General features: G+C 35.1%; 4 protein-coding genes and 1 long non-coding RNA gene across 7 annotated transcripts in view; 2 read left to right on the forward strand and 3 right to left on the reverse strand.

Annotated features, from left to right (window-relative positions):
• The window catches only part of cadm2a (cell adhesion molecule 2a), a 240,924-nt gene extending 212,029 nt beyond the window's left edge, over positions 1 to 28,895 (forward strand). Inside the window, exons 5-10 of one of the 2 annotated variants that reach the window (XM_087808253.1) lie at positions 8,855 to 9,016; positions 10,392 to 10,482; positions 10,555 to 10,733; positions 13,914 to 14,015; positions 24,271 to 24,393; positions 25,686 to 28,895. In XM_087808253.1, coding sequence (XP_087664379.1) covers positions 8,855 to 9,016; positions 10,392 to 10,482; positions 10,555 to 10,733; positions 13,914 to 14,015; positions 24,271 to 24,393; positions 25,686 to 25,804 — 776 coding nt within the window. In that variant the 3' untranslated portion in view covers positions 25,805 to 28,895. The remainder of the gene's footprint in view (positions 1 to 8,854; positions 9,017 to 10,391; positions 10,483 to 10,554; positions 10,734 to 13,913; positions 14,016 to 24,270; positions 24,394 to 25,685) is intronic. The other variant, XM_087808254.1, reaches the window with a different exon arrangement.
• LOC148065914 (uncharacterized) lies at positions 19,469 to 19,868 on the reverse strand. The gene is made up of 2 exons (XR_015713350.1): positions 19,693 to 19,868; positions 19,469 to 19,637 (listed from the first exon to the last, which is right to left on the reverse strand). It is a non-coding gene; the product is annotated as an uncharacterized LOC148065914 (long non-coding RNA).
• Positions 28,896 to 57,328: 28,433 nt separating the features above from the next.
• ltn1 (listerin E3 ubiquitin protein ligase 1) lies at positions 57,329 to 81,714 on the reverse strand. Its single transcript, XM_087806866.1, has 31 exons — positions 81,590 to 81,714; positions 81,187 to 81,393; positions 81,000 to 81,098; positions 79,463 to 79,693; positions 79,335 to 79,387; positions 79,086 to 79,266; positions 77,553 to 77,726; positions 77,299 to 77,489; positions 76,090 to 76,237; positions 75,793 to 76,035; positions 74,427 to 74,729; positions 74,156 to 74,353; positions 74,047 to 74,088; positions 73,106 to 73,289; positions 70,619 to 70,858; positions 70,405 to 70,558; positions 70,188 to 70,338; positions 69,898 to 70,108; positions 68,440 to 68,590; positions 68,046 to 68,290; positions 66,679 to 66,814; positions 65,389 to 65,533; positions 65,100 to 65,316; positions 63,866 to 64,103; positions 62,612 to 62,689; positions 62,362 to 62,548; positions 62,133 to 62,298; positions 60,645 to 60,865; positions 60,368 to 60,562; positions 57,835 to 58,002; positions 57,329 to 57,753 (listed from the first exon to the last, which is right to left on the reverse strand). The coding sequence occupies exons 1-31, from the start codon at positions 81,629 to 81,631 to the stop codon at positions 57,691 to 57,693; spliced, it is 5,262 nt and encodes a 1,753-aa protein (XP_087662992.1). The 5' UTR covers positions 81,632 to 81,714; the 3' UTR covers positions 57,329 to 57,690.
• A 538-nt stretch (positions 81,715 to 82,252) lies between these two features.
• tmem135 (transmembrane protein 135) lies at positions 82,253 to 90,988 on the reverse strand. Of its 2 annotated transcripts, none has more exons than XM_087806867.1 (15): positions 90,815 to 90,988; positions 89,742 to 89,869; positions 89,065 to 89,157; positions 88,441 to 88,474; positions 88,294 to 88,359; positions 87,154 to 87,200; positions 87,046 to 87,087; positions 86,818 to 86,979; positions 85,978 to 86,047; positions 85,722 to 85,889; positions 84,969 to 85,032; positions 84,827 to 84,903; positions 84,660 to 84,758; positions 84,527 to 84,594; positions 82,253 to 83,613 (listed from the first exon to the last, which is right to left on the reverse strand). In XM_087806867.1, the coding sequence occupies exons 1-15, from the start codon at positions 90,950 to 90,952 to the stop codon at positions 83,496 to 83,498; spliced, it is 1,374 nt and encodes a 457-aa protein (XP_087662993.1). In that variant the 5' UTR covers positions 90,953 to 90,988; the 3' UTR covers positions 82,253 to 83,495. The 2 variants fall into 2 exon arrangements, with proteins under 2 accessions (XP_087662993.1, XP_087662994.1); XM_087806868.1 differs by having other exon boundaries at positions 89,742 to 89,865; positions 90,815 to 90,981.
• Positions 90,989 to 93,464: 2,476 nt separating this feature from the next.
• Positions 93,465 to 118,644, forward strand: hephl1b (hephaestin-like 1b). The gene is made up of 20 exons (XM_087806865.1): positions 93,465 to 93,718; positions 95,102 to 95,346; positions 97,387 to 97,599; positions 97,658 to 97,864; positions 97,928 to 98,182; positions 99,530 to 99,698; positions 101,603 to 101,736; positions 101,806 to 101,937; positions 102,040 to 102,245; positions 103,119 to 103,254; positions 105,221 to 105,433; positions 109,209 to 109,419; positions 111,073 to 111,212; positions 111,280 to 111,405; positions 113,931 to 114,037; positions 114,100 to 114,325; positions 115,476 to 115,615; positions 115,677 to 115,830; positions 117,110 to 117,130; positions 118,414 to 118,644. Exons 1-20 carry the CDS (start codon positions 93,555 to 93,557, stop codon positions 118,482 to 118,484), a joined length of 3,270 nt encoding a protein of 1,089 aa, XP_087662991.1. The 5' UTR covers positions 93,465 to 93,554; the 3' UTR covers positions 118,485 to 118,644.
• Positions 118,645 to 121,896: the final 3,252 nt, after the last annotated feature.

The raw sequence follows: 121,896 nt of genomic DNA on the forward strand, positions 1-121,896 counted from the left end.
TAGCGAGCAAAACAAATACCTTAAGTAACTCTTGGATCCAGATGGTGATTCAGAAAAAAATCCAAGTTGAATACATTGACCTATTATTAACTTATTAACACTTTTTTTTAAGTTTCCTTCCTAACAGACACTTAATAAAGTGGCTGTTTCAAGCAAAAATAAAGAATATATATAGTTTAAAAATAAAGCTAAATATTCCAAAATTATTATTTGAATAGTTTATTTTCTTTGAAATTATTATTTTTATTCTTTTAATCTTATATAAAAGCACATTTTACCCCCAAATGTTTTTTTAAACCCTCATAAAAATGTCCTAAAATGAAAACCCTGTCGTCATATTTAGAGACTTTTAATGAATAAGCTTTTAATGTTAACACGGCAATAAGGTTGCTGGTTCGCTTCCAGGCCGAGCTAACTTGTGACCTTTCTGTGTGGAGTTAGTATGTTCTCCTCTGTGTCGCGTGGGTTTACTCCGGGCACTCCGGTTTCCTCCCACAGTCCAAAAACAACAGAGGTTGATCGAGAACTTTGGGAAATTGTCCACAGGTATGAGTGTGTGTGTGAATGGTTGTCTGTCTTTGTGTGCCCAGCGACAGACTGGCGTACTGTCCAGGGTGTCCCCCGCCTCTAGCCCTATGATACTGGGATAGGCTCCAGTCTCCCCGCGACCCCAGGATAAAGCGGTAGAAAATGAATGAATGAATAAACTGTCATTTAAGTCTTGTCAGATACATAATGACTCATCGTTTATTTAATTATTAATTCAGAATTCCATTTTTACTTTTCACCAAATTTTTATTGATTTATACCTTTCTTAGGAATAAAAGGATTGTTTATTTTCATAATAATTTGCAATTTGCACACATCCTGAAGTTTATAAACCTCCCCGTAACGCAGATATAAGATATTATGCTTATTACAAAGAAACTTTTTCTTGACGTAACATCACAGACAACATCACTCAAACCCCTTGCAGGAGCCGAGGTCTCAGACATTTTAAATTATTTTGGGGGAGTCAGCTACAGTTGAGTCTCTTAAATAGATGTTGGTCTCTATTGTATCATCTGTATTTGTCTGTTTGTACAAAACTAAATTTCTCTTAAATATTGACATTAGAAAATGATCTTAAGCCCCGCCCACTGAAAACACTTCCTGGAGATTAATTATTATTTACCATAACCATGCCCACTCTGCTGTGATTGGTCAAACATCAATGTTTGTCCCCACACATCATCAATCCTGGAAGTGTCCACCTACAAAGGACTCGTTGTATAAAAAAAGCAGGGCGTGACTACAGCTGGCTTTAGGAGGAGTGAAGCCATTATTACATCATAACGGGCTCTGCTCTCGTAACCTCTTGTTCGCCAAGATTTCAGACCGGGGTGAACTTTAGAAGCTACAGACTTTCTGCTTGCAGTTCTTATGTTTTCCGGCTTGCTTGGGTGTACTCCAGGTACTCCACCCCCAAAACAAATAGAAGTTGATCAGAAAACTCCCGATAGTCGAGTATTTGTTTAGGGTGTTCTCTGCATGTCGCCCCAGATAGCTAGGATAAGATCCAGAACTTTGCAAACTTTAATTTGGTAGAAAATGAATGAATGTTATGTAAATTTAGTGCAATATAAAACTATCTTAACTCAATGATGAAGCTCTAAACCCCCAATTAAATTATAAATAATAGTTTATAGTAACATTTGTATGACAAGAAAACGCATAATGTTTGGAAATAAATGCACGCGGTGTGTCTTAAATGGGCTCTACCCTGTCCAGGAGGTCGTAAAGATGTCACCTGGGTCACGATAAGATGGTAATATTATACCAGACGTCATTAAATCTAAAAGTTGAACTGGCTGCAGTTTTGTAGAGTGACCCAAGTGACTTTCAAAACCGGGACCAGATTGCTTCCCTTCCTGTCTCCGTCTATTACGATCAACAAACTCGTAGGTGGACAGTCTGTCCGTCACACCGGAGCGCGACCAACGTTACCGGGGAATCTTGCTTGTGTGGGAGGTTCATGAATTCAACATTTCTGCTGCGAGTGCTCGAGGAGTTTTAGTCCGAGGGAACATTCTGCTGCTAGCTTGTACAGCCAGAAACTCAATTAGCACCTCAGAGAGTTCTGGTCGTACTTTGCACAAGTGGAGGAAGAAGTGAGAATAAGGCGACGACTCCTCTATGATTACTTGTCAACGTTAGCTATCAGCTAGTTTTAAGTTGCGGTTACAAAGTGCTACTGAAGTTCTATAACAAAGCTACATCGAATATTTTTAACTAGAATCAGGCAGATACAATATATTGCGATACTGTAAGAACAAGTGTATATTGTCGAGTACTTGACTCTGGTGTTGCAGAATTTACAGACCACATGACTCTTGACGAAGTCGTAACTGCTTTCATTTGTTTTGAAACTTAAATATGTCCAAACATTGGCTTTAAAAGCTTCTGGAGTCACTGTATCCTCTCGTCCTCAGTCATCGCCGGGATTTCATTATTCCTTTACCTGCGCGGGATGTAATGACTGCTGCCATCCAGCGGCTAGAAGTTTAATTGCAACACAAAAATGAACAAATGCCGTGAATATTTGCATGTTAACTGTAAATAAATAAATAACAATTGTTATAAACACTTATATTAACCATAAAATGACTGTAATCTATACATTGCTGTTGAATATCGATATACAATCATGATTTTTCTCCTGATATTAAAATGTATCAACTTTTCATACAACTGGCAAACAAGAGATAACTTGTAAATAAACTGTAAATCTGCTTTTAGGTTTGCTAAGTAGAATCAGCAATTTAAAATATGATAATAATATAATTCAAATATGCAACAACTGTTTGTGGGTTTATTACAAACTTAACGTTGTCACACAATATTGTTGAGTCGATTGTATCCTCTCATTCCCAGTCATCCCACGGATTTCACAAGATTTCATTTTGTCCTTTAGTTGTGGAGGTTTAATTGCAACACAAAAATGAACAAGTGTATATGTGTAGTATTGTCGAGTACTTGACTCTGGTGTTGTAGGATTTACAGACCACATGACTCTTGACGAAGTCGTAACTGATTTCATTTGTTTTCAAACGAAAATATGTCCAAAAATCAGCTTTAAAAGCTGCTGGAGTCCCTGTATCCTCTCGTCCTCAGTCACCGCCGGGATTTTATTGTTACTTTAGCTGTGCAGAATGAAATAACTTCTGCCATCTAGCGGCTAGAAGTTTAATTGCAACACAAAAATGAACAAGTTCCGTGCATATTTGCATGTTAACTGTAAATAAATAAATAACAATTGTTATAAACACTTATATTAACTATAAAATGACTGTAATCTATACATTGCTGTTGAATATCGATATACAATCATGATTTTTCTCCTGATATTAAAATGTATCAACTTTTCATAAAACTGGCAAACAAGAGATAACTTGTAAATAAACTGTAAATCTGCTTTTAGGTTTGCTAACTAGAATCAGTAATTTAAAATATGATAATAATATAATTCAAATATGCAACAACTGTTTGCGGGTTTATTACAAACTTAACGTTGTCACACAATATTGTTGAGTCGATTGTATCCTCTCATTCCCAGTCATCCCACGGATTTCACGAGATTTCATTTTGTCCTTTAGTTGTGGAGGTTTAATTGCAACACAAAAATGAACAAGTGTATATGTGTAGTATTGTCGAGTACTTGACTCTGGTGTTGTAGGATTTACAGACCACATGACTCTTGACAAAGTCGTAACTGATTTCATTTGTTTTCAAACGAAAATATGTCCAAAAATCAGCTTTAAAAGCTGCTGGAGTCCCTGTATCCTCTCATCCTCAGTCACCGCCGGGATTTCATTGTTACTTTAGCTGTGCAGAATGAAATAACTTCTGCCATCTAGCGGCTAGAAGTTTAATTGCAACACAAAAATGAACAAGTTCCGTGCATATTTGCATGTTAACTGTAAATAAATAAATAACAATTGTTATAAACACTTATATTAACTATAAAATGACTGTAATCTATACATTGCTGTTGAATATCGATATACAATCATGATTTTTCTCCTGATATTAAAATGTATCAACTTTTCATACAACTGGCAAACAAGAGATAACTTGTAAATAAACTGTAAATCTGCTTTTAGGTTTGCTAACTAGAATCAGTAATTTAAAATATGATAATAATATAATTCAAATATGCAACAACTGTTTGCGGGTTTATTACAAACTTAACGTTGTCACACAATATTGTTGAGTCGATTGTATCCTCTCATTCCCAGTCATCCCACGGATTTCACGAGATTTCATTTTGTCCTTTAGTTGCGGAGGTTTAATAGCAACACAAAAATGAACAAGTGTATATGTGTAGTATTGTCGAGTACTTGACTCTGGTGTTGCAGGATTTACAGACCACATGACTCTTGATGAAGTCGTAACTGATTTCATTTGTTTTCAAACCCAAATATGTCCAAACATCAGCTTTAAAAGCTGCTGGAGTCCCTGTATCCTCTCATCCTCAGTCACCGCCGGGATTTCATTGTTACTTTAGTTGTGCAGAATGAAATAACTTCTGCCATCTAGTGGCTAGAAGTTTAATTGCAACACAAAAATGAACAAGTTCCATGCATATTTGCATGTTAACTGTAAATAAATAAATAACAATTGTTATAAACACTTATATTAACTATAAAATGACTGTAATCTATACATTGCTGTTGAATATCGATATATAGGTTTGTTAACTAGAATCAATAATTTAAATATAATTAAAATATGCAACAGCTGATGAATCACTTTGCGAGTTTATTACAAACTTAACGTTGTCACACAATATTGTTGAGTCGATTGTATCCTCTCGTTCCCAGTCATCCCCCGGATTTCACGAGATTTCATTTTGTCCTTTAGTCATGGAGGTTTATAGCTATAGGCGTCATAGCTCAGATGGTAGAGTGGTTGCCTGCAGTCCAAAAGGTTGCAGGTTCAATCCCAGCTCCAGACAAGCTTGTGTCGTTGTGTCCCTGAGCAAGACACTTTACCCTGATTGCTCCTGAGGGCAGATTCGGCGCCGTGTGGTGCAGCCTACTCCCATCAGTATGTGTGAATGGCTGTCAAAGCGCTTTGTGACCCTGGTCTAGAAAGGCGCTATATAAATAGAGATTATTATTATTATTATTATTATTAATTGCAACACAAAAATGAACAAAACTGGGTGAATAATGTTATTTATTGTAAATTAAATATTGAAGTATTTAATTTTAAACTTTATTGAACTGTATGAATGGAAAAAAAACGAAGACACTTCAAACCCAACGACCAGACGAAAGACAAGTGCTGTCAATACAGTATCGTTAAAAAATATATTGCGATATGTCACTTTATCGATATTTTCTAAATTGCCTTCAAGCTAGATGGATTTGTCCTCGAACAGGAAGTTACATAACGATTCCCTCGACCCTCGTTAAATTATAAATTCTTTTTTCTTCCCGCAACATTAGGGACTGGTTCACCGGATGTCCCACTTCCTTCAGTAAATACACTTCATGTCTCCTACACTTGGACTGTTGCAAAAACTAACATCCCTCAGTTGTTGCTCACGCTGCAGCCCTGTCAATCATCCGCCTCTGGGGGGTTTCAGGAAGCGTTTGGATGATTTGGGGGAAAGTGACTTAGCAGAATGTTTGACTGGCAGCGAGGCGAGCGAGAGGAGGCAGTGGAGGAGGACGTGCAGTGAGTGGAACCCGTGAACGCGACCGCGGTCAGAGGAGATTTGAGAGCGTAGACACCAGAGGACGTCGCCGGACAAGTCGACACCATAGAGACATTGTTTGTTTGGCTCCTAACATTTTGATAAAGACGCCTTCAAGAAACATCTTACGACATTTTTGTCGTTTTATCTTGACCTTTTAAGTCGCAGTTTTTTTCATAGTTTGTCCGGGGGTGCGACTTATACTCTGGGGCGACTTATGTGTGAAATTATTAACACATTATTACTAGTATATAATTTCACATGTTATTTTCACACTAAACCACAAGAGGGCGCTCTAGGCCTGTGTTGATAATTTCGACGTAGAAGAGGAAGCGCCGCATCTTCTACCTCCAGAGTTAGTTAGTTATTTAAAAGTGACAGTGAGGATGAAGATTTCATTGGATTTTAGTCATTTGGAGTTACACGGATGGTTTGGTAAACTTCTTAGTTATTTATGCTATAGTTCTCTGAATAACTCTTAATATGTTATGTTAACATACCAGGTTCTCAGTTGTGTCATGTAACGTAAGCTTACCGTACAATTATTCAGCCTGTTGTTGCCTCTATTCTATTTTTATTTTAAATTGTCTTTCAAGATGACATGTCTGTTCTTGGTATTGGATTTTATCAAATAAATTTCCCCCAAAAATGCGACTTATACTCCAGTGCGACTTATACATGTTTTTTCCTTCTTTATTATGCATTTTATGGCTGGTGCGACTTGTAGTCCAGAGCGACTTATAGTTCGGAAAATACAATATGTATTTATTGAGTATTGTATTGATTGTTTAATCGCTTTGTGACCCTGGTCTTGAAAAGCGCTCTATGAATATTACTTACTTACTTACACAGGAGTAACACAGGAAAAGATCGTAGAAGGTCAACGATCATTCAAGTATATCGGGTGCTCAAATAAATGACCTACTATAGCTGCTAAAAAATAGTTTCTAAATCAGTGACAGGTAATTCATTTTCCTTAGGGGCCACATTTTAGCCAGTGGATGTTTTGAGGGGTCGTCAAGGCGTGAAATGTATAAAAATCAAGAACTTAAATCAAGCTAAATAAGTTTTAAGGGGCAAGAAAAACTCACAAAAAAGACAAAAGTCACACCACAATAAACGTATTTTGTCATATTAAAAGACAAATAGTAGAGGTAAATACAAAATAAAACAGTTTCTACATGATCTTTGACCTCAAGAGGGCCACATACATACAGTCAAAGGGCCGGCTGTGCCCAGGCCTCGTCTAAATAGTGTTCTAAGGGATGGAACATGTAGTGAAGATCAAACTGAATGTAGACAGTATAGCCACACATACTACTGAGATAGGTACTTTAACCTCCTTATCGTTATTTTTTGCTCAAAGGAGATGTTAATTGTGTGCCCTTGAAAGATAGTTAAGTGTAATAAAATACGGAACAGATATTATTCATGTCCACAATTATTGTTTTTTACGGACTATGAGGCGTTAACACTTGTGTTATCTCAGGGTCAAGGTGAGCGACCTCCCTGGCTTCCAAAAATACATATGCAGTGGTGGAGGTTGTTGACTTTGACCCAGAGACAACACAAGGGACACCACAAACACATTTGTTTCCGGGCCTTTGGGTCACCTTGACCCTGAGGTTAAACTAGGGTTGAGTACGGTGCAGCTTCGAAGCTTACCATAGTTGTACTAAAGCAATATAAGGCGAACTGTCAATTGTTTTCAGAAAAAATGTAGGATTTTAAATGCGTCATAGTCCAAAAAATACGGTAGACAGAGGCAGAATAACAGTAAAACTGATATCGTAGTAGAGACATGTATCGGACAAATTCTGGTGATGCGATACATATCACGATACAGGGGCCACAATATAATATATATTTTGCTATATAATTTGTAGGATTATCGAGTACTTTACTCTGGTGTTGTAGTATTTACAGACCACATGACTCTTGATATCATTTGTCTTGAAACCAAAATATATCCAAACATCGGCTTTAAAACTTGCTTGAGTCCACTGTATCCTCTCGTCCTCAGTCATCGCCAGGATGTCATTGTTGTCGATGTTTAAGTGCAACACAAAAATGTTTTCTCTTTGTGTGATTGTAAGTTTAAAGGCCCCGATTTAACTGGTTCTTCTCCTCTTACCTTGAATTTCCGTTTCTAAAATCTTAAAAACAAACATCACCTCCGTCATCACTCTCTTCTTCGCCTCTGAATGATTATCATCAAAATAAAACTCCAATGGACGTCTTTTGTCTTGCCAAAAGTTTGTTTTACAGGGTTTTTTTGTAATAAATCTGGTGTTTAAATGTTTCAGTGTATTAAATATTGCATGAGTGAATGAATTATGCAACTCCAAATGTAGAAGAACAATCAGCTTGAATTAGTTTTTCTGTGTGAACAGCGACGGGACTCTGAGAGCAAAGTTAACCTCGTTCCTCCGAGGAAGGAAAATTAAACAGAAAAACCGGCGTATCATCGGCATATGAAGCTCCCTCAATAAACGGAATGATTTGTTGACAGTCTACGATTATATACTGACAGAAACGGTGCATTTTTACTGCCGTTTTTGTGAAATATTGTCCAAAAAAAAGTCATTTTTGCAACCACTCTAATCATCCCCGCAGTCGAGTAAACGATCAAAACCGCTGTTCGTGGCTCTCGATGATGATGATAGCGTCGCCGTCGGATCATCCGTCTGCAAGAATTACAATCGAGCAGGAGACTGATCTCTAAACAGATTGTATTGATGGATGGATCGTGTGCAATGATTCCGCTGTAATTGCTCAAAGCCAGATTGAGGCCCCGGTAATGTTCCGATAGTCTTCTGGTTTGGAAAAATAAATCTTCGGGAAGATCGATGTAAGAGCAGGAATGGATTTATTTTGATGGTTCGGATAATGTTTTGTTGACACACTTTTATGCGGAAGCTAAAAGGGACGAAGGAAAATCTTTTTTTTTAGATGGTTATTGATAGAACCATAGACGTTAATCTGCTCTTTACGACCTTTTTTTGTCAAGATACGAGTCTGTTTTCTCCCTTTTCTGAGCTCGATTTTGGTAATAAAAAATAGATAATCAAGGTGAAGTGATTCATGGACGCCGTCCCTTCCTCTCTGCAGGTGCGAAGGAGGTGAACGCGAGCGGGAAGACGTTCACGGTCCGCAGCTCTCTGCAGCTCAACGTGGACCGGAACGACGACGGCGTGGCCTACACCTGCAAAGTGGACCACGTGGCTCTGGCTCAGTCCCCGCAGCAGGCCACCGAAGTCCTGGAGGTCCACTGTAAGATCACACCTAGACCCTGAGATCATCTCAAATGTCTTTTCTTTGTCATAAATCAGAGAAAACACAGGAATAAATTCGCAATATCAATTGATCGGGCGACTTTTAGGGGTGTGTATCGGCAAGATTTTTGCAATACGATACCTAACATGATGCAATATATCGTGATACTGTAGTAGCAAGGATATATATGTAGTATTGTCGAGTACTTGACTCCCGTGTTTCAGAATTTACAGACCACATGACTCTTGATGAAGTCGTAACTATTTTAATTTGTTTTCAAACCAAAATATGTCCAAACATCAGCTTTAAAAGCTGCTGGAGTCACTGTATCCTCTCGTCCTCAGTCATAAAAAAAAAAGGAAAAAATGTCCCTTTATTAACCAAATGAAACACAATTATTGAATTAACTTAAAGTTCAACAGATGTTTTGATTTAAGTGTGTCTTAAATAGATGTTGGACTCTATTGTATTGTACAGTGTGTGTTTGTACAAAACTCTCATTTTATTTAAATATTGATATTAGAAAATGATCTTAAGCTCCGCCCACTGAAAACACTTTTTCTGGAGATAAAATATTATTTATCATAACCACACCCACTCTGCTGTCATTAGTCAAACATGGAGGTTTTTCATCCCGCGTCATCAATCCAGGAAGTCTCCACCTCCAAGGGACTCGTTGTTTAAACAAAGCGGTTGTGATTACAGCTGGCTGGAGGAGGATTGAAGCTGTTATTATGTCATAATAGACTCCGCTCTCGTAACCTCTCATTCACCCATATTTCCAATTGATAAAGTAATAAGTTCAAAAAATGGTCATGATAAAATACTTACTGCATCATGTAGGGGAAGACTTCCAAATAGACTACATGTGAGTCGGGAAAGTTGGGTTTTCACATACGTTTATTCATATACATTTTGAATATTCAACACAATAAGTACTTTTAAATCTAAACTTTAACAATGCGCTCACTTTTCCTACGTTCAACTTTACTTTTAATCTGTAGTGTGTATTGGCAACGACACGTATCCAATACAGGGGCGGCAATACAATATATTGTGATAATGTAGAAACAAGGATACATTTGTAGTACTGTCGAGTACTTGACTCTGGTGTCGCAGAGCTGCTGGAGTCGACTGTATCCTCTCGTCCTCAGCCATTACCAGGATCTGGCAGGATTTTTTGCTTGCTTTAGCTGTGGTGGATGTAATGACTGCTGCCATCTAGTGGTCGGAAGTGTAATTGCAACACAAAAATGAACAAACACATTAAATCTAAATTAGAAATATTGTGATATATCACTGTTTCAATATTTTCCTACACCTCTAGTGACTTCCACTGTTGCAATGCATGATGGTCTTTCCTCCTCCTCAGATGCACCACGTGTGGAGATCCATCACTCGCTCACCGTCCCTCAGGAGGGTCAGTACCTGAAGCTGGAGTGTCTGTCCAAAGGAAACCCATCGTAAGACCTTCCCTCTCACGTCCGGCCGGTGAACTTTTCAAAAGACCTTTTTTTTTCCTGGTGTGCCTTCAGGCCGGACCCCGTGATGTGGACCAAGGACGGCGTGGAGCTCTCCGACCTGAGCCGAGTGATCGTGGAGGGACGAGAGCTGACCTTCACCTCCCTCAACAAGACGGACAACGGCACCTACCGCTGCGAAGCCAGCAACCACCTCGGGACCAGCAGCGCCGAATACGTCCTCTACGTCTACGGTGAGAAACGATCGTCAAGGAAACTTTAATAACCCTCGGAAAAAAAAACAAAAAAAAACAGCGAAACCCCAATTAAAAGGAAAACAGGGTTCCTGAGTGAAAGGAGCCGCCATCTCTCACGAGGAGGCAGACGAGCCTAAGGTGACACAAATGCTACCGACGTCGTGCTTGCTTTAAATAAACGTGTCCTAGATCCTCCAGGAGTGGAGCATGAAGGAGGTGGAATGTAGTGGCGTGTTGTTGGGAAATATCACCAGGATGGATTCATAATAACGGATGAGAAGATACGTTTTTCCGCTGATATTTTTTCCCTGGCATTAAGGAATAAGACGCTAGAGAAGAGACACGTCTATGCGTTTAGGACATTTGTTATGAGAATAAAAGAGAAAAATTGTTTTTTGTAATGTAACTTATGAATTAAATTCTAAAGCTGTGAAAAGTATATATTATTATGATATTTTAATTATCATTTAAATGTTCTAAAATGTCTTTATTAAAATAAAATAACTATGATTACATTTATATTAGTCTTAATATTGTAAATGCAATTAAATAAAAGTTTAATTAGTCTGATTTCTGATTACCTATTAAAATGTTTTTAAGTATTATTAATAATTTAACTTTCCATAAAATATTTCTTGATTTATTTTTCATTTATTTTAGATATTTAAAACATCCAAAAAATCATAATGTTTGTAATATTTAAAACATATTTAATATTATCATATAATATATAATGTCATATTAATATCATTTGATATATAATAATATATATTTTGATATATAGGATTAATAATTTTATAATGTCTTGATTAAATAATGACATTTGAGTTTAATCATATAATTGTTCATTTTTCAATATTCAAAATGGATGATTTGCTGAAACAATCGTAACATATTTAACAATTCTATTTAGTTTACATTTTAAATTTAGATGATTGATTTTAATTTTGTATTTTATCGTCAACACAATTTTACATTAATTTCTACCAAAAGCCTTATTTTTATTCTATAAAATATGAGTATTTTTGTTTTCTTCTTATGTACTTTTGTAGATCTTGTATTCTAAACAAATATTAATGGCACTAGATACAGAGTTTAGTTACAGAAAAGAGGGAAAAATAGATAGAAATAGTAATTTTTATGGACTCAAAACGTTTTTTTTTTAAATATTTCTCACTTGAATGTGTCAAAATTGAATTAAAGTAATAAGAAAAGCAAACAATAATTTCCCCACATACTTCATCAGTAACTTTTTTTTTATTTTTATTTTTAAAAACTGTAGAATGTTCAGCAGATGGTTGACTCAGCGACAGTGACGCTATAAAAACAGACAGATTTAGAGCAAAATAAAGAAAAGACTTAGAAACTTGATCCTCTGACGTTCATCAGCGATCGTCTCACTTTCTCGCCTCAAACAACCTCTGGTGAAAACATCGATTTAATGGCGTCTCTGCTTTCAAGCGACATGTCCTTCTCCTCGAGAACTGCTTCGGTGACTCTTCCCCGAAAAGTCAGCGAGACAGTCGGTCCTGTATCACGTCCAATTAGAAAAGCACGGAGTCGGCGTGAAAATATCACCGTGACACAAACAAGGTGTTGCCTTATTAATTCTCTGGGTACAAGACGTGTTTTTGACAGAAAGAAAAGAAAGAAAAAATTGTTTTTACCAGTCGTGTCTGGAGCAGGAAATGCAGCGAAATGACTGATAGTTCTGTGATGATACTTTTTTTTATCTTATATCTGATATTTAAGTCGATTGACAGGATGTGAGTAAACAAAGTGATTTTTTTTATGTGAATATAATCAGTTTCATGATCAGAAAATGTAAAACAAAACCTTTTTTGTGACGTACAATATTAAATCAAGTGAATATAATAATGTTATATAAATAATATAACATTTAAATCAAAATAATATAAGTGACTTATTAACTTGAGTGAACTACAGTAAAGTTTCTAATCAGACATTATTTTTGCATTGAACATGATATAAATAAACAAAATATTTGTTAGTTTTTGCGATTGTTTTTCATGCAAATATTTTTTTCTGTTTTACTTTAAACAAATTTAATTTCTAATTATTTGTCAGTTTTTTATTGACATTTTTTTTGTAAAATAATACAAAATACAAGACTTATTTACTAAAGTAAGATAAAGAAAAGTTGCTAATTTAACAATATTTTGCATTTAAACGTTACATAAACAAATATGTAAGTTTTTTCGATTTATTGTTTTTCTTGCAAATGTTTTTTCTGTTTTTCGTACTAATTATTTGTCTGTTGTTTTTTTTTTACATTTTTTCCAAATAGTACGAAATAAAATACTTATTTACTGAAGTGGGATAAAGAAAAATAGTTAATTTAACAATATTTTGCATTTGAACATTAAATAATGAAAAAAAAAACAGGAGAAAAACAGCTAAAAATGCTAACAAAATATGAGTCTGCATTAATCCCTGTTTTAAGTTTTTATTGAAACTTTTTTCATTATTTTCCATACTAATTATGTTTCTGTTTTTCTTGCTAATTTTTATTTTCTGTTTATCTTACTATTTTTTCTTAAATTAACAGCTTTTCTTTATCCCACTTTAGAAAATAAGTCTTGTATTTTGTGTTATTTTAGAAAAAAAGTCACAATAAAAAACGAATAAATAATTAGTACGAAAAAAGGGGAAAAAATTGTACGAGAAACAGAAAAAAATTTGCACGAAGAACAATAAATTGAAAAAAGAAAATACAATTAGTTTATTTATTTCATGTTCAATGCAAAATATTGTCATATTTTCAAACAAGTGACTCATCAATTAAAGTGCACTACAGTAAAGGTTCTATTTCGACAATATTTTTGCATTGAACCTGAAATAAATAAACAAAAAAAAGCAGTGAAGAGCAGCGAGTGTTGCTAAACAAACAAGCTTCTGCTGTCGTCCCACTGATCCGACCACCGTCATCAACCATCTTTGCAGCTTGTCTTTGCAGGTTGTTGCCGTAACATCTCAAAGTGATCTTTACTTAACACTCATTTTCATTTGTATGTTTTTATCCTTGTTTCATCTGATGCATATTTTTGTTTAATTCAACCTTTTTTCTTTGTCCTAACTGCCCTGTGTTGTTTAATTTGTGTTGTTGTGTGTATTTTTTTTCCCCTGGTTTATGTGTGTCCTCCGCCCCCCCGCCAGACGCCCCCACAACCCTGCCTCCATCAACCACACACCCCCTCCATCCTTTCCCTCCAGACCCCACCGCTCTCTCCTCAGACTCCTCAGTCACTGGCAACCGAGGTACAGTAACGTCTTTGCGCCTCGAAACTCTCTGCTATTTTAAACCTTCCTTCCTGTCCCGCTGTCGCCTGATCTCACGAGTCTTAACGGAACCTAAACTCGCTTCTTCTTCTTTACCTCTCGTCCGTCTGGATGATCAAAGTTTCTTCCTTTTTCAAAGAGTCAGATGCTTCCTCCTGGCATTTCAAACGCCGAGGAAACATTAAGTTGTCAAAGCTGAAAATGTCAGGTCCAAAAAAATGCCAGAGAACTCGTTGCGTCTTGATTCCCGATGACGTGTCGTTTTTGTGCCGACTTTACAAAGTGTTAAAGATCTCAGTGGAACATTTACTTTAGTACAATTTGTTCTGTCCTTCATTTTGTAGGTTCTAACCTCGCAAGCCTTATGTTTCTGTTCTGTCCTGAAGAGTTTTCATTTGACTTGAAGAAAGAACAATTTGGGGGATAATTCATTGTTGGTTTGCTTTTTGTGGGAATTATTTCTGGGGGGTTTTGGGTAATATTTATATTTATTTGTTTTCTGTTTCCATGATTATTTCAAGTTTTTCATACTACATTAATTTTATTTTTGAGTAGTTATCATTTCTTTTTTTTGTCGTTTTCAATACTAATAATTTAATTTTCATTTTAATAATTTTTCTGTTTGTCGTGGTAATAATTTTTCTTTTATTCATGCAAATTAATTGCATTTTTTCTGCTAATACTTTTTCCTTTTCTTCATATTCAATATGTTTTGGGTTTTTTTTTTACACATTTTCTTTTTCTCTCGTTTTTTAACACTCTATTATTTTGTTGTTTTTTATTCTAGTTATTTTTCTGTTAATTGCAATTTGAATAACTTTTTCTGTGCTAATCATTTTTTTCTAAATATTGTTCTTTTTGTTCTAATAATATTTTTTCCTGTTATTCTAGTTTTTCGATCGTTTATTTTTTGTTTTCATTTTACTTTTTTTAGTATGTATTTTCTTTTTTGTTTTCTTTTTTGTACAAACTATTTTCCTGCTTTCTTAATTATTGTATTTGTTTTTCGTATGTTTATTTTTTGGTTTTCATAATACTTTTTGTTTTTCGTAATTTCTGTTTTCATCTAGTTTTTTTACTATAGTTTTCAGTTTTTCATTAAACCTGTTTCATTTTTTGTACTTTGTTTTTCAGTTTTTCTGTACAATTTCTTTCACATTATCTTTTTTTCTATTTTTCATACGTTTTCATACTAATCATTTAATTTTCATTTTAATAATTTTTCTGTTTGTCGTCGTAATAATTTTTCTTTTATTCATGCAAATTAATTGCATTTTTTCTGCTAATATTTTTTCCTTTTCTTCATACTCAATATGTTTTGGGTTTTTTTTTTACACATTTTCCTTTTCTCTCATTTTTTAACACTAATTATTTTGTTGTTTTTTATTCTAGTTATTTTTCCGTTAATTGCAATTTGAATAACTTTTTCTGTGCTAATCATTTTTTTCTAAATATTATTCGTTTTGTTCTAATAATATTTTTTCTGTTTTTATTCTCCTGTTATTCTAGTTTTTCGATCGTTTATTTTTTGTTTTCATTTTACTTTTTTTAGTATGTATTTTCTTTTTTGTTTTCTTTTTTGTACAAACTATTTTTCTGCTTTCTTAATTATTGTATTTGTTTTTCGTATGTTTATTTTTTGGTTTTCATAATACTTTTTGTTTTTCGTAATTTCTGTTTTCATCTAGTTTTTTTACTATAGTTTTCAGTTTTTCATTAAACCTGTTTCATTTTTTGTACTTTGTTTTTCAGTTTTTCTGTACCATTTCTTTCACATTATCTTTTTTTCTATTTTTCATACGTTTTCATACTAATAATTTAATTTTCATTTTAATATTTTTTCTGTTTGTCGTGGTAATAATTTTTCTTTTATTCATGCAAATTAATTGCATTTTTTCTGCTAATATTTTTTCCTTTTCTTCATACTCAATATGTTTTTCTCTCGTTTTTTAACACTAATTATTTTGTTGTTTTTTATTCTAGTTATTTTTATGTTAATTGAAATTTGAATAACTTTTTCTGTGCTAATCATTTTTTTCTAAATATTATTCTTTTTGTTCTAATAATATTTTTTCTGTTTTTATTCTCCTGTTATTCTAGTTTTTCGATCGTTTATTTTTTGTTTTCATTTTACTTTTTTTAGTATGTATTTTCTTTTTTGTTTTCTTTTTCGTACAAACTATTTTTCTGCTTTCTTAATTATTGTATTTGTTTTTCGTATGTTTATTTTTTGGTTTTCATAATACTTTTTGTTTTTCGTAATTTCTGTTTTCATCTAGTTTTTATACTATAGTTTTCAGTTTTTCATTAAACCTGTTTCATTTTTTGTACTTTGTTTTTCAATTTTTCTGTACAATTTCTTTCACATTATCGTTTTTTCTATTTTTCATACGTTTTCATACTAATAATTTAATTTTCATTTTAATATTTTTTCTGTTTGTCGTGGTAATACATTTTCTTTTATTCATGCAAATTAATTGCATTTTTTCTGCTAATATTTTTTCCTTTTCTTCATACTCAATATGTTTTTCTCTCGTTTTTTAACACTAATTATTTTGTTGTTTTTTATTCTAGTTATTTTTCTGTTAATTGCAATTTGAATAACTTTTTTTGTGCTAATCATTGTTTTCTAAATATTATTCTTGTTGTTCTAATACTATTGTATCTGTTTTTATTCTCGTTATTTCTCTGTTTTTCTTGCATTTAAAAAATATATATATTTCAGTCTTTTTTTTGCATTTTTTTAATTTTTATTTGATCTTTTTGCATGTCCCTGTTATCACTTTTTCACTTATTCTGAAGAATTTTGATGGATGTCGATTTCTTTTGGCCCCTTGTTGTTTTCTTTAATCGGACCCCCTTGTTCTCATGATAGAATCCAAATTTTAAAGGTTTAAAGATTTCAGTTTCTATTCTTCGCTTATTGTTTCTATATGAAGATTTGATTTAATGCTTGTTAATGAGAATATTTAGATGCAAACGTCATCAGTAGAACATAAAATCAATTAACAATACAAACATTAAGACTGGATATATATACTGTATATATATATAATATAACTCAGGATAAAAGTTTCCACCATTGTCTCCATGATGGTTAGAACAGAACACGTGTTAAGAAGAAGTGAATCCCAGCGACAGTTCATTCGTCTTGTGAGGAACAACTGGATGAAGTGAGGTGTGAACACAATCACAGCAGACGCTACATCCGCCATTAAATCAGCCTCTTGTTCCCCTTAAGTGTTTCCCTCGCTGCATGTTTTCTCTGGTTAGATAACAATCTCCTACACGGATCTCCTTCGTCGTGCGATGTGTGTTGTTGAGCGGCTTCTCTGTGTATCATTAGGGAATCTAAATATCAGACTCCGTCGGCTCCGCGTCCCCAAGTCGCACTATCTACTTTCACGTGTCGACTTGATTTATTGCCGCCTCGCCTCGCCGGCCTCAGATGAAGCCAAACAAGCGTGAAGCCCCGTGACGTCGGTGTCTTTTTAATAAAGTCGTCTGCCTGAGAGCAAAACATCCCAGCGACACGCCTGCATCACGGATCTGATAAGATGCTCGTCCTGCACATGTGACGTCGGAACTGTCAGTCACACACAAGTATTTTAGACAGTTGTACCTGCAATTATTTTTCTGTTTTTTTAATGTTGCTTTTTTAAATTGTTTTCGTATTTCTTACGTATTACTTTTGTATTTTTTTGTTTATTTTTTTGATTCATTATACTTTCTTTTGTATTTGTTATATTTATGTTTTCATAATAACTTTTTCAGTTTTTCGTCTTTCTTATGTATTATTTTTTCTGTTTTCAGTTTTTCTATTGTTTATTTTTTTGTTTTCATATTGTTGTTTTATTTTTCATCTTTCTTACGTATTATTTTTCTGTTTTCACGTTTTTTGTTTTGTTTTTCGTACAAATTATTTTTCTGCTTTCATAATTTTTGTTTTTTTTGGTTTTCATAATACTTTTAGTTTTTCGTACTAGTTATATTTCCCTTTTTATCTAGTTTTTATCCTGTAGTTTTTTCATTAAACCCGTATAGTTTTTTATAAACTTGTTGTTTTTCAGTTTTTTTGTTCAATTTCTTTCACATTATCTTTTTTATCAATTATTATATGTTTATCCTTTTTTTTCATACCGTTTATTTATTTTTTATCCTTTTTTTTCTTTTTGTTTAATACTTTTTGTTTCTGTTTTTGATAAAAAACTTGTTTAAGTTTTTCATACATATTATTTTTCTATTTTGTCATTTTTAAAAAATGTTCAAAATTCTTTGCCAAAATATGGGAACTATGATTAAAAAAAATCATTTAATTATTAATATCAAAAATGAAAAAAAAATGACAACTCTGCCCCTAAAAAATAAAATAAACCAAATAAAACCACCCCTTTTTTTCCAATGACCTCTTTCGTGACCCCTCGATGACCCCACAACACTGACTACGAAACAGCCAAAATATTCCCAAAAAGAAAGAGAGTTTCCTTCAACAAAAATGCACCACTTTTTATATTCATTGTTTTGTAAAAAAAAAAATCAAGCTCGACCTTCTGGGGCTGAAGGTCTGACAGAAACAATGGATTCTGGGCCGTTTTAAAATATTTAAACTCCTCGACTTCGCTTAATCAACCTTCACACTGCAGACTCAAGACCCCCATCACCCCCATCACCCCCCTCGCCCCCCTCGTGGACTAATATTGCCGCAGAAAAAAGCACCGAAATTATTCATGTGAGCGCAGCAGTGAAGCAGCCAGACTCGTACTCGCGCATTAAAACTTCCCGACGCTCCATTAGTTTCCCTTCAGAGTTTACGAGGGTAAAGAAAGACCACCTCCGGCGTCCAGAACCGGAACGTGGCCGATATTTGCGAAGCCTTTTTTTTTTATTGTCCAGGACAAAATTGATGGCAGGAAGTCGGATTTAAACTTTTTTAAGCCGAGGAGAGGTTGCCGTGGCGACGCATAAATCAACGGCAGCCGACGCTTTTAACGGCTCGTCCTTTTCAACGGTGGAGATGAAGGAGCTCCGGGGTCTCAAGTTAAATATGCTCTCGAGTGTGTATGTTTTCAAATACTTTCAAATAATTGACGTGTATTTAATTGTGCGTGCATGAGGTAAATTCAAGTGGAAATAAAGGTCATTATAGTAGTAGCTGTAGTAATAAAGTATTGTTTAATTCAATACCTTGTAGGTCCTTTTTCACAAATAGAAATAATTTTACTAGGGCTGTAATCGTACACTAATCTTAAGAATTTTTGTGTTTTCTGTGTCAGGGTGGTGTATTTTTTTTCTGTGTCAAGGTGGTGTATTTTTTTTTCCTGTGTCGGGGTGGTGAGTGTTTATTTTCCGTCTCAGGGTGGTGTATTTTTTTTTCCTGTGTCGGGGTGGTGATTTTTTTTTATTTTCTGTCTCAGGGTGGTGTATTTTCTTTGTCCTGTGTCGGGGTGGTGAGTGTTTATTTTCTGTCTTGGGTGGTGTATTTTCTTTTTCCTGTGTCGGGGTGGTGACTGTTTATTTTCTGTCTCAGGGTGGTGTATTTTTTTTCCTGTGTCGGGGGGGTGAGTGTTATATTTTCTGTCTTGGGGTGTTGTATTCTTTTTCCTGTGTCGGGGGGGTGAGTGTTATATTTTCTGTCTTGAGGTGTTGTATCCTTTACCTGTGTCGGGGTGGTGAGTGTTTATTTTTTGTCTCAAGGTGGTGTTTTTTTGTTTTTTTCCTGTTTCGGGGTGGTGAGAATTTGCAAAAGGCTTTTCTTTAGGTGCCAACCACCAACCAAAAATCTGATTCAGTAGCTGCTGTAGTCGACTGTATCCTCTCGTACTCGGTAATCGCCAGGATAAATATCTGTGTATTTTTTGTTTCTAACATCCCTATATGTTCTAACTCTCTAACACTAAAAAAAATACGTTTTTTTTTGTATTTTTTCTTTACAAAAACGTTCTTCAATAGCTCTTCTTCAGGTGCTTCATGACACTATTTCTTCTACTATAATTTTACTTTAAGGTACATTTAAAAGATTATTTTCGGTGAAAAAATTGGAAGAAAACTATTTTTTTAAAAAGGAAAATGCGAAATATCTAACGCCACTGAACCAAAATATCTGGACATTTATCGACATCATGGAGAAGATTCATTTTAGCATGTATCATGTATGTTGGTTCGGAAACACTGCCATCTAGTGGTGGGAGGCCTTCACGTTTTTAAATGACATGCATTGTTTCTGAAGTTGAAACCCTTTAAACCAATGAATTAAAACCTTACAAATTCCCGGCTCATAAAATGTCTCTCGGCAAACGGGATTTAAACCGAAACCCTTAATCTGGATTTTTTTTTAGTCGTAAATATGGCGTTCGTTTGTCACGACGCCGGTGTTTAACCCCCGTTAAACCGGGCGAAACCTTTTCCGAAAACTCGATAAGCGAAGCCATCATTTTCCTCCTCTTGCGGGATTTGAGTCGACTTTATTGCATTTCTATTGATCTTCGCTCGAGGGCGAGAGTTGATGAGCCGCGAACACATATTTCTCAATCACGTATAAATGAAACGCTTCGTATTGTTTCGCAAAAAACCCCTTCATTTTCGTAAATAACCCGTCGTTCGCTTATTCCGTCGATACGTAAACGCCGGGGTCCGTTCACGACAATCGCCGAGTCAGCGCCTTGACGACCCGTCGCATTAGCGCCACCCGGGGAAGAGTTATGGCGACAATTTGGAATAAAGTGTTGAACAGAAAAGAGAAGAGGAATCATTACGGCCCCGGAGGGGGGGGGGGGGGTGTTATGAATTACACGTAATAGCTTCCATTCATTAAACCTCACACACACACACACACACACACACACACACACACATACACACACACACACACCGAAGTCATTTTCATTTGTGAAGCTTTTATTTTCATCCGTTACTAATCGACTTCCTCTCTGATTGTCAAATGTTGATTTTCCCAATCATTCCCATTTTCGAGACGAGTAAAAACCACCAGAGGGAACTTTGAAGGATAAACTTTTGTTTGCGTCTTTTATTAAAATGTGACTTGAAGGCTTACATTTTCCCCAAAAAACAGAAGAAAAAATATTCCGGCGAGAAATTCATGTGTCGCTTTTGTTCAACCGTAAACACAAAGTTGTTTGTTTTTCCTAGAATCTATTTAATCTTCTCGAAATCAGCCAACAACGCACATCAAGAACACACACGTGAACACACAGACACACACATTAACACACTAACACAAATGCCAAAGTCATTTTTCATTTGTGTAGCTTTTATTTTCATCCGTTACTAATCGACTTCCTTTGTGATTGTCAAATATGTAGAGTTGTGTTGATTTTCCCAAAAATTCCCATTTTCGAGACGAGTAAAAACCACCAGAGGGAACTTTGAAGGATAAACTTTTGTTTGCTTCTTTTATTAAAATGTGACTTAAAGGCTTAAATTTTCCCCAAAAAACAGAAGAAAAAATATTCCGGCGAGATATTCATGTGTCGCTTTTGTTGAACCGTAAACACAAAGTTGTTTGTTTTTCCTAGAATCTATTTAATCTTCTCGGATTCAGCCAACAACACACACCAATAACACACACACACACACACATACACACACACACAAATGCCAAAGTCATTTTCATTTGTGAAGCTTTTATTTTCATCCATTACTAATCGACTTCCTCTCTGATTGTCAAATGTGTAAAGTTGTGTTGATTTTCCCAATCATTCCCATTTTCAAGACGAGTAAAAACCACCAGAGGGAACTTTGAAGGATAAACTTTTGTTTGCTTCTTTTATTAAAATGTGACTTAAAGGCTTAAATTTTCCCCAAAAAAATTTCCGGCGAGATATTCATGTGTCGCTTTTATTGAACCCTAAACACAAAGTTGTTTGTTTTTCCTAGAATCTATTTAATCTTCTCGGATTCTGCCAACAACGCACATCAAGAACACACACACACACACACACACACACACATACACACACACAAATGCCAAAGTCATTTTCATTTGCGAAGCTTTTATTTTCATCCGTTAATAATCGATTTCCTCTCTGATTGTCAAATATGTAAAGTTGTGTTGATTTTCCCAAAAATTCCCGTTTTCGAGACGAGTAAAAACCACCAGAGGGAACTTTGAAGGATAAACTTTTGTTTGCTTCTTTTATTAAAATGTGACTTAAAGGCTTAAATTTTCCCAATATCAGGAAGAAAAAATATTCCGGCGAGAAATTCATGTGTCGCTTTTGTTGAACCGTAAACACAAAGTTGTTTGTTTTTCCTAGAATCTATTTAATCTTCTCGGATTCAGCCAACAACGCACATCAAGAACACACACCACAGACACACACACACACAGACACACAAAGCTTTTGTCCTTCAGCTCCAACTTGGCAACATCAGATACAGATTGGTAGTTTAAAATCTCTCCGCCAAAATAAAAGTTGAGCGTAATTGACTCATCAAATAAGTCCGTCTGCAGGCGGGTTTTTATTTCAGGACTTAGTGTGTGTTTCCTCTAATGTCTCTTCCTTCTATTTCTGAAGAGTTTTTCTCTCTTCGGTAAAAACTCTGTTAAAAGGAAGTTATTGCTCGGTGAGGTCGAGGGTTCAAATCTCACTTGTGTCGTAGCTGTGCGAGCACGTGCGAACTTTCACACGTTGTGCGACTGACGCACAAATATGTGCGATTCATGTGATATCTTCTCCGATAAGTTTGATCCTCGCGGGTGAAGTTTTTTTATTACGTGTCGGGTTTTTATTAAAGATCTCATTACAGTCGAGTTGAGAAAAGTTTCACCTCCAAGTTTTTTCCTACTTTATTCTAATATAAAAATTGTCCTTTTCATATTATTCCATTCAAAATCTTGATTTAAATCAAGATTATTTATGCAAGATAATGATCAAGAAAATTATTTATACTATTATAGTGTAAATATGTTTTACGAGATTTGTATTCAAATTTAGTCTTTTTTACGCTTACAATTGTATCCTTTTGTTTCTATTTAAATTGTTGTTATTAAAGAGTGTTTTTCTATTAAAAAATAGCTTTTTTTTATTCTTAGTAAATACGTTTGGAAATGCAATACTTTATCTAGTTTTTATTGTAATCTTTGCTTTTGTTTTTTAATTAAAGAAATATCTATAAACAGATTTTTTTTCTTTTTTAAATACTAAAGAAATGTATTTTTTGATTAATTTCATCCATCTTGTTCTCTTTAAATTTCAGCCTTGTTTTTTTTTACTTTTTAAATACTAAAGAAATGTACTTTTTGATTAATTTGATCCTATCTTGTTCTCTTTAAATTTCAGCCTTGTTTTTTCCTTGTTAAATACTAAAGAAATGTATTTTTAATTTATTTGATCTATCTTGTTCTTTTTAAATACCCAAGAAATATATTTTTTGATTAATTTGATCTATCTTGTTCTTTTTATATTTCAGCCTTGCTTTTTTTAAATGTTTTTCCATGAAAAAAAAAAGTTATAATATTTACAAATCTATTACTTTTATGCAATTTGTATCCAATTTGTTTTAAATGTTTGTCTTGGTTATTTATGGATGTTTTTCCAATTTAAACTTTTATGTATTTTTTTTTCCATTTGATTTACATTGTTGTTTCAAATGTTATCTTTTGTTATAAAATGTAATAATAATATTGTTTTATTTATATTTAGTTACTTACTTTTTTATCCAATAATGTTATTCCTACATTTGTTTTAAATCAATTCCTATTTTAGCTTTTGAAAAATGGTTGCTTCTTATAATGACCTTAACGTAACAGCAGGTGGCAGCAGCGGCCTCATACTTTCTTGCACAACACACACAAATAGGTCATTTTTCAGCTCCTTCTTGCATAATTCCAAATACTTATAACACATTCATTAGTTTGTTCTTCAGTTGTTGAGCTCACAGGTGACTCGTGACCTCCTTGGCAGAGGTGAAGAGGTCAAGGTTGAGAAAGTGTTCAACATGTTGGGAAGAGTTGTTGTGAATCTTCTTCCTGCCGACAGACACAAAGTCTTCTTGACTGGATGATTTATTTACCGTGAATCAACTTCCTCTTCCTGCTCTGGTTTGCATGTCCTCCTTGAATTATTCACCTCCTTTTTTACATTTTATTCTCCACTCTTTCTCCTCTTCTTTCGCTTCAACATTCCGTCCTCGTGACTGCGACGGAATCGCGACGACGAGCAGGAAAATCTTCTCCTCGGTGAAACTGAATAATGTTCTCCTTCTGCCTCCTCAGATCCGAACGCCATCGGGCAGCACGGCACCGACCACGCTCTGATCGGAGGAGTCGTGGCCGTGGTGGTCTTCGTGACCTTGTGCTTAATCATCGTCCTGGGAAGATACCTGGCCCGACATAAAGGTAGAACCGAGCAGACGCAAGTCATACCATATGGTCCTTAGCATGAGACGCTAATGCGATAGCATTTGATTTTCCTGTTGCGGGGTGGATTGAGTTTGTTCTTTTTCTATGGTCTTTATCTGTGGTGGGGTGTTTTTTTTGTGTGTTTCTTTTTAGTTGTGTGTCTGTATTTCTATATTGTGTCGTATTGTGTGTGTGTGACTTTGGTGTTTGTTTATGTGTTGGGGTGGTCTGTGTGCTCATTGGCGAATTGTATTTTTCCTGTTTGGGGTTGAGTGTGTGTTTGCTTCGGGGTAGTGCGTGTCCAAGTTGTTGGGTGTGTGCCTGTGTGTTGGGGTACTGCTTGTAAGTTGCTGCGTGCATTTATGTCTTGTGGTGTGTTTGTGTGTAGTGTGTGTTTCTGTGTTGCAGTGTGCTTTGTGTGTTTCTGTTTTAGGGTGTGGTTTGTGTGTTGGGCTGGGGTTTGTGTGTTTCTATGTCGGGCTGGTGTGTGTCCAAGTTGTTGGGTGTGTGCCTGCGTGTTGGGGTAGTGTTTGTAAGTTGCTGCATGCATTTATGTCTTGTGGTGTGTGTGTATTTCTTCGTGGGTTATATCTGTGTGTGTTCATTTGTAGGGGTGGTGTGTGCTTTTTTATCAATGTCTGGGTGGTGTTTTATTTCTGTGTCGGGGTGGTGAGTGATTTTTCTTTACGTATCGGTTTAGTGCATGTTTTTTTCTGTGTCGGGGTGCCGAGTGAGGTTTTTTTCAGTGTCGGGGTGATGTGTTTTCTTATTTCTGTGTTGTGGTGGTGTGTGTGTTTGTGTTGTTTGTGTTTCTGTTTTATGGTGTGGTTTGTGTGTTGGGTTGGGGTTTGCGTGTTTCTCTGTTGGGGTGGCATGTGTCCAAGTTCTTGGTTGTGTCGGGGTGGATTTTTTTTCTGTGTCGGGGTGGTGAGTGATTTTTCTTTACGTGTCGGGGTAGTGCGTGTTTTCTTTCTGTGTCGAGGTGTTGAGTGATTCATTTTATGTGTTGGGGTGGTGTGTGTGTGAAGATGTTGATCATGAACTTCCAACGTTCGCGTGCATTGTGGAGGTCATCATGAGGCATTGATCCACCACAATATTCCCAGACGAGCGAGATATTAAACATCAATGAATACTTAAGGTTTTTTTAAAAAAGCGTGGTAATGAATCTCCGCCGGCTCTTCGTACTCTCGCTCTAGATTAGCATAAAGATTCTCCGAATCTTTCATGAATAAAGCAGCATCTTCAGGCGACCAACCCCGTGACGCCGGTTGTTTTTCCCCCCGCAGGCACGTACTTGACTCACGAGGCCAAAGGAGCGGACGACGCGCCCGACGCCGACACCGCCATCATCAACGCCGAGGGCAACCACGCGCACGCAGAGGAGAAGAAGGAGTACTTCATCTAGACTGCAGAGGGCGCCCTCCCCACCCCACCCCGGGACCCTTTTCCCTCCTTCTTTCTACGCCCTCTGTTTTTCTTTTCTACTGCTCCAGACGACGACTCTTTTTATTTTCCTTAAATTATTTTTAGGCCCTTCTTCTTTCCTCCTGACACTGAACACTCTTTTGCTTCACCCCCCCCCCCGCCCGCCCCCCGAAAAACAACAAAAGAAAAAAAAAAATCATATCTCACGTCAACACGGTGCCTAAAAATACAGACGCCATTGAACTTCTGTCAATGCCTTCATATATGGTCTGTCAGTAGCAATGTAAATGCTTTTGTAGATGGTTACTGGACCATCATCCCATGGCTCAGCTCACCGCTACTACATCATCGTCTTTTTTGATTTCGGTACGATTCCGCGCCCTTTTACGCCTTATACATGTCTATCACACTGAATATCGCTACTTCAAGATCACCTACCTTTCCTTTAAATAGACTTGTAATTAACCCCCCCGTGTAAGATAAGAAGAAGGTTTTGTGTCCACCGTAGCAGCAGATAAGTGTATAGTTTGAGCTCTAGATAGAGGGTGAAGGATAAGTGTTGTTTAGATCAGAGAATACACACCAAAAATATTTTACTCGAACCATCCGCTGAATTTGCTTTATTATCTTTTTTTTGTGTGAAAATGGTGCCGTGGCCCCCCAATATGTTTTTTTTTCTGGGTTATGGTCCCAAGAGTTTCTTTAATAGTTGTATAAATTGTATGAAGAAAAGATGTGGAGACGTTGAGTTAAGGCTTTAGGATCCCACGGAAGATACACTTAAGAGTCGTTGTTAGCTTGTAGCGTCGACCGCAGCGATTGTTTTGGTTCACTTAGCGTTGACTTAGGAGTTCATTTTTTTTTTGTTCGGTGTAAGAAACCATTACAGTACGGGGCACTTCCTACTAGATGATGTCACTCAATGTCTTTTTAGTTCCCTTTTTTACGAGTGAACGAACATTTCACCGAACATTTATACTAACAAAAAGACGGACAAGACAGGGATTGTGTTACGGGGTTACAAGTGGTGCCGATTGGCTGAACCGTGTCCGATGCTACTTTTTTTTTTTAACGTTACGAGTTATCAATACATTTCAAAGTTTTTCCCGTCTGAAATTTTGAACAGCTATTTATTTGGCAAGGTTTGCATTGTGCAGTTAAATGATTTTTAGTTCAGTAGCTCGGAAGATCCGTTGCGGTCAAAGACACGCGGTCAGGAAGTAGAAAAAAAAGATTTTTTGTTTCCTGTTGTTAAAATAGTCCCGTAAAAGTTGCCTTCACTCGTTAAAAAGCTTTTAAAAATACATTTGCGACGCTTGACGTCATTACGTAGGAAGTGCCGAGACAGAAATAGAAGTAAAAAACTTTTAAAAATGACGTACGCCGAATCTCAACGTGATCCACGATGAGCTAAGTGTCACTTTCTCGTATATAGCTCAGGAACGTATCTACGTATCGACTTCTACCGAACGCTACGAAGGTTAGCTAGCTAGCTAGCTACCCGGCTACATCCATAACCACTCACTCTTATTTAACGTCATGTTCACGGGGTCTTGAGCAATACATCACAAAAGTCAAGGGAAAGCAGTGTATTGCGAAGTGACGGGACTTACCAAAATAGACAAGAAAAGCACAAAAATTGTCGTGGGACGAAAAAAGGTGAAATTTGAAAAAATCGACAAATTGTGCGGGGGAAGAAAAGTGAGCCAAATCATCTTTTTACGATGTTTTTAACGGAGGTGGCGCGACGCTCCCTGCTGTATATTGTGTGTGCTGAAACGTGGTTACATGTGAAATTGCTGTTAAAATTCTAAAATTACTTCAAATTTGTATATTAGCCTCCTTATCTATTTAGTTGTTTTTTTTTTCTCGGTTTGTTTCTCTCTATCAAAAGTCTTTTTCTAGTTAATGGGTTTTTTTTATGTTGCACAAAGCATGTAAATAATGTGTGAGAACTACACTTAAAACACATTAGCATGTATTTGTTTTTTTTTCTTTAATTCAAGAGAATCACGCTTGATTTAAATAATATATATTTGGGAACAAATGTGAGTTGGTCAACATAGGAAAAATTAAAAACTTTAAATTACGGCTGCACAATATTGTTTATTATAATTTTTTCTCAAATTTTTCCGTTAGCTTAATGCTACGTAGCTCCAAAAACAACCCACTTCCAGCCTAGTACCTCTATCACAGCTCAGTCATTGCTCAATTTATAACATCATTTAGTGTTTTTATTGCGTCCTAATTAACAGATGGTTCTGTTTAAAAAGAATAAAAGTTTTTATTTTTAGTTCCCGACCTAGCTACGTCGTGCTAGCTTCAGATGCTACATTTTCCGGAAAGTTTGTAAATATTGCGCAGTCGTAATTTCTACAACTTTATGTTCCTGAACTAAGGTCATGTGATCTTCACGAACAAAAAAATAAAAAAGCTTTTCAATCGAGACGAAGTCAGTTTAAAAACCATTCAGGTTGTTTTCATATCAGTAGACGTCCAAGAAAGTCGACTTTAGAAAGATCACGACCAGCAGCAGGATCGTGAGCCTCTGCTGTTTTGAGTAAAAGTCACCCCCGTTCTGATGTTTTGCAAATAAGGTCAGACATGTTTGTGTGTGTGTGTGTGTGTGTGTGCGCTAGAGAGTGTGTGTGAGTGTGTGTGACATCTGGAGTGACCCGGGGAAACACAGCTGACGTAGAACTTTAGTTTCATTCTCTGGAGGAGAACTCGTGCCACAGTTTCACTGTTGTCTGTAAAAATAAATAAGAAAAACTCACCGGAGCAGATCCCAGACCCGGACCTGGACTTTTAGGAACCACCAAGTGTTCATGCTCACGTTTATCCGAATTTGTTTTAAATTTTTTTCAAATGTGTGTGGTTGTTTATTAGGAAGCATCTGTGTCATAGATGAAAACTTTATCTTTTTTCTTTTTTTTTTTACTTTTGTAATTAGTTCTGAAGTGTTTTGAAATCACTGTCGTTTTGATTTGTGTGTCATCTTAGTACCACGATTCATTTGTTTATTTTGAAACAAAACAGGCTGTTGTATAATAAATGAACACTTACAAATAAACACGACGTCTGCTGCTCTTCAATTGAAAACTGAAAAATGGAAGTTGACAATATTTTGAATGATTTTTTGGTGGTTATAAGAAACATTTTTTTTGTTCTCATGCACGAGTTAGGAAGGTTAAACCCGGTCAATAGCAAGAGCAACCTTCGCCTACTTTATTTGAAACGTGTGTTTTTTAAGTCCGATGTGTAGAATGAAATACATTTTTAAAATAAAGCAAGCGAGGGTTGCTCATGCTATTGACCGGGTTTAACCTTCCTTTTTCTGCCACAAGTTCCAAAAATTATGAGAAAGAAAACAAATACACAAAAAAACCTGGAAAGTATTACGAGGGAGGCTAATCATATGTGAGTCTCTATCAGATTTTTTTCTTTATTAATATACGAGTTGGACAGGACAGGTTTTTTTAACCCTTGGGTTATCTCAGGGTCAATGTGACCCAAAAACCTTGAAAACAAATGTGTTTCTGGCATCCCTTGTGTTGCCTCTTGGTTATGGTGAATGACCTCCACCAGGTCCTTGACCTTGACCCAGAGACGACACAAGAGCTAAAGAAAAAATAAAAAATAAAATCACAAAATAAAAATAAAAGAGTATTATTTGGACAATTATAAGTCAAATAAAGTATTTAAGTAAGTAAGTAAGTAAGTAAGTAATATTTATTTATATAGCGCTTTTCGAGACCAGGGTCACAAAGCGCTTTAACAATCAAAACAATACTCAAAACAGTACATACTTCAAAGATCAAGATAATACTGAGAACAACACAGGAGTTCGAGAAATTCAAGGAAAAGCCTGAACAAATAGAAACGTCTTAAGATGTTTCTTAAAGGAGTCAGTAGATCCATCAAGCGCAAAGAGAGAGGAAGATCGTTCCAAAGCTTAGGAGCAACAGCCTGAAAAGATTTCTCTCCTCTGGTCCTGAGCCGTGTGCGTGGAACCATAAGTAGATTCTGATCCACAGACCTCAGAGACCGAGCTGGGGTGTAAGGCTGGATCAGATCACTGATGTAAGGAGGAGTCTGACCATGAATAGCTCTGAAAGTAAGAACCAGAATTTTAAAGTTGATCCTGAAAGAAACTGGAAGCCAGTGAAGAGTTTTAAGGATCGGAGAAATGTGAGTTCTCCTACTTGAGCGGGTCAGAATTCTGGCTGCAGAGTTCTGAATCAACTGCAGACGAGACACATCCTTCTTGTTAAGACATGAAAACAAACTGTTACAATAGTCCAGACGAGAAGAAACAAACGCATGGATTACAAGCTCCAGATCATGTTGTGACAACATTTTCCTAAGTTTAGAGATTTTTCTCAGTTGAAGGAAACAGTTTCTGGTCAGTTTTCTGCAGTGTTGAACAAGAGAAATGTCTTTATCAAATACAACACCCAGGTTTCTCAGGCTCAGTTTGACAGACTGACCTAAGTCACCCAAGTACTGACTCAACCCTGGAATCTTATCATCAGGAGCAATCACCAGAGTTTCAGTTTTGTCCACATTAAGCTGTAAAGTGTTTTCACTCAGCCATTGTTTGATTTCTAGCAAACAATTGACTAAGCTGTTCAGCCTTTGGGGCTCAGTTGGGTCAAAAGAGCAGTAGAGCTGGATGTCATCAGCAAAAATGTGATAAGAAACATCTGGAAATCTCTGAATGATTTGACCAAGGGGAATCAAGTACAGCAAAAACAATAAAGGACCCAGAACAGAACCTTGAGGGACTCCACACAACAGATCTGCCGATTCAGACCTCATTTGATTGGCAGATACACTAAAACTGCGCCCAGAAAGGTAAGATGAGAACCATTCTAACACAGACCCAGACAGTCCCACTTCATCCCTTAGTCTTCTCAGCAGGATCTGGTGATCAACTGTGTCAAAGGCTGACGACAGATCCAAGAGAACCAGAACAGTGAATTTACCAGAGTCAGCCGACATCATGATGTCACTGGACACTTTCAATAAAGCTGTCTCCGTAGAGTGATGTTTACGGAAGCCAGACTGAAACTTCTCATGGATGTCGCTCTGATCCAGGAACAAAGACAGCTGCTCGGACACCACCTTCTCCAAGATCTTGGACAAGAAAGGGAGCTTAGAAATAGGCCTGAAATTACTGAGGTCAGTTGGGTCTAAGCCTGTTTTTTTGAGCAGAGGCTCCACAATGGCATGTTTAAATGCATTGGGAAAAACCCCTGTGGAAAGGGAGAGGTTCACCATATTGGTAACCCAGGGGCCAATTACATCAAATACTTTGATAAAAAGCCTACAAGGAAGGACGTCATCTGAGCAAGAGGAGGGTTTCATCTTGTTCACTAGTGCTGAAATATCACCCAAAGATACAGCAGTGAAGGATGACCAAGAGGAGGAGATGGGCTCAGAGACAGTAGGGGGAGAGATTTTCTCTTTGATCAATTTAATTTTGTCAATGAAAAATCTCAACAATGCATTGCTGTCAGCTTCACAGAAGACAGGCGTGATTTGAGGAGCAGGAGACACGAGAGAATTAATCGTGTCAAACAAAACTTTGGGGTTTTTCCTATTTGCTGCTACCAGTTTTCTGATGTAATCAGATCTAGCAGTTTCTACCATCTCATTGTAAGAAGTCAACAGATCCCTGAGGTGAAGTCTGTGCACCTCAAGTTTAGTAGACTTCCAGAGACGCTCAGTCTTTCGACAAAGTCTCTTCAGACTCAGGAGATCTTCATTTGTCCAAGGGCACCGTTTTTTCTGAATTTTCAAGTTCGATTTAACAGGTGCCACTTGATCCAGTATTTCAACACAATGATCAGTGTAACAGTGAATCAAACTGTCCACATCTGGACAGTCATCAAAGGAAAGACGGTCAAACATAGCAGAAAAACTGTCTGCAGTATCGGCTGAGATGACACGCCTCTGAGACCTAACTTTCAAAGGCTTAGGTTCAGGGATGAAGTCCAGGTTGAACAAGACAAGAGAATGATCACTCAGATGGACATCATGTACAGATACATTAGAAATGTCCAGGCCAAGAGTAAAAACTAAGTCTAAAATGTGGCCTTTTTGATGAGTGGGTTCAGAAACATGTTGCTCAAAATTAAAGGCTTCAGTTAAAGTTAAAAGTTCTTTAGCAGAACAAGATGTGACGTCATCAACATGAAGATTAAAGTCTCCAAGAATAAGAACAGATTCCATCTGAATAATGGAAGATAAGAAGTCACTAAAGTCTTTCAAGAACATCGCCGCAGGACCAGGCGGACGGTAGATTGACACACAATAGAAAGGTCTTGTAGAACCAACCAAGATCATCTGAGATTCAAGAGTGAATTCCTGTGTCTGAATCACTTTGCAAGAACAACTCTCCCTAAAAACAGTAGCAAGACTTCCTCCACGACCAGAGAGGCGAGGCTTCCCCAGGACAGCGCTCCCTACTGGACAGAGTTCGTTCAGATGAATAAACTCTTCCTCTCTCTGCCAAGTCTCAGAAAGACATAATAAATCCAAATTAACTCTTGTGAAAAGATCATTAAGAATAAAGGATTTATTAGTAATGGAGCGAACATTAAGAAGTCCCACATTCAGCACCGATGACGTCACTGACGACGCCGCGTCACTGACAGGCGCGCAGAGCGGGATCTTTTGAAGCGAACAGCGGTCACGTGGGTACCAGCTGTCACTGAAGTTCAACTCGGTTGTAAAAGTCGAATTAAAGAGAGGAAATGAAAAAATCTTACCACCTTTCATTGAGGTCTGGACAGACGGCAGCGCTGATGTGTCGTCATACTCTGCCGTGAGAGGAATGTCGATCAAACATCGATGACGTTCGATGACGTCAGAGTTGTTCCGAGCGATCGCAACTGCACGTCTCATCCTGACCTGTACTCCAGCCCGACTCGATCCCTTGTGGAAATCGCCCGGTACTCGAGAGATCAAACGATATTCCACAGAGTCCGAGTCGATGAGAAGCGGAGCCGGAAACACTTTCACCGGACGTTGGTAACTGTCGCGAGTGAAGTCCTCCATCGACTCTCTGATGTTGAGAAGAGCATCACGATCATAGATCCGAGATGCTTGAGACATATCTTAAGTGATATGAGCATAATATCCGGACAAGTAGTCGTTAAAACGACTGTTTTTGGCAATTATTGCAGGAGCTTACGTTTCAAGCAGCCGATCAAAGGCTCACCGGAAGCGGAAGATGATTATTAGAAATAAATACTCCTTAAAATACTAAGAACCGTCTTGATATTTTTAGATAAACAAAATAGCAAAAAGTGATAAAAAAAAGTTTTTGGCATTTGGTACATTGTGTAGACTTTAGCCCTTTTAACGCAATAATAATTTATTGCGCAATCCTTCATGTAAAACAAGACTTTTGACTCCATTTCGTACGATAAACAAAAAAAAAGTTTGATTGGTAACAAGAGCTTCTTCCTCCAAATGCCTCCAAACAAAATCACGTAATGCTCAAAGTATAATTTAATCGTCTTTAAGGACAAATTCACTCGATATCAAAGGAACAAAAACACATATCCTCACATTGGTTTATGAGTAACTTTCAAAAATCCCCCAAAACAAAAGCGAACTTGGAGCTGTGGTTGTCTTACACCTGCCAGTTGAAAAACCCACACACACCTTCAGAGCTGCAAGTCATGTTTTCCTCGGCTTTACAGCGACGCGTGGAAGATTCCGTCCGGCTGTGCAGTTTTCGGAGCTCCGAGCGTCCATTCAGGAACTTCAGCGACTTGAGCTTTGGACGGAATCGGCCGACCTGCTTTGATGTTCGGTAATTGTGCTGACCATGTGCTCACCGTCACTTTACACCCACACACACACACACACACACACAAACACACACACACACACACACACACACACACACACACACACAAACCTCTGCTGGTGTCAAAATGTCATTTAGGAACATCAGTCTTTGATGTTCACCTGAGTTTAGATCAGTGTGAACCCGGAGGTGCTGTTTGACTTTCTTCAGAACTGTAGGTGCATCATTAGAGCCGGTGACGGGCGGAGCTGCATCGAGTTTTGAAAACACAAAAATCAGGATCACAGAGAACTTTAGGAAAAGGCAACTGTGCCGACCTTAATCTTCTGAAAATCATCAGGAGGCCACGAAAATTGAGCTGCAGGCTAAAGAGTTGCCCTTTTTTACGACAGTCTGATATAAATGGCTCAGAAAATCATTCTAACGGCATCTTCATCAACATCTAAACCACAACCGAAGCCTGGCTGGAGGGTCTCGCATTCATTCGTAGAACCATGGTTACGTTAGGTAACCCGGGTTTCTCCAGAGCTGTGTCTCAAATCGCATACTTGCGTACTTAAATTTAGTATTTTAAGTGCATAAGTGCGTCTCAATTCTTAGTATGTGAAATGTAATGCTCCATACACACTCAATTGTCACTAAAACACGCACAAAACTGAGTATGGATCGATGGACACTTTCTGACGTTGTAAACGGAAGTTATGTCACTACAACTTAAATAGAGTGCGTTTTCAGGTGCATTTTTAGGTGCATTTTCAGCCAGCAGTAGGAGTATGTCACGTCTTCGGTGCTGATACCGGCGTAAATATCTCGCCAATATTTCGTTTCTCATATTTCTTGATCCAAACCAAACGTGCTGCCAGCAGGTGGCGATAGTGTTCCTACAGCTGGTTGAAATCATCGTTAAATAGTAGTAGAAGAAGAAGAAGCTGTCGCGTCATTTCCTGTTAGTGTGTAGCAGCAGAGTAAAAATCAACGATTTCCTATACTTTGATACATGAAAAAATGGTTTTGGAATCTTTGAAAATTTCCGAACCAGAATGTATCTTCACTTGGGAATGTCTTCTGAAGGTGCAGATGTTGTGAACCAAAAAACCAACTGCCTTGTTAGCTTTTCTACTTCCTGTACTTGTATTATTTTCTTATACTCCCTTGTGTCGCAAGTAGCGCACCTCTCTAAGTGCACTGCTTTACGGTACACTGTAAGACAGTGCACTTACTTGCGCAGTGCTGAAATTTGGACAGTGTAGTACTGTCTCAAATCGAACACTGTTGCTACACACTTACCCGAAATGACTCGAAAACTTCTTCTTCTACTACTTTTTATCGCTGATTGCAACCGACCGTAGCTTCCGTTTAGCTTCATCTACGTCACTAAGATGGCGGCCGTTGAGGGTGGAAAGTGTCCATCGATCCACACTCAATTTTCTGGCCATTTGAGTGCTCATTGTGCACTACATTTTCACACACTGTAAGTGCAGAAGTGCACGATTAAGGACACACCCCCCTTTATTAACTCATCGACACACGTATGAATTAAACAAGGAACCTCTTGTAAGTAATTATGGGATATAAAGTCGCTCCAGAGACATCTGCCGTGGCAACGACACCGACAACACCTGTGGGATTTATTTGCCGCCTGCATGAGAGATCGCGACAGATGGTTCCGCCCAGAGTCAACAGGATTCTTACCGAGCCAGAGCCACCTGTTGAGCCAGAAGCGTCTTTGTGGTGCGAGCCGTGTAAACACATGAGGTCGCGACCCCGAAGATCAAGGTCGCAGTTGGTGTTCGGATCGTACGAGCGAAGATGCGTGTTTTTGAAGTCGCTTCCTGTTTACAAACTGTTGCATCAGTAGCTTTCACTGGAAGAAAACCCATCTGGGTTTTTCTAACTTTTCTCTTTCTTTATGTCCACTTTTTCAGAAGCAATATTTAAACTTTAAGAACATGCTTCTACTGAAGGTCACCTTTGGGCAAGAACCTCATTAATCTAGTTAAATCCCTTCCTGTGAGACATTTATTTATTTAAAGTCTTAACACTTTAATTTTCCTCACATGTTGAGTCATGGTTACGTTCTTATTTTTGCGTCATATTTTATCATCAAGGTCTTCGCATTCAAACTTTTAAACTGATATTCAAGATAAGAAGTTGAATTATGAGGCTTTTTTGGCGCATTTACAAAATAATCGTGGAAAAAAAAAAAGATTATTGAAATATTTTGAACTACAAAACGCATGGTTTGATATCATTGAGATGTAAATTGTGCACATTTTAGTGTTGTTGTGTTTTTTTTAAGATAATGGACTATGTGTAAACTCCAGAATGGATTATAACTACTGAAAATCTTCATCAATGTACTTTAAATTCCATTAAAAAGTTAGATTTTTAGTCAAAGCTGCAGTTTTAAATAACACTAACATGTTCTTGCAATTACAACTGATTTTAAGTGAAATTTTCCACCTAATCGGAAATCATTTTTTGGTTGTAAGGTTACATAGAGTAAATAAGTCAATAAGTAATTTCTATTTATAAAGCGCTTTTCCAGACCAGGGTCACAAAGCGCTTAAACAAACAAAACAATATTCAATAAAACATATACTTTAAAGGTCAAGATAATACTGAGAGCTTAATGTTACGACCCAATAACTGGTTAATAATAAGTGTTTTTTGTCAACTTTTTAAAGGAATGATGTATATTTTTAAACTGAACCATGTACTTGCTAGCTTAGCTAGATGCTAACAGTGCTAGCTATTGCCATTTTTAGCGGGAATGTCAAAAACTATAAGAGAAAAAGACACCAATACCAAAAGAAAGGATAAGATTAATGGACGTTTCTTAACTTGCAGAATGTCATTCTCTAAAAATATCTAGTCTTATTATTATTATTATTATTATATTATTATAAAATGTGTTTAAAGTTGAACAAAAGCTCCAACTGTCACTGGATCTAAACTCATGCCTCTTGAATGAATAACAACCTTTTGAATATGAATTTTATTAGCTTGTTTGTGGCCTTTTTTTTGCTTCCAAACGCACACCGTACTTCTTCCCCTCAATCAACTGCCTGCTATTTATTAGCACAAACTGCTGAGCTCGACACGTCCTCACTGTCTCCGAATAATGAGAATCAACATTTTTATCATCTGCTCGGCGATAAAGCCGCGGACGGCGACGCGTGTTCACGTGAGTTGTTTACAATCATGAGCTCCCGAGTCCTTCCCGGGGCTTTATTATTCCGTTGCCGTCACGCCGGGAATGATTAATATGTGGTTAAAGGGAAGGAGGGCGGAGCCTTGGCTACAACGCCGTCTGTCATTCCGCGTAAATAAATTCTCATCCCACCGTCTGTTACGTCTGATACTCAGCGGTTGCCGTTTTTTTAATTTGCATTAATAAAACGTGTCGAACATGAGTCACAATGTTTTATGAGCATCGTGGAGCGTAGGAACTTCACACCGACACATATCTGGTTCCAGAACCAGTGGCGTTCTGGGTTCCTAGAACCTTGGTTCGCCTTAATTTGATTTCATATTAGCAGAAAATGTTCTTTAAATTACTTTTCTTGAAGCCTGAATTCTTGAACCCTGTTTTTCTTTAAGTAAGTGGCCTTTCTTTGAAAAATATATGAGGTTTTGATGGAACAAAGATGTTCATAGTGCCATCTAGTGGCCAATAAAAAGTAAGTAAACTACTTCATGAAGCTTCATGAAGCAGAGCGCAGTGGTTTGCATCCCAACTTTGCAGGTAGAATCCTGTGCCGCTCTAGTAGAAGAACTCACATTACTCTCATTCCTTAAAACGCTTCACTGGCTGCCAGTTTCTTTCAGGATCAACTTTAAAATTCTGGTTCTTACTTTCAGATCTATTCATGGTCAGACCTTCCATCAGTGATCTGATCCAGACTTACACCCCAGCTCGGGCTCTGAGGTCTGTGGATCAGAATCTACTGATGGTTCCTGAACACGGTGGCATATTCCAGCTCAGTAAGTGGCGCCCACAGATCTTAAATTGTGTGTGGTTAAAATTGACTAGCTGGTCAAAGTTACCATCCAGTAAGGACAATGCTTCACAAAGCTTCCTTCCTTCAGTAGGTGGCGCCCCTTAGTTTTTAAAAATGAAGCTTTGTGAAGCATCATGAAGCTTCAAGAATAATAATCCCTTTTTTCAGAGCACAGTAGGTGCCATTTTGTAGTGACTCTCCAAGACAAAGGAAGGACGGGCTTCCTAGCGAGTATATTTCGGATTGAAAAAAGGGATACTGCTTCATGAAGCTTTGCTCACTCAGAAATGGTGCCGTAAGTTTTAAAAACTGATTTTAAAAAAAGCCATGGATTGTAAAATATAGAGTGCATCTAAAAATGAAGACAGGGCATCGTGAAGCTTCATGAAGCATTTTCCTATTATTTAGAGTTCTTGCCCTTAAAAATAAAGTGAGGATTCAATAGAAAACGGTTCATATCCATGGATTGTACAGGAGAGGGTGCCATCTAGTGGCCTCTCCGATAAGGATATTTTGTGAAATATCACAAGAATACAACATCAAAAGTTATCACAATTTTTTTCCCTATAGGCACGTATGTATACGTGGCCTACAAGCCATGTATGCTCACCTACATCTTTTTACAAAGAACTTCCAGGAGATATTTCTTCGATAAGAAGGAAATCTGCCGACCTCGTGGAAACACAAGGGCCTATGAGAAGATGGATGAGTCGTATTTAGCTTCAACAAACGTTCCGGACGTTTTTCCCTGATATGACGTGATTAATGGCCGAGCCGCGTCGTCCACTACAGACGCCTATAAGGGAGCGGAATCCAACCCTGAAGATCTCCGATAGTAATCCTGAACAAAGTGGAGGTGTCAGTCACGATCTTCCCACATAAGATATGACGTATAGGAGGAAACATGTTGGAGGTGTTTCAAGATCAGTGAAGAGCCTCATTACATGTTCTCCGACACACTAATCTCCGGGGACTGTGGTAGGAATATAAAGAAAAACACTGGGGACTCGATGATGGACACTCGTGAAACGGTTGTGCACAAAAAAACACCGTCGTTTATCATCTTTAATCCAGAGTTAGACCTTCATGAATCTGTCTCCAGTGGTCAGAAGTAAACCTACATCAGGAATTTAACACTTAAAAAAAAACCAAATGAGGATTAAATCTGGAAAGATCTCTATAAGACACATTTTTTTGGATTAGTGACTGATGCCTATAAGGAGCGGAATCCAACCCTGAAGGTTACAAAGAGCTGGGAATCCACTTGGGTAAGAATGTCTCAGGTGCCATTTGTGTAAATGAAGCACCTATGACGCATTACTCAATATTACTCTGTGAGGCTGCGTAGTCAGTCAATACTACAGAGCATCCCAGAGTCATGCCACCCAGTGCCGCAAATTCATGCCACCAGCACAGCAGAGTCATGCCACCCAGTGCCGCGGACTAATGCCACCAGCGCCTCGGACTCATGCCACCAGCGCCTCGGACTCATGCCACCTAGCGCGGCTGATTCATGCCACACAGCACCGAAGACTGATGCCACGCAGCAATGCGGACTCATGCCACCCAGCGCCACAAGTTCATGCCACCAGCGTCACATTGTCATGCCACCCAGCGCTGCGGACTCATGCCACCCAGTGTCGCGGACTCATGCCACCCAGTGCCTCTGATTTATGCCACCCAGCGCTGCGGACTCATGCCACCCAGTGTCGAGGACTCATGCCACCCAGTGCCTCTGATTCATGCCACCCAGCGCTGCGGACTCATGCCACCCAGTGTCGCGGACTCATGCCACCAAGTGCCTCTGATTCATGCCACCCAGCGCTGCGGACTCATGCCACCCAGTGCCTCTGATTCATGCCACCCAGCGCTGCGGACTCATGCCACCCAGTGTCGAGGACTCATGCCACCCAGTGCCTCTGATTCATGCCACCCAGCGCTGCGGACTCATGCCAACCAGTGCCTCTGATTCATGCCACCCAGCGCTGCGGACTCATGCCACCCAGTGTCGAGGATTCATGCCACCCAGTGCCTCTGATTCATGCCACCCAGGGCTGCGGACTCATGCCACCCAGTGTCGAGGACTCATGCCACCCAGTGCCTCTGATTCATGCCACCCAGCGCTGCAGACTCATGCCACCAAGCGCCACGGACTCATGCCACCAAGCGCCACGTATACACGCCGCCAGCGTCGTGGAGTCATGCCAGCCAGTGCCGCGGACTCATGCCATCCAGCACCGGACTCATGACACCCAGCACCGCGCATACATGCCACCAGCATTGTGGAGTCATGCCACCCAGCGCCACGGACTAATGCCACCAAGCGCCGTGGATTCATGCCACTCAGTGCCGCAGAGTCATGCCTACGAGACTTACTTTACCGAGCAACAAAGTTTCACACATCATTTTGTCTTTTCTTACAAAATTGGTGCGTGGTGTTGCAACTTCAGTTATTAGCCCCTCATGTAATGAAGTCAAATGTCAGAATATGACACGATGGTGTGGAACTGTGTTATACAGAGACTTGCAAAACTACACTTGGGAGACTCTCAGAATAATACAACTGAGAGCCGTCGAGGGGCAATGCCTCGCCAAGTAAGAATATCAAACGTATATTTCAGCCCCGTGTGCCAAGTAAAATTGGTTCAAGGTGAGTAAGTGCAACCAGGATTAATACATAAAGTGCACCGGATTATAATAAGCATTTATGACTTTGGAGAAAATTTAAGGATTTTAAGTGCACGGTGAAATATACATCTTGGCTTTAGGAAGCCCGTCGTCTCTTTGTCCTGGAGTGTCGCTCCGTTTGCAACTCACATCCTGCAGACGTCTGTCAAAGACGTCCTTGCCAAAGTCATCTCGGCTTCTGCAGTCGCCAAACAAATTATTTCCGCGCTCCCGCACCTGACACTGATCTCTATCGGCATGGGAATAACGCGGCCTTAGCATGTCATGTTTTTTAATATCCCCCCCAGTGACCCCTATAAATATTTATCAAAGATGGGCCATTAAGATGGGCCAAAGAGGAGCGACCTATGGGAGCCCTTGAGCAAACACCTTTGTTTGACTTTTGTAATACACTTGTAGTTGTGGAGCTAAATTTGGATCAGGACATTTGCTGGCGCTCTGATAGATGATTCAGATTTATCCCCCGAAACACTTGGTCCGACCACATTTTTTCATTTGATGAAACTAGTTTTAACGGATTCAGAACCTTGAGGTTGACACGGCGGGTATTTCCGCGTCAAAAACTTTCTTTAAAGTCATCGATACAAAGGAAGGAAAAGGACTCCGAGCTCGTAATGATCATATAAATGTGTTTACTGTGTCTCTAATCTGCTGTTGCTCCGGGCGAGAGAATAAAAAGCTGAAAGGTGATTTTTATGGTCAAGTAAAAAAAGGCATTTTGGTCCTTCAGTGAGATTAATAGTAATGACAAAAGAGCCGACGAGTCCGGGATATGTTTTATGGCCCTTCAGGAGCCCGATGAGTGGTGGAAATAAAAAATGATGACCTCATCTGTTCATACGTCTCGGCGTTATGCAGATGAACGAGGGTCACGCTAGAGTCGTCGGTCAAAAAACGGCGTGCAGCCGTGGACGCTCGCAAAGGATGTGTTCAATAACAATGTGAAATAAAGAGCGTTTGTTTTTTCCTGTCGTAGTTTTTAGATAAGATTTGTGTTTGAAACTCATCGCACACAGTGTAACAAGGATTTTTCGGCCAAAAAAGAAGGTAAACCTACTTCTGCAAGGTGTTTAAAGCTAGTGGAGAGTCAAAATGGTGGATCCGATGGGAAGAATAGTAAGTAAGTAAGTAAGTAATATTTATTTATATAGCACTTTTCCAGACCAGGGTCACAACGCGCTTAAACAATCAAAACAATACTCAAAAAAGTATATACACATTAAAAATCAAGATAATACTGAGAACAACACAGGAGTTCCAGAAAATCAAGGAAAAGCCTGAACAAATAGAAACGTCTTAAGATGTTTCTTAAAGGAGTCAGTAGATCCATCAAGAGCAAAGAGAGAGAAGATGGTTCCAAAGCTTAGGAGCAACAGCCTGAAAAGATTTCTCTCCTCTGGTCCTGAACCGTGTGCGAGGAACCATCAGTAGATTCTGATCCACAGACCTCAGAGCCCGAGCTGGGGTGTAAGGCTGGATCAGATCACATGATAGAAGGTCTGACCATGAATAGATCTGAAAGTAAGAACCAGAATTTTAAAGTTGATCCTGAAAGACACTGGAAGCCAGTGAAGAGTTTTAAGGATCGGAGAAATGTGAGTTCTTCTACTAGAGCGGGTTAGAATATCATGGAAACATCAATATTGCAATAAATAATTTGGACAAATGTAAAAAATGACTTAAGATAGACGCAAACAATGGGGACACGAAAGAGTGCGTTAAAAAAATGTGGGGAGAGTTATTTTTAAACAGACATGTTTTCTTTTTAAGAGCTAAAAAATGTTGTTACTGCTTCTCCAACATCTAACATAATCTATCTCTAAATACGATCAATCAATCGGGGGCGGGACAAAGAGTCACCAACAGGGCCGGGTCTAGACAGGCATGTATGAGGGGGCATTGTGCTGTTACTTACTTACTTACATGTAAGTTTGAGGGGGCACAACATTTATTTGAGGGGGCCAGGCCCCCTCTTGCCCCTGCCTAGACCCGGCCCTGGTCACCAATAGTCACTTCTCTCTTCAATCAATTGATCTTGTGAATGACGCCCCCTGCAGGGGTTTGTGTGTAAATACAACAACACATGGAAAAAAATGGGAAAAGATTTCCTTAACAACAAAAATGTGTTTTTCTTTTCACTGTTTTTATGAATTAAATGATTATTGTCCGGTGTGAAATCTGCCTTTTTTTTATTTATAGCTCCGGTTTAAAGTCACATTTTACTTGTATACAAGTGAGAGGAAGAACAGAGTTTACATGTCTGTCAGAATTCTTTCTGAAGAGCAGTTAGTTCGCCGTTATGTTTTCAAAGCAGTTATCTTACTCCAAAGGTTTCAACCAAACACAAACTTGAATTAGTTATTATCCCTAAGGTCTTGGGTGGCGTTTACTCCTCAAGAGACCTGGAATGAAGTACTACCACATTCCTTTCCAACATGAGCAGTGACAATATATATAATCAGTGAGAGAATATTATAATATATGGTTAAGTAAATTGGTCCTGAGATTAAGTATGTTATAAATATTATAAATCATTTTTTTAATAATTGTCAAGTATATATTTTATGTACTTTATATGTCACTTGTACTACTTAGAGAAAGTTGTGCGGCAAAAGACGGCAGAAATTCCTATTTGGAAGAAAAATGAAATGGACACAAATGAGTATATTTTAATGTTTTTGCAAAAAAACACTGTGAAGAAACAAATAAAAACCAGCTCAATTCGATTGTGTAATTCTGAACAAGAGACGCACAAAACAACTGTAATTCATAGATACACATAAATCAGACGGCGGTGCGAGACGTCGCTTTTATTGCCGCTCTAAGTACTTGCTGAGTCGCCAAAATCAAGTTCTTTAAGTGATAAAAATGCAAGAGTTTTGGATTAAAGTGCCCCGTTAACTGACTTAACCGTAATAAAACAAAAACAGGATTCATGCAGCCGCTGCTTAAGTACTTCTTCCTGTCCCCTAATGGAATAACAAGCCCATTATTGCAGCCGTTGGTTTGTACAAATGCATGAGGCGAAGACTTGATGTGGTTAGAAAATAAGACGGAGGAGGAGGAAGAGGAGGAAGATGCCGGAGAGACGCCTCTGTTTAAAGCACACACTACCTTTTTTTTTTTAGCATAAAATACATTATTGATTGTCGGAAAACTATCCGAGCACGATCCTGGCCGACGTTGATGCAATCTTTTGTATCCATTTTTACTCCATTTTCAATCACGTTGAATTTTTTTGGGGCTTATTTTCTGTCTGCTGCCAATCCTGTTCTCGGAGAAAAGAGAGAGTTTCCACTTTAGGTTTAAAAGGTTTTTCGGAATGTAATAAAGTTACGCATCTGGAGGATCCAGGCTTGAATGGAATCCAAATGTTTGACATTGAAATGATAATGTGAATAATTGAAGCAGATTTAGCTTCGGTTCTATGTAAATATTTAAGAGCAAGTTTAATAAGTCCATGAAAATCCTTGATAAAATATAGATTATAAAAAAATACAAAAGCAATCGCTCATACCTGACCTTTTAAAGAAGCCCCTGAAGGGACATTAAAAAATTAAAAACACAATGAAAAGAATACTCAAATACGATATAAAAATGATAACCAAGGTATTTTCCTCTTTAAGTAATTGGCAATTTACAACATTTAATTAATTTTTTCAAACACATTTAATTTGCTAGTACTTCAAACAATTAGAGAGAACCTTCAACCACTAACGATGAACATGAAATACAAAAATATTTGACTCGATACAAGGTTCATATCAAGTGTATAGATTTAGAATAGAGGTACAAATACAGTGTATATCAGAAGTAAGAATAATTACACACCACATTTTTTTTATCAGTATTTAAACCGCGTAATATTCGACTAGGTGAAACAGCTACAATGTATTTTAGGGTTAGGATTATATTCAGAGTAATCTGTTCCTTTTTAGAGTTATAGGCAAAAATGTCTGTTCATGCTAATGTATTGACTGAAACTCACTTTACTTCGTCCAAAAAAGACATTTAAAAACATCTAAATACCTCCAAGGGAGGCGTTTCCTGTCTGTGTAGCATATTAGCCTTTTAGCTTCTGCTATAAACTATCTTAAAATATAGACTTTTTATGATTGTACTATTTTTACGAAGAATTCCTCATGTCAAGGCTTCAATACAAGATGGAAGTTACAGACGAGCATTATGGAGGTATTTGGATGTTTTTAAGTGTCTTTTTGTACGAAGATGAAGACAACTGAGCTCCAGTCGCTACATTAAAATTAACAAAAATTGTATTCTTTAACTCTAAAAAGGAACAAATTAATCTGAAAATAATCCCAACCCTTAGTCGACGCTAGGTTAAGTAGAAAATGAGTGAAGTTTGTGAAGTGTTTTTATTTTTTCGTTTTTTATCATGAGCATTAACATATTTTCACAATGTAGCATGCTATGCTAATGTCGCACTCTGAACAATTTCAATAAAACTTCAAACAGATCATGATATTTGATTTATCTGCTAAAACATTACATATAACTCAAAATTGATATTAAAATGAGCTAATGTTATTGATTACTCTTTTCTGAAGATGATTAATAGAATTATGTGCTAAGGATAAGTAGCTAATTTTGAAAAAGCTAAGGCTAATGTTCTACCTCATTACAAATGTTTGAATAATTAATACACAGAACCTGATGCTAATGTTTTTTCCCTTCTGCTAACAATTGTAATTGATTTGATTCTGTATTAAGGTTAAGTAGCTAATGTTGACAAGATAATACTAATTAAACATTAACTATTTATATACTGAGAAAGCTAAAGTTTTACCCCCACAGATCCTGATGCTAACAGACTTCCGTTCTGCAGATGCTAATGCTATCAATTACTCTTTTCTGCAGATGATTAATTGAACTATGTGCTAACAATGAGTAGCTACTTTTGAAAAGCTAAGGCTAATGTTCTACCTCATTACAAATGCTTGAATAATTGATACACAGAACCTGATACTAATGTTTTTTCTCTTCTGCTAACAATTGTGATTGATTTGATTCTGTGCTAAGGCTAAGTAGCTAATGTTGACAAGCTAATACTAATTAAACATGAACTATTTATATACTGACAAGTTAACGTTGTACCACCAAAGATCCTGATGCTAACCGACTTCCGTTTTGCAGATGCTATCAATTACTCTTTTCTGCAGATGATTAATCAAACTATGTGCTAACAATGAGAAGCTAATTTTGAAAAAGCTAAGGCTAATGTTCTACCTCATTACAAATCTTTGAATAATAAATACACAGAACCTGATGCTAATGTTTTTTTCTCTTCTGCTAACAATTACTTAGGTAACAAGGTACTCTTAAGGTGATTGATTTGTTTGATTCTGTGCTAAGGATAAGTAGCTAATGTTGACAAGCTAATTCTAATTAAACATTAACTATTTATATATTGACAGATCCTGATCCTGATGCTAACCGACTTCCGTTCTGCAGATGCTAATGCTATCAATTGCTTTTTTTTAGCAAGGTTTGCAACGTACGTGCCAACACTTTTGTACGTAAGCAAAGGTTCGAAATGTATGCAAGTACGCAAGTAATTTGTATTTATATAGCACTTTTCTAGACCAGGGTTACAAAGCGCTTAAACAATAAAAAAAATAATCCAAAAATTTACTGTATACTAAAAAGATCAACATAACACCGAGAAAAACACAGGTTTGCAATGTACGTGCCAACGCTTTTGTCCGTAAGCAAAGGTTTGCAATGTATGTAAGTAAGTAAGTAATCTGTATTTATATAGTACTTTTCTAGACCAAAAACACAGGTTTGCAATGTACGTGCCAACGCTTTTATCCGTAAGCAAAGGTTTGCACCGTTTGTACCACCATTTTTTTGGTTTTGTTTTCGGTGTTTGTGTTTACGTTTTTCACGCCTATTAACGCGCACATGCTAACTCCGGCAGCAGTTGTCGCTCCTCAACGAACATCTGCTCGTGATCCCTTCACGCCTCCTCCACCTTCCTCGTCACCTTTACGCGTCCAGTGCAGGGAATTTAATGGAGGTGCGAGTTTGAATCCGCTGGGCTGTTTCTTAACCACCTCCAGAGAAGAGGACGTTTTTACTGGATGTTTTCCTATTATATAAGGTAGCGGAGGAGGGTTATCGATCGGCTGCACGCGTGCATTTATACGAGTCATCACGAGCGGCGCAGCAGCTTAAATCTACTGTTATGAATCTGTCAGCAGGTACAGAGCTTTTATAGATTTCTATTACCGGAGCACAGAACGGCTGCGTCCGCTCGCCTCTCGACGCCGCCGTGAAACTGACGTTTACAACTTGAGTTTGGATGAAACTAACTCTTTAAACTTTCTGGAAGTAGATCAGTGAAGGAGATGAGGTTGTTATTTTGATTAATATCCACCAACCAGAGGTTAATCTGAGTCTTCGTGCGTTTATTTTCCGTAGCTTTTTTTTCTTTTTAAGGCAGACCTGGCCTGAAGTTCCTCTTCCTTCTGGGTTCGCTTGCGTCGCAGATCCGAAAACCAGATAAGAAACCAGAAAAGATGAGAGGTCACAAGGTCACCGGGATGTTTGGGTTTATTGTATTAGAGACGCAGATCTCCAAAGTACAGAAAATTCTCCAAGAACATCAACAACACAATGACCTCATGATACTTTTATACCTAAGGCATGATGGGCTGACCGATAAACGTGACTCCTCCTAAGGCATGACTCGTGCTGTGTTTTAAATCGCATACTTCTCTTAGTGCACTGGAGGTTAGTATGCATCAGGATAGTGTACGTACTAACTAGTAACAACAGTAGGTTTCAAATCAAACACTGCTGCTACACACTAACAGGAAATGACGCGACAGCTTCTTCTTCTACTACTATTTAACGATGATTTCATTCAGAAGTAGGAACACTATCGACACCTGCTGGCAGCACGTTTGGTTTGGATCAAGAAATATGAGAAGCGAGATATTTACGCCGGTATCAGCACCAAAGACGTGTCGTCCTCCTACTGCTGTTGAAAATACACCTGCAAGTATATATAAATTTATATATTTATATATGACGTAACTTCCGTTTACAACGTCACTAAGTTGGAGCCGTTTAGGGTAGAAAGTGTCCATCGATCCATACTCACTTTTGTGGGTGTTTTAGCGACAATTTAGTGTACATGGAGCACTACATTTCACATACTAAGAATTGAGACGCACTTGGGCACTAAAAATGTGTGATTTCGGACACAACTTTGGTTTCCCGATCCCCAATAACAACAGATGTTATCACATATTTTCACCATATTTGGCTTTCCTGTCTTCAGCTACCAGTTACTAGATCTACTTCTGCCAGTGTTTCTTGGTCACGTAGCTGCTCATTTAACCCTTTGTTTCAGCTCAAACCTCATTGGTTGCTCGATCTGTTGGAACAAATACCTGTGGTTATGGGCCAAAGTAAGTAAGTAAGTTAATATAAACCACAAACCTTTGCAGTTGTAAAAAAAAAATGGTGGCGCAAACCTTTTCTTACGGATAAAAGCATTGGCACATACATTGGAAACCTTGTAAAAAAAAAAAGGCAATTGATAGCATTAGCATCTGCAGAACAGTTAGCTACATATTTGATAGAAGTCAGTTAGCATCAGTGCCTGTGGGTCAATCATGGTAGTAAAACTTTAACTTGTCAGTATATAAATAATTTAAAAAAGAGATGTTTGTTTTATTTTACTTACTTATATTTCACTTTGATTCTCATGTTATTGATTATTTTTGTTTAACCAAAAGCATTTTTTTGCCCCAAATATTAACAATGTAAAAAATAAATAATAATACTTAATCATTCAGTTTGAAATACATTTTTTAATATTTATATTTCCAGAGTAATGTTTTCTCTATTAAATGAACCTTTTAAAATCTTTACAAAGCGACATCTATTCAGGAATTTCTTCTTGTGAATAAGTTTCTTACGAATGGCTTTAATATTTCATTCATAGTGTTGGAGGAAGTAACTTTTGTGACTCCAGCAATTAGTCGACACCGAAGACAGATGTTTTATTCTTCCAACCCGACGGCATGACCATCTCTCTCAAACGTCTTTTTGTTCCCCCTTCTTTTGAATGGTCCCCCCTTCTACCCCTGAAGCTTTATTTGATTTACTGTTCTATTTAAATGGTCGCACGGTTTGAGGGAAGCCGGCGTCTCTACCCCGTGAAGCCGGAGGGCGCCTCCATATATCAAGCCGTAAAGTAACCAAACATTTAACTTGCAGCCCGGACGGCTCAGTGTGGGGCGAGAACCGAATAGTCAAGAAAGATCTCCCTGAGAAACCTTCCTGCCAGTGTTCATCCGTTAGAAAAAAACTACTTTAAAGTACATTTGTATTAGTTCAAACATGGTACAATATCTGGTTTTCCTTCAATCACACAATTCTAAGATTTGTTCATTATTAACCAAATATTAACGTTGCAAATAAAGAACAAAGTGCAAAGGATGACAAAGTGCTAATAAAGAACAAAGTGCAAGGGATGACAAAGAGCAAATAAAGAACAAAGTGCAAGGGATGAAAAAGTGCAAATAAAGAACAAAGTTCAAGGGATGAAAAGTGCAAATAAAGCGCAAGGGATGACAATGTGCAAATAAAGAACAAAGTTCAAGGGATGACAAAGTGCAAATATAAAAAACAATAGATCAAAGGAAATAGCGCAAAGAAAAGGTTACAAAGATTAACATAGAATAACCTAATATTAATAGGTTAATAATGCTAATAAAATTAAACCAGGCTGAGGTAAGTAAGTAAGTCATTTATAGAGCCTATTTCCAGACCAGGGTCACAAAGCGCTTAAACAATCAAAACAATGCAAAAAAAGGTAAAAATAATTAAAATAATCAGATGTTTTACACATAAAAATGTTCATCAAGTCAATTATATATATTTTGAACTTTTATGTATATATATATATATATATATTTTTTTTTTTTTTATTGAGTACTGTTTTGATTTTTTTGAAGCGCTTTGTGACCCTGGTCTATAAAAGCGCTCTATAAATATAAATGACTTACTTACTTGTGGTGGTTTTATTTTATTAGCATTATTAACCTTTTATTAGGTTATTCTATGTTAATCTTTGTAGCCGTTTCTTTGCGCCATTTCCTTTGAGTGGAAAAAGTCCGGAAAAAAAAATGCTGTGTCATGAAAAAAAGCTTTTGTTACGATGAAAGTCCCCACATGTATTTGCACTTTGTTCTTTTTATTTGCACTTTTTGTTCAGAGAAGCTTCTTTTAGCTATCACGAACAGACTAGTTGTTATCTTAAAACTTGAGAATGATCTCAAAGTCTTTTAAACACCATTAACAATTTTTGAACACAAGGTAAAAAAAAGTTTTTCGAACATTCTTAAATGGCAGATTACAAAATGACTTTCTCGCATTAACACCTGCATATATCCTTTAATTTCCAATTAAGTTCCACAAAGAAAGGTTTCGATACGTGATATTAAACTTCATACATACGTTATCATCTCTCCATCTATTCCGGGTCCATCAGCGCAGGAGCGTCAAGAAAGCGTCAGATCTTTGAAGTCCCACGAAAATGAGGTAAATCCTAATTGGCAATTACTTCGACATGTAATCCTACAGGTATTTAATGGGTTCATTTATTGGTGCCACGGAGCGTGATAGATTATCATAATTACTTTTTAAAAGTCTCAACATCTCTGTTCTGGGGGGAGTTGCTGTTTGTTATTTAGGGAGTCGTCGTGTGGCGTTAAAAGGGGTTTTTTATTTTCAAAGGCTCATTGAGACGTAATCACGTCTGTGAACGAATCCTCTCACTGCGTGATATCATGAGATTCCAAAGAAGAGGAAACACCAGGAATCAAAGAATAGAAACACTATTAGCGGAGAAAAGGTTGATCTTTAAGTGACAGGCATGAAGAACAGGATGTTCCGTTGGACTCTCAAACTACTCAGAAGGTAGAGTCGTTACCTTTCGGACTAAGGAGTTCACAGCAAGATTTAGTCGTCGTGTCCTTGAGCAAAACACTTAAAGGGCACCTAATGTGAAAACTCGTTGTAAAAGTTGAAGTCGTCCTTCTTCAAAAACTTCTTGAAGTTATTAGTAAGTAAGTAATATTTATTTATATAGCGCTTTTCGAGACCAGGGTCACAAAGCGCTTAAACAATCAAAACAATACTCAAAAAAGTACATACTATAAAGATCAAGATAATACTGAGAACAACACAGGAGTTCCAGAAAATCAAGGAAAAGCCTGAACAAATAGAAACGTCTTAAGATGTTTCTTAAAGGAGTCAGTAGATCCATCAAGTGCAAAGAGAGAGGAAGATCATTCCAAAGCTGAAAAGATTTCTCTCCTCTGGTCCTGAGCCGTGTGCGTGGAACCATAAGTAGATTCTGATCCACAGACCTCAGAGCCCGAGCTGGGGTGTAAGTCTGGATCAGATCAGTGATGTAAGGAGGAGCCTGACCATGAATAGATCTGAAAGTAAGAACCAGAATTTTAAAATTGATCCTGAAAGAAACTGGAAGCCAGTAAAGAGTTTTAAGGATCCGAGAAATGTGAGTTCTTCTACTTGAGCGGGTCAGAATTATTACTTAATAAAGTTCTCGTCTGAAATCTCTCCAAACGAGATTACGGTTTAAATTATACATTCTGACATCACTCTGGTGCAGGTGTCCTCCCCTAGAAGCCCTAAATCACTTAAGTACCTTCATGTTAATCGTGAAACAAAATAAATATTTATGTAAACATGGTGAGAGTTACTTCTGCCTTTAGGTGTTTTTGTAATGTGTACCTTACATAAGCAGCAAACCTTATTTTTATTATTCGTTTTTTAATGTACAAAAACGGGAGTTTTAGGGGTGAGTTTGACATTTACGTGAGTCCTTGAATGTAACTTGTGTTTTTGTGACCAAGAGTGGGCGTGGTTGTTCGGACCAGACTACTTCTCTGCCCAAACTGCGCATTTTAAGTGGGCGGGGCTTAAGTGTATTTTCTTGTGCAAAAAGAAACTTAGTATAATCGAGGTCCTAGAACAATTTAAGAGACACTTAAATCAGCACATTAGGTGCCCTTTCAAATAAGCTCTTAAGTAATAAGGGTCGATGACGCTTCAGTGTCTTCATTTTTTAAGAGACCACTAGATGGCGCTCTCTACTTATTCCTTTGCTCTGGTTTACAAATTCAATAAAATTAAACTTTTTGAATCCTAAATTTTCTTTTTTTTTTCCTTCATTCCTTCAGGCGCATTAAAGAAACACACATTAAATGTTGCCTTTTATTTATTTTTACTTTTGGATCTCATTAAACTTTGAGCTTCGCTAAAGAAAGGAATCAAAAGATTAGACATTAAATAATACTAATTCATATTTAAAACAAATAATATCTACCACCTTATCCATGTTCTGGCTTCTTTTTTTTCTCAAATTATATTTAGTTTTAATACAAAGTATAATCAATCAAATGTGAGATTTATATTTTCATTATTTATTTCAAGGTAGTTTTATTTTTTTTATTTTAAGGAGCATTAGCGAAACACACGCTAACGTTTTGAATTTTAATAAAATTTAAGCTTCCTTTTGAAGAAAAGAAACAAACAATAAGAAATTAGATACTAATAACTAGTAATAATTCATTTAATAATATTAATCTTTGTTAATTCCAAGTTCTTGTCATCTTTTTTCTCCCCGATTTCTCTGCTTCATTCCTTATCTTTTTTTTTAAGAATATATTATCTTTGGCTCTGATTTACAAATTCAATGAATCCTGGCGTGACTTTCGAACTCAGAAACGCCATCTAGTGGTCTGTTGAAATGAAGCTACTGTATCATGATACAGCCTCTCCCGCAGCTAGTCAGGGCGAGAGGCAGGGGCGTCCTGAACAGGACACCAGCTGGGTCCAGTGAGACGAACAATCACGTTGGAGTCTTGTACTATGGGAGGAAACTGGAGCTCCCGGAGGAAACCACACGCAAGTACAGTACGTAAAATAGATGCTCTTATTTTGGAACTTCCTGTTAGCAGTTAAACTAGGGATTTTTCAAAATTGGTTTCAATGGACAGTGAAGACTCAAGGAAATAAATAACCACATAAAAACAGCTAAATAAATGTATATATCTATAAATCTATATAGATATATATAGATATATATAGATATATATACCATGAATATGTTCAGCGACATCTTCGCGACTCTTCGACGACACGAGCGCGTCGGTTTCCGGCCGCGACGATCTGAAAATGGGTCGCGGCGAGGAGGGAAGTGGGTCACCCCCGGAGCAGTATCGACGGAACAGTTGTCTCGGGTCAGATCTGAGGTCAGATCTCCATCTGCTGATAAACGCTGCTGCTCCGTTAAAGTCTGGAGGTCTGAGCGTCACTCGTGGGTGAAGAAGAATTCCTCTCGTGGTCGTTTAGTTAAGATCAAAACAAAAAGTTATTAAAAAATAATAATAATTTAGGGATGTTTGCTGATGATGTTGTGAGTTGAGGAGAAAGATTGAAGGAGGTGAAGAAGAGAGTGCAGGCAGGGCGGATAAAGAATGGGTGAAAGGATGAAGTAAAAACTCTTATTTAAAAGTGTAATTTTGCTTCATTTTTTAAATATAAATATCATGAAATGACTTCATGTGCTTCAATAAGTGAACATTTTCAAAAAAAAATCATTTTAACTCAATTTGATCCAGTGTCTCCATTAGCTTCTCCTCCGCAGCGTATTTTAATCCCAAATGTCTTCGCCGTCTTATCTCGAGCCTCTCGAACGCTCGCTTATCGCTGGTGTGTTGGATCGGATGTACTCGGGTAACGGCTAATAAATAAATCTAATTAAGCGCTTGATAGCGGCTGTTATTCAGCGTCAACGATTCATCCACTGCAGAGGGAGGAGGGAGAGGAAGTGGTCGGAAAATGTGCACGATCTGGAGGAAAATTCTCCACGATAAAGGGAACACAACGGTCCGGTTTTGATCCAGGTTTTTACGGCAACAAAGGCCTTTCTTCTGCTGTAGACTAGCAAAGTTTTGGGAAGAAATAATCCATATTTATTCTGCAGTTTTGGGGAGAAATTTGGCTCCTGATCCCGGGACAGCCATTTTGAGCCGCTCACAACAACTGGAGCATTTAAATGATTCGGAGACAAAGGCTATTTTGTATGGAATGGTTTTTAGTGCAAAAAGTTATTCTTCAGTGTTGGAACAAAGAAGTAGCTCCTAGTTTTCATATGTAGCTTATGGAACTATTTTAAAGACTCTTTATATGGAGGCAATCCGCTATGAATGGACAGGAAAAGCAGAAAAGTTTCGACGGATATGGCAGCCATTTTTGGACTATATCTCGGCACAAAGAATGGACTCCTAAAATGTTATATTTTTTTTTTGTGTACAATATGTAAGTGTTGGATTGCCAAATATTGTTTTGTAGGTGCCGTTTCTTATTCTTTTTTTTTGAGGGGGGTGAGGTGATCAGGTTTCTGTTTTATTTTTGTTTTTTTTCTTGTTTGTGTGTTTTGTCTTGTTCTCTGAAAATCAATAAAATACAAAAACAAAGGCTGTGTCCCAAATCGCGCACTTCTGCACTTACACTTAATATTTTGAGTGCACAAGTACGTCCCAATGAGCAGTGTGTGAAAATGAAGTGAGCAATCGGCACTACGTTTTCTGGCCATTAGAGGGCGCCAATTGAGTGTGGATCGATGGACACTTTCCACCCTTTAACGGCTCCATCTTAGTGACGTAGATGAAGCTAAACTGAAGCCTAGTCACTGACGCCGTGTTTCCGAGCAGATACCGACGTAAATGTCTCAATTATTTTACCACAAAATAATGAAATGACTTATTTTGATTGGTGAAGTGCGGTCAAGCGTTCCAACGGCTGGTTGGAATCAGTGATAAGAAGCTGTCGATGTAGAAACTTCTCAGAAGTCTGTTCCATTGCGTTGGATAATCATGAGCTCATGATGCAAATCTTAAGTGATGACATTTTAAATCAGTTTTATTGAACCTTTAAATGTTCGGAATCTTCTGCGTTGAGTTTTAAGATTTATTGATGGTCATGAAACAAGATGGTTCTGCTCAGATCGAGGTGAAGAATCTCATCAAAAGTGTCTTCAGTCTTCTGAACTTCCTGGGCCAATGGGGGTAGTTGAAGAATGACGAAGAACTTTAAGAGTTAACTCATGTCATCTTAAATTAAATAAGACCAAAGTAGTAGTCAAGAGTCATGTAAGGAAATGACAACTTTACTGTAATCAATCATCTAGATTTAACACACATTTCAAATAGTCACTTGATTAACTGATAATCTTTCATATTTAATTCATATTAAATAATCCTATTCTTGCATTGCATTCACTGACTGTAACACAAGGCCGAGGTCACAAAGCCTCACACACACAGAAAGATTAAACAATCCCAAATTCCAGGAAGTCTGGACACCTGTTTGAGAACTCGCACTGAAAGACACAACAGGCCAGCAACAACCTTCAGTAAGTTTCCACTACGATCACGTGTGACGGCCATCTTAGAATCAAGTGTTTACAGTTAGAATCCCTTATTAGTCCCGCGAGGGGAAATTCAGTAGTGCTTTTGACAGCCATTCACACATACTGATGGGAGTAGGCCGCACACCTGCGCCAAGTCTACCATCAGGAGTTACTGACCAATCCTACATTCACATTTTGACTAGAGGCGTTAACCTGAATATTCTACTATAAAGATCCACCATTTTGTCTGATCTTTGCGTTCTGGCATTCGAAGACGTCTGCGATAGATCTCTCTGCTTGCTAGCGCCCGTGTTCACGTACGTTTGTCTCCGACTTTTGCATAATTCACTAAACGAGCATTTTTCTTAAACTCATCCATGTGTCTGTCCTTCCTTCCATCACCACGTACGAGGCTGGGGAGGGGTCGGTTCATCGGAACACAAAAACCCCTAACAACTTGGTGCCGTGACCCGGAGTAAAAAGTTTGAGAATTTTAACCAGTAGAAGAGAAACTTTAAACAAGGATAAGTCGATCTGGATGCTCCTGGCAGAAGAAATGAAGGTTCTGGTCACTTGACAGTCGTCCGCTGGTTTTTAGCCGTTAGAGCACAAAAGAGTTAAAAGCAGATAACAGTCAAAACAATAGAAGTTTAAACATGTAAATACTTTTATAAAATGATATACCCCATTTATAAAAACTAAACCTTTGAGGGGAAAAATGCAAACCTTTTTGTAGAAAGACATCGATTTATAAATGTCAAACCATTGATATCAAAGTATAAACATACTTTGTACAGAGATATTGAACTTTAAATGTCAACTTTCTCAAACCATGGATGCAAAAATTCAAACTTTCATGGATAAAGTGTGAAAACGGTGAACGTTAAAGAAACACTGCAAACCTATTTGAGAAAAAACCCACACAACTTCAAACCCTTTTGTATAAACATTTCAAGAAACACTTTTCCAACTATTCTAGATGCAAAGCAGCAACATTTTTTGTACTTTTGTATTCAAACAGAAAACCTTTGTATAAGAAACATTTCAAACCCTTGTTAATAAACCTTTGTAAATCAAAGAACCATTTCAAACTAATGCTGGAAAAAAATATAAAAAAAAATGTAAAAGTATAAGCATTTCAAGAAAACATTGAAACCATTTTGGATGTAAAAAAGGTTTTTTGTTACCTTAGTATTTAAAAAGAAAACTTGTGTATAAAAACCCCTTCAAACCATTGATAATAAACCTTTATTATTTTAAACCTTGGATTGGGGAAGAAAAAAAACACTTCAAACCATTCTGATGCTAAGAAGCAACATTTTTCTATTTCAAAAGGAAAAATCTTTATGTATAAAAACAAAAATCCTTGTGTGGATAAGAAAGTTGACACAGTTTGAACTTCAACACAAGTTTATTAACCATCAAAACACCTGTAATACATTAATATTCACCCTCATCAGGTACTCCTGGTCACATGACCTGTCAGTCGACAGTTTAAACCTCAGAGACGAACTCACCTGTTAGCACGAGCGTCCGCGAGCTCCTGAACTCACCTGCAGCGACAGGTGCGAACAATTGAGGGAAATCTTTTAGTGGGAGGAGTCACGTGACTGACGTTATTTACGGTCATATATTTTGGGGCAAATTTGACCTCAGATATTTGATACTTTTAGAAAAATATTCGTATGAAGCAACATTTGTTTAGTTTTTTTGTAATTTCATAACTTTTCAAAGATCAGAAAAAAAATTATAAAAATAATTTACTTTTTTTTTATTATTTATACTTGAGTTATCCCTTATTTTCTTATTTTTCCTATCGTCACACTCCAGCCTCATATAAAGAATGTAAATATAAATGTATGATGACGCGTTAAAAAAGCGCTTCTTCAACTGTTGCACTGCATTGTGGGACTTGTTGAAGAGAATATGTCACAAGCGAGGGAGAGGAATATTTTTATTGTGCCAATGCTGCCCCCTGGTGGATGTTCATTGTAGCGTCATAAACGCATAAGTGACCCATTGAGTAGAAAGTGTTTGTGTTTAAAAAAGAAAAGTAAGGTTAGAAGTATTTTATGAAGGGAAAGTATCTACATGTATACACTAAAATAATTGATACAGAAAAATTAATCGATCATAAAGCTTTAACATATATGTTCTAAAAAGATTATACTACACGCTTTTTTTTTTATAAAGAAAATTAAAGGAAAACTCAATAAAAAAATAAACATGGACAATAAAAATATACAAAATAAAGGCATATTATTTTTAAAGTATTTTTTTATTCACTAACTATTCAGTCAATCAGCTTAAAATTAAAGGTGAATAAAAAACGTTTTAAAACAAAGCACTTTAAGTATATTGTAGCAATGATTGTGTATATTTTTTAAAAGTACAATATAAATGTTATATAGTAGTATCACACTAGGCCACACTTTGGCTTTTCATATATTTAGTTGTAAGATTTAAGCTGCTTATTATTTTTAAAGACACCAAAAAAAGAAGGTATATTTTAATCATGATTTTCCGACAGAGTATTTTATTTGTGTGTGTACAGCAGCAGGAGGAAACGGTAAACATCCCAGAATATCCTCTTGAACCGATGATTGACATGAGCCACAAATTCTATTCACAGTTTCTTTACACTCCTAAATATTAGGAAATATACGTGAAACCTGATGGGGAAAGAAAAAAAAAACAACTGCAGTTTAAAAATGATGAATTCCTTATTTCGATGTTTTTAAAATGTATAAAAGAAGAAAAAAACATGTCGGATATTTTAACATCTGAAATTAAATCATTGTTGTTGTTTTTTGAGGTCGACGTCTTCATCCGGGTCTGGATCAGGAAGAAAATACTGGTTTAAGATCTCAGAAGAAAGTTTCTCTGCAGAGCGGACATGTTGACTTGTTGCTGGACGTGAACCACTTGTACTGTGAGGAGAAGAAGAAGAAGAAGAAAAAGAAGAAGAAGGTCAACACGAGGTCGCAGCGACCAGGAAGTGCTGGACGTACCAGACACGCCGAGTGGAACTTCTTCTTGCAGGTGCGACAGGCCTTCTTGGGCAGCGAGTAGTTGGATCCGTGGATGACGGAGAAGCAGATCATGCAGTCCTCGATGCCCTCGAACCTCTTGTCCACGTTGTTCTTCCACAGAGCCAGACCCTCCATGATGCTGCCGTTCTGTGGGGGGGGGGGGGGGAGGTGTTGTGATATTCTCGTTTCAATCATTCACGAATAACTGTTCTAAATTTAATCATTTTTAATTTGTAGCTTTTTGAATTCAATATAGAGATATTGGCGTAAAAGTGCCACCAGACATTACTAATGGAGTACCGAGCTACTTGATCAAACTCTCAGCCAATCATACGACGAACAGACCATCATGTGACTATGAAGGACAATAAATGACACAAGTATAAATAACTGTATAATAAGTATAAATGTATTAATAGTTCTGATTGTATTTTTGTTGAAGAACTATGTTTTTCTGTATATAAATATTTATTCATGTATTTATACATGTAGTCTTTTATTTATTCATGTATTTATACATTGTCTTTTTTTTAAATGTATTTATTTATACATTTAGTATTTTATTTATTTATCCATTTTTACATTTTGTCTTTTTTTTTATTCATGTATTTATACATTTTGTCTCTTATTTATTCATGTATTTATACATTTCATCTTTTTTATTCATGTATTTATACATTTCATCTTTTATTCATTCATGTATTTATACATTTCATCTTTTTTTATTCATGTATTTATACATTTTGTCTCTTATTTATTCATGTATTTATACATTTCATCTTTTTTATCCATGTATTTATACATTTCATCTTTTATTCATTCATGTATTTATACATTTCATCTTTTTTTATTCATGTATTTATACATTTCATCTTTTTTATTCATGTATTTATACATTTTGTCTCTTATTTATTCATGTATTTATACATGTAGTCTTTTATTTATTCATGTATTTATACATTGTCTTTTTTTAATTTATTTATTTATACATTTAGTCTTTTATTTATTCATACATTTTTACATTTTGTCTTTTTTTTTATTCATGTATTTATACATTTTGTCTCTTCTTTATTCATGTATTTATACATCGAGTCTTTTATTCATTCATGTATTTATAAATTTCACATTTTTATTCATGTATTTATACATTTCATCTTTTTTTATTCATGTATTTATACATTTCATCTTTTTTTATTCATGTATTTATACATTTCATCTTTTTTATTCATGTATTTATACATTTTGTCTCTTATTTATTCATGTATTTATACATGTAGTCTTTTATTTATTCATGTATTTATACATTGTCTTTTTTTAATTTATTTATTTATACATTTAGTCTTTTATTTATTCATACATTTTTACATTTTGTCTTTTTTTTTATTCATGTATTTATACATTTTGTCTCTTCTTTATTCATGTATTTATACATCGAGTCTTTTATTCATTCATGTATTTATAAATTTCACATTTTTATTCATGTATTTATACATTTCATCTTTTTTTATTCATGTATTTATACATTTCATCTTTTATTCATTCATGTATTTATACATTTCATCTTTTTTTATTCATGTATTTATACATTTTGTTGGCTTCATGCAAAATTCAATGGGCGGGCATAAGGTGTTCAAACCTACTTAATTTGCATACTGCCAACAAAATGTATAAATACACGAATGAATAAAAGAAGAAATGGATAACTACATGAATGAATAAAAAAAGAAATGGATAAATACATGAATTAATAAAAGAAGAAATGTATAAATACATGAACGAATAAAAGAAGAAATGTATAAATACATGAACGAATAAAAGAAGAAATTTATAAATACATGAATTAATAAAAAGAAGAAATGTATAAATACATGAATTAATAAAAGAAGAAATGGATAAATACATGAACGAATAAAAGAAGAAATGTATAAATACATGAATTAATAAAAGAAGAAATGGATAAATACATGAATTAATAAAAGAAGAAATGGATAAATACATGAACGAATAAAAGAAGAAATGGATAAATACATGAATTAATAAAAGAAGAAATGTATAAATACATGAACGAATAAAAGAAGAAATGTATAAATACATGAATTAATAAAAGAAGAAATGTATAAATACATGAATTAATAAAAGAAGAAATGTATAAATACATGAATTAATAAAAGAAGAAATGGATAAAAACACATAAATAATTAAATGTTTTTATTTAAACGGTACGATTTAAAGTATTTGCGACTGGTCTGGTAAAATCACACTATTAGACCAACATTTTTATATTGAATTTTAAAGGCTAGAAATTAAAAAATAATTAATTTTGAAAGTTGTCTTTTTAATTTTTGGAAGTAGTTTATATATTAAAATTATTTTTAATATTTGATTCCGTTATTAAAACCAAAAAGAGTAATTTAAACTCTCAATACAGAAACGATTAAATTATCAAAGCTATATTTCTACGTTAAACCTTCAACATCGCGGCGTCGCCGACACACCTGCACAGGTGACTCACCTGGTGCGTCAGGTACGTGCTGAGCTGCAGCATCCAGTTCCTCCACTGCTGCACGGCGACGCCCACTCGCCTCCCGCTCTCCACGGCGATGGATCCCAGGGGGTGGTTCTGCGGCAGCTGGATCACCAGCTCGATGAAGATGTCGTCCACGGAGTAGGTGGCGATGACCTCGCGCGCCGCCGAGCGAGCCTTCACCTGTGGGGGGGGGAACGAAAAAAACAACTCTCGGTGACTCTACTGGCTTGACCTCTAGAGGTCGGAGGTCAAAGAAACGTACGGTCATGTTCTCGAACATCTGCGTGCTGGTGTGGACCGAGGAGATCTCCTGGCCCGATAGAACCGGGCTGACGTGTTTGGTGGTGAACTTGTCGGCGGCGGCGCTGACTCGCTTCTCCTGGCTCGTCCACCAGAGGCGCACCATGGCGGGCAGGTGCTGCACCGCGCTGTAGTACACGCTGCAGGCCAGGTGGGGGAGCTCCCACTGGACGCCGGCGCTCTCTGGCAGGAGGAGAAATCAAGTTTAATTACTGAGGAGAAGTTTTCCATGGAAGTATATCAGTACCACTGGAATTTTTTATTTTACTTGACGTTTTTAAGCTTTTTAAACATTTGTATTTAATAATTTCTATGATAAAAAGGTTGAATTTTTTTTTTTTTTGTTGTTGTTTTTTTAATAATTCATTTAAAAGGTTGGATTTGATTTTCAAATTCTTCCCAAAGAGTTTGATTTTTCTAATAGTTAAAAAACTAATTTTCTCAAATCAATATATTTTTAATTTGTAGCTTTTAAAATTCGACATAAAAGTTTTGGTATAATTTGAAGGTAGTTTTTTTAATTTTTAACCTGAAAAATATATTCTCAAATTCAATAACAGTTCAAACCATCCATTTATTAAAAATATTTATATTTCTTAATAGAAGTACGTTTTTTTATAGAAAAAAAAAAAATTGGCCAGAGGCAACTTTTCTGTAATTAAAAATATATATTTTATTGCCTGCAGAATATTTTATTTTTATCTTTATTTTAAATTAAATCAACTTTCTCTTTAATCTAAGCAACGTTTTTTGTTCATACATTTATTTTGCCTGGAACACATTTTTCTGCAATTGAAAATATTTACATTTTTAGTACAAGTACATTTATTTAACTTTTTCTTCAATCAAAGCAATTATTTTTCTCATTAAAACATTTATTTCACTTTGACCACATTTTTCCCTTATATTTTTTTAAGTAATTATTTGTCCGATGGAAACAACAAAGAAAATGTTTTTATTTAGAAACTTTTTTTTGACGGATTAATAAAGAAACAAAACTACCTTCATAGTATAAAGGTGCCACCAATTTCCTAAACTCAATAATTTAATAAAATAAATAAATTAAATTAAATTAAAAATCGACCTTTCAATTTACAAATTATTGAATAAAATTATTTTTAATAAACTGCTTAAAAACAACAATATTTCAATTAAAACAAAAACATTTGAAATATTAAATTCAGTCGCTAAATACTCTGCTGACACTAGTAAGTAAGTAAGTAATTTTTATTTGTATAGCGCTTTTCCAGACCAGGGTCACAAAGCGCTTAAACAATCAAAACAATATTCAATAAAGTACATACTTTAAAGATCAAGATAAAACTGATAACACAACAGGAGTTCCAGAAAATCAAGGAAAAGCCTGAACAAATAGAAACGTCTTAAGATGTTTCTTAAAGGAGTCAGTAGATCATCAAACACTAGACACTGAGCTTCTTGGTTTTCTTACTGTCGACGTCCAAAGACAGCGTCTCCGTGAAGAAGGTTTTGGGTTCTTTGGCGTCGGGGGCCTGACCCGGGTACACCGGGTTCTCGGGCATGAGCTTGAACAGCTGCAGCAGCAGCTTGTTGAGCGATCCGCTGCTCTTCAGGTGTTGGGAATAATGCGCTCGCAGCTGAGGACGAACGGGGGAAACGTTAAGAGACGAGAAGACGACTGGAAAGTGAGGACGACTCACGTGGGACGGCGACGACTTGAAGAAGGTGAGCAGGAGCTTCCAGGACAGCAGGTATCCCAGGATGCACGAGGACTCCACGCTCTGGGGCTGGACCTCGGCCGACTCGCCCACCTGGAGACCCGCCAGGATGTTGTCGCACAGGTCCTCGCACGTGGAGACGACGCTCATGAGGGCGGCGGGCGGAGACCTGAGGACGTCCACGTCAATCGCCAAAGATCAAGACATGTCGTGGAGAATGAAAGAAACTCACAGGCTCTGCTCGCTCCCTTCCTCGTCCGGTTTAACGCCGTCAGCTTCTCCGTCAAACTCCGGCAACTGCGGCATCACCCTTTGAGCAACACAGCGTCCATGAAGAGCAGCTCAGAGGGACTTTTTTTCAGGATTTTAAAGAAATTAACATTGATTTTTCACTGGAAATAAATACATTAAAATGTATTTTAAGCAAATACATTGACGCTTGATGGTTTTATTAAAATTAAGATTCATGTAAATCCAATAAGATAAGATAAGAGACAGATTATGGAAGTCAAAAATTATAATCTAATAAGTTGATGGGAATTTTACACACTTGTTAAAGAAGTGTATCGTCAAGAATCTGGAGATAGGATACCTATCACGGTACAGGGGCAACGATACGATATATAGTGATACTGTAGTAACAAGGATATATTTGTAGTATTGTCGAGTACTTGACTCTGGTGTTGCAGAATTTACAGACCACATGACTGTTGACGAAGTCGTAACTGCTTTCATTTGTTTTGAAACCAAAATATGTCCAGCAGTCGACCGTATCCTCTCATCCTCAGTAATAAAAAAAAAAAGTTAAATTTACTAAATGCCTCTCTTTAGAAACTTACATTTTGTAATTTGTATAAGTGTGTTTTGGCAACAATCTGGTGATACAATACATATCAAAGTAAAAGGGAAAAGGCGCGATACATTGTGATACTGTAGTAACAAGTATATATTTGTAGTATTGTGGAGTACTTGACTCTGGTGTTGTAGAATTTACAGACCACATGACTCTTAACAAAGTTGTAACTGCTTTCATTGGTTTTCAAAGCAAAATATGTCCAAACATCAGCTTTAAAAGCTACTGGAGTCACTGTATCCTCTCGTCCTCAGTCATTGCCGGGATTTTCATTGTTCCTTTAACTGAGTAGGACGTATAAACTGCTGCCATTTGGCGGCTGGAAGTTTAATTTCAACACTTAAATGAACAAACTCTGAATACTTCTACATTAATTGTATGATTAGAAAACTTCTTTTTTTTTTTAACGATACAGTGCTGTTGAATATCAATACATATTTTTTTTAATATTACGATATTTAAGTGCTTCAATATTTTCTTACAACCATAGTTTGGCAAATATAAAATTATTCCACCTCACAACCAAAAGTGCTTTAAAGATTTGGCCGCTTTATGGGAAAAAAAGTTTTGTTAAACCGTTTTAAATTATTTATTAGACTGGTTAATCGGAGGTCAAAGGTCAACCCTACTCACTTCCCCAGCACGTGGTACACGGCCACCTGCAGCGCTCGGGTCTTGAAGAGCAGCAGCGGGCAGCAGGTGTTGAGGAGGGTCTGCAGGGGCTCCGGCAGGTTGGTCTTCTGGTCGGCGATGAACCGGGGCGGGAGGGAGTTGTGGTTCAGCTGCTGGACCGGCACGTGGGTCAGCGCCACGCCGACGGACCGCAGCGGCGCCAGAGGAAACAGCGAGTCGTCCGGTTCTTTGAAGGCTTCTGCGGAGAAACATCAATATGGATGGAAATACATTAGTTTTTGCTTATTCTAAAATGGCTCAAATCACAGAAATTTACCATTTTTATCTACTTTTTATATTTATTTTGGCATAATTTTGAATATTTTATTCACAAAACTAGCTTTAAAACCATAGATAGATGTTTATAATATTTTAAAACTAGTTTTAAAACCATAGATGGATGTTTAAAATACTTTAAAACTAGCTTTAAAACCATAGATAGATGTTTATAATATTTTAAAACTAGCTTTAAAACCATAGATAGATGTTTAAAATACTTTAAAACTTTCTTTAAATCCATAGATGGATGTTTAAAATACTTTAAAAGTAGCTTTAAAACCATAGATAGATATTTAAAATACTTTAAAACTAGCTTTAAAACCATAGATAGATGTTTATAATACTTTAAAACTAGCTTTAAAACCATAGATGGATGTTTAAAATACTTTAAAACCATAGATGGATGTTTAAAATACTTTAAAACTAGCTTTAAAACCATAGATGGATGTTTAAAATACTTTAAAACTAGCTTTAAAACCATAGATGGATGTTTAAAATACTTTAAAACTAGCTTTAAAACCATTGATAGATGTTTATAATACTTTAAAACTAGCTTTAAAACCATAGATAGATGTTTAAAATACTTTAAAACCATAGATAGATGTTTAAAATACTTTAAAACTCGCTTTAAAACCATAGATAGATGTTTAAAATACTTTAAAACTAGCTTTAAAACCATAGATAGATGTTTAAAATACTTTAAAACCATAGATAGATGTTTATAATACTTTAAAACTAGCTTTAAAATCATATATAGATGTTTAAAATACTTTAAAACCATAGATAGATGCTTATAATCCTTTAAAACTAGCTTTAAAACCATAGATAGATGCTTATAATCCTTTAAAACTAGCTTTAAAACCATAGATGGATGTTTAAAATACTTTAAAACTAGCTTTCAAATCCTTATAAACACCTATGATCTTGACGGGCAGAGGCAACAGGAGGCTGTAGATTCCTTCCACGAAGAAGTCCGTCCATTCCCCGGCGAGTCCCGGCGGCAGCTTCTCCATCAGCTCCGGCGGCGTCGGCGCCGCGAAGAAGCGACTCAGCTTCACGATCATGGCGGCGTTCTCGCACAGACACAGCTGCACCCAGGGGTCCCACAGGGCGCCCACGTTGTCGCTGGACGTCTGCGGGAGACGATGAAGAGTTGATGAAGGACGTGGAAGGTTTTTTCGTTATCGACGCGGGTTTTCTTTTACCTCCAGCCAGGCCAGCAGAGAACACAGCAGGAAGTCCCACTGGCCGCCGCCGAGCACCGACGCGCCGCGAGTCACCAGGAGCGACAGGAAGCGCGTCATCTCCACGATGAGACTCAACTGACGGGCGCTGGCCTTGGACAAGTCTCTGGAGAATAGATTCAATCAGGAAGTTTGATTACGTTGGAAAAATACACAACTCTTTTAACTCCATTGACGACAAGAATGACTGAATATTTTAAGTTTACGTTTAACCTCAAAAGGTTTTTTTACGATCTAGACAAATTTTTAACACGGAGCACAGGAGCTTTGCACTTATATAACAGTCATTACGGTAAAAAGGGCGAACATCAAAAGTAATGGAGTGAAAGAGAATAGTTCTTACTGCATTTCCTTATTTATATACACACACATGTCTCTGTTTTATTATTTCATCCAAGTCTTATAAACAGAGAACAGGAGCTTTGCACTTATATAACAGTCATTACGGTAAAAAGACCGAACACCAAAAGTAATGAGTGAAAGAAAACAGCTTTTACTGTATTTCCTTATTTATATACACACACGTCTCATTTATTTAATCTAAGTCTTATAACAGGGTAAATATTTTTTATATTTCTTCTCAATTTACAAACATATTTATTACATCACTCCTTACCGTGTTACAAAGTGAAAAAAAACTGAATTTAAATTACTTATTTGTATCAACTTAAACTGTTTTAACGACTACTTGTCCGGATATTATGCAGTTTTATCTTTCCCTTTTAAGTATATACTCTATGGTTATTGTTTTGATTGTTTAAGCGCTTTGTGACCCTGGTCTAGAAAAGCACTATATAAATATAAATTACTTACTTACATACTTACATCATTATGTTGAATAAATGCCAGATATTGAAACTATAATATTTAACTCTGATTTGATATTATAAAAAACTTCATCCATTAAATCAAATAAACACTTGATATGATTCTAGTAATAAAAATTGATTTAAAAGTACATTTTCTAAAGGTATTTCCCTTTTGTTTTTTATATAATTTTGAATTTAAGCTCCCACTAATGATCATATATTATATACGAGTAGTTTTCTTAATATTTAAGGATCAAAATATAGAAAAACAGACAAAAGAAAGAAGAGAAAATATATACAAGACATACAAAAAACACCAAAGTTTAATTGATTTGTTTTAGTCATAAATTTCCATTTGTTTTTTATTCATCCAGCTCGTTATTTGTGGAACTATAAGTTACAAAAAAGTTCAATAATCACCTATAAGAGAGAGTTTTCTTACCCTCCAAACAGGAACCACTCCTCCCTGCTGTTCCTCCACTCCATCATAGTGGCCAGAACCGCCTGCAGAACCTCCTCCTCCACTGGGGTGTCGGCCTCCAGACACACCAGCAGCACCGTCAGAGGCGCCTGGATGTCTGAGGGTCAGGAGACGACTTTCGATTAAGCACATTTACTGAGGTCACAGGGGTCAAACGCAATCACACAAGGGGTCAAAATCTAAAAGTCATGGGGAGAACACCAGTGCTGTGTCACAAATTTCATACTTCTCTTAGTATACTACAAGTTAGTATGCATCAGGATAGTGTACATGCTAACTAGTACGCAAATTCTCCACAGATAGTATGTCTCAAATCAAACACTGCTGCTACACACTAACAGGAAATGACGCGACAGCTTCTTCTTCTACTACTATTTAACGATGTTGCAACCAGCTCTAGGTTCTAAGAATTGAGACGCACTAAGGCACAAAAAACACTATCTTTGAGTACGCTAGTATGCGATTTGAGACACAGCACAGGTATTCTTACGAAAAAGGAAGTCTTAATCTCAATTTATCTAAAATATCTTCTTCTCCAAACAAAATCCAGTTAAGACACCCATCGTCTTTGTTCCTTATCTTATCTTAAAGGGCAACTTAAGTATGAATTCAAGTGTTTTTTTAATTGATCTTTGTTTTCTACACATTTAATCTTGTTGACTGTAACCACGCCCACTCTGCTGTGATTGGTCAAACGCCAAGGTTTGTCACCGCGCGTCATCAATCCCGGAAGTCTCCGCCTCCAATTGACTCTTTGTATAAACAAAGCGGGGGTGATTACAGCTGGCTTGCCATCGTTACAAAATAATGGACTCCGCTCTTGTAACCTCTTGTTCGCCCAGATTTTTAAAGCAAGTTTATAAAGTAATATTTTCAAAACATGGTCATGATGAGGTACTTTTACTGGATCTTGGAGACTTCAACTTTTGTAACATGTGAGCGAGTCAGGAGAGTTAGGTTTTTAAATAAAATTTAATATTATTATTATCATATCAACATGAATCTACTTAAACATTCGTAACATTAACTGACCGTCTTTAAATCTTTCCTTAAACCAACAAAATGCACCTTTTTTAAACTGGATTATTCACCGTGATTCCTGTTTTGTAGTTTTTACCTTAAAAAACTTTTTAAAAAACACTTTATGCACCTCTCTTAACTTCTAAAACTCCTGTCTTATTGTTTGACTGTTGCTTTCAATCTGTCTGTTCGTTGTCCTTGTGTGCTTTGAAAGGCCCAAATCATATTATTGATTAAATTGATAACTGATCAACCGATTTGTCGGGTCATCGTTATCTTGCCATCGGGGTCAAGTCGAAGTCGCTCACCGTCGTTCTCCTGCCAGTTGACGATGGCCGCAGTGGCCAGTGCCACCAGCGCGTCCCGCTCGTCTCTGGTCATGAGCGGACACATCACCTGCAGCGAGCTCAGCTGGCTCTGGGTGGACGGCATCGTCAAACTGTCGACCGACCCGCGGAGCTTCCTCAAGTCTGAACCGTGAGACGCCGCCAGGTTGTTGGAATGGATGAAGTTTTCCAGGGTCAACGACCACAATCCTCCTTCCTCCAACGACCTGCAAATAAAAAGGTGATTCAACATTAATTTTGTCCTCATTGTTACCAGCAGGACGACACATGAATTCAGTTCCCTTGATCTTCCTTCCACACTCCATGAGGAACATCATCACACGTTCACGAAAGGTTAATTGATTCTCGTCCTCACCGCGTGTAAAGAGTCTGCAGCAGGTCGTTGGTGGGCACGAGCGAGTGAAGATCCTCCACGAGGCCCAGGTCAGCCAACAGGCCGAGATGGTTGCCGGTCGGTCTGTGCTCCACCTCCCTGCACCACTGGAGGGCGAACAGCAGCTCCGCGACTGTTGGGACGTGTAGGAGTGGATTTAACAATATGATTTAAAGCTGCAGTTATTCATTATATTATTATTATTATTATTAATTATACTGCACAGTGATGTCGTCATAGGCGTAAGGTAAGGTAAGGTAGAACTTTATTGATTAGAATTAAAGATAAGTGGCTGCCATATTTTAAGAAAATATCAATACACTTGAATATTGCAATATTTTTTCACAATACTGCATCAAATATTCACCGCGTTTGTTCAATTAAACTTCCGGGACCACTAGGTGGCAGCAGTCACTACTTCATACGCAGCTAGAGGAACAGTGAAATCCTGCGAGATGACTGAGGGCCAGAGGATACGGTCAATTTCAGCCGGTTTAAAAAATATAAACAATTAACTTGGAAATATTCAGAGATGGTTCATTTTAGTGTTGAAATTAAACTTCCAGCCACTAGGTGGCAGCAGGCATTACGTCCTATGCAGCAAGAGGAACGTTGAAATCATGCGAGATGGCTGAGGACGAGAGGATACAGTCAACTTCTGAAACTTTTTTTTTTAAATATGCAATTAGAATAGAATATTCAGAGTTTGTTCATGTTAGTGTTGAAATTGGACTTCCAGCCACTAGATGGCAGCAGTCATTACGTCCTACGCAGCAAGAGGAACATAAGATCCTGAGAGATGACTGGGGACGAGAGGATACAGTCAACTTCCGGATTTTTTTTTAAATATGCAATTAACATACAATATTCAGAGTTTGTTCATTTTAGTGTTGACATTAAACTTCCAGCCACTAGATGGCAGCAGTCATTACATCATACACAGCAAGAGGAACATGAAATCCTGCGAGATGACTGAGGACAACAATTGTATTAATGATTTCTATGTTGAATGATTGAATTGATTTTTTTTAAATATAATAATTCCAATTATTCCAAAAGAAACTACTTAAATTAAAAAAAATAATAATAATTTAATTTAATTCAATATATTGATGTTGGTATAACAGAGCAATGCGTTAAAAGGCAACGCATTAAAAAAAAAGTATTGAGTTTAGAATATGTATTTTTTTAATGATTGGAAATCAGAATATCAAAAAACATTTGGAAAATATTCACGTTTTGTGATTTAAATATTTAAATAAATAATGAAATGCTAAAAAACTATTTAATGAATTTAAAGATTTAAATATCCTGAGGCTACTGATATACTTCCATAAAAGATTAAGATCGCAGCTGAGCGAGTAAATATAAACAAACTCTCTACGGGAAATGTAAAAACAGAACAAAGCTCAAACAATAAAGACAGAATAAAAGTAAAACCTGTATCCTTGAGGTCCGGAAGGTTCAAACATCCATCTCTTCCCTCAGGATCACCAGGAGAGGGCGCCACCGTCTGGATGACTCTCCCCAGCAGAGCGCTCGTGCAAAGGTGAGCCGGCAACCTGTTGGACGTGTCGCACCTCCACATGTCCACCGAGGACTTGTCGAAGGTCCCCCTGTAGCGACCCGACAGCAGACTGGTCTTGATCCACTGCAGGGGACGAAAGAAGAAGAAGCGAGACGTCAGAAAGTGACTCTTCGATTTCCCCCGAGCAGTGCTCGTCCATCACCTGAGGGGGTAAGGCGTTGCGGATCTTCTCCCACCCTGATCTGCTGGGGATCAAATGAGAGAAGAACTGGACGAGGGAGGAGGATTCGTGCTCGGTCACGGCGCCGAGGGTCTCCACTAGATTTTGGACGGCACGTACCAACACCTGTAGACTGAAGTCCATGTCGGGAGGAATATGATCTTAGTTTTGTGTCAAGAAAAATGGGACATTTTCTAACCTTTTGGTGTCGAGGGAGGTCAAGGTCAGTCGGTTCTTGACCCACTTGGCTGCACTCGGCAGGAAACCATCTGCCTTCACCTCGTACTCCGAGTGTTGGACCAGAGATCGGATTCCAGACGTACACACTTTCCTCAGCTTCTCCAAAAGTGAGTCTTTAAAGAAAACAAAACAGTTATTTAACCTTCAAATGAATCCCATTTCCACACAGTTACCTGACAGGTAGGTGTGTTTCTGGTCCTGAGCCGTGAGCTGGAAAACGGTGAAGAGAAGGTCCTCGGCCGAGAGCAGCAGGAGACAGTCCTGCACCGAGGAGAAGAAGGTGGAGGCCACGTCGCAGATGAAGGAGACCAGCGGGTCCATGTTGCCGGCGTCCGACAGCTTCTTGGTCTCGGAGAGGGTGGAGTGGAGCTTCTCCAGGATCTTCTCCATGTAGACTTCGCCGATGAGAGGTTCTGAAATATATACCAGTAGATCAGTGCCGTCATAAAATTGTAAAGGTCGAATCTTACATTTTAAACATTGCTAATTTTTATCATTTCATTAGTTTTGGGGAATAATTAAATCATTTCTATATTGAAAATAATGTTCAATTTGTTTTCATTGAATTCACTGATTTGTATATTGAAAATGTTTTATTTTTTTTATTTTTTTTACGCAGAGTTTGATATTCTAATTCCAATAATTATACATAACATTAATATTTTATTTATAGACTTTTAAATTAAGTATTGTCTGGTAGCATCATTATATTGACAATTTTACATTTTAAAGGCTGGGAATTGAAAAATATTGAACATTTATTTTTTATTCTTGTATCATTAATAATTAATTGTTCTACATTCAATTTTATAATTTTTAATTTGTTGCCTTTTTCGGTGTCTGCCGGCACTGTTATCCAAATGCTTTTATACATGTTAAATTTAAATGGCCAAGAATAAAAAAAAATGCTGAATTAAAACATTTTATTTATTAATTATATGAATAATCAAAACAAAAATGTATTAATTTTGAAAGTATTCAATTTGTTTAATTAAACTATTAAAAAACGGTTTATATGTGTAATAAATGTTTATAAAAATGCAAAATAATATATCCATTTTAATTAAATCATTAATTTAAATCATTTTTTTAATGTATTGCATCCGTTTTGTCTGCTCCCAAATTTTTCTTAAATTGAATTTAAATGGCTAAAAATTAAAGGAAATATTAACTTCATTTTATTTTTTTTAATTATTGGAATAATTATATCAAACTCAAAATTTGTCCATTTTGAAAATATTCATCATTAAAAAATCCAACTATTAAAAAAACTAATTCAAGCCATCAATATGTATAAATTATTGAATTTAAACATTTTTAAAATGCTAACAAAAAAACATTAATAAAAAAATGAAAAGTTTCAACATATAAAAAGTTAGATTTAACCATTCAATATTCTGATGGCTCTGATATACTTCGATACTAAAATATCACAATAACTCACATATACACAAAGTAACCATCACAATCCTCCATAATGTTCACTGTAACAAATGGCCAGTTAAAGAAACAATTATTCAGCTCATCCGTCTTTCTCCCAATCCTAGCGTTCCGCAGATTATCCCAGGTTTATACATTATTTTTTAACAATGCACGCCGCCGTCGTTTGCTCGGAAAAACTGCTCGGCTGCAGAAATGACGACAGAAGGATTCATGGCTTTATGGCTCCGGAGGCGTCGACTGCTGACTCAGCCCAGTGGACGTGATCTCCGAGCCAGAGCCGCTGACCTATGAGATTGAGTTCACCTGGAGCTCCTCTGACAAACTTTTTTTTACTGCTTTAAAAGTCAGAAAACCTAAATCAGAAGCTGCAACCTTTGGTTTCACAACATTAAATGACATCGAAACAAAAAGATTAATTGATTAACTGAGGAATGACAGGGTTTAAAAACTCAATAACACAAATAGCCAACATCTATTTGCGGTTTAGTTTGTGGGAACGATTGTCAAACAAACTGTCTTGTACTTGAAATACGAGTCTAAATGTGACATTTTGTTTTATAATCCCTTTAAGAAACTTTTTATCTTTCTTATCTTTGAAACTTCTGTTTTACTGTTGTCATTTTAACCATTTTATAATCTATGGTGTCCTGAAAGGCGCCTTATAAATACAATAAATTATTATTCTTATGTTCTTTTTATACTTTAAAACGAAACAGAAACTTTTTATTTATATAGTATTTACTCTTCCATAAGTCTCAGTAGGATTGTTGACATTTATAATCTTACTCACATCTTTATAAATCAGAAAATCTATCATTAATCTACTTTGAAGTCGGACGACCATCATGCGAGCGACTTTAAATGACTTTCCTGGGAAGATTTTGGGCTAAACACACGTGATTCAAAAGATATGGGGGGTTGTAATGAGCAAATGCCAAATGTGATCAGTGACAATAACACCAAGAGTTTTATCTTTTTAGTTTAAAACTAGGTAATTGAGAACTTCTTTACAGACAGACGGGAAAATGGTCAGTAATTCAAGTGTCGACACGTGGAAGCTTCACCTTGTAGTGTCGTCTCATAGGAACTAATAAAAAGGTTCAGTTGAATAAACCCGTTTGGAATTTGCTCCTGCAGACTTACTCCGATTTAAAGACTTTATACAGGAGCAAACATTGTCGTTGCTCAGACAAAGGAGAAAGAAAAAATGTTTTTACCATTGTTACGATGCTGAGAAAGCACCAGGCTGATCAGAGTCCAACTGCTGGGCGACGAAGAAGAAGAGGAAGAAGAACGTTCCACCTTGCAAAGCTCCTTCGTTAATCTCAGAAGTCGTTCCCCGAGAATTGAGCCTTTGAGCCAATCCCGGCAGCTCATGTGAGTCTCAGCATCAGCACAAGCCTGTAAAAGTATATATTTATATATATATACAGTATATATATCAATATTTAATAACAGGGTTTCAACAGTTTAAAGCAACTTTAATTTATGTTCCATTTAACATGAAAATAACAAATAAAAAAACACATTAACGATACAAACATTAGGGACAATCTCACTAAAATGTTTATCTTAACATAAAATAAACATGAACTGAAAAACTTTCCTTTGAATTACCACAAAATACAGCATTTTTTCGTGCAGAAAATTGTCATTTTAAAGTAAATAAATAAACGGTACTAAATATTTTCACATTTGAAACCAACATTATATTTTTTTTATGTGTTCTTTCAAGACTATTGAGAGACAATGTAATTTCAATCAAGACCTTATTCTTAGATTTATCTTAGATTCCTGAAGGAACCATGAATAAGAATATTTAATTTTAGAAGGTCATCTTTAGAGCAGTGGTCCCAAAGAGTTATTTGCCACTGGGCGGAAACAGAAAGAAAAAACTATTCATATAATATCATTTCTATTTATCATAACTGTCTAAAAGGAGTTGAATTTTTCTAAAAAGGTATATAGTAACTCTGTAGTAACATAAGTTTGTCACTCGTGACACGTCAAGACGCTGGTGTCACTGCAGTTTCCTCAAAAAATGAACTATTTTAAGTAGTGAAAATGAGTCAAACACAGACTTTATGTGATACATCATCAATAAAAAGCCGACATTAAACTGGTCCGAGGTGAAAAAGAAGTGATTTAGAGCACGTACCTTCTGGATGATCAGCAGGATAACGGCCCACTCCAGATTCATCTGTGGAGGGATTTAAGTTAAGTTACAGATCACACATAGACACGTATAAATTAGAATCTCTGGTTACCGTGGTGATGTGGTTAAGCATGCGGGTGGTCTCCTGCGGGCTGCAACAGTGGAGGGAGCTGAAAATCATCTCGACCAAGTGTTCCGTGTCTTTGCTCTTCTTCCCGGCGAGCCAGACCGTCACTCGCTCCAGCAGGAACTGGACGGCGGGATTGTTGGCGTCCGTCTTCTTCTCGCCGCCGCTCTCCTCTTGTAGGGTCTGAAAAAACGAAAAGAGTCTCAGTTAAGAGGCGGCAGAATGAAAAGAATCGATTCTTTCAAATCGGTCGTACGCTGAAGATCTTCGGCGTGTGGAAAGACCGCAGGAGACGGGAGAGGAAGACGAGATGCGGCTCAGAGTTCCTCTGGTCCACGTGCACCAGGCACAGGTGGGCCAGCTGGCAGACCACGTTCTCGAAATGTTGCGTCTGCGGGGATTCGAGAGCCGTTTCTTTCACGAGCGCTGAAGCCGTCTGGACGGGTTTCTCCGCAAAGTCTTTCTCGGTATCGGTCTTCTCCTCCTCCGATAGAGAGATCTTGACAGACTTCTTCTTCAGTAGGTTCTTGGCGGTTCTTTTCTCTGGGTATCTCATCACCTAAAGAGGAAGAGTTAAAAGGGAATCAGGGACTAGAAAAGATTTTATATACGAGCATTTTTTAAATAAAGAATCGTTGCACTGGTGCAGGAACAAGAAGATGAGGATGAAGACGATAAATACATTTATTTTCTTCCTCCTCATCTCTAAGAAAAATACTAAAAAATATTATTGAAACTGAAAAAAGGTTGAAGTCAATGAAGATTAAGGAAATAAATGACATAAAAAGAGATAAAACCGCTACAATAAAATTAAAAAATAATAATAATAAAGTCAGAAAATAGTTGAGGAATAGGAAGAAGCAGAAGTAGATCTAGATCTAATAGGTAAAGTGAATTAAGAGAAGTGGAAAAAAGATGAAACAAATGGAGGATGTGGTAGAAGTGGAAAAAGAAGAAGGAGAAGATGTAGAAGTTTGAGTAGAAGCAGTATGAGGAGAGAGAGAGAGGGTAGAGATAGACAAGATAATAGAGAGAAAAGACAGACAGAGAGAGGAGAGAGATGGAGGGGGGAAAAGTGGGAGAAAGGGGAAAGATAGATAGACGATGGAAAATAAAAGAGAGAGAAGGAAAAGAGAGGGAGAAGAGAGAAAGACAAGAGCGAGAAAGAGAGAGATAAGTAAGGAAGAAAAGAGAGGGGAATTGACAGAAGAGAAAGAGAAGAAAAAATGCAAGGGAAGAAGAGAGAAAGGACAGAAGAGAAGAGAGAAAGACGTGAGAGAAAAGTTGAGAGAGAAAGGACAAGAAAGAAGAGAGAAAAACAAAAGAAAAAGGACAAGACAGAAGAGAGAGACAAGACAAGAGAAAGGACAAAAGAGAAGAACGACGAGAGAGAGGAAGGACAAGAGATAAGAGAGAAAGACAAGAAAGATAGGAGAGAGAAAGACAAGAGAGGAAGGACAAGAAAAAAAAGAGGGAAAGACGAGAGAGAAAGACATGTTCGACAGAATATAGAAGACAGAAAGACATGAGGGACAGAAGATGGAAGACAGAAAGACATGAGGGACAGAAGATGGAAGACAGAAAGACATGATGAAGAAAGGAGAAAAAAGAGAACAGTTCACCTGCAACAAAGTAGAAATGCCGTCCAGAGCCTGCTGATCCGGCTGCTCCTTGTCAGTGTAGTTGACGCACAGAACACCCAGCTCTGACCAGAAGTCTGTCACGAGTGCTTGAAACACATCACTGTCTTCCCCGTCACTGATGCCTCTCTTCTCCCACGACACCAGCATCTCCGTGACCAGAAGGAACAGAGGTCCGTTCTGCAGCGACGCACTTCCAAGAGCTTTCTCCAGCAGCGGCAGCAGCTACGAGCAACAGAGTCAGCGACGCTCGTTTCATACGTGGAGCTGCAGCTTTACCTGTTCTGAGATCAGCATCGTTCGGATCTTCCTCTGAGCCTCGTCTGGATCCGTGTTCTGCAACACGGTGAACCTCAAACACTCCACTGTGGACGCGACGATGACGGCGCTCTCCGACGGACTGGAGTGTGCTCGCTCACTGCTGAGGCTGAAGCAATGGAAACATCATTTGATTGAATAGTTTTGAATGTTTAAAATGAATGTTAAAATTTAAATGTTTGGTTGTTTTTCAAATAATTTGGGGAAATAATGTTAGAAATAAAGGGAAATAATTGGGGAAAATCAATGGAAATAATGTGAAAATAAAGGGAGAAGATAAAGGGAAATAATTAGGAAAAATAAATAAAGATCATGTGAAAAAAAATGGAAATAATTAGAGAAAATAAATGCAAATATTGTAGGGAAATAATGAGGGGAAAATAAATGAAAATAATGTTGGAAATTAATGTAAATAATTAGGAAAAATAAATGTAAATAATTAGGAAAAATAAATGTAAATAATTAGGAAAAATAAATGAAAATAATTAAGAGAAAATAAATGAAAATATTGTAGGGAAATAATGAGGGAAAATAAAGGAAAAAAATGTGAAAATAAATGGAAAATATTAGAGAAAATAAATGCAAATGATGCAGGGAAATAATTAGGAAAAATAAATGAAAATAATGTGAAAATAAATGGAAATAATTAGAGAAATTAAATGCAAATATTGTAGGGAAATAATGAGGGAAAATAAATGAAAATAATGTGAAAATAAATGGAAATAATTAGAGAAATTAAATGCAAATATTGTAGGGAAATAATGAGCGAAAATAAATGAAAAAAAAGTGAAAATAAATGGAAAGAATTAGAGAAAATAAATGCAAATGATGTAGGGAAATAATTAGGAAAAATAAATGAAAATAATTGGGGGTTTTTTCACACAAAGTTTTTGGTTCCAATAAATGAAAAATAAATGTTCAAATTTTCTATTTTTTGTATTATTATTATTATATCATAGCCTTTTAAATTGAATTAATAAAATGTATCATAGAGTCACCAGACAGTACCAAACGAGTACCAAGCTACTTCATCCAACCGTCACATGACTAGTCTAGTTTGGAATTTAATTATTTTAAAAACAAAATGTAATGCTTCAAAATAAAAACATATACATGAAGTAACATGAAGCTAATTCAAGGGAGGTTTGAGGAGTGAAAATGTGTTCTTACCCGTCCAAGAGTGAGGAGAAGAAAGTGGTGAAGAAGTCCAAAGGAGGGTCAGTGACTTGTTCAGGCAGTTTACTGAGCAACGGCATCAGATTGGGATGCAGAGACTTGGCCATGCCTTTGCCTCCGTCTTTTAAAAGCGTCCACAGTTTCGGTAAGAAGCCTTTCCTCGCGTTGACGTGTGTCCAGCAGTCCTGGAAGAAAAAACGAGTCACGTCACGGCGTCGGGATGAAAAACAGGGTTTTTTAACACTCACGGCTATAGTGGACACAACGTGAAGAACCGCCTCCCAGACAGACGGCAGCACCAGAGGGTCCGTGTCGTCGATGCTGAGAAGGACGGCCGGACAGAGTCGAGGCGCCTCGGCCTGCATCAGCGCCGGCGTCAGTTCGCAGAGAGAACACAGCGTCTCGAAGAAGGCTCCCTTGACCTGCGGCCACACAGTAACAATACTATAAGACTCACTTTCAGGGTTTTTAAATATCATTTTAAATTACATTTAAGAACAAAATCGACAATTAACCAAAATTGACGAGTGACAAAAACACCACAGAAATTATTGATGCAACCATGGTTTTTGAAAAATCAAACCAAATACAGCAAAACCTCGTAGTGGGCGAGAAAATAAAAATCTATTTATTTTTATACAAAAATATTTTGGTTCATTATTCTATATCATTTTTTAACAGCACAGTTTTGATTTTTAAAAATGAAAAAAAAACAGTTGTTTTTTTATCTATCTTTTTTGGTTTAATTATATTTTATATACAATATAAACTTTTTTTTTTTTTTTAATATTTCACAGGCAAATACTCAAGGCATTTGTTAATTTTTGTGCAGTTTCTAAAACTACAGCTAGATGGCAGCAGTCATTACATTCTCTGTAGCTATAGGAACATTGAAATCCCTCGAAAACCAAGCTGTGACTGAGGACGAGAGGATACAGACGAGTCCAGCAACTTTTTTTTAAGCGGATGCTTGGAAATCATCTGTCTTTCAGTCGTATTCATTCAGCCAGATAAGAGTCAGGAAATGTCGACAAAAATCCAGTGTAATCCGTAAAAATAAAAATTCAAGTTATGATGATGAGTGTTTTCAAATACATCAACTCAAATCGTATTGTGAGCTGAATATACAGAATCCAATGGTATCATTAGACAAGTGTATCACTACAGCCTTATTGCCTTGTACATGTTGCCTATAACCATATTCTCCAAGTTGGTCCGTAAACCATGTTAAAGTCGTCTTGTTAGTTCATCTATTGTGATGTTATTTTGTTGACAACTCATTAATGTTACCAGAAATTATGAGGTTTTAAAACCAACATGGAATCTTACTAACAATGTTTCCACATTTTAAGACTTTGACTTAAGAATTTGTAAATGTCAATAAAGGCAACACTTCACGTTTCTCATAACCACACCCACTCTGATGTGATTGGTCAAACATCAAGATTTGTCACCACGCGTCACCAATCCCGAAGTTTCCACCTCCAAGGGACTCATTGTATAAACAAAGTGGGGCATGATTACAGCTGGCTGGAGGAGGAGTGAAGCTATTATTCTTTCATAATGGACCCCGCTCTTGTAACCTCTCGTTTGCCAAGATTTCAGAGCAACTTTATAAATGAATATCGTCAAAACATGGTCATGATGAGGAACATACTGCATCTTGGAGAGAAACTTTTGAAACATGCGTGTCAGGAGAGTGCGAGTTTAACATTAGTTGACCTTTAAAAGGATCCATGGGAGCCTTCATTTTAAGTCGTCACTGTAATGCATCTCAGTACCTGTGGCGTTTTATGTTTGCTGAACTTCCAAAACTTCCCTTCCGTCACGAGCTGCGCCAGTCTGGGCTCCAAAGCCTCCCGCTCGCTCTGAGGCAGAAGCGACAGCAGCTTCTTCACTCCGAGGAGAGAGCTGGTGAGCATGCGCAGGAATTTCGCTTCCCTCTCCTCCTCCATCACACTCCTGATGAAAGGAAAAAAAAATTAAAATGTGATCCAAATGTTATTTTAACTTGTTTCAATCCGACTTACTGTGGGTCACTCAGTGTTTCTGCAGTATCCTTTAACAGAATGTCTTGAATGACCTGCAGGAGCATGAAAATAATCGTCGTCACTAAAGAACCGCATCGAGTCGATCACTAGTAATCATCACGACTCACGTTCAGGATCTCCTCCTTGCAGAAACCGAGCGCCTCGGGCTGTTTGGCGGGTGAGAACGCCGCCTGGAAGGCCTGGCAGGCGGCGGAGGCCGCGGGCGTGTACGTGTCACACTGGGACAGGATCCAGTGGCCCATCAAGCTCTTCAGGAAGGGGGCGAGGCCGCGACGCACTTTCAGCACCAGCTGCTCGAAGGCCAGTTGGGTGGACTCTCGGATTCTACGATCATGGTCCTGAAAAAGACAGGAGAGTTTAAAACATATGTATTTTCTGCAGTAAATTTACATAGTTCCCATCAGAATATCTCCTGCATTGATCCGGAATCACAACATTCAGATATTTAATCAAACTCTGAAAACATGGTATTTACACGGTACAAATGTCAGGTGAGAAATATATTCCCACACAAGAACAACCGCCAAAAATAATTAAACATTATTTCATTGTTTGATTCAAGTTTATAACAGGACATAATTATGGTAAGAAAAAGTAAAACTAATTCATATGCTTACGGAGATACATTTGATATAAATAGATAATATGTATATAATTACAAACAAGGTAAAAAAGAAAAAGAGGGATAATGGTAATACAACAATAATGTCAAGAAAATGGTTAAATATATAAAGTTCACTTGATATATGAAGATTTTAAATGACATAAATCACATTCATTTTTTTAAGACTTTGGATTTAAGACTGCGTAGGTTCATCCAGGTCCAGTGGTTTCAAAGAGAGTCTATTGTGTAGAGTTCTACAGTGCAGTTAATTCCAGTTCCTTATTTTCTAATTTTAATTTAATGGAGACTAATGTTAGAAATAAAGGAAAATAATTAGGAAAGAATAAATGGAAATAATGTGAAAATAAATGAAAATAATTTAGGAAAATAAAGGGAAATAATTAGAGAAAATAAATGCAAATATTGTAGGGAAATAATGAGGGAAATTAAACGGAAAAATTAGAGAAAATAAATGAAAATAATGTTGAGACATAATCAGGAAAAATAAATGAAAACAATGTGAAAATAAATGGAAATAATTAGAGAAAATAAATGCAAATATTGTAGGGAAATAATGAGGGAAATTAAACGGAAAAATTAGAGAAAATAAATGAAAATAATGTTGAGACATAATCAGGAAAAATAAATGAAAATAATGTGAAAATAAATGGAAATAATTAGAGAAAATAAATGCAAATATTATAGGGAAATAATGAGGGAAATTAAATGAAAATAATTGTTTTTTTATTATTATATCATAGCCTTTTAAATTGAATTAAAAAATGTATTATAGAGTCACCAGACAGTACCAAACGAGTTATTTATTTTTTAATTCATAAATGTAATGCCTTTTGAGACTTACTAAGGATCCTGAGAACCCCTGAGTTATCTATCATAATCTCAGGTTCTACGAATTGGTGCGAAGCCCTCTAACGGCTTCGCTATTGGTTTAAGACGAGGTGGAGCCTCAGGGTAAACCAATAGCGAAGCCGTTAGAGGGCGGAGCACCAATATGAAGTAGAACCCATCGTTTTGCTCACCACTGATATCTTGCAGTAAATTCTGGGCCAGTAAGGCAGCACCCCTTTCACATCTTCAGCATCCCGTTCCTGACACATGGCCCCAAAGTCCTGGACTGCCTTTGGATCAGTGAAAAACAAAAACAAACTTTTATCATCTCGTACAAAAAAAATGTTTCTTAAAACACTTCCGAGAGTTCAGCCTCACTTTTAGCCTCGTGACCCCATCTCTTTTGGACAGTTTCCTCAGGACCAGTCTGAAGTCAGCGTCCACCAGGTTGTCGATCTCTTCGGCTCCATGGATGGCAGGAACATAGCTCAGGTCGGACGTGATCGACGTGTCAAAACCGACGAACCCGGGGATGACGCCTCCTTCCCGGGTCAGAACTTCGGCAGCCCGGCCACTGCTGGAAGGCTGGGGAAATAAAAAATGAGCGGAAACACGCATTTAAATGAATTGAATGTTTTAAACGTCATTTAAACGAGAAATATAGCGGGAAAGTAAAGTAGCTTCCTGAAGCTAGCTAGTGTTAGCTGTTTACATTTAGGTCGGCGAACAAAATGTCAACTATTTAAAAGGATTTAGAGTTTATATTAAACATTACACCTACCCGAACGTTCCCCTTTGTTCGCTGCTTATTCTTTCCCCCCATGACTCGGTCCAAACATGTACGCTGTTCGGGAAAAATGAGCTGTAGTTTAGTGCGTTGAGTCACACATGGACCGAAGACTACAACTCTCAGTGACCCGGAAGTGATCCGAGTTATACCGGAAACACGAAATGAACGTAAACAAAACAGAAATTCGTGATTTTTTTTTCTTTACGATTTATTGTGAAACACACGTATTGCCGAAATAGAGAAACGATTTCATGTTAAAATATTAAACTTAAATAATTGATTTGCAAAACAACAGTTTTCGGCTCACACTTGTCAATAATGATCACTTGAATTTAAATCAGTAACTTAAATAAACACGTATTAGGTTCATTTTGTATGAAATAAAAGTGATATAAAAACTTAAAATCAGAAGCAAAAAAAAACAAAAATAATTAACATCTTGTCACAATCTAAAAAAGGAATTTTTTGTTTCTCCGAAATGACTTTTAAATAATGTAATGTAAATAAATAAACATCTGTAATACATACATATAACATAACATATTTATATCTTGCTATATTAAAAGAGTGATTTGTGAAAATACAGTCTTGAAAATAATAACATATCAATGTACAAGAAGAAAACAAATCAGACCAAACAAAGAATGCCATGAGTTTTGGAATTATAAAATATTTAATGTACGTTATTTTCACACAAATCAAATACATCGATAGACAATTGTGTTTTTTATAAGCCGTTAAACAAAGCTGGCGATCTAATCATTCTCACAATCATGGCTTCTGGTGCGGAGGTAACGTGTGTGTGGAACAAAGTTTGGACTGCTAGATGTGGAAATGATGAGTAAAACTGACACATAAAACTATGAATAACCCTTTAAACAAATCGTTTTTAAAATAACTATTTATATAAATAATAACCCAATTGTTTATTTGACATGTATCTGTCAGGTAAAGACTGTATTGCTTCAACGGGATTATTTAAGTTAATATTTTAAATATTACACTAAGTCGTTGACTTTTATTTCCGCGCATATCACTGAAAATACTTTAAAAAATAAATAAAGAATAAACTATTTTTATCCTTCACATAACTGCTTAAGCATCTCAAGGGGCACATCTAATAAGATGATTTAAAAAAGAAAAAAATATTATAAGTTATATAAACATTGTTTATTTTCCACAGCTGTCTCAGATATTTTACGATACACATTTTTTATTATCATTATTATTTCTTCTTCTAAGCCTGGTGGAGTGAACAACGTGAACAGCGTTAGTTCTAATCCTCTAATAGATAAATATTTATTTTCACAAATTGAAAATAACGACCAAACGATAACTGAAAAGGCACCTCCAGGCGAGCACTTCACCCAAACATTAGGACAAACCATCCACGTGAGACAATTTTTAAGACGTTAACAATAACAAATTAGAGCAGAAGAAGTTACCGAAGACGTGACCATCGAGGATTGTTACTCAGAAAGTCTCTTGCATGTCAATCATTTAGTTCCCTGATCGTGCGTCAGTGAAATAAAGGGAGATATTTTGAAGAATTCTTAAATACATTTGAGTAAATGACCTTATATGATGAAGGTTGTCATGACGACGAATCTCCCCAGTTATTCAACTACCCAAGTTAATGTGACTTATTTGAAATAACCTTAATTGTCTCCATCATGAGCCTTAAATGAACCAAATCTTAATTACATCAATTCCCAGTATTAACGTTCCTATTCCCACTAGTTTCCATGGCAACAATTTAACAACTTTAGTTCAACCAAATGCACCACTGGAAGTGCAGACTTCCTTGATTTTAAAATGATCAAAACAGTCATAATGTTTCTCATTTTGGAACAAGAAGTGAAAGTGATCCATTTAGAGTCGATCGCCACTGAATCGCTCAAGTCACGAGCATCGTTTTGCTGTAACGCGGATCCAGTTTGGGTACAAAGTTATTAAAGTTCTTTGAGGCGTCGGTGCCGAAAACATCCAGAACCTTCCTGTTCATTAGAGCGAACCTGGGAAGAGAACAAAAGTCAAGAGAAATTATGTTATTTCATCATGTTTGTTCCATTGAAGCAATACGACAGAAATAATAAACAATTTCCCAAAGGAGACCTCCTGAGGGATCAATAAAGTTTTACCTTACCTTACCTTACCTTAAATACATGGAAGTATTTCAGTCAGTTCAGTAAATGTTTCATCAAATTTAATTGAAAATTAAGAATGTTGAAACCTTTTTTTAAGCATCGAAATATTATATTATATTATTATTATTATCCAATATTATGAATAATTAAATTAAATAATTATTGATAATTATATCAATATCAATATATAATTATATAATTAATAATATTCAAATTTCAAAGGCTGCACACAATCATCACATTGATCCAATTAAAAATAATCTATTTTGAATTATTAGAATTTAAATATTAACCTATATGTGTAAAAAAAACAAACAAGTTAAATTATTCAAATAAAACAAATTCAACCTTTAAATACAGAAATTACTAAAAGTTGTGAATACAAAAAAAATTCAAATAGATTAAAAATAATTAAAATTAGCCAAATTTCAATATTTGTATTTTTTAAGCATTTAAATTCGATAATTATATTGAATTAAAAAAACAAACATATTTCAATGAAAATGTAAAAAGAATTCAAAATGAATGATTTTATATTGCATAGAGTTTGATATTGTAAGTTTAATAATTCAAAATACATTTATTAAATTAAAAAAAAAAATGAATTTTTATGTTAAAAAAGCTTAAAAACAATGGTAATCTTTTCTAAAACATTAAAACTATTCTCCCCCTAATGTTGAAATAGTGCAACTACGCTTTCCTAAATTCTGTTTCGCTCTCGTTGGGTCAATTTACACATTTTAATCTTTGGCGAAAATCCTAAAAGTGCATCCTCTCGTACCTGCCCTGCGTCAGCCGCAGCAGAAACTTCCAGTAGGAAGGTCGTAGGTTCTGCACCTCCATCACAGCCTGCATGACAATGAGTCGATAAACTCAAAGACAACAAGAGGGTTTTTGTTTGTTCGAGGACTTACGGCTTGAAAACAAATGGCGGTGGAGACGGCGTAGAGAATGGTGTCTGCACAGGGAATGTAGGGGAAGTGTCCGGCTTCGATGCCCTTGAAGTACAGAGTCTGTGGACGGAGATAGTGTCGTTAATGATCAACAGGTGGGGATGTTAAAGCTACAAATGTCTTTTTACCTCCATTAACTTGCTGAAGAGATACATGGAGACTGTCGTGCTTTTGCAGAAGAACATCGACGTTCCGGCCAGGAAGCCTAAAATGGAGATAAGGATCAGAACCCAAAACATACTAGTTTCACCTTGTTTTTTTTGGTCTCACCGGCGACCAGAGCGTGGAGCTCATCGTCGACGTCTCTCGACCAGCGCAGCAAACAACTCGTTCCCTGAGGAAAGTTTAGGAAACTGAATTTTCAAAGAGCTAAAGCCTTGATTTGTTAGACACAGAGCATCACTTAAGACACATTTTAGTGTTCGTTTGGGTCACATTAGCAATGAAAACAGAGCAAAACATACATAAATTGACTGGTATTATTTAAAAATGCACTGAAACCACACATTACTTTTTCTTTTATTGAGCTTTTTATTACATATTTTACATAAACATGCATTTTTCTCTGCTTTCTTAGTGCAACAAACTAATAATTCTCAAAAATCAACTTGTTGTTTTACATTTTTGGTGATGGTCTGATGAAGCTTCATGAAGCAGTGTCATTATTGTCAGAGTCCACTAGATGGCAGTCCCTGCACTATTTTCATTTGTTTTGAACAGCTGTTCTAATGAAACATCACATCATTTTTAAACTGATGGCGCCACCTACTGACCTCTAAACAACATGACACTGTTTCATGAAGCTTCATCGGACCATCACTTTTAATTTTTCACATTTATTTCACCTTATTTTTCTTCATTTAATTTCACTTTGTTTCTCTATATCAACACTTTTCACAAATATTATTTTGAACTTTTCTTTTTCATTTTACTTTTGATAAACAGAATTTAAATAGATTAAAAACATACGTTTAACTCATAATTTTAAATAAATATGTAGTACAAAGTGATGGAATAAAGTACCTTGTAGATGCTGACAAAAGAGCCCAGAAAGGCTCCCAGTTGGAAGTTTTCTCTGTTGTAGAAGAGCGAGAGAAGCCGGGAGGGTTTGGAGAAGACTTGCCTGAAGCCTGAGGTCACTTTTATGCCACACTGGATCGCGTAGCCGAGACTGAACATTCGAATAAAACCCTGCGGAAATTAAAAAAATATATAAATAGAAAAAAATTGGCGAAACCCTTTTTTTAAAACCACTTTCAACATGTTAAAGCAATCTTACTTTAATACAATAAGAAATGCAGTTGTCGTGGTAATGTTTGCAACATCTGTGTCTCGGGCCGCGCTTGCATCTGAAATACAAAAGATAAAGACAAGATAAGAGAAGATTAATTTGTCTCAACAGTGGTGGCACAGCAGCAAGATGTTAAGAATAAAAAAAGATTATTAATATATATATGCGATAATAACAATTACAAAAAGAAAACAAGTACACACATGTATTCATTAGACTATTTTCATTCATAACTTTTTAAAAATACAAATATATATACCTGTTTTTTTTGTTTTTTTTATGAATAGTAATTTATATTTTTACACTTACATTGAATTAAATAAATTCTCCATTTGACAAGGAGTGATTTTATATTTATTTCTAGTTAAATTGATTAATTTGTATGTTATTTCCGTTCCCATTCATGCATTTATTACCTTTATAAAAATACATTATATATATATATATACACACATTTAAAATATATTTAATCTATTTCCAAATATATTAATTTTCTCCTTTACATTTTCTACTTATTTTTACTTCCATTAAGTGTCTTATTTATTTCTAATAATGGCACGTTCAGCACATATTTAAACGGAACACAGGCTGATTTGACTCAAGATAATAATTCGAGAAACATATTCTAAGGTCAATTTATCGTGTCGTCAAACACTATGGGTTGGTTTTGTTGAATGTTTATGACAAAACTACAATAGTAAAAATACAACAATAGAAATAATAAGAATTATTATAACATAATAATGAAAGTATAATTATTTTTAAAAAAAGAAGAAAAAAAATACGTTATTTATGCAGAACTATTTTGCTCTGCTTGTGTCGTCTTACATGGACTCCAGGAGCTCCCTGGTGTAGGCACTCATGGTTTTCTTCCTGGAAACAGATCCTTCTGTCGACCCTTGTGAGGCTTCAGGTTCAGCCACGAGCTCCTGAGGTCTGGCCTCGGCTGGGATGGAGTGACTCGGAATCTCTTCTTTGCCGATAATAAACCTGAGGAAGAGGAATAAAATGATGAGTGCGAGAACACTAACAAAAATAGAAAAAATCGACACTTACTTCAAGGCTGAAAATGTGAATCCTTTAAGACCATCTTTGCTCCTGTAGATGAAAAACATAATTCATAACATCTCGAATAGATGCAGGTCAAGGGTCAGGGTCGCTCACCTGAAGAAGAACATGTATAGAGAGGCTGTGATGCAAAACAAGAGAACCTGACGGGAAATAAGAAGAAGAAGAGACGTCAAAACATTCCTTACTTTGAACAGATGGAGATTAGAATAATCCACCAAAAACCAACAGGTTTGTGAAAATGTTGATACACATATATATCATGATTTTTCACGGCGTTTTATGTTTTGTGTTGCAATAAAACTTCTGGCGGCTAGATGGCAGCAGTCATTAGTCGTCCACAGCTAAAGTACAATAATGACGACTGAGGACGAGAGGATACAGTGGCTCCAGCAGCTTTGAAAGCCGGTTTTTGGACATATTTTGGTTTGAATACAAATGAAAGCAGTAATGACTTCGTCAAGAGTCGTGTGGTCTGTAAATTCTGCAACACCAGAGTCAAGTACTCAACAATACTACAAATATATACTTGTTACTACAGTATCACAATACATTTTATTGTTGACCCTGTATCCTAGGTGTGTTAGAAAACATAGATAAGATGTATCGCAATATTCAACAGCACTGTAGCAATTCAAATTAAATAAATCATTTTAAAAATCATGTTTTAATTTTTACCATAGTCTTTTTCATGGTGACTGAGGACGAGAGGATACAGTGACTCCAGCCTCTTTTAAAGCTATTGTTTGGACATATTTTGGTTTGAAAACAAATTAAAGCAGTAACAACTTCGTCAAGAGTCATGTGGTCTGTAAACACAAGACTCGACAATACTACTAATATATCCTTGTTACTACAGTAGCACAATATATAAATAAATCATATCTTTACACCTGTATCATGATACGCATCGCTAGACTTGACAGTACACGACTCTAAAGAAAATAAATGTCTTCAAGTATCAGTTATTAAAATGAATTATAAATACGATTAGATTCATATTTGACTGCTTAAAAGTTAACTTTTAGTCGTTAATAAACACAGACAGGCAAGAGTTTTAATGGCTGAATAAATGTTGCTGGAAGGAACAATTTTCAATCTCTTAAAAAGTGATGCATCGACCAATTCAAAGTTACATGGCGCAACATTAGAAATGATCACAAACATATCACGATATAATACCAGAGTTACGGTTTAGGACGACAGATTGAACACAAAACTCAAATTCCCTCTTACCTCGCCGTGTTTGACGGGCGTGACGATGCCTCGCGTGACTGCCATGCGAAACAAGGTCTCGGTTGCCTGACGACAAAATTACACAAGGATTAGTTGTGTTGCGCTTAATTGGGCTTTCCTGGCATGAGAAGACAAGAAGTTTCTTACTAGATTCGCCATGTATATTGTCAGAAGTCCTCTCCTGGTGGAGGTGGAAAACAAACATTAAACTTTTGTCTTAATCTTTAATTTTAAAGGGCAACTAATTAAGTTTCAAATGTTGAAATCTTCCTCTCCAATATGCCGTCAGTCCCTCATCATGACCTTGTTTTGAACTTGTTACCTTATAAAGTTTGTCTGAAATCTGGACGAACGAGAGGTTACAAGAGCGGAGTCCATTATGAGGTAATAATGGCCTCACTCCTCCAGCCAGCTGTAATCACGCCCGCTTTGTTTATATAACGAGTCCCCTGGACTGGTGGAAACTTCCGGGATCGATGACGCACGGTGACAAACATTGATGCTTCCCAGCAGAGTGGGTGTGGTTATGGTAAACAAGATTACATCTCCAGAAAAGGGTGTTTTCAGTGGGGTAAGATAATTTTCTAATGTAAATATTTCAATGTAAAGAGAGTTTTGTACAAACACACACTCACTTATAAGTAATATAGAGATCCGAGATAAATTTAAGCGACAATTAAACCAACACATTAGTTGCCCTTTAAAGCTAATTTTGTTGAAAAACAAGCCGATTTAGAGACGTATAAAAAGGGCAGAAGACTGACAGCGTACCTGTTTTTTCTCTCCAGAAGGATGGCGATGTAGGAGGCGGGCAAAGCCGAGCCAAAGCCAGCCGACCACGAGTTAAATCCCCCCAAAAGTTTCCTGAAAATGTAACTTTATTTCAGCCACTGCAATGCAAGTCAGTCGACATCATTTAAACCTTTTTTTCTAATGTATTTTCATTGAATTACTCTTGCATCACTCTTGCATGTTTATACTGATTAAACAAGTGGTGAACATGAAATAATCAAATTTTCATGACTACACACACACACACTAACACACACACACACACACAAGTGAGGCTCTGTAGCAACAGCAGCTGGAAACAAAGGGTTTTTTGATGTGAAACAAAAAGTGATTCATTAGATCTTTGCCTCTGTCCAACATGCTCTTTCACAGCCAATAATACCATTGCTCTTGGTCGTCAAGATCGGTTCTAAAAAGGAGGTTTTCTAATCGTACGTTTATAGTTTTGTAACTCTTGACAGTTGCATAAAAACAGTTGAAAAATGTTTCATTGGTTTAAACACGTTGAGGCTCAGGGCTTGAAGCTCAAGTCAATATTTGCTCAAGCGTTTAAACATTTAAATTTGTAACGTTTTTATTTAAAACAACCACCTTGATCATAACAAGAGAAGGATAACGACAGTATCGAGTAAAAAAAAAAAGTGCGGTGATCTCACCTGAGGATGCAGAAGAAAACGATATAAAGTCCTCCATTCGCAGTGAGGAAAGATGTCGATCTCAAGATCTCTGGAAGAAGCTTTTTGACGTAATAATCCTTCTTCCTTCTCTTCAGAACAGCTGCTATCTAGAAGTTAAAAAAACAACAAACAGAAAATTCACAAATAAAAGAACACGAGTCGTAGTTCACGTACATTTATCAAGTATATGCCATTTGATGGTGATGCATCTTATTTTATTTGGATTTATTGTATTTATTTATAGTATTATAGTTTAATATTCCTGTAAAGTTTTCTGATTCTGAAGTACACAGGCCGGAAATCTCTGAAAACATCTCCGAAGTAGAAGAAAATTCCCTCACAAAACATATAAGCCAAATAAAACCTTCATTTAAATGTTCATTCGATTGAGTTAAATCAATTTTAAATGCTTTATGTTTTCATTACTGTATATTTAAAGAATTGTTTGTGTGTTTGTTCAATCTGGGCACTTAATTATTTTAGTTTGTTTATGCATTTTTTGAGATCAACATTTGAATTTTAATCATTATTAAACAATTAATTAACAATATTTTACATAATGGAACCAATTTTTACCAGTTTCAAGCTTCGCAATGATGACAACCTTTTTTTTTTTTTCTTTTTTTTTTAAATGGGGTAAATATTTGAAAAGTCATGACATTTTGAAAGTCTGATTATAACAAAAATATCCTTAATAAAATATTGACATTGTGTCAGAACCTCGTTAATTTTCCGCAGTTTTAATAATCCATTACTATTTTTTATATATATATATATTTATCACAGAAAAAACAATACTTATATCACTGGGATCATAATAATATTGGTTCCATTAGAATAAAAAGTGTTTAAAAAGATGTGACGTAAAAAAAAAAGCAAAGTTTTATTCCAACCCAAGTTTAAAAAGTCTTGTTTACGACACTTCTTCTCAGTTACTGCACAAGTCGATGAACTTTAAACTGGAGCTCAGTCCGCTAATCCCGTCGAGCTAACCCGAGCTAACTTAAACCCGGATTTTAACCCCAAATTCCAGCACCGGCGACAGCTTTTACCAGGTAGAGAGGGGCGTAGATTTTGAAGGAGACCTCCAGCGCACTTCTGGCCACGTCCAGGGCGGACTGCACGCACGACGGGTCCCATGTGTGGCCGATCTCGTAGCAGTCGTGAGGGATCTTGCTGAGAGCAGCCATGACAGGCGACGGTCGGTCGGTCTGCCGGAGGGCGGGAGCGCGCCTGCGTGCGCGGACACGAGAGACGACGTCATTTATTATTAAAACGTTTGTTGACTTTGGCTGAATCTCAACTTCTTGAATGTTTTCTTACCTGTAATACATCCTTATTCTTACAATAAAACATGTGTAATTTAGAATTAAATTAAGTAAATGCGATTTAAAATGATTCACAACATGTATCCCTTTCGTATTTACATATATAGATTAATTCAAATTAAAACGTAATGTTAATTCTGTTAAAGTGAAGAAGATCATTTGTTTTTTTCCCTATAACAAAAATATACTAGGAGGATTTAGAGGTTTGATTTTCTGGTTGTTCTCAGTATTAACTTTAAAGTATATACTTTATTAAATATTTTTTGATTGTTTAAGTGCTTTGTGACCCTGGTCTGGAAAAGTGCTATATAAATAAAAATTACTTACTTACTTACTTATAGCGACTTTAATGTTACACCTAAATTCCAAATTCATATACATATTTTGTATACTCGACATATAGATAAAACATAATTATAATCTTATCAATATTTTCATCATCCTCAGCAATTATTATATTCACAAATCTCAACTTCAAAAAAAGCAAAATGTGAATCGATTTGAAAAAGTATTTTAAAAATGTCAAATTGTTAGTAAAAAAAAAAGAAAAAGGAAAATTATTAATTTGATTTAACTTGTCTCCTTTGCGTAGCTTTGTGTTTTCTCTTTACCTTTTTTTGTGAGCAAATTAAAGGTGTATTTTACTTTAATTGTATTTATTTTTACGTTATTATCTTTCAGTATGTGGTCCTTTGTTTGGATCGTGTAGTCATTGTGTTTAGGATGAATTGTACGTCTTCTTCCAATATTTAATAACAACTAAAATGTAAAATAAATACTGAATCAATTAAATTGTGTGTCTCTAAACTCATAGACAACCCCAAACATATTTAGAGTACAATTGAATGATAATAATGATTGTGAAATAGTACATTGTATTGATTATTAAATCTAAATTACTAAACGCCAATTTTACATTTTATTTACACGTCAAAACATTTAAATTAAAAACACACGAGACGACCAAAACATATATAAACATAACTTTTGTTATTCGTGTTTTTTTGGGTTCCTGTTGCTTTCGCTTCTCCAGAAAATAATGATTCCTTTGAGGTAGTGATATTTTGGTTTAACTGTGGTTTTGCAAGAGGATTCTGAGGCTGAAGTGACATTTAACAAGCTATTATTATAAATGAGATGCTTCTCTCTCTGAATCACTCAAAACAAAATGATATTTCTCCAAATCTGTATCATAAAACGATTGATAACTTTATTTTGTGAAATATGTCCATTTCCGGCCACAATTGAACGTCTTCAATTCGACCAGCAGGTGTCAATGTTGCGTCTGTGTTTAAAAGTGATATAATGGCTAATAATAGAATTGTTTTTAAATCAAGCAAAGCTTGGATATTGCAAAATAAATATATATTGTTGTATCATAGAAAGTAAACTATTGTATAATTTAATTAGTACGTCAATAAACTGTTTGTTTGAGGACTTCTTCTTCGTAACTTCTTACTATTTATTTCTACGTTTCTCCTTTTTTTGGTGGAAAATATATGGTTTTTATATCATATTTCTAAATGAAACGTATTTTAAATTAAATATATTACACAATAAAAGAGAGGATGTCATTGCATAACCACTTTAATTCATTATTAGATTTGTTTTTTTGTTATTATTATTATTATATAAAATAAAATAAAAATTTCGTTTCTTAGCAATATTTAAATCAAGTTAAGTCTTCCCATCTTTTTATTCGTCCCTTCTGTTTTTATTTGTTCAGGCTTTTCCTTGATTTTCTGGAACTCCTGTTGTGTTATCAGTTTTATTTTTAACCTTTAAAGTATATACTTTATTGAATATTGTTTTGATTGTTTAAGCGCTTTGTGACCCTGGTCTGGAAAAGCCCTATATAAATAAAAATGACTTACTTAAATGTGAATTGATGGCAAGTCAATTGAAAGAAGGAACAAAAACAAAAACAAAAAATAAGAGAAACATGTGTCACATGCAATATATAAAATAATAAATAAAATATGATAAAACCCCCAAAAACCTAAGGAACATATTTAATAAATTGACATTAAAAAAGGAAAATGTATTGAAATGTATTTGGATTTTTTTTTTTAATGAATTAAATAATAAACACAATTTAAAAACACAACAAAACACGCAGGTCTTTCAACTTTTTAATTAATCATCTTTAATTTTAATTTCGACAGCGATTATAAAGAGTCTCTGAGCTCCTGAGTCAGCGATCAGACATAAGTGGCTTCATTTCATTTCCCTGCTGCAGGATTCGAACCTTTTTTTTTTTTCCCTCTGCAACAACAAGGCGGTTGTTATCATCACAGGGTGAGAGGGGGAGGTTCTCTCTCTCCCTCCCTGTCTCTCTCTCTCTCTCCCTCTCCCTGTGAAAAGCCCGACTGTCTCACCCTCCACACCAGTCTCTCACACAAGTCGTCTCACATTCACATCGGAAAAAAAAAAAAAAATCTCTGCAAGAAAATCTGCTCCGAGGATGTTCTGGTTCCTGCAGCTGCTGCTGCTGCAGGTTGTCGCTGGTGTTGCTCAAGGGCAGCGCGGCAGGGAGAGAGTTTACTATGTCGGTGTCATTGAGGAAAAATGGGATTATGCTCCGAGCAAGAAAAACCTGCTGACCTCGGTCAACATCGAGGATGACGAGTGAGTTCAATGAATTAAAAATAACAATAAATAATATTGTATTTATTTTATTTTGTCAATTTAAAAAAACTTTTATCGTTTTTAAAAAAAAAAAAAAAGTGTGTCATCGTGTCTGGATGTCATCGACCGTATGTCTAGACCTTTTTTTGTGTGTTATTGTTTGTTACAAACATGTGTATCCAGAACAGTGTGCATGCGTCATCAACAATGGACGTTAAATCTGATTTAATTTAATAAAGATTTCTTTAAACATTTTATATTAACTAATTTTACTTACCAATCTTTATAGTAGTTTAAATACGACTTAATATAAGTTTAATTCACGTTTATTGTTCAATGTAAATTAATACGTTAAATAACGTTAAATACATAATATGAATAGTAATAAAGTAAGCCTGCATGTATATATATTTTTAAAAGGATCAATACAACAAGGAATGTTAAAATATAGCTATAAATTATAAATAAATATGAAGGTTTCAAAATAAAAATTAAATACAAGTTTATTTTACTGACGCAAAGTGTATCAAAGTTGAATGAAAAACTCGTGAATTTCTTCTTATTCCGCACAAATGTCTGTGGTTGAAGTGAGTCAGAAATAAGGAATTGAGACGGTGCTGTTGAGCAACACTATTACACTTTGATCATGGGTTTAAAAAACATTTGACAACTTTTTCAAACAATCCTTCCATCTTTGCTACAATAAAGAATGCAGGGAATAAAAAAAAGAATGAATTAAAATAAAGTAATTGATGATAAGAAGGAATTTATTACTTTTTAATTAGTTTTTTATTCAGTATTCTGTGACTAAAGTAAAACAATGGAGTTGTGTAAAGCTCCAGCAGCATCCAAGGACATGTTTTATTGTGCAACACTGGAATTTCCTGACCTTGCCGGACATGAAGAGGGTTTTTCCTGCCGGAGTCGGATTTATCGTAATGTCACCTGGCAACAGGACAAACCACTGAGAGGAAAACATTTGACTGTTTTCACCACTTTCTCCTCAAATTCCACTTTTTTTTTTACTCCTTCAGTTTGGTTTCACTTTTCATTCGGGTTCCCATCCATGTGTTGTCAGACATCAGGAAAGTTGTGTAGTTACGTTTTTATTTTAAAGTGGTATTTACCGCAGCGGCGGGAAAACCATTTGTCTAAACACGTAATCGAAAGATACACAGAGAAGTTTAACAAAATACAAATTAATTAAACAACATTAAAGCTATAATTAAGGGGTTTTATAAACAAACTTTTGGATGTTCTGTCAAGTAAAAAATAAAAAAGGTCCTTGTAATAACAATACGATTTTGGAATGCTAATGCTAATGCTAATGCTAATGCTAATTATAATGCTAATGATGTTCAAAAATGTTTATTTTCTCCGCAGAAATGCTTCCGTGTTCCTTCAAAATGGACCGTATCGTATCGGCCGCGTCTACAAGAAGGCGATGTTCAGGGAGTTCACGGACGCCACCTTCAGAACCCGAGCGCCTCGCCCCGGCTGGCTGGGCTACCTGGGCCCGGTGCTGCGGGCCGAGGTCGACGACGTCATCGTGGTCCACATGAAGAACTTCGCCAGCAGGAACTACTCCATGCACCCTCATGGGGTTTTTTACGACAAAGATATGGAAGGTAAACTGTCGAAAAGCGCTATATAAATAAATATTACTTACTTACTTACTTACTTATTATGGTCTGTTATGTTTTAATTATTTTAAATTGTTAACAAAAGTTTAAATTCAAAAGCATAAACATGATGCTAAAATATCATAGTAGAAGATATTTCTATGATTAAAAGAATACAGTAGTTTAGAACGTATTTCAAAATGCTTTTATGAAAGTATAAAGTAAATTTTATAACATTTATTTAATATACATTTAAAATCAAATTATTAAAAAAAAAACACAGAAAAAAATAATGTGAAACTTTGTTTTTGTAAGTCAAAGACTAAAAGAGAAAATAGGAGTTGAAGTACAGTAAGAAAAAAGTTCAAAGTAAGTTGTCACTGAGTTTATTATTATTATACTTCGCAATATATGTGAAGTCAAGGGGGCCACAAATGGCCCTAGGACCACACTTTTAAAAAGAGGAAAATGAGATTTTTGTGTAGTTTTGTTTTCTCATTCTGTTTTTTGTCATTTATAACAAATACTGTAAACATTTTAAAAGTATCTTTACTATAAGAATATAAAGACAAAAAACAGGATCATTGACTGAATGAAAAGTCACATTTTACTAGACAATATTATTAAAAGTACAAATTTGTTGTTATAAGTATGAGTACTGATGCTTTAACTGACAAAATACCTCAAACTCTGAAGTGACTTTTGTTTTGTTCAACAAACTTGTTCTCACTTGTTTTGTTACTGCTCGGTTTTGCAACGTCTCTTTTCCAGATTCCGGGCAGAAGTGAGACTAAATATTTATTTTGTCATGAGCACGACTTTAACCTCTTCATGCAAAACTTCCCACTTTTGGTAAGAATACTTTGAAGAGTCCAGAGGTTATTCGTGATGTCACCATATTTGTTCAAATAATATTCCAACCACAAAAATATGGCAGTAAATAACAGTGCCATCGGAATATTTCCAATTTTTACATTTTTATTTAAATGTTTTTAAGGATTTATTTATTTTATAATTTAATTATTTTTTATATATATATTGAAAGGTTGAATTATTATGCTTTTTAATAACTTCATTTAAAAAAAAGGATTCTTTTAAACACAGTTTGATATTTTATCTCTAAAAAACCTAAAAAATACATGTTTTAAATGATATACTTTTTTATTTGTAACCTTTTAAATTCAGTAAAGAATCATTGTTGTCATGGTGCGACCAGACATTACCAAAAGAGCACCGAGCGACTCGACCGATCACATGACAGTCGGCGCTTCGCGTGATTGGCCGAGAGTTCGATCAATGTTTCGACATTTAAAAATTGTTAAACTAATCGGAGTTTAAGCCAATCGCGCGACGCGTAGATGATCAGGTGACGACGTAGACTCGCAAGATCGAGTAGCTCGGTACTCGTTTGGTATTGTCTGGTGGCACAATTATACCAACATTTTGTTATTGAATTTAAACGGCTGTAATGAAAAACAATTGAATATATACGATGTATTTTTAAATTATTGGATTTAGAATATCAAACTCTGTGTAAAAAAAATTAAAAAGTTAAAATATTAAACAAGCTATTAGATTAAAACTTTAATAATTTATTATTATATAGTTATTGAAAAAATATGTTTAAAAAAAAATAAAAAATTAAAGAACCTAATATACTAATAATGGAATTAAAATAATCAATAAAAAAATGCAACATATAACTATATAAATTATTTAATTAAATTATTTTAAAAAATATATTCAATGTTAAAAAAAATAACAATTGAATAAAAATATATATATATATATATATATATATATATATATATATATATTCACATATACTCATTATGAATACATCTATTATGTATGTTTTTTTAACATTTATATATTATTCAACAAAATAATGAAATCTTTCAAAGTTTCAACGTTTTGAATTGTTTAGTTAAAAAATAATAATTATTATTATTATTATTAAAATGAGGAAAAAGCCCGTCCAGAACCCCGTCCAGAACCCCGTCCAGAACCCCGTCCAGAACCCGGTCCGTTTGTGTTCCCCGGCAGGAGCTCTGTACCCGGACGGGACCCCGAAGAAGCTCAAACAGGACGACTCGGTTCCGCCGGGAGGATCCTACACGTACCGCTGGGAGGTCCGACCCGAGTACGCGCCCACCGGCGACGACGCCAACTGCCTGACGTGGGTCTACCACTCGCACCTGGACGCCCCGCGGGACATCTCCTCCGGACTCATCGGAGCGCTGCTCACCTGCAAGAAAGGTCCGGAAGAACTTCCTCGTTTTAAAACCCAAACCCAGTTTTTTTTTTTTTGCTACAGGTATTTTAAGGAAAGCTGGAGGTCAAACCGCGGTCCTGCCCGAGGGCGAGTCCGTCCGCACCGACGTGGACCAGGACGTCTTCCTGATGTTCAGCGTGGTGGACGAGAACATGAGCTGGTACCTGGAGGAGAACATCCAGAGCTACACCGATCAAGCCGGCGTGTTCACAGGAGACCCGGATTTTCAGGAGTCGAACCTCATGCACGGTAAAAAAAAATAAACAAATAAATCTGACTTTTAAACGTTTGGATAAACTTGTTTCTTCTCAGCCATCAACGGATACATGTACGGGAACCTGCCCGTCGTCCAGGTGTGCCGGGGCAGGACCGTGTCCTGGCATCTGTTCGGGATGGGCAACGAGGTGGACATCCACTCGGCGTACTTCCACGGGAACACGCTCCTGGACCGCGGGCACCGGACCGACGTCCTCAGCCTCTTCCCGGCCACGTTCGCCACCGCGGACATGATCCCCAGGACCGGCGGGAAGTGGTTGCTGAGCTGCCAGGTTAACGACCATTTGAAAGGTGGGCCGGCTTTGACCTTTGACCTCTGACTTGCTCTGGAATTTGGGTTTATTGAGTAGAATGTGTTGAGTTTTTTTGTCGGTGTCAGGATTTCATTTGTCATTTTGTGTCACGATTACAACACACTTTCTTGATTGTTTATTATTATAATCATTTTTCTTTATAGATGATTTATTACTTCATATACATCATATTAATACATAATTTATTTTTTTGATATTATTTTATAGTATGTTAATTTATATTTTCTACTCTAATATATTTACCTTTATTTCCGCATTGAATTAAAAGTCAAAGAATAATTTTATATTTGTGTTCATTTTAAAAGTAAATAAAATAGAGAAAAAGTTTCCCAAAAGTGGGGAAAACGTGTTAGAAAATGATAATAGTTTTAATAATTATAATTTGAAAAATAATTATAATAAAACAATGATTACAAAAAACAAAAAATAGCATTAAATTGTGATTATTAGACTTTTATTCATATTTTAACATTGAACGATTATAAATGTAATTATTGAAAAAATATATTTTAAAAAATTCAAAATGAAAAAACCTAATACACTAATAATGGAATTTAAATAATAAATAAAAGATAAATAAATTATTAAATTCAATTATTGAAAAAATATATTAAATGTTTAAAAAACAACAACAATTTAATAAAAATGTATGTATGCAAAATATATATACATATATATATATATATACATACATACATTTTTATAGTTTTATATATATATATATACATATATACTCATTATGAATACATGTATTATGTATGTAATGTGTATATAAATGTGAATTACTACTGAAATAAATCATGTATGAACATATATTTATTTTTAGTTTAATTGATTTTCATTTTACTTGCATTAACATTCCAACAATGATTGCCTTAAAAAATATATTATTATATATATATAAAATATATTTATTATATTTTGAATTAATTTAATTTATTTGCATTTATATTGAATTTCTCTTCCTTATTTTCGCATTATTTTTCTTCCATTAAATCTCTAGTTTATCTTTCTTTTTAAATGGCACCTCGGGCTCGTATTAAAACAGGTTATTTATTAACACGAAAGCTAACCTTGATCCATAATTTAAAGAAAATAAGTCGGTAAACATGAGATTCAATAATAAATCTGTCAGAGTCATGAGTTGGTTTTGTTCAAATATTCAAACAGACTCGAGATGCTCGTGAAAAGTTCAATGTTCATTTCCTCAAGTGTTTGATTATTTATTAACAGAAAATCATCGTCAGGTGATTTTTTTGACCTGCTGTGGAAATATATTTATGATTTTGAGGCGTGACTCTGCCCTGCTCTTGACCCTCTGTAGCCGGGATGCAGGCCTTTTATCAGGTGGACTCGTGTGATCAAGAGTCCAAGACCACATCACCGGCAGGAGCCGTCAGGACTTATTACCTGGCGGCGCAGAAAGTCTTGTGGGACTACGCTCCGTCCGGAAGAGATCTTATCAGCAACGTCTCTCTCACTGAACCCGGAAGGTGCGTGGAATTCTCACAGAGAAACATTTCTGCGCGACACGATACACAGTTAAAATATATACTTTAAAAGATCAAGACACATGAGACAAAGTCCCAGAAAATCAGGGAAAATCACAAAAAAAAGTGTCTTCAGATGTTTCTTTCCTCTGGTCCTGAAGTTCAGGAACCATCAGTAGATTCTGATCCACAGACCTCAGAGCCCGAGCTGGGGTGTAAGTCTGGATCAGAATCTACTGATGGAAGGTCTGATCATGAATAGGTCTGATAGTAAGAACCAGAATTTTAAAGTTGATCCTGAAAGAAACCGGAAGCCAGTGAAGAGTTTTAAGGATCGGAGAAATGTGAGTTCTTCTACTAGAGCAGGTCAGAATTCTCGCTGCAGAGTTTTGTATGAACTGCAGGCGAGACAGATCCTTCTTGTTTAGACACCAAAATAATACGTAAAATATAATAATGTTAGAATAATAAGTTAAATCATAGTCACACAACACAAGATAATTTTAAATAAACAAAAAACTTTATTTAACCCACTCATTAGAAGAGTGAATAAAACAAATTTTATTTTTATTTTTGTTTTTTTCAAAGCCAGGATTCATGTTTAACCAATAAAGCGGATTCTTATGCTTTTTATTTAAAAAAAATAAAGTTATAAAATACACATGTGTTGACATGGACCAAAAGTATTAAGTAGTCAAAAATATGAATACTTTAATAATTTCTTATTTATTCCCTAATATGCAAGATATTCCTATTTTTAACTAAGAATTCAATGTTATTATGTTTTCTTCTTTCTCATATTATTTTTATTTATATTTTTCATTTTTTACTTATGTATATTTAACTTTATTGCTTAAAAAAAGATAAAACAATGCATACAATTTTACATTTAGAGGTTTCCATACAAATATTATGTAAAATAAGATAATACTTTATTCGTCCCACAGTGGGGGAAATTCATGCAGCATGAAATAATATTAATAATTTAAAACAATGAAACAAATAAATTAACAAAAGAGAGAAGGATTTATGAGACTATTTTAATTCATATTAAATATTTTAATATATATAAATATATATATATTTAAATAACTAAATTAAAATTATTAAACGTGTTTAAAATGAAGCAAATACAAAAATTAAATAAATAAAATCATAGTTTAATTGGTTTGCATGTAATGGATGTATGTAAAAAGGAATTCATTAAATAAAACATAAATTTCTCAATTTTCTGGATGTAAAGAAACAAGTGTTAAAGATCATAAACTCCTACTATTTTATTATAAATGTAATATATGCGTTTGAAAAATATAAACAAAGATTTAATTAACATTAAACAGGGGTTTCAAATTTTTTTTCCAACATGAAACCAAATGTTTTTCACAAAATCTTTAACTATATATAAAGGCAAATTAAAATTAAAAGGAAACAGAAGTAAAACTAAACTTTTGCAGTAACACTTTCTGGTCTGTGATGTGGTGCTGTGACGGATTCCTGCCACGAGATGGCGGTGTTCCTAATATTTGTTTGTTCTAAATCCTGTTTCCGGAAATGTCGCGATTTAAAATAAAAACATATATTTAATGAAAGACATCAGACTTTGGAGTCTGTTTGATACTGATTTCATTAAAAAAATATTAACGCAGGTCAATTTACGGTTTATTTATGTTTACTTTTATGTTATTTTGTATTATTATAATTTTAAAAAATTGGGCCACATGTTGTTTTTTAAGTTGTTACTCCTTGAGTTTGACTTTTATCATCTATGACGTCAGTGGAATTCTGAGGTCAGAACATTTTGTTCTTTTTAACCACGTAGATACTGTTACACTTATGGTTCTCTAAGTCAAAAACCACTTCATCCTCGACATGTTGTTTTCTAAACCTTGGCTCTGAAACTGTTTCAGTTCCTCTGAGGTGTTTTTCGGCACCGACGAGGGTAAGATCGGAGGACGATACTTTAAAGTCGTGTATAAGGAGTACACCGACGGGAGTTTCACCACCTTAAAAACACCTGTCGACGAGCATCTTGGGATATTAGGTACGTCTTCTGATACAAAAAACTCCGATACGAACCCAAATTAATTTTGTTTTGGTCTGGTTTGTCCAGGTCCGGTGCTGAGGGCAGAGGAAGGCGACACTTTGAGGGTGACGTTCATGAACAAGGCGGATAAAAACTACAGTATTCAGCCTCACGGACTCCACTTTGACAAACGCTTCCAGGGAAGCAACTATGAAGACGGTGAGAAACTGGATAAACTTTATGGATGTGAATGATTGTCTTGTTGGAGGTCTGCGCTCCCTGAGTGCTTTTCTCATTTTTTTTTTTTTTTTTGTGCGTCAGGAGTAGACAAGCCAGGCTCCAACGTTGCACCGGGACAAACCTTCACCTACTCCTGGCAGGTGTTGGAGGGTCCGTCGTCATCCGATGCTCCATGTATCCCCTACCTGTACTACTCTGCTACCCCACCAGACGTGGACACAAACTCCGGATTGATTGGACCTTTGCTTGTCTGTAAGAGAGGAGTCTTGACGGAAAACGGTCAAGAGGTCAGAAAACTTTATTTTATTTTATTTTATTTTATTTTATTTTATTTTATTTTATTTTATTTTATTTTATTTTATTTTATTTTATTTTATTTTATTTTTTCTCTATTTTATTTCATTTTATTATTGAATTATTAAAATGTTATATGCCTACTTTAATGTAATGTTTCTTCTTTTTATTTTATTTTTTTTGTTTCATTTTATTTTTTATTTTATTTTTTAATTTACTTAAATTTTCTTGGCTTTTCTTATTTATTTTTTATTTCATTATCTTATTTTATTTTTTTAATGTTATACGTCTACTTGAATGTAATGTTACTTATTTCTTATTTTAGTTTCTTATTAAATTATTAAAATGTTATCTGCCTACTTTAATGTAATGTTGCTTATTTTTCTTTTTCTTTTATTTCATTTATTTTTTATTTACTTACATTTTTTCGCCTTTTATTATTTATTTTATTTTGTATTTTATTATTTCATTTTTTAATGTTATACGTCTACTTGGATGTAATGTTGCTTATTTTTTTTTTTTTTTTTTTATTTACTTAAATTTTTTCGGATTTTATTATTTATTTTGTATTTTATTTTATTATTTCATTTTAAATGTGTTATATGCCTACTTGAATGTAATGTTGCTTATATTTTATTTTAATTTATTGTATTTTATTTATCTAATTTTATCACATAGGAATTTGATAAAAGGCCCAATCTATAGAGTTTCAAATAGTATTTCTGGCGCCCTCTAGGGCCACATTATATACTGTTAGTGCTGTAGGGGCTGTCAAGCCAAAATACAGTATAAAAAACTTTAACATACTTTTGGAAAACAGCGAAACAAGTGTTTATAAAGTGTTATTTTCTCTTGTCTTTCAACAGAAAGGCGTCGACAAAGAGTTCTTCCTTCTGTTTTCTGTCATGGATGAAAACATGAGTTGGTACTTGGATGAAAATATTCAACGTTTTAAAGGAAATACTGCAGCGGCCGACTTCGAAGAGAGCAACAAGATGCACGGTAGTAACCCAGCAGCTGAAGCTCAAAGATACATTTAAGAGTGAACTACAACTTTTGAATTTTCCAGAAGAAAATGCAGTGAAAATGCTGAATCTTTAAACTGAAATACTTGAAAGTATCAGTATTCCAAGTCAAAATCAGTGGAAACGTTTGAAATTATCGCATGAATGTTAAAAGACTGATTTGAAAACGTTGAAATAAAGTAAAAAAGGTTGAGAAGAAGAAAAAAAGGAAGAAGAATACGAAGAAAGGGAAGAAGAAAAAGTAGTAGAATTTGTAGAAGAAGTAGAACTAAATTCAGTACTGAGAACAGAGACAAGTGTTAGAACAACAAACAGAGTCAGAATCCAGATTTACCAGCAGCAAGGAGTGGAGACGCTTCTCACGGCTCGTCCCAAACCACTGATGTTTCTCACTCCTTGATGGCTTTTTATTCCATAGCTCAGAAGATTACAAACTTCAGACACAAACAGTTTGTTCTTTTTGCCAGCAAGAACCGATTATCTGTATGAGTCAGTGAACGCAGTTTTATCAGTTTGCATGTGAGATAAGCTTTTTGTGAGCTGCAGTAGTTATGATTATATGTTTATTGTGATAAGACTATAAAAGCAACATAAATACTTTTAACAGTAGACGTAGAAGTAGAAGAAGTAGAATTAGTAGAAGTAGATCAAATATTGGTAGAAAAAGTATAATTAGAATTAGTAGTAAAAGTAGTAGAAGTTGAACAAAAAATTGTAGTAAAAGTAGAATTATTAGAAAAAGCAGCAGTAGAATTAGTAGTAGAATAAGTAGTAATATAATTATAAGTATAAGTAAAAGTACAAGTATAAGTAGTAATATAATTAGTTTTATAAGTAGAATTAGTAGCCGATGTATTAGTAGACGTAGTAGTACAATTATAAGTAGTAATATAATTAGTAATATTAGTAGAATTAGTAGTAGAAGGAGTAGTAAAAGTAGAAGTAGTATTATTAGTAGTACAATTTTAAGTATAAGTAGTAGTAGAATTAGTGGTAAAGTAGTAGTATTAGTAGTAGTCAGTAGACAAAAGTGTTTTTAAAGGTGAATGAAGTTTATATGTGTGAGTAGATTAAAGTACCTGAAGGTCAAAGTGGAAGGAGTTGAACCATGAGTTGAAGAGTTTTATCATTCAAGTGAATGAGGTAAAAAAAAAGGGTAGAAAAAGAGGAATAGAAGAAAGAGTAGAAGAGACAAAAGAAAGATAGAACAAAGCCAGCATTTCAGGAATGAGCCGAATTGATAAAAGTTTGAACGGTTCAAATCGGATAAAATGTGTAGAAGGAGACGTGGAACAAAGTTTAGGTCAGTAGAGAAATAGTAGTAGATGTAGGAGTAAAAGTATAATTAGAATTAGTAGTAAAAGTAGAATTAGTGAAAGCCGTAGCAGAATTAGTAGTAGTAGAAGTAGGAGTAAAAGTACAAGTACAAGTAGAAGTAGTAGTAGAATTAGTTGTAGAAGTAGAATTAGTAGTAAAAGTTGTGGTAGTGAAATTAGTAGAGGAATTATAAGTAGAAGTTGAAGTAGTAGTAAAATAGTAGTAGAAGTATTATAATTATAGTTGTAATAGAATTAGTAGTATAAGTAGTAGTAAAAGAACAAGTATAAGTAGTAATATAATTAGTAATATAAGTAGAATTAGTAGTAGAAGTACTAATAGAATTAGTAATAAATGTAGAATTGGTAGTAAAAGTAGAAGTCCTATTATTAGTAGTAAAATTAGAAGTATAAGTAGTAGTAGCATTAGTATTAAAGTAGTAGTATTAGTAGTAGTAAGTAGACAAAAGCGTTTTTAAAGGTGAATGAAGTTTCTAGGTGTGAGTAAAGTTTGGGTCAGTAACGAAAAAGTGGATCAAACAATTCTAAGTATCAACAGTTTGACTCTCAGATACATGTTGACAAAAGTACGTAAACAAACAACTAACACGAGTATTCGTGCGACAGCCGTCAACGGCCTGATGTACGGGAACCTGCCCGGCCTGCACATGTGCCTGGACGACGAGGTGAGGTGGTACATCTTCGGCCTCGGCACGGAGACCGACATACACGGCGTCTACTTCGAGGGAAACACCTTCACCAGGCAGAGCAACACCAGGGACACGGTCAACGTCTTCCCTCACGTCGCCTCCGGCGTCGCCATGAGGCCGAGGAATCACGGTCAGTCGCGTAAACACGGACGTTAACATGCATCACTGTTGCGTAAACACACTCAAGAATGACGAGTGCTTTAGGAAATTCCAAGCTGAACAAATACAAGAACTCGTGAAGATAAGCAGAAGTACACGAGGGTAAGAGTTCGCGGCTTCCTGTCGATGGATGACGGCGTTCGTAACTTCCTCCTCGGCTAGAGGAAGACTAAAAATGAGATCCAGACGATGACTCAGGATGAGAGGATACATTTGATTCCAGCGGCTTTTAAAGCTGACGTTTGGACATATTTGACATATATTAAAAAAAAGTTAGCCGAGTATGACTGAGGACTAGAGGATACAGTGGACTCCAGAAGCTTTTAAAGCTGATGTTTGGACATATTTGACATATATTAAAAAAAAGTTACCCGAGTATGACTGAGGACGAGAGGATACAGTGGACTCCAGAAGCTTTTAAAACTGATGTTTGGACATATTTTGGTTTGAAAACAAATGAAAGTAGTTACGACTTCGTCAAGAGTCATGTGGTCTGTAAATACTACAACACCAGAGTCAAGTACTCCACAATACTACACATATATCCTTGTTACTACAGTATCACTATGTATCCTATCATTGACCCTGTATCGTGATACGTTTAGTAGAGTAGAGTCAAGTATCTTTGGACGTGTATGAAATTCTGTGGGATCCCGGGCAATGACTGAGGACGAGGGGATACAGTCGACTCCAGCCGAAAGTGATCGATTTAAGCTCAGAAAATGCTGATTTGAGAATATTGAAGAACAAAATGGCTGCACCATAGTTGATATATTCACAGCGAGATCCTGGCTGGTGACTGAGGACGAGAGGATACAGTGACTCCAGCAGCTTTTAAAGCGGATGTTTGGACATATTTTGTTTTAAATAACAAATGAAAACAGTTACGACTTCGTCAAGAGTCATGTGGTCTGTAAATTCTGCAACACCACAGTCAAGTACTGGACAATACTACACATACAGTATATCCTTGTTACTACACTATGATGATATATCGTATCATTGCCACTGTATCGCCAGTTTTTAGATGCTCTACATCCATGTAAGACAAAAACTCTCTTAGGAAATTACATTTAGGTCCAGGTTAAGAAACTTTAAACGCTAGAAATTAAAATATTCTAGCAATGACTGAGGACGAGAGGATACAGTGGACTCCAGCAGCTTTTAAAGTTGATGTTTAGACATATTTTGGTTTGAAAACAAATGAAAGCAGTTACGACTTCGTCAAGAGTCATGTGGTCTGTAAATTCTACAACACCAGAGTCAAGTACTCCACAATACTACACATATATCCTTGTTACTACAGTATCACTATGTATCCTATCATTGACCCTGTATCGTGATACGTTTAGTAGAGTAGAGTCAAGTATCTTTGGACGTGTATGAAATTCTGTGGGATCCCGGGCAATGACTGAGGACGAGGGGATACAGTCGACTCCAGCCGAAAGTGATCGATTTAAGCTCAGAAAATGCTGATTTGAGAATATTGAAGAACAAAATGGCTGCACCATAGTTGATATATTCACAGCGAGATCCTGGCTGGTGACTGAGGACGAGAGGATACAGTGACTCCAGCAGCTTTTAAAGCGGATGTTTGGACATATTTTCGTTTTTTTTTTTTAAATGAACAGTTACGACTTCGTCAAGAGTCATGTGGTCTGTAAATACTACAACACCAGAGTCAAGTACTGGACAATACTACACATATATCCTCGTTACTACACTATCATGATATATCGTATCATTGCCACTGTATCGCCAGATTCTAGATACTCTACATCCATATCAGACAAAAACTCTCAGAGGAAAATGCTTTCAGATCCAGGTTAAGAAACTTTAAACGCTAGAAATGAAAATATTCAAGCAATGACTGAGGACAAGAGGATACAGTGACTCCAGCAGCTTTTAAAGTTGATGTTTAGACATTTTGGTTTGAAAACAAATGAAAGCAGTTACGACTTCGTCAAGAGTCATGTGGTCTGTAAATACTACAACACCAGAGTCAAGTACTGGACAATACTACACATATATACTTGTTACTACAGTATCACAATATATCACAATAAATTGTATCATTTCCCTTTTACTGTGATGTGTATTGTATCACCAGATTGTTGCAAATACACACTTCTACAAATAACACAACATTAGTTTAAAAAGAGAGACATTTAGTTCATTTTAATTGTTGTTTTATATCACTGAGGATGAGAGGATACAGTGACTCCAGCCATTTTTAAAGCTGATGTTTGGACATATTTTGGTTTGAAAACAAATGAAAGCAGTTACAACTTTGTCAAGAGTCATGTGGTTTGTAAATTCTGCAACACCAGAGTCAAGTACTCCACAATACTACACATATATACTTGTTACTACAGTATCATGATATATCGTATCATTGCCACTGTATCGCCAGATTCTAGATACTCTACATCCATATAAGACAAAAACTCTCTGAGGAAAATACATTTAGATCCAGGTTAAGAAACTTTAAACGCTAGAAATTAAAATATTCTAGCAATGACTGAGGACGAGAGGATACAGTGACTCCAGCAGCTTTTAAAGCTGATGTTTAGACATATTTTGGTTTGAAAACAAATGAAAGCAGTTACGACTTCGTCAAGAGTCTTGTGGTCTGTAAATACTACAACACCAGAGTCAAGTACTCGACAATACTACACATATATACTTGTTACTACAGTATCACAATATATCACAATAAATTGTATCATTTCCCTTTTACTGTGATGTGTATTGTATCACCAGATTGTTGCAAATACACACTTCTACAAATAACACAACATTAGTGTAAAAAGAGAGACATTTAGTTCATTTTAATTGTTGTTTTATATCACTGAGGACAAGAGGATACAGTGACTCCAGCCATTTTTAAAGCTGATGTTTGGACATATTTTGGTTTGAAAACAAATGAAAGCAGTTACAACTTCGTCAAGAGTTATGTGGTTTGTAAATTCTGCAACACCAGAGTCAAGTACTCCACAATACTACACATATATCCTTGTTACTACAGTATCATGATATATCGTATCATTGCCACTGTATCGCCAGATTCTAGATACTCTACATCCATATAGGACAAAAACTCTCTGAGGAAAATACATATAGGTCCAGGTTAAGAAACTTTAAACGCTAGAAATGAAAATATTCGAGTAATGACTGAGAACAAGAGGATACAGTGACTCCAGCAGCTTTTAAAGCTGATGTTTGGACATATTTTGGTTTGAAAACAAATGAAAGCAGTTACGACTTTGTCAAGAGTCATGTGGTCTGTAAATACTACAACACCAGAGTCAAGTACTCGACAATACTACAAATATATACTTGTTACTACAGTATCACTATATATCCTATCGTTGACCCTGTATCGTTTAGTATCTACAGATTCTTGACGACACAGTAATTCAGTTTAGCCGAAAACAATTTCATCACTTTTATTTGGCTTAAACATGTCATTAATTGTATTTAGTATTTAATATATGTGTTTTTTAATTGAACCTTTGATGTATTTAGATATAATCTTTAAACTAAAAGAAGCCAATGTTGGCGAAAATATCAATAGTCTCTTCGTTGCAACATTATTATAAATATATTCAAGCGATTTATCAAAGTGAAGCCATATATGATTATTTTATTTATTCATTTTGTTTCGGCTTTAATTATTTATTTAATTTCCTACTTTACTTTATTGAATGTTGCTTATTTTCTCTTCGCTCAATGTTTTTTTCCAGGTGTGTTCGAGGTGAGCTGCAGGGTCACCGACCACTACGCCGGCGGGATGAGGCACCAGTACCGAGTGAACCCTTGCGGTCGAGTCAAGAGCAAAGTGTCGCCTCCTGGGAGAACCGTGGAGTATTTCATCAGCGCCGAGGAGGTGGAGTGGGATTACTCTCCCAGTCGCCAGTGGGAGCTGGAGAAGCATCACTCCACCGCCGAGGACAGGTGTGTGTTTCTCAGATGCTCTTGATCACACCTGTAGTACCACCAGTACAAGTAGAATTAGTAGTAGACGTAGTAGTAGTAGAAGTAGTAGTAAGAGTAAAAGTAGAAGTATTAAAATAAGTAGAATAGGTAGTAATAGTGAATCGTGAATTTCTCTAAGGAGATGAATAAAGTATCTATCTATCTATCTAAAAGTAGAAGTAGATGTAGTAGTAGTAGTAGAAGTAGAGGTAAGAGTAAAAGTATAGAATTAGTAGTAAAAGTATAAGTAGTAGTAGTAGTAGTAGTAGAGTTAGTAGTAGACGTAGTAGTAAAAGTATAAGAAGTAAAGAATTAGTAATATAAGTAGAATTAGTAGTAAAAGTAGAAGTAGTAGTAGTTGTAGTAGAGTTAGTAGTAGAAGTAGTAGTAAAAGTATAAGTAGTAATAGAATTAGTAATCTAAGTAGAATTAGTAGTAAAAGTATAAGTAGTAGTAGTAGTAGTAGTAGAGTTAGTAGTAGACGAAGTAGTAAAAGTATAAGTAGTAATAGAATTAGTAATATAAGTAGAATTAGTAGTAAAAGTAGAAGTAGTAGTAGTTGTAGTAGAGTTAGTAGTAGAAGTAGTAGTAAAAGTATAAGTAGTAATAGAATTAGTAATCTAAGTAGAATTAGTAGTAAAAGTAGAAGTAGTAGTAGTAGTAGTAGAGTTAGTAGTAGAAGTAGTAGTAAAAGTAGAAGTAGTAATAGAATTAGTAATATAAGTAGAATTCGTAGTAAAAGTAGAAGTAGTAGTAGTAGTAGTAGTAGAGTTAGTAGTATAAGTAGTAGTAAAAGTATAAGTAGTAAAATAATTAGTAATATAAGTAAAATTAGTAGTAAAATTAGAAGTAGTAGTAGTAGTAGTAGAGTTAGTAGTAGAAGTAGTAGTAAAAGTATTAGTAATATAAGTAGAATTAGTTGTAGAAGCAGTAGTATAATTAGTAGTAGAATAATTAGTAGTAGAAATAGAATTAGTAGTAGAAGTAGTAGTAGATGTAGGAGTAAAAGTATAATTAGAATTAGTAGTAAAAGTATAATTAGTGAAAGCAGTAGTAGAATTAGTAATAGAATAAGTAGTAGAATTAGCAGTAGTAGAAGTTGGAGTAAAAGTAGTAGTACAAATAGAAGTACTAGTAGAATTAGTTATAGTAGTAGAATTAGTAGTAAAAGTTGTGGTAGTAGAATTATAAGTAGAAGTTGAAGTAGTAGTAAAGTAATAGTACTATCAGGAAAATTAGTAATAGAAGTAGTAGTACCGAGTAAAAGTACTAATAGAATTAGTAATAGATGTAGAATTAGTAGTAAAAGTAGAAGTAGTATTATTAGTAGTAAAATTGGAAGTATAAGTAGTAGTAGAATTAGTAGTAAAGTAGTAGTATTAGTAGTAGTAAGTAGACAAAAGAGTTTTTAAAGGTGAATGAAGTTTCTAGGTGAGTACATAAATGTACCTGAAGGTCAAAGTGGAAGAAGTTGAAACATGAGTAGAAGAGTTTTATCATTCAAGTGAATGAGAGAATAAAAAGGTAGAAAAAGAAGAATAAAATAAAGAGTAGAAGAGTTTTATCATTCAAGTGAATGAGAGAATAAAAGGTAGAAAAAGAAGAATAAATCTCTCACCATTATGGTCTCAGTCCTGGAAACGTGTTCCTGGGGAGGCAGCAGAACAGGATCGGCTCGCGCTACAAGAAGGCGATCTACAGAGAATACACCGACAAGGACTTCACTCTGCAGAAGGAGCGGCCGTCCAGCCAGCAGCACCTGGGGATTCTGGGTAAATCTTCTCTTTGGAGATGAATGAGAGATGAAGTCGATGAATATTTGTCCTGCTGCACTTGAAGGTCCGCTGATCAAGGCTGAGGTCGGGGAGCAGATCAGAGTCACGTTCAGGAACAAAGCCAGTCGTCGGTTCAACATCGCGGCTCACGGTGTCGTGAACAGTGGAGCTCACATCCCCGTGGAGCCGGGTCGGTATCTTTTATCACTTCCTTAATATAAAATACATATTAGAACGGGTTCATCGTATCTTTTATCACTTCCTTAATATAAAATACATATTAGAACGGGTTCATCGGTATCTTTTATCACTTCCTTAATATAAAATACATATTAAAACGGGTTCATCGTATCTTTTATCACTTCCTTAATATAAAATACATATTAGAACGGGTTCATCGGTATCTTTTATCACTTCCTTAATACAAGATACATATTAGAACTGGTTCATCGTATCTTTTATCACTTCCTTAATATAAAATACATATTAAAACGGGTTCATCGTATCTTTTATCACTTCCTTAATATAAAATACATATTAGAACTGGTTCATCGTATCTTTTATCACTTCCTTAATATAAAATACATATTAGAACTGGTTCATCGTATCTTTTATCACTTCCTTAATATAAAATACATATTAGAACTGGTTCATCGTATCTTTTATCACTTCCTTAATATAAAATACATATTAGAACTGGTTCATCGTATCTTTTTTCACTTCCTTAATATAAAATACATATTAGAACTGGTTCATCGTATCTTTTATCACTTCCTTAATATAAAATACATATTAGAACTGGTTCATCGGTCACTTTTATCACTTCCTTAATATAAAATACATATTAGAACTGGTTCATCGTATCTTTTATCACTTCCTTAATATAAAATACATATTAGAACTGGTTCATCGTATCTTTTATCACTTCCTTAATATAAAATACATATTAGAACTGGTTCATCGTATCTTTTTTCACTTCCTTAATATAAGATACATATTAGAACTGGTTCATCGTATCTTTTATCACTTCCTTAATATAAAATACATATTAGAACTGGTTCATCGTATCTTTTATCACTTCCTTAATATAAAATACATATTAGAACTGGTTCATCGTATCTTTTTTCACTTCCTTAATATAAAATACATATTAGAACTGGTTCATCGGTCACTTTTATCACTTCCTTAATATAAAATACATACTAGAACTGGTTCATCTGTATCTTTTATCACTTCTCTAGTATAAAATACATATTAAAACGGGTTCATCTGGTTATTGGCGTCAATAACGTGAATTGAAATGTTATTTTGATGCAAATATACAGGAGGAAAATAACATTTTAATGTAAAAATGTTGGTATTTGTAGACAATAAAGATAATTAAATAAAAAAGAATATTAAAATAAAATGACAACAACAAGAGTATGGAGTTTATCAGTGCAAACAGAATATTTAATTTAACTTTTAAACCTTTTTTTGGGGGGTTAAAATGCTGTTGTTTAATATTAATCTTTTTTTTTTATTATTATAATTAAATTAAAGAGACATTATTTTTCAGTAATTTATATATGAAAATTTGTTTTCATTGAAAAATTTTAGTCTATCATTTCTATTTCGAAAATTATTATAATAATATAATGATTTTTTTTTCATTGAATTACTTACTTACTAAAAATATAAAAGCATATGAACATTTTCAAAATGAATGAATTGAAATTATTATTGGAATTGAATTTTTTTAATCTAGAAATAGATTCTTTAATAATAATGATAATTAAAACTTTAATATACACTTTTTTTAATTTTATTTAAGTATTTATAAAAATAACAAAAGAAACTAAACATGTTTTCATGCTCTTTGTTACGTGTCTGTCAAGTTCAACTAGTAGTTAATTAAATTAAATTAAAATGTGAGGAAATCACTTTATTTCCTATATTTTAAACATGAACTTTAACTCATTACAAATATGATTATTGTTGTTCAGTTTAATACATGGTTCATGGCAGGGATAAAGATTTATATTTACTATCAAGGAAAACATATTTAACTGGAAATATATCAGTTTAATCAGAATATTAAATGGTTTAATTCCACATTTCTTATGTTAATACTATGATCGCGCTGTCGGCCAATCATGTGTCACGCAGGCGATCACGTGATCGATCGAGTAGCTCGGTTCTCTTTTAATATTTGAATTTGAATTAAAAAAAAACACAAATGAAAAACGATTCACTTTGGAAAGTTTGTTTTTGAATTATTGGAATTGGAATATTAAACTCAATGTTTAAAATGAATAAAAAATACTTTTTTAAAGTATTTCATCTTTTAGATTCTATTATTAAGTACATTCATTATTAGATATATTATATAAATTGTATTAAACCTTTTTGTTTTTCCTTTAATTCAATTATTCAAATAAAACAAAATCCAACATTTCAATAAACAACTTTTTTTTATTATTATTATTATTTATTTAAATAAAATATTAAAAATATGAAATATGAAAGGAAACAATATAATATTTAAAAAATAAATAAAATGTTGATTATAGGTGTGATTGTGATTAAGGATATATATTTTAATTATTTAATTGTAAATACTCTTTTTGTTTTAAATAAAAAAGAACATTTAAAAACATATTATCAATATTTTCTCCATTATTGTTTGTTTTATTTTATATGTTTATTTAAGTGAATTAATTTTCACCTCCACAGGGAAGTTAATCGAGCTGACGTGGGAAGTTCCTCAGAGTTCTGGTCCCGGTTCCTCCGACCCGAACTGCATCTCTTACGCCTACTTCTCCAACGTGGACTTCATCAAGGTACCGAACACGAGACGCGGGTCATCGTTGTGTAGTTAAAAAAGTGTGTGTTTGTGTTTCAGGACCTCTACAGCGGACTGGTGGGGCCCCTGCTGGTCTGCAGGCCCGGCACCCTGAGGGGTCAAGGGTCGGACCGGAGGCGCGTCGACGTGGAGAAGGAGTTCGCTCTTCTGTTCATGGTCCATGACGAAAACCAGTCCTGGTACCTGGAGGAGAACATCAGGACCTACATCGGGACTCAAGCCTTTGAGCAGGACGAGGACTTCGAGGAGAGCAACATGATGCACGGTGAGGCGCTCTGCTGCCACCTGCAGGCGGAGTCTGGCGTTACTCGGTCCTACAGTATATTTTTCATGTTTAATTATTATTATTTTACGTTTAGCTTCTATTTCCAAGTATTTAACTGTTTTATGATTCATTTATTTCAATTATTTCTGCTTAGAAATGTTACATTTGTTGTTGTTTTTTATTACATTTTAAATATTCGAACCTTTTAAAAAAATAAGAATTTTTACACATAGAGTTTGATGATTTAATTCGAATAATTAACAAAAATAATACTTTATAGCCTTTTAAGTTCAATAAAAAAATGTTGGTGTATTAGAGAATAATCATCAGACAACATGGAAGTATATCAGTGTCATCAGAATATTTAATTTAACTTTTCACCTTTTTTTTTTCATTGAAATGTCATTGTTTAATTAAGATTATTTTATTGGATTAAAGGGAAATTATTTTTTCAATATTTAAATGCAAAAAAATGTATATGAAAAGGTTTAAAAAAAACATTTTATTGATAATTGAATTCAATCATTTATCTAAGTTTAAAAAAAAAATTGTATTTAATAAAATATATAATGTTTTAAGAATGAATGCATTTTTTAAAAGCATATGAACATTTTCAAAATGAATTAATTTAGATTATTTTTATTGTTATTATTAGAATTAAAATATCAAACTCTTTGTTTATTATGTTTTATTAATTAGGATTTTTTTTTAATGTAACTCAATGAATAATAACAATAATAATAATTCCACCTTTAATATAGAAATTATTAAGAAATATTTCTATATTGAAAAATTTAAATAATAATTCAATTTACAAAATGAAAATGTAATTATTTATTTTAAAAAATGTTTTCTTTTTGTTTGTTTTTTAATGAAAACATTCTTTCACAGATAAAGTTTAAAATTCTAATTCCAATAATTATTTTTAATATTCAATATAAATATGTTGGTGTGACATTTTATATTGAATTTAAAAGCCTTTTTTTTTTTTAGCAATTTTTATTATTATTGCAATTGAAATATCAAATGTGTTAAAATGTTTTATTAATTTTGTAAAATATAACACAATTATTCAATAATAATAATTCAACAAATAACTAACTAATTATCGACTTTAATCATTTAAAAAAAAAAACTTTTCTAAACTCAGGCATCAACGGTTGGCTCTACGGGAACCTGCGGGGCCTGGAGCTGACCCAGGGTCAGATGGTGGACTGGTATCTGCTGGGGATGGGGAACGAGGTGGACATGCACACGGTTCACTTCCACGCCGAGACCTTCACCTACAAGGTTCGAAACACAAACTTCTTGCCTCTCGATCGTTTCTCTGAAACCCTGGTGTCTCGTCCAGAACGACAGGATCCATCGAGCCGACGTCTTCGATCTGTTCCCGGGAACCTTTCAGACGGTGGAGATGAAGGCCGGGAATCCTGGGACGTGGCTTCTGCACTGTCACGTGACCGACCACATCCACGCCGGCATGGAGACGACCTTCACCATCAGAGGTCAAGGTTCATGATTTATTGTTTGTGACGTTAAACACACATGACTTCAGGTTTAACACATTTAATTGATGGTTTATAGTTGAAAATTGTTTGATTTCGGTGAAAATTGTTTGATTTCGGTGAAAATTGTTTGATTACAGTGAAAATTGTTTGATTATAGTTGAAAATTGTTTGATTATAGTTGAAAATTGTTTAATTTTAGTTGAAAATTGTTTGATTATAGTTGAAAAATGTTTGATTATAGTTGAAAATTGTTTAATTATAGTTGAAAATTTGTTTGATTATAGTTGAAAATTGTTTAATTATAGTTGAAAATTGTTTGATTATAGTTGAAAATTGTTTAATTATAGTTAAAAATTATTCGATTATAGTTGAAAATTGTTTAATTATAGTTGAAAATTGTTTGATTATAGTTGAAAATTGTTTAATTATAGTTAAAAATTATTCGATTATAGTTGAAAATTGTTTAATTATAGTTGAAAATTGTTTGATTATAGTTGAAAAATGTTTGATTATAGTTGAAAATTGTTTGATTATAGTTGAAAAATGTTTGATTATAGTTGAAAAATGTTTGATTATAGTTGAAAATTGTTTGATTATAGTTGAAAATTGTTTGATTAAAGTTGAAAATTGTTTGATTATAGTTGAAAAATGTTTGATTATAGTTGAAAATTGTTTGATTATAGTTGAAAATTGTTTGATTATAGTTGAAAATTGTTTGATTATAGTTGAAAATTGTTTGATTATAGTTGAAAAATGTTTGATTATAGTTGAAAAAAGTTTTGATTATAGTTGAAAATTGTTTGATTATAGTTGAAAATTGTTTGATTATAGTTGAAAAATGTTTGATTATAGTTGAAAAATGTTTGATTATAGTTGAAAATTGTTTGATTATAGTTGAAAAATGTTTGATTATAGTTGAAAATTGTTTGATTATAGTTGAAAATTGTTTGATTATAGTTGAAAAATGTTTGATTATAGTTGAAAAAAGTTTTGATTATAGTTGGAAATTGTTTGATTTAATAATACAAGTCTAAAATATCTGTGTGTATTTAAAGAATATATATTTTATTGTATTTCTGTTATTTACCGTCTTTAATCAACATTAATTTTTCACATTTACTTGTTTTTAAAGACAAATTATGTCATAAAATCATCTGAAATGAATTGAGTACTTTTAAAAATGTGTAAACCGGTTGAAAATTGTACGATCGTACGCGTGATTTATAATACATTTGTCAACACTTTTGAATTAATTTAATTTTAATTGTCTTTACAGATTCAAACAGTTCATCTCAAGGTAAGATTTCATCGTCAGCTCTAGTTTTTTACTAGTCATTCTCAGAGTTAAAGTAAGATAATAAGTTTAAAGACACAATATCTTTGATTATTCTGCGATTTTTTTTAATATGGATTATGCACAAAACTGTTAAACCACTAGAGGTACTAGAAAAAGTATATACTGTATATAAAAATATACTTAATTAAACATAGACGGAATCTATCGGAAAAAAATGATTATATAAGTTAATAATTCTATGGTTTGTTCAAAATGACAAAAAAAAAGTTAAAACTATTAAAAAATATATTAAGTTTGTAATTATAATTATAACATATTTTTAGAGTTCTTATTCCTGTGTAAAAAGTCCAACCAAAAACAAAAAAAGGCTTGTATTTAAACAAAATAAGCTGCTCTGATGCAGTAAGTCAAGCATATAGTTTAACATTCATTCACTTTATCTTAAAGTTAAATAAAGAAAAATCGTTGTTTTAACAGTTTTGTTTTATTTTACTTAAGTGTTGTGTTTAATATCCAACTATTGTGTAAAACAAATACACATTTTTAACAAAAACACCGTTTTTCTAATTGTTTGTTATGATTTATTTTATACTTATATACAATTAAATACAGTTTTGACCTTTTTTTTAAATCGAAATATTTAAAGGCTTGTGACGAGATAAAAAAAAAAGGCGCCAAAAATATCAATATTGATAAAAAATATTCATATGATGCTTAAATATTTAGAGGGAAATATATTATAGCTTAAAAAAACTTAAATGTCAAAAGCACCACTACATAAATAATTAAATAATAATTACTTTTTTTTTTAATAACTCAAATAATAAAAGTTTTAAAATATCAACTGCTTCTTTTGTGTACTTTTATATTTAACAAGGACACATTTTTTAATATAAAAATTGTGCCTGTAAAAGTCCTTTTAATGTTTATAAATAGTAAGTAAGTAAGTAATAGTTATTTGTAAAGCGCCTTGTTAGACCAGAAACTGGCAGCCAGTGAGGAGTTTTAAGGACCGGAGAAATGTAAATGTGAGTTCTTCTACTAGAGCAGCTCAGAATACTCACTCCTTCGCGTTTAGACAAATACATCAAATATTTAACTCATGATTTTACAAGTGGAGAAACCGATTGATCTTGTGAGTCAGAAAAGAAAAGAAAAATCATCTCAAATAAAAGACAAACGTCATGACAAAGCTTTTATTGTTGTGTTGAATGTTGTGTTACTGCTGTGTGTTTGTGTCTCACCTTCACGAAGGTCCAGATGTAACTTCTCGTGTTCCTCAGCTTTAAGAAGTGAGTCGAGGGAGGCGACGCTGCCGCTGCTGACGCTGCTGCTGATCTGCAAACTGCTCTGACACCGACTTCACCACTTTTTTTAAACACTGTTTAGATCTTTTGAGACGTTATTTGTGTGAGACTTGATGTCGTTTTCTGCACTTTTTTTTCTCCTCTATGTCCTGCTGCACCAAATACACGTTACAAATGTGCAATAAAATGTGTCAATGTGAAGATAAATGTGTTCGTTTGGTGCTTTTTTGTTAAATAAAGTTTATTTATTGACAGGATTATTGACAGGAAACAAGTGTTTTGCTACACAACAAATTATTAGTTGGTTTAATTATTTTTACTTTGATGGTTTTTATCCAGAAAATCTAGAAGTTGGAAATAAAAGAAAGTGTTTATATAAGTGTTTATAAACACTTGGTTTATAATAATAATATAATAATATAATAATATAATAATATAATAATATAATAATATAATAATATAATAATGTAATAATATAATAATATAATAATGTAATAATATAATAATATAATAATATAATAATATAATAATATAATAATGTAATAATATAATAATATAATAATATAATAATATATATTTAAGTATATAAGTATATAAGTGTTTATAAACACTTATATACTTATACACTTATATACTTCTAAACACTTGTTGTTTATAATATTTTAATATTTTAATATTTTAATATTTTAATATTTTAATATTTTAATATTTTAATATTTTAATATTTTAATATTTTAATATTTTAATATTTTAATATTTTAATATTTTAATATTTTAATATTTTAACTTATATATTATAAGTTTATACGTATTAAGTGTTTATAAGTGTTTATAAAGCTTGATGGCAAAATTTGTTCTAAAATAACAAAAAAAAAATCAGAAAAATCGAAATTATGACAAAATATAAATCATATAAAATACATAATATATAGCAATGGTGGCCAGCAAGTACAAAACTAATTTATAAGCAGTTTTAAAAAATATTAAATCAAGAACAATTAATAAAATCTTGATACAATTATTTTCGGGTTTGGATCTTGGATCACTTTTCTGAATCTGCGACTGCATTCTCATATCAACCACGAGGGGGCGATCAATATTTTATATGTTTTAATCCTTTTTTTCTCCTTCCTTGTAATGACGTCATCCTCACAGAAACCACACAAACACATTCCTAGACTTTAACTCTCGACATGAAACCAGGAGTGATCGAGTTGAACGACCTTGACGAGATCATCCACTTGAACAAAAAGACACATTTCACTGTCAATTGACTCGTCGATCACGTGACATGCTAATGAGGGCCGATCACACATCGATCCGCGGATCGATCGCAGGTCTTTGTGAGTCAACGCGGCAGAAAGAAAAACAACTTTCTGAGATAAACATGTGATGACAGCGAAGATGAGAGTATCTTTGTTACACAACCTGTTTTGAAATGAATGTTTTTTCATTTTTCAAACAATAAACTATAATCAAATAATTTTCAACTATAATCAAACAATTTTCATTTATAATCAAACTATTTTCAACTATAATCAAACTATTTTCAACTAAAAACCATCAATTTTCAACTATAATCAAACTATTTTCAACTATAAACCATCAATTTTCAACTATAATCAAACTATTTTCAACTATAAACCATCAATTTTTAACTATAATCAAACATTTTTCAACTATAATCAAACAATTTTCAACTATAAACCATCAATTTTTAACTATAATCAAACAATTTTCAACTATAATCAAACAATTTTCAACTAAAAACCATCAATTTTCAACTATAATCAAACAATTTTCAACTATAAACCATCAATTTTCAACTATAATCAAACAATTTTAAACTATAATCAAACTATTTTAAACTAAAAACCATCAATTTTCAACTATAATCAAACAATTTTCATTTATAATCAAACTATTTTCAACTATAAACCATCAATTTTCAACTATAATCAAACAATTTTCATTTATAATCAAACTATGTTCAACTATAAACCATCAATTTTCAACTATAATCAAACAATTTTCATTTATAATCAAACTATTTTCAACTATAAACCATCAATTTTCAACTATAATCAAACAATTTTCATTTATAATCAAACTATTTTCAACTATAAACCATCAATTTTCAACTATAATCAAACTATTTTCAACTATAATCAAACTATTTTCAACTATAAACCATCAATTTTTAACTATAATCAAACAATTTTTAACTATAATCAAACAATTTTCAACTATAATCAAACTATTTTAATTTATAATCAAACTATTTTCAACTATAAACCATCAATTTTCAACTATAATCTAACAATTTTCAACTATAATCTAACAATTTTCAACTATAATCAAACAATTTTCAACTATAAACCATCAATTTTTAACTATAATCAAACAATTTTCAACTATAAACCATCAATTTTTAACTATAATCAAACAATTTTCAACTATAAACCATCAATTTTCAACTATAATCAAACAATTTTCATTTATAATCAAACAATTTTCAACTATAATCAAACTATTTTCAACTATAAACCATCAATTTTCAACTATAATCAAACTATTTTCAACTATAATCAAACAATTTTAACTATAATCAAACATTTTTCAACTATAAACCATCAATTTTTAACTATAATCAAACAATTTTCAACTACAATCAAACTATTTTCAACTATAATCAAACAATTTTCAAAACCTCATTAGTTTGAAAAAAGGAAGATAAAGAATGCAGAGGTGTGTCCTCAGTGTAGTAAACACGTTATCTTTAAAGTGCTGATGTGAATTAACTAGTTGTTGTTTACCTGCAGTGACCTGCTGACGTCTGACATTGATCTATGTGTTGTTTTCTTTCATTCTTGTTTGTTTGAGTCATTTAGCAAAAGTTACTTCAGGTTTAACACGATTCACAGATTAATTCAATAATAGGATTATCATGAAAACTTTTTTTTTAGACAAACGATGTGAGAAACAACATCAACACATGGATGAAGTTCAATGGAAATCAGAGGAAAATCTTTGATTATAGTTGAAAATGGTTTGATTATAGTTGAAAATTGTTGGATTATAGTTGAAAATGGTTTGATTATAGTGGAAAATTGTTGGATTATAGTTGAAAATTGTTGGATTATAGTTGAAAATTGTTTGATTATAGTGGAAAATTGTTTGATTATAGTTGAAAATTGTTGGATTATAGTTGAAAATTGTTTGATTATAGTGGAAAATTGTTTGATTATAGTTGAAAATGGTTTGATTATAGTTGGAAATTGTTTGATTATAGTTGAAAATTATTTGATTATAGTTGAAAATGTTTGATTATAGTTGGAAATTGTTTGATTATAGTTGAAAATGGTTTGATTATAGTTGGAAATTGTTTGATTATAGTTGAAAATTATTTGATTATAGTTGAAAATGGTTTGATTATAGTTGGAAATTGTTTGATTATAG

Source organism: Callionymus lyra, chromosome 14 (assembly GCF_982586985.1).
Source record: "Callionymus lyra chromosome 14, fCalLyr1.hap1.1, whole genome shotgun sequence".
Lineage (NCBI taxonomy): Eukaryota > Metazoa > Chordata > Actinopteri > Syngnathiformes > Callionymidae > Callionymus > Callionymus lyra.

Bases quoted from the DNA above. Each gene is read 5' to 3' on its own strand.
- hephl1b (XM_087806865.1), top strand. From the start codon at position 93,555: ATGTTCTGGTTCCTGCAGCTGCTGCTGCTGCAGGTTGTCGCTGGTGTT. The intron at 114,326-115,475 runs GTGAGGCGCTCT...TTCTAAACTCAG, and splicing joins GGAGAGCAACATGATGCACG to GCATCAACGGTTGGCTCTAC. The intron at 117,131-118,413 runs GTAAGATTTCAT...CGTGTTCCTCAG, and splicing joins TTCAAACAGTTCATCTCAAG to CTTTAAGAAGTGAGTCGAGG.
- ltn1 (XM_087806866.1), bottom strand. From the start codon at position 81,631: ATGGGGGGAAAGAATAAGCAGCGAACAAAGGGGAACGTTCGG. The intron at 66,815-68,045 runs GTGAGCGACTTC...CCTGACCCTCAG, and splicing joins CAACTGGCAGGAGAACGACG to ACATCCAGGCGCCTCTGACG. The intron at 62,690-63,865 runs GTGAGTAGGGTT...TGTTGCTCAAAG, and splicing joins GTGTACCACGTGCTGGGGAA to GGTGATGCCGCAGTTGCCGG.
- tmem135 (XM_087806867.1), bottom strand. From the start codon at position 90,952: ATGGCTGCTCTCAGCAAGATCCCTCACGACTGCTACGAGATCGGCCAC. The intron at 87,088-87,153 runs GTGAGCGACCCT...TTTCATCTACAG, and splicing joins CTATACATGTTCTTCTTCAG to GAGCAAAGATGGTCTTAAAG. The intron at 86,048-86,817 runs GTAAGACGACAC...TTTGTATTTCAG, and splicing joins AGGGAGCTCCTGGAGTCCAT to ATGCAAGCGCGGCCCGAGAC.